The sequence below is a fragment of the Myodes glareolus genome, chromosome 18 (assembly GCF_982192425.1).
Source record: "Myodes glareolus chromosome 18, mMyoGla1.1, whole genome shotgun sequence".
Classification (NCBI taxonomy): domain Eukaryota; kingdom Metazoa; phylum Chordata; class Mammalia; order Rodentia; family Cricetidae; genus Myodes; species Myodes glareolus.
The window spans coordinates 65870466-66010539 of NC_142043.1; the positions used below are offsets into that span (position 1 = coordinate 65870466).

The following is a 140074-nucleotide window of genomic DNA, read 5'->3' on the forward strand; positions in this document are numbered from 1 at the left end:
GCACGTAACTCCAATTCTAGGGGATCGGACATGCTCTTCAGGCCTCTGTGGGCTCATGTGTGCCCATGGCGCACACACACACATCCAGGCACATACACATACACACTAAATAATTACAAAGTCATTTTTATTTATCTAACCTTTGATGGGAGAGTTCCCCATGCACTCTTACCCCCAGCTCTGTTGGGCTTATAAGTCCGCTGCATTAAGGGTTCAGATTTCTTTTCTGTAATATCTTTTGCTCAGTTTTCCTGGGAATTGAGAATTAGGGTTTACATTTGCTTTGTTTTCGCCTTGCTGTGTTGGAAGTGGGCGGGTGGGAGGGAGGAGGCATCTTAGAACAGAAAAAACGATGTAAATATTTCCCTGCTTCTCTGTTGTTAATTATGGGATGTTTAATGTAAAACATTCATTTCCCTTGTGGTTCACTGAACTTGGAGCAAGCTGTTTGGGCCAGACTGAATGGCCAGCCAGCTCCGTGCATTCTAGGTCGTTGCTTTCCTAGTGTGGCAGTCACAGGTGCATACCCTCCTGTGCGGAGGTTACCGGTGTATACCCGCCTGTGCGGAGGTCATGGGTGCATAGCCTCCTGTGAGGAGGTCACAGGTGCTTACTCTCCAGTGCAGAGGTTATGGATGCATATCCTGTGCCGAGGTCACAGATGCATACCCTCCAGTGCGGAGGTCACAGGTGCATACCCTGTGGAAACCTATTGAAAGCTAGTTTTTGTTTTTAAGAAAGGGTTTCTCTATGTAGCCCTGGCTGGCCTCAAACTCACAGAGATCTGCCTGCTCTGCCTCTCAAGTGCTGGGATAAAAGGTGTATACCACCACAGTCAGTCAGTCTTTTTTGTTTTCTGTTTTGAGACAGGGCGTCTCTGAGTATCCCTAGCTGTCCAGGAACTCGTTCTGTAGGCCAGGCAGCCCTCGAACTCAGAGATCTGCTTGCCTCTGCCTCGGAGCCCTGGGATTAAAGGCGTGCGCCACACTGCTGGATGCAGTCATTTTAATTCTTGTCATCCTCTTCCCAAGCCCTTTCCTCTTTCCACACGGTCCTTACTTTGAGTCTGGAGGATCAGATTTGCCACGTGGCACCTAACTGCAGGGTTTCAGTTTTCACATCTGAAAAACAGGAATAGTGTTATCCACAGGATTGATTTGTGAAACAGATAAAATAAGAAAGTGCGCTGGGTGTGGTGATGCACGCCTTTAATCCCAGCACTCGGGAAGCAGAGACAGGCGAATCTCTGTGAGTTCGAGGCCAGCCTGGTCTACCTAGTGAGTTCCAGGACAGCCAGGACTACGTAGTAAATAATATACTTCGTTTCTGAGCCAACCCAGTTAGGGAACTTAAAAAAAATTCTTCAATGTTTGGACATCCTGCCAATCAGAATGAAAACGGTTGTCCCGCCTTCCGTGTCTAAACAGACCAATCACCGTTCCGGAGCATGGCGCGAATCGCCGCAGAAGGATCTTGCACTTGTCTGTGGCCCTGTACTGGGTAGCTCATCTTGCAAGCCCCTTCCCAGCCTCAAAAGAGAGGCTTCATCTTCCTTGTCCCAGTGCCATAAACCCTACCATCAAAACCGGCTGATCGGCGGGAACCGGAAGTGTGCGTACCTGTGACGGGTCCCCCATGATCTCCGCCGGAAGTAGCAATTGCTAAGAGGATACCTTCTTCGCTCAGAATGGCGGCGATTCCCCCTGACACATGGCAGCCGCCCAACGTCTACCTGGAGACTAGGTGAGGGTTGGGGGCCGGACTGGCCAAGAAGGAGACGTGGGTTCGTGCCGCAGCGGCCAGGCTAAGGGAGGCCGGCCTGACTCGCACGTGGACGGCATGGAGCTGCGGCCGGGAGTACCCGTGAGTTCTGAAGGGACCTCAGGGGAGCCCCTCCAGCACCGCGGGAGATCTCGATAACGTATTTGCTGTCTTTTTCCCACCCGGTTCATTAGTTCATTTATCTGTATCCATCTTCATTCATTCATTCATCCACCCACTTACTCTCAACAAGTGTGTGTGGAGGCCACAAGCCACGCATGTAGGACCTGGACTTTTGAGGACCCAGAACAAGATAAAACAGTGTATTATGGTGAAGGAGACGGACGTGTGAACACTACGGGAAAAATAGTAGGGCCGTTTGAACAGATTGCTTTGAAAGTAGAGGAAGACGAATTTTCTCCACGAAATTTGATCTTTGGGCTGAGTGGTGCATTTGGTAGAGAGCTTAGCATGCTGAGGTCCCGAACTCGGTCTCCAGGACCGCGTATATGGTGTGGTTGGCACTTGTCTACGATCCTAGCTCTCTGGAGGTGAAAGCAGGAGGATCAGAAGTTCGGTCTCTGCGTCAGGGACAGGTAGAATGCTTACAACTAGGACCTGAGTTGAAAGTCCAGCACCACGGGCAAAAGATGTGTATTCCCTGGGGTTGTGAGACCTGTGTTTAATTCCAGGAGGCAGAACTCGAGTTCAAGGCCTGCCTGGGCTACCTAACAAGTTCCAGGCCAGTCAGGGCTCCACAGTTAGACCCTATCTCAGAAAGTGGGGGGGGGGAGATAAAGAAAGGGAAAGTTCAAGGTCGTCCTTGGCTGTACATAGAGTTCAAGGCTAATCAGAGCTGCACGAGACCCCAGCTCGAAAAAGATAAAGTGACCTAACAGTACAATTAAGGCACCTCCTACTAGTGCCAGGCCTCCGGTGTGTGGTTCCATTTGGTTTAATCTTGCTAGCAGCTCCTATCATGAAGGCATTGTTTCACACACACACACACACACACACACACCTCCAGCTTTAACTGGGGAAATGCTACCTTTTACAGATTTACCTATAACCTGAGTTTCACAGTGGAGAGAACCTTGCTTGGAGCCTGGTCAGCCTGCCTACATTTATTTCGTTATTGTATGTGTGTAGGGGTGTATGTGCACACCACATGGAAATCAGAGGACAACTTGCAAGAGTCAGCAATGGTTTTTTTTTGTGAGACAGGGTAACCCTGGCTGTTCTGGAACTCACTTTGTAGACCATGCTGGCCTCGTACTCACAGAGATCCACCTGCCTCTGCCTCCCGAGTGCTGGGATTAAAGGTGTGCGCCACCACTCTCCAGCATCAGTCCAGCGTCAATCACAAAATACATTGACAGTTAACTCTAGGTAGTGTAAAAGATGCGGGGTAATCCATGAAAGCCGCTTCCCTCCAGGAAACCACTAGTGACAACTTGTTGATGGTTGTCCAGATTTCTGTCACGTGTGTGTCTTATCTCAGCAGAGTTGGCACAACAGTGTGTAGCTGCCTGTGGTGCGGTAGTTCCTGTGTTAGCTGCCTTTCAAGAGTTTATAAGTTGCTTCTAGTTTTCTTTGCTTTCTTTTTCTTTGCTTTCTTTTTTTTTTATTTTTTCAAGACAGGGTTTCTCTATGTAGCCTTGACTCTCCTGGAACTTGTTTTGTAGGCCAGGCTGGCCTTGAACTCTATAATGGAGGTCCACCTGCCCCTGCCTCCCAAGCCCTAAGATGAAAGGTGCGCACCACCGCCCAGTCTATTCTTAGTTTTCCTACTGTGACAGATGCTGCTTCTGTGGTATTGGTCATATTTGTACACACAGACTCTTAGGCTACTATAACTTTTCTTAGAGAACAGATATTTAGAAGTTGAAATTGCTCAGGGACACATCAATTATGTAAGTACTTCATGCCTGCCATTCGCTGTCATTTTATTTAGAAAACGCCTAGTAGGGCTGGTTGATGGCTCAGATACAGGGGTTTGCCACCAAGCCTGAGGATGCGATCCCTGCTGTGGCGGGGGAGAGAACTGGCTCCTGACAGTCTTCCTCTGACCTCTACACTTGTGTCACACACGCTCATAGCCACACACACACACACACACACACAGAATAAATAAGTGTAATTAAGAAGAGTACACATCAACACACAAAATAGGAAGGAAAAAACTCACGCAAATGTCAGCTCCCAGGGGAAGAACTCCTCAGATATTGCCTCCCACAGCATGGCTGGACCTGTGTTTGCTGGCAGCCAGCAGAAGGATGAACTGCAGACAGGAAGACTGCCAGAAAGTGATTTTCTAGTACATTCTATATACATTTATTTATTTATTTATTTATTTATTTATTTTTAAAATATTTTTTCATTTATTATGCATTCAATATCTGCCTACATGTGTGCCTGCAGGCCAGAGAGGGCACCAGATCTCATTACAGATGGTTGTGAGCCACCATATGGTTGCTGGGAATTGAACTCAAGACCTTTGGAAGAGCAGGCAATGCTCTTAACCACTGAGCCATCTCTCCAGCCCCCCATTTATTTATTTATAATGAATTTATTTACTTTAGATTTTTGAGACAGTTTCCCTGTCTCTGGCTGTCCGGAATTCACTCTGTAGACTAGGCTTCAAACTCAGATATGCCTGCCTCTCCCGAGTACAGGGATTAGAAAGGTGTGTGGCTCTCCCACTGGGCTCTACTGGAGTGCTCACACTGCTGGGCCCCCTGTGTCTGGGCCACACTGACTCAACTCAGCCCTCACATCCCTAGAACTCAGTGGGTGATGACATACAGCATGAGTCCCACTACCCCTGCCTTATCTCTTGCTCTGTTTTGTCCTTAGAGGTTCTAGAGGGAGACAATAAAAACACCCATACCAGGTGTGTGCAGACACGTGCAGTAAGCAGCCTCAGAGTCTGTTTTCCACGTTCTTTCCTTCAGATTTCCCTTTCATCTTTATGTGTGCGGATGTGCGCACATAAGTGCAAGTTCCGGCAAAGGCTGGAGGCATCAGATCCCCTGGTGCCGGAGCCAGTGGTAGGGATGGAACTCCGGTCCTCTGTAAGAGCAGTACCTGCTCTTAGCAGCCGAGCCACCTCCAGCCCTGTCTGACCCTCCTTTGAATGCACAAACTGCTTTTATCTTTCTATTCAACTGTGGTTTTACTAGGTGATATATTTACATGACCAAAAATATAAAAGTTAGAAAGGTGTTTATGAACATCCACCACCACTGATGTAAATGTCTATAAACTTCCCACACTTTAGTATCTTTTCTTAAATCTACAGATGGTGTGCGAGGCCCTTTTCCTTGTTTAGAGTTGGTTTTGGAGCATCGGTATATGCACTTAGAATCCTGCCTTGTTTGCAGGTTTTTGTTTTTGTTTTTTTTGTTTTTTTTTTGCTTAGAATATAAGGCAGAAGCTGTCCTGCGTGTCACACTCGGGTGCCTGGCAGTAGCCTTGTTGCCTTGTGGGTTGTTTCCTTCTGAGTGTAAACTCTGGTCACAGGTTGATGCCTCACCGGTTGAACAACAAAAGTGTTATAAAGTCCCACGCGGCTCCCTGCCGCGACCTTGCTGACTGCCTGTGCTGTCTGTCCCTACTGCAGCATGGGGATCATTGTGTTGGAGCTGTACTGGAAGCATGCTCCGAAGACCTGTAAGAACTTTGCAGAGCTGGCTCGGCGGGGCTACTACAACGGCACCAAATTCCACAGGATCATCAAGGACTTCATGATCCAAGGCGGTGACCCAACAGGGACAGGTACAGTTATGCTACTGCACTTTTCAAATCTCACTCAGTCATACCTGCGTGGTAAGGCAGCCTCGGCTTGCTTTTCCATGTGCTGAATCTGGTTCGTTTTTCTTTGAGACAGGGCCTTATAGCTCAGGCTAGCCTCCTATTCACTGAAAACGACCTAATCCTCTGATCTTCCTACCTTTATTTCCTCAGTGCTGGGATTTCTGTGTGCTACCATGCTCAGCTTTTGTAGGGTTGGGGATTGAACCCCAGGGCTTCCAGTACACCGGGCAAGCCCTCTGCCAACTGAGCTGCATCGGTAGCAACACTGCCCACTCCCCTCCCCCAAACACTCTACCAACTGAGCAGCATTGATAGCTAGCCACTGCCCCCCCACCGTCTCGCTGTCAGATAGGGTATCAAGGTAGCCCAAGCTGTCCTTGAACTCCTGATCCTTCTGCTTCCACCTCCCACAGCTGGATTATAGGCACTTGCTGGCTCTGGTTCACTGAATCTGCTGCTGGTTCCTGCCTTCTTCCGAGCACATATGTAACTAACTCACTGGAGAGACTCCTCACTCCGCAGCATGGTAGTTTCTCAGGACTTTCTTGTGTCCTTCACTAAGAGCTGATGATACTGCTAGACCCGGAGTGGCGTGGAATTCGATCAGTCACAGGTGAAAAAAGACAATACTGGGTCTTGGAAAATAAAGTCTGGATTCCTTTATTAACTCGTTCATCTGACAAGCGTTGAGCATGGGCTTTGTGTCAAAGCACCTACTCGAAGCTCTGGGGACACAACTGTGAGCAAAGAGACAAATAAGAGAGTCAGGTTTGGAAGGATGCTGCTGGAGCTCTGACGTGGGGGCGGAGCCTGTGTAGCCCTTGCAGAAGGAAGAATAGACGAAACCTCCTGAGAAGGGCACAGCCACTGCTGTGTTGTGAGCACAGTGGCAGGCTTTGGCCTCTGTTCAGAGGTCATTGGCTGCTATTGGAGATTAGATGAAAGGGCAAGAATGCGGCCCCAGGCAGGCGTGATGGCACACTCAGGAGACAGAGGCAAGCAGATCTTTCAGTTTAAGGCCAGCCTGGTCTACAGAGCAACTTCTAGGACAGCCAATGGTGCTGTTATACAGAGAAACCCTGTCTCCAAAAAAAAAAAAAAAAAACCAACATAAAAAAGATTTAAAAAAAAAAAAGAATGCAGGCCTGGATCCCCACCCAGGTAGGAAGTACATGATGGGGTAGGATTTGGATAATTCTGTGTGTAGTAATGGAACAACTTGACTCCCTCTTGTGAAGGATGAGGCAGTTAGTATTTATAAATTTCTGTTTATTCTTATTCTCCCATCTTAAATTTTTCTGTTAAATTTAAAAAAATATCTATTCATAGTAATTTTTAAAAATTATTATTTTATGTGTATGAGTTTTGCCTGCATTTATGTCTCTGCACCATGTACACACTTGCTGCTTGTGAAGACCAATCCCCGAGAACTAGAGTTACTGATGATTGTGAGTTGCCGTGTGGGTGCTGGGAATTGAACCCAGGCTTTTGGAAATGTGGCAAGTGTTCTTAACCGCTGGGCCACATCTCACACCTGAATTTTTATTGTTGGTTTTGTTTTTTTCTTTTATATTCAAAACAAACCTGTGGAGTCTCCATTTTGGTGGTACTCAGCCGCTCAGTTATTTAGAGTGCTTGTGTTGATGGAGGCTGCTTGTTTGTTTCTCGCTGCCCAGACCTGAAATAATCACATAACAAACTATATTAATTACAGCATTGCTTGGCCAATACCTTAGGCTCTTCTTATTAACTAACTCTTACATCTTAAATTAACCCGTTCCTATTATTTTATATTTTACCATGAGACTTGTGGTTTCCCGGTAAGGTTCTGTGGCGACTGTCTCCTTTGGCAGCTACATGGTGTCTCCCTGACTCTGCCTGTTTTTCTCTTCTATCTCTGCTTGGAATTCCTGCCTTGTCTGCGCTGGCACAGGCCCAAGTAGCTTCTTTATTCATTAACCAATAAAAGCAACACATGTATAGAGGGACATTCCACACCATTTCCCCTTTTCTGTCCAAATAAAAAGAAAGGTTTTAACTTTCACATAGTAAAGTAACATATAACAAAATAGTTATCAAGCAAGAATTATAATTGCATGACCATGAAGCAGTGTGTAACATGCTGCTCACAGACCCCATCTAAGTGCTGGCCTCCTGAAAGAGCCAGAGCTGTTTGTGTGAACCAGGAAGCCTTCTTAAAGGAGCCATACAGTTTTTGCTGTTACTGCTGAGCCAGGAAGCTTTTTTTTTTTTCTTTTCTTTTCTTTTTTTTTTTTAGGGATTGTGTTTTTGCTTGCTTTTAGCAAACAGCCTACCTGAGAAAATGTTACTACCATGAAGCCGTGTGTAACTGGTTTTCTTATTTAGCTCTCTCTGATTTTATGCGGATGTAATTGCCCCACATTGGGTACCAATTTATTGGAGGCTCCTTTAAGAAGGCCACCCAGACCCAAAATAATCACACAAAAAACTATTAATTACAACACTGCTTACCCAATAGCTTAGACTTCTTATTAACTAACTCTTACATTTTAAAGTAACCCATTCCTATATTTTATCACAAGGCTCGTGATTTACCAGTAAGGTTCCTGGACGTCTGTCTCCTTTGGCAGCTACATGGCATCTCCCTGACTCCGCCTTCTTTTCTCTTGTATCTCTGCTTAAAATTCCTACTTTGCTCTATTCTGCACTGCCATAGGCCCAAGCAGCTTCTTTATTCATTAACCAAGAAAAAGAATACATATACAAAAGGACTTTCCACACGTGTGCATGTGTGTGCATGTGTATGTGTGCCCTCCCTTGTTGAGGTCAGAGGACTATCTAGAGCTGGTTCTTCTCAGTTGGGTAGTTCTCTCTCATTTCTGCTGCACAGCCTACTTTGGGTAGATGGTCTGGAGGCTTCTAGCAGGTTCTGTCTCTGCATCCCATCTTGTTGTGAGAGTATTGGGATTACAGATGACCATCCGCACAGCAGTTGTTTTGACTGAGCGCGGGTCGGCAGGCTTGCATAGCAAGCCCTTTTCCTGGCTGAGCCATCTCTGGCCATGGTTCCATCTCTTACCAGGCTTCTGTTTCTTGCTTTTTATTAAAAGAACTGAGGGGGTTTTATTTTTGGGTTTGTTCCTGTCTCAGACTCTGCCTATTGCCTTTGTACTCAAAAAAAGACCTTGAGTAGTTATAGTATCATATCAGAGCCACATTCATCCCCTCAGATCCTTTGCAGAAAAGTCTGGTTTGAATGCAGTTGCAGAGAATCCAAGGCCAGATGTGCTCCCTTCCGTCCAGAGAGTCAGAGCAGCCTGCAGGAGCACCTCCTAGCCTGGCTTACTGTGTTCCAGGAAGCGGCTGCATCGTGCCCTTTCTCTTCCATGTCTCACATTTCCTATGGTCAGTGAGATGGTTTCTTTCCTTTTCCCATCTTTGCTAAAACCCTCCAGACCCTCACCTGCCTTATTCAATTGTCATTTGTGTCTATTGTAGACATTTTCGCTGTTCAGTGTAGTGTTTTGCCTGCACTATGGGATGGTTCAGGAGTTGGACAAAGGGCTGGAGATTGAAACACACACAGACAGAGACACGGGCCATCCTTGAAACAAGAATGCCCTTTTTAGTGTGTTCCAGGGCAATTTATATGGGGCTCTCCTTGACTAATGGCCACGCCCTAACTCTTAGAACTTTTCAGCTGCAAGCCCACCAGAAACCACTCCCCTGCCATCAGGAACTCATGAGTGTCCTGTGCCTAGAGCAGCACATAGCATAGAAAAACAAGTTGTTTACTCTGGCAGGCAGGGGGTCATAGAAAATTCCGGGTCTGAGGGTCCGCAGTTCCCAACAGTGCAGTAGCAGTGCTAACTCTATTGGTGTCGTTTGTGTCCTCAGCCTAGCTGTGTCTTTTCACCTCAGTGTGTTCATTGTCTCTGTGCCTCTCTAGGATCAGCAGGGCCCTTCATGTCTTGAGGGCCTCAGAGGTACTGCCCTCCTGCCTTCCATTTGCTGGAGCTGTGCCACACTGCCCACGCCATTTCTGTCGTTGTTGGTATCAACACGTATGTTGTCCCCACCTTGTTTTTTTTTTTTTTCAGGTACATGTAAACAGATGCCTGTCATTGCCTGTCATTTATCTGAATTTATGTGGGGCATGTGTCTTCCCCACTGCCCCACAGCAATTCAAGGTTGCTGGCTCTCTACTGCATCCCAGGCTGAAAAGGAATTGGGTTGCTTCTTGTGGGAAGGCTAGTGTCTGTCTTGTCTTCCCAGATTTCAGTAAATGTTGTGCCAGGGTTCCTCTGTCCTCATTCCAGGCTCCGACTCATCCCCCAAGTATGACCCTGGGAGGTAGCCAGCCCTGCCCCACTCGGTATGTGGATGCGCGCATGGGCATCTGCCCTCAGGCTGTTCCTGCTGCCCTTGCGATCTGTGGGACTTCTCGGGGCTCAGCTCTCAGTCTTCCAAATCCAGAGTCTTTCTTTCCTTGGCCAGCTCTTCAGAATTTTAAAAACATTTGTTTCTCTTTATCTAACAGGACCTCACTGTGTAGTCCTGACTGCCTTGGAACTCATAAATCCTCCTGCCTCTGCCTCTCGAGGGCTGGGGTTAAAGGTGTGCTCTTCCACACCAAACTGTTGAAAAATCTTTGTGTTTTGTTCGTTTCACTGAGTATTGAGGCAAGACAGGATTTATGCTGACATTCATGTCTCTCCTTGTTGACTTATCTCCTTTTTTAAAAAAACAAAACAAAACAAACAAACAAAAAAACCATCCCTGGTTGTTCTGGAGCTCACTTTGTAGACCAGGCTGACCTCGAACTCACAAATCTCCACCTGCTCTTCCTCCCAGGTTCTAGGATTCAAGGCGTGCGCCTCATGCTCCATGCTCCGCTTCGCTCCCTTTCTTGCTCTAATGAAATGGACTTTAGTCTGTAACACCAGCGTGCCCAGAGCCCACGCTCAGTGAACGGGAAGCGACTCGGAAATGAACTGTTGGCGCAGTGCTCGCCTGTCTCTGCAGTTACTCTGCCATCTTTCCTAATGTCACATTTCCATGATGTACTTTTAATGAAATTGAAGCACTCAAAAGATTTCCAATAATGCCTCAAGCTCAAGTATAACAAATGTTTGCGCAGCCTGCCAGCAAGTCTGTGAAAAGCAAGCAGGAGGCGGCCCTCCTAGGCACTAGGTGTGCCTCCCAGCCAACGAAGGACAGCTCTTTGCTAAATGTCGCAAGTAGGTAGCAGGTAGCACTGTAGGTTCTCCAAGTTGGGTGTCCGCTCTCCATCCTGCTGTGCACAGCCTGGCTGCTTGGGCGCCTTCCTCCCCAGCCTTCCTCACACCCATTCTCAAGTACCTTCTTAGTTCAGATGCTCCCTGACTTTCTGCATTTCCCTCAGAGCCACACCTCCCACCTTTACACCATCCACATTGGAACAACAGCATCAGCCCTTTCCTTGGCTTTCTGTGACCCTTCTATCTGTTTTTGCTTGCCCTCCCTCACCTCCAGTTAGATGACACCCTCCCGAGCTTGTCTGAGGTCATCTTGCTATGCTCTTAGCCTCGATTAACTGCACGCGATTTCTTGCGCGGCAGCCTCCTCTGATTTCATCTCTCTTCTTGGTAGCCCCTGGAACACCTGAAGTTTGTCTTGTGGAACAGCGAGCCATTGTTAATTTTGCCCATTGAGCAAATATTTGCTAGGAGTCTGCTGGGTATCCTGCCCCTTTCCAGGACCCATGAGGAGTACTGAAGCCCAGAAGCCGCGGCAGGCTCTTTCCTTATGGAGCCCCTAGCTTCCTGACCAGCAGGAATAAACGGCCACGAAAACGAGATTCCTTCCCTGTCTTTATTCGGAGCACTCGGTTGAGGAAAATTGGGGGAAGGGAAGAGAGAGCGCAGGGACGAGAGAAAGATTAGAGAGAGCTTAGAGAGAGAGCGAAAAACCCAAAGACAGCCGCTTTTCTAGGGTGAGAGGCTCGAATGCTGATTGGTTGATGCCATTCTGCTAGGGCCCAAGGCCACAGCACAGGTCAGGAAACCAAGTCTCTGAAATGCAAAACAAGGTTCCAAGCACACTGGCCTGTGTGGCAACATCAAAGGATTTGTATACCTCCAGGCTGTAGAACTGCTGGCACTATCTCACCAAGGCAACATCCTGGCGGCTCCTTACACACAGGAAACAAGCTGTTCATTTTAAGAAACAGGAAAGTGGTGACATCATGAACGTACAACTTTGTGCTGGCGTTCTGTGGTTTGTGTATGTCAGGCAAGTTGACAGTTTGTAGTGAGGGAACCGGTCCGATGGAGCAGGACTAGACCAGAGAGGAGCGTTGGGTGTGAGCCTTGAGGAATCTAGAACTTCCCTCATGGGAAGTTGAGGGCATGTGCTTTGACACTTCTGCAGAGAAGCGTGGAGGAGAGCCTGCTGTCCTGGGAATCGGGGGCTTCCTTGCTCCACTGGTCCTGGATGGAACTCAGTCAGCAGTTCATTCTTGAGACTGGATTGGATGGCTCCAAGGCCTTGTGAGTCACTCTCAGACCTCATGTATAGGGAAAGGGAAGGAACAGTCTGGGCAGATTGGTCGCCTGTGGGAAAAGGCATGGGGTCAGTTACTGCAGATCCCACCAACCAAGTGTACCAGTTTGATCTGGCATGGTCAGATTTCATTTGGCACTAGGGACCCTTGTGACTGGAGTAAGAAGAAAATACCTGAGAAGCTGAGTCTAGCTGGGGTCTGGTCACATCCAGGTGCCCAGCAGGGATGTGGGGCCCGATGTGTTAGACCTGAGTCCTGCCCTACACAGTCACTTGTCACATGTACAGCTTAGGTGGCTTTGCAGAGCTTTTGTCAGGGGGTGGGAAGCATGGCTGTCCATTCCTCTGGGGTTATTGTGGTAGCTATGTGAGCTGCATGCTGGTAAAGTGATTGGCAAAGGCTTGGCACAGAAACAGTGCAAAAGATTAATTCCCTTAGCATTCACAGGTGTCTGCTAGACTCCTGCTGTCGGCCTGGCCACTGTGGGCTGCAGTCCAGCAGGGAGAAAGCCCGAATGAGAAGGTGAAAGGTGATCCATTCCGATGAGATGTCGGGTATGACAAGTGACTTGGAAATAGTGGCTGTCGGGGAGAGAGCAGAGGTCTTCCCCTTGGCGTTATCGGTTGAGGCGACAGTTCTGATACGGACTGGGCTGGCACTGAAGGATGTTTAGCAGCCGGCCTAGCCTGGCATCCACCCACTAGATAGTGGACCTTTCAGTTCTGACAACCAAAAATGTTCCTGACGTTACCCAGTGTCCGAAGGGCCACAGCCAACTCCTGTTGAGAACTGCTGGGCTAGAGGATGGAGCGGTTCTGTCTTGATGGTGCACATCGGGCAGGCCTCTTTGAAGGTCGAGAGGAGCTCTGAGTGCTAGAGTTGGGGCAGGAGCACTGCAGAGGACCAGCACTCGGGCCTTAGAGCAGGCTGCAAGCTACAACAAGGAAGGGAGGGGAACAGTGACCACGGAGTGTCCTCTGAGGTGGTGGTGTGGATTGTGGATCTTGTCTTGAGTGCTGAAGTGTGGTGGAATGCTCACGGAGGATGTCAAGCAGGGCCGAGCAGGGTCTTCCAGCTCCTACATGAAGAGGCTCCCTGTTTAAGAGGGTGGCAGGGCCTGGTCGGCCGAGCGGAGATAGTTGTAGTTTGGGCCAGGATAACAGCAACTGTGTTAGTTTGATCCCTGGGAAGCAGATACCCAGGCAGTTAGGTGTTCAGAGATTACCTGGGGGAGAGAACCAGAGGGGAAGAGGTGTGTTCTCAGGACGCCATCAGCCTGACCCCTGAGGAAGAAGGTGCCAGTGGAGAAGGAACTGCCGGGAGGGGGATACCGGGATACAAGCTGTGAGAGGCTGCTGGGGACCTGGGATGGGGGCAGGGGACTGAGGGCTCAATGGAGATGAGTTTGTGAGGGGAGTCCTCAGGATGAACGGAGGGTAGTGCTCCCTAGCTCTCAGGCCCCAGATCAGAGTGGAGGTAAACCAGATGTCCCTGTGATGGGGACCCAGGATGCGGACTGTGGGGCTGGGGTTTTGCTCTGGTTTTAAAATAGGAAGCATTAATGCTGTGCTGACAGGAAGGGAAAGCTGAGGTGGGAAGGTTGTAGGTGTGGGCTTCCTCACAGGTGTGGCCTTGGGTACATGGTAGTGGATGATCTGGCCACAGTGAGGGAGAAGTGACAGGGAGGAGTAAGAACTAGCTAACAAGGACAGCAAGGAGAGCCAGGAATGGTGGGGAAGGGATGGGCCAGGCTGACTGCCCATCTGGTGCCTGTTGCTGCTTCCCTTGGTTAGTGGGCTCAGCAACCCTGGTACCTGCCATGCTTGCTCCTGTGCACCTGTGTGACTTTTGAGAGGGCGTCTGCCCTCCTCTTACTCAGTGGGTGTAGCATCAGGTGGTGCTCAGTTTGGCTCTAAGTAACCAACGTGGTAGCTGTTATGTCCACGTTGTTTCTCCATATTATAAAATGTCCTAAAGAGAGCAGTTCTCACTGCCCCACATCCCAGCAGTGTCAGGGCTGAGCTTGCTGTGTCTTCCTATGGGCCGCCCTTAACTTTTGGCCTTTGGTCTTGGACTTGTGTCCTACGGTTGCAAGAGGGCTGCAGCTGCCTTTGAAGAAGGACGAGACAAGGTTGTGCACAGGAGAGGGCTCATCTGTGTTTGTACGGAAAGTGCTGGCTCCTTGGAAGTAGGACCTACAGGCTTGTTTATGTCGTAAGACAGAACTGGGCCATGGGCATCAGCTGGTTGCAAAGGAGCTGCCCTGTGCTTGTCTCTGAGGCCAGGGAAGCTGGGGTGAAAGCGCTGGGAAAGCCCAGGGGACAGTGACCTGAAGTGTCCCTCAGAGGTTTTGTCACCAGAGGAGCAGCTTTAATGATCAGCTGACTAGGTGTCGCTTGCCCATGTGGTCCTCCGTACGGGCTGCTGCCTGCCATGGGCGGGACGGGGACAAGTAGCACCAGCATAGTAACCGCTGTGTCAGCCCACGCTTCTGGTGTGGTGCCGTAGATGTCAGTCTCTTCCTCTCCAGGGTTTTTGGGGGTGGGGGAGGCTGGAGAGTCTCGGAGACAGCATTATTTATTTATTTGTTTGTTCTCCAGCTGAGACAGCAAGAAAGATGGTTTGTTGTACATGAGTTACAGTTGGCCATGAGTAGGGGACACAACTGCTCCAGAATGGCCTAGGTTGAGGGCTGACGGCCAGCAGAGCTGTGGGGGGTGAGGGGCAGTCAGTCTCCCAGGCGGTGTCGGGAGCTTGTACCAGTGTCCTGGCTTTCGGTCTCCCTAACTCCTTCTTTCTTTCCTTCCTTCCTTCCTTCCTTCCTTCCTTCCTTCCTTCCTTCCTTCCTTCCTTCCTTCCATCCATCCATCCTGTTTTGGTTTGGTTTTTCAAGACAGGGTTTCTCTGTGTAGCCCTAGCTGACCTAGAACTCACTCTGTAGGACCATGCTGGCTTTGAACTCACAGAAGTTTGGCTACCTTTGACTCCTGAGTGCTGGGATTAAAGGCGTGTGCCACCACTGCCCGGCAGCGTCCCTCATTTCTGCTCCTTCAGCCTCTATGGGAGCACGAGCTCATTTACTTGGGCCCCTATCTTGTCTTCATTCTCTTGTGCTTAAGCCTGTGCATCCTCCTCCACTTCACTCCCAGGATACAGGGGTCTCAAGGAAGATGGTGCTAAGGCCGAGAGCTGGTAACTTTATTTTATTTTGGTCTTTCTTTTCTTTTCTTTTCTTTTCTTTTTTAAAAAAGACAGGGTTTCTATGTATATAGCCCTGGTTGTCTGGGAACTCACTCTGTAGACCAGACATGTAGAATGAGAGCTGGTCTCATTCACAGAGCTCCATCCTCCTCTGCCTGCAGTGCTGGGATCATAGGTGTACACCACCACTGCCCAGCTCAGATCACCTGTGAACATCTCCATGCCTCACAGAATCCCTTACACAAGTGAGACGTGGCAAGGTGGCTCCATAGGTGAAGGCGCTTGCCACCAAGCCTGGTGATCTGAGTTTGATCCCTGGGACCTGCGTGGTAGAAGGGAAAACATATTTCTCTGATATCCACATGGGCCCCATGGTGGGCATGTGCACACACTCACAAACACATAACAAATAAGTGTAATAAAAATGTCATCCAGAAGACATTTGCAAGCTTTAACTGGCAGAGTGGCCAGACATGGAGGGCAGAAGCCACTGTGAGCCTGAAGTTAGGACAACTTTAGAGAAACATGGAAGCAGCATGAGGGGCCACAGCATAGCCCGGTTTAGAACACGTGCCCGGCATGTGCAAGACAGGGATTCACAGCTGCTCTCCCCCAAACCCAAGTGTCTTAGACTGAAATATCGGACAGTGAGGTGGGGCCTTGAGGCGAGGCCAGCGAGCACTCGAGATGGTGCACTGGGCACACACACCCTTCATTTAGATTTATTTGATTTTGAGTATGGGTGTTTCCTCTGCATGTCTGTCTATACGTGCAGGCTTGGTTTAGGAATATATCCGTCTGCAGTGGCTAAAGAAATGACCTTCCTTGACAAGCCCCTGGTAGAGCAGAGCTTGCTGGTGAGGTCATGGTGTTCTCCAAGGAGCTGCTGGCGCTTGGGAGAGGACTGGGGATGCGGGGCTGGTGAAGGGGGTCAGGTGAACCCCTCGAAGTTTGTCGTGTTATTTTTGTCTTTCGTGTGTTTAACATCTATATGTTGGATACGTGTTTCACAGAGGCCAGAAGTGCATCGCTCATCAGTGGCTGTCTGTTCTAGACCGACCCCGGCCTGTGGAGCCTGTGCAGGGCCCTGGCTCGGCTGATGAGCATCTGCACAGGCAGGGATTCGCCTGCTGAGGACACCCCACCTTCCCTGCCTGGCTGCCACTCCCCTATTCCTCATGCCCACAGGCGCGTCTGCTCCAGGGTGTCCTGCAAACCCTCTGAGTTGAACTGGGCTATGAAAGGAGAGCAAGCTCTGAGTAATGGTGTTCTGGAAACCCAGCTAGTCATTCCCAAGATGCCTGGTGACTGAAAGGGCCTCTGAGGGCTGCCCTCAGGACTCCTTGGTTATTTAAAGTCTTTGCCGTGTCGCTGACTCTTGACTGGCCTTTATCTTAGTGTTTGCGGTGGCTTTCTGGTTCTTGTGCTGGCTAGTTGTATGTCAACTTGGCACAAGCCAGAGGCTTTGGAGAGGGAGGAACTCCCATTGAGAAAATGCCTTTATAAGATCAGGCTGTGGGTAAGCCTGTAAGGCATTTTCTTAACTAGAGATTGGTGCAGTAAGGCCCAGCCCATTGTGGGTGATGCCATCCCCGAGCTGGTGGGCTTATAAGAAAGCAGCCCGAGCAAGCCAGTGTGCAGCCATCTTCCATGGCCTATGTATCGGCTCCTGCCTTTAGGCTTCTTCCCTGTTTGAGTTCCTGCTCTGACTGCCTTCAGTGAGGAGCTGTGCCATGGAAGTGTAAACAAAATAAGCTCTGTCCTGCGTTGCTTTTAGTCATGGTGTTTCATCGCAGCGGTAGAAACCCTAGCTAAGGCCTGGGCTTTGGAGTACAGGGCTCCACTTGGCAGGTGCAGAGGAAGTGAGGGAGGGAGCATTCAGGGGCTAAAGTGCTGGTGGGAGTGTGGCCACCACTTGCTGGATGAGACTGTGCATAGTGGTTTCGATCCCTCATTTTCCAGAAGTGGAGCTAATCTGGCCTAGGTGGGAGGATTCTCCTGACCTGTTGGGTTTTACCCATTCCTCTTGGCATGAGAACATGGTTTTCTTACATACAAGGCTTCTGACAGCCTAGAGGAGGAAAGCAAGAGACTTAAAAAACAAACAAAACTGGCAGTCAGTTCTGATCCCAGCACTTGGGAGGCAGGGGCAGGTGGATCTCTGTGAGTTTTGAGGCCAGCCTGGGCTACAGAGCAGTTCCAGACCAGCCAGGGCTACACTGTGAGACCCTGTCTCACAACTGAACAAACTAAAATCCAGCAAGCAGACCCATGGTACCGTTGTGTCAGCTGCCGTGGCATGCTCCTCTGTAGCAGTCTGTCTGGGGAGGGCGGACCCTGCTTTCTGCCTGGTACCTGCTGAGGTGACTCAGAGCCAGAGCTCTCTCTACGCTGCTGCATGGTTGTGCCTGCTCAGCATGGACAAAGCAGTGCTGAGCCAGGCCGTGGCTGGCGTGTAGTCAGTTAACATTGGTGAAAGCCGGCCTCCTGTTAGTGTTCCTATGTGAACACCGTATTTCCTTTCTTTTCTTTGAGGCACTGTAGCCAGGTTAGTCTTAAGCTCACCAACCTCCTGCCTCTGTCTGCAGGAATTCCAGGTGCAGGCTTCCATGTCCACCTTCAGTTGTGCCCTTTTGCTCTGAGAGAGGACCCTGCCCGAGCTTAGGTGCCGAGCACCAGCGCTGATGTCCTGGACTTGGTGATGGTGACGTTAGCTGGTCATCTTTGTTTTCCTTTACCCCACCACCTGTCCTCTCTGTGCACTCCTCCTGGGTGATGCTGTTCCACTCGGCACAGCACTGCCATCCCCGTCCCTCCCTGAGCCAATAGCTGTCCCTTTCCATCTCCTTCTACAGCAGGTGCCCGGAGTGGTGGGTTGGTAGGATTTGTGGGCAGAAGCTAAGCCCAGCAGGGAAGGTGTGTTGGTTAACAGTGTCTGCAGTGGGCACTGGGCTCAGGGCCTGGGCACTCTTGCTGGAGTACTCAGCAACATGCTCCCTGTTGGGGCGTGAGTAGTTGGCTACACTGGTGCCACTGCCCCTTTGGATGCTCTTCTGTGCTTCCTGCATGCTGACATGAACATCAATTTAACGAGCATATGTTACTGTCTTACCTGAATGAAGCCAGTGACTGGACCACTATAATGTGTCTACTAGAGGCTGGGCTGGGGTGCTCGCTGTCCATAACATTCCTCTCTGTACTCTGAAAAGTCCTTTGACCTCTGGCTTTTTTTGTGCGGTAGACTGTGGGACTGGCCGACTCACTACTTGTCTTCTGATTGGACAGGCCGCGGTGGCGCATCCATCTATGGGAAACAGTTTGAAGATGAACTTCATCCAGACCTGAAGTTCACTGGTAAGTATGTAATCTGGCTGGATGGGCAGGAGAGGAAATGCATATTAGAAGCTTGCTTTTTTTGGCTGTGGTTCAAGGTGTGTGTCTGACACCATGGCATGGTGCCAGACAGCTGCCCAGCCATGGCGCCACAGAATGCCCTGGCAGATGAAAGAAAACAGCGCCTCTTGAGAGTTCTTGGCAGTTCTGACCCCTGGCCTGTGTTCTGGACTCTGCCACTGTTAAATATGCTAAAGTAAGGCCAGCTGAAGTCTTCAAGCCTTGCTGAGCTCTTGGGAGGAACGAGTGACATGGCCAGGGTTAGTGAGGAGCAGCACAGGTGGAGCTGGAGACGGAGGCAGAGGCATTGGGTGGTGCAGGAAGTGTCCGCCCTGTTCCAGGAAGAGGCTGTGGGTCCCGAATTGGTGATGGAGATGGGCCTGCAGTCCTCTGTATCTGCTGACAGTGTTGCCACCCTGTGGACTGAGGGTCCTTGTTCACATTCTTCTCTCTCCTCATCTCCCCCAGGGGCTGGGATTCTTGCGATGGCCAATGCAGGGCCAGACACCAATGGCAGCCAGTTCTTCGTGACCCTCGCCCCCACTCAGTGGCTGGATGGCAAACATACCATTTTTGGCCGAGTGTGCCAGGGTATAGGAATGGTGAATCGAGTAGGCATGGTGGAAACAAACTCCCAGGACCGTCCTGTGGATGACGTGAAGATCCTTAAGGCGTACCCTTCTGGGTAGAGGAGATGCTGTCTCGGGCACACCCTGGTCTTCTAAGATGCTCCTAGTGAGCCATCTTCTGGATGACATAGAGTGCCATGTGTTGGGGTCATGCATATCGACTCTGACACCCTCTGGACAAGTGAAGCAGAGGGCTCGTCTTTGGGGCGTTTGTATTCTGGTCAGCAGTCACAGACTTGGAAAGCAGGCGGTGTTGTGGCGCTGACTGTACAGCCCCTTCCAGCCTCCGGCGTGTGCTCTTCCAGGAATATGCACAGCTCTCTCTTCTCCCTCGGAGCCTGAGCGTCAACACTGCCGCTTCTGACACTAAACATCCCACGCAAAGCCAGTTTGAATTTTTGCCAAATGAAAAACGCACCCAACAATTAAATTGCTAAGAAGATGTCAAGTGGGGAATGATAATGTATAATGATGGAGAAACGGATCTTTGAGATGGAAGCAGAAGCGTTGGCCATTTGCCCCCTGGGAAGGACTGGCAGTCACTGAACACAAGGCCAGTCCTTCAAGAACCTTGCTTACACACAGTGACATTTTTAGGGCTTTAGAGAAAGTAGGTAAGAGGTGTTTATACATGACATCTTTGTCTTTTGTCTTTCTGGATTTGCAGGGGCCATGGGGGTGACAGGAAGGATGTTAATACTTTGTAATACATAGACGTTTCCAGAATAAAGTACCATTGGTGGCTGAAATCAGTGCTGTGGTCTCGGTATTCTTCTAGATTGTCAACCCCCTCCCTTTTTTGAGACAGAGTGTCACCATGTAGCTGGCCTTAACTTACTATATAGACCAGGCTGACCTTGAACTTGGAGAATTCTAGCCCCTTGTTCTAGGACTAAAGTCATGCTCTTGGCCATTTTAATCTTGGTGGTGCTGAGGAGTGCTGTAGCGTTCCTGTCTTCAGGATTCACACTGCCAGGTTTGTGTGTCTCCATCGGCTTCCCCCATGCAGGAGCAGCTTCTACTGGAAAGAGGCAGAACCAAAGAAAGCCTCAAGGGATGTCACCTAGTGTTCTGAGGGAGGGGTGAGCTAAAGGTGACCCGGTTCTACTGCTGTGACGAGTACTGGCCAGAAGCAGCCTCAGGGAGGGAAGGAGTTATTTCATCTAGTCCCAGGTCACAGCCCATCATCCAGGGAAGACAGGACCAGGAGACTCAAGTGGTGGCCACGGAGGGAGAGACACTGCTTACTGGCTTTCTCAGCCATCCTAACCCCCCCCCCCTTTTTTTGTTTTTTTGAGTTGTTTCTCTGTGTAACAGTCCTGGCTGTTCTGGAACTAGCTCTGTAGATCAGGCTAGCCTCAAACTCAACAGAGATCCTCCTGCCTCTGCCTCCTGAGTGCTGGGATTAAAGGCGTGCACCACCACGACTACCGGGCTCAGCTTCCTTTATTAAATAGCTCAGGCCCGCCTGCCCAGGGATGGCGCTGCCCATAGGGGGCTGTGCCCTCCCCTATCAATCAACAATCAGGAAAATGCCCCACAGGCCGGGTGAAGGCGGTTCCTCAGTTAAGTTTCCTCTTCCCCTGGTGTGTCGAGTTGATTAGCTAGCACAGGGTGGGTGTGCTTAGGGCCACAGTCTGCCCTGAGGCATAATACTGTGTGGCTTTGCTTCCTGACACAGTGACTGAGGTGGCACAGTGGGCCAAGTGGCAGTGAAGGGAGGAAGCCCTGGGGTCCTAGTACAGCTGTGAGGGGACCTGGAAACACGTCTTTACTTATGGACCTTGTTGACTGTGACAGGTTCACAAGTATCACTCCGTGTAGCTGGGAATGACCTTGATCCTCCATCCTCCTTTCCAAAAATAGGGACAGAGGCCAGCCTTGAACTTGTGGCTCCTCAACAACGGAATCACACTTCTGCTCACGCAGAACAGGTGTGCAGAGCAGGATCTGTACTGGGAACACTGGTTAAAGCCAGCTTTTGGTAATAGACACTAAAGCCACCACACACCTCAGGCTATGTGCGTTGAGTGTGCGTGTGCATCTGCTCATTCCACTGCACCCCACCTCTCCCGCCCCCAGCTTCTCTGCCGGTCTGCCAGGAGCCTGCACTCACAGCTCTCTCCTCCCTGCTCCGACCTCAGAGCAAGGCCCGGTCTTCTTCCTATTCCATGCTGCCTACCCAGCACCTGTGTGACGCTTTGAGGTTATTGCTGAGTGAATCAAATGTTCTCCATCAGGAAAAGATGGAGGCTTGCTGTCAAAAATAGCTACACCCAGAGTCACAGCCCTGGGCTTTGACTGGCGCGACAGCAAAGCCTTTTCCACTCAGCCCTCTGGAAGTCCTCAGCTTCGTTTATTTTTGGATTGTGGCTCCAGAATATGTCAAAATAGCTTTTCCCACAAATGGCAAATGGCTCCTACCCCCAGATCCTCGAGCCAATCTGAGTCTCTCCGTGGCCCCTCTGGCACCACGCTGCGGCTGTGGAGGAGGAAGCGTGGCCAGCACATCTGTTCAGGCTGGGCGCTTCCTGCCAAGAAGCATTTTCTGCCCTCAGAGCCACATTCCATAGAATGGATGTCTGAGTTAGGTAAGTGCCAGGACAGAGGACATCCCAGCGACCCTGGACAAAGTGCAGCGGGAGAGGGAAAGCCAGGGACAGGGACGTAAGGCTGCTTTGGTCTTGTGGAGAAATTAGGTTCCTGCTTGTTTTTCCAAACTAGTGATTCAGAATCCCTAGTGGCAGGTCTGAGACTAGCCTGGCCTACGTAGTGAGTGAGATGCCTGTCTCCAGGGGGAATAATTAGACTCCTGTTCTGGGTGGGAGGGGAGGCTCAGGGGTTAAGAGTGCTTGCTTCTGCAGCAGAGGACCTGGATTCTGCTCTCAACACCCATATGGCAATTCGCAGCTGCCTGTAGCTCCCATCCCTGGGCATCCACCACCCTCTGCTGGCCTCCACACCCTCCTGCTCACACTGTGTACACAGTAAGCACACTCACATTAAAATCACAATCATTGTATTAAAGACCCTGTCTCTAAGTGTGTGGATCCGGGAGTGCGAAATCTTTGTGTCACCTTGGGGAACCACATGCCTTTCGGAATTTGGTCTCCTCGTTCATAGGCTAACATTTGATCTAGGCCTTTTGAGCTTCAAGTCTGAATGTAGGTCAATTTGAGAAGATTTCCTCCAGCTGCCAAGTTTGCATTTAGCTTGCTATTTTGGGAGTCTGCCACTAGAGGCCGCTATGAATATGGTTTAGCCTAGCAGCAGCATCAAAAAGCTTACCAACACCTATCATGGTTTTACGAAGCCAAGCCAGCTGCTCTTGGGATGTGGAAAACCAAAGATTGCTCAGATTGTGACAGACTAGAATCAAGATGTGAGCCCAGCAGAGTAAGCCTAAGAGTGCTGCAGAGGTCTAGCTCCGTCGGTTGGTCTAGGCAGAAGCTCCCATGCCCAGGTTACAGGAGGCCTGGGCTGGGCTTGACTGTGTATATATATACCTGATCCTAAAATTCCAGCTCCTCCTGGCTGTTTAGGCCTCCCCTGTGTGGCAAAGTCATTCTTTCCATGGTAATATGGAGCCCCTCACTGACACCAGCCAGAAAATTATTTCACTTGAGAAGACAGCTCAACTTGTGTATTTCTGTCTTTAACACCCAACCTCAGAGGTTGCCCTCGTTATACCCATTTCTGGAAGAGCAAACTGAGGACCAAAGCCAAGGATCGCAAAGCCCGGTAGAGTGAGTGAAGGAATGGAATGAGGGAGCCAAAGCTAGCAGCTAGGAGCAGATGTGGGGATTCCTAGCTGTGCGGTTAGCATATAGAGGGAGCAGATGAGGGCCGGGAAAGAGCCGGCCTCGCAGGGGCGTCGCCCTGCCTGCTCCGCCATCTCAGGCCCCTTCCCAAAAGCAGGCCTACTGGGGCCCAGGGCACACACGTACTCCTGACTGGTGTGTTTATTGGGCCACTCCGCCCAGCTTGCGGAAATCAGTCTCCTCTCTATGAGGATCTGGCCAGGCTCCATTAAGACTTGGGCCCTGTGTATTTAGTACGGGCAGAGGCAGCGTGGGAGAGGGGCCAGGAACCTCTGCTTTCTCATTAATTGATTGCAAGAGACTATTCCAGGGTTGGCATACAAGAAAAGCCATCAAAGGAAAGAATCCAGAGTTCCCAGTTGTCTTCGGCCACACTCATCCTGAAGACTGTGCTTCTGTGTCCCTCTTTGGGGACGTAGGCTTGAGGAGGGACTTGGCTGTTCACTCCTGGTCCCAGTGGATCCCCCACGCAGGGTGGCAGAGTGACGAGTCCCCTCTTCGATGGTCTGCTTTGTCCCTGTCACAGTGGAAATTTACATATCCTTTGCCCCTCCTCCCTGCAGCTCAGAAAATTAACAGTTTTTGGAGCTAGAATTGGGCAGCCCTTGGCTGTGGGAAGTTCCCTCCCTAGCCTCGGACTGTCTGCAAAGTGAGCGGCCCACACTCATGCGAAGCCCACTGACCTAAGTACCTGGGATCTTACATTGTTTATTTCTTTGCTTGTTTATTGATTTATCATGTGCGTATGCGGGTGTGGATATCTGAGGACAGCTATGGGTTCTGGGGGACTGAACTCAGGTCATCAGACTTGGTGGCAAGTGCCTTTGCCCAGAGCTATCTCACCGTGCTTTTATGGTCCCTGCTTCTCTTGGGAGCTCCCAGCAGGCCGTCTTAACTGGACTCTCCTTACGGACACCGGAGGAGATGCGGGTACGGGCACACTGAGCATTTTATTAGTGAATGAGTGTGTGCCTGCATGTGCTGTGCATGGATCCTAGAGCCGAGAAGTATACCTCGGACCCTACTGTCGGCGATCTGAGGCAGGAGGGTGGTGGTGAGAAGCCTGCCCTGGGCAGTCGGCAGCTCCTGAGCCTGCCACCTGAGCACACACAGGCAGGCACTGATGGAATGAGTTACCGGAGACCCGAGCACAGACATTACCCTCAATTGGAGCAACTGCTCCCGATCAGAGACAGGCCACACCGAGTATGCCTGGTGAACTGGTGGGGGTGGGAGGCAGAGCTAATAAACCCAGGGAAATCACGCAGGCAGTTGCAGACTCCAGTAGGCACACCAGGGCAGGGCCGCAGGGACGTCGGCTCGCACACAAAGCCGGGCTCGTGGCATTTTGTGCACATTTCAGTTACCTTTGCAGCCAGGCAAGCAAATATGAGTGACTTGGCATGAAAATCAATTTAGAGCTGAAGGGAGGAAAAGGATGCTTCATCCTTGGTGGCTTCACAGGCTGCCCTAGTGCAGGTACAGCTAGGACAGAGGCTAGGGCGCAGGGTTGACGGAACATCAGGGCTGTGGGACAGCGACAGCTCCCCCCTACCCCTGTGCCATTTTTAGGTGCCCGAGGGAGGCAGTACCAGGGCCTCTGGAGCCAGGTAGGGGGGATGTCAGAGTTCCAGGGATGGAATTGGCCAAGGGGCTGTGTCTCCCTGCTCCTCCTCGGCTGGCTTGAGTGTGCCAGTCAGGGAGACATCATGCTCGCTGGTGGGAGGCTGACGGTACAGGGAGGGGCTAAGTTTGCTTTTGAGCTCGAGAGAGCAGATGCGAGGAGTCAGTCAGTCTTCCACTTCCTAAGACGCTCAAACCAGGGGAGATGGTCTTCCATGGAGCAGGGAGTCCTGCAAGCCCCAAAAGCAAGCCAGTCTGTCGCGCCAGGGAGGGAACTGTTTTCAAACGGAATTAGGAGCTGGGGGCATAGCTCAGTGGCAGAGTGTTTGCAGGCATGGGCAAGGCCCCCCGTTTCCATCACTGGCGCTGCAAGGGGAGTTGGGAGGGAGGAGAAGGATGAAAATTTAGACCCAGCAACAAAAGAGGGAGGGCTGAGGTCAGGTAAGGCCAGGCAATGGAATCATGGTAAGGTGTGTGTGTGTGTGTGTGTGTCTGTATGTGTGTGCGTGTGTGTTCACACAAAGCTGGAGAGGAAAGAAGCGTCTACTGAGAGCAGCACTGGTCAGATCCTGGAGTCCAGGCTAATCCAGAAGAGGGGGACTCAGAAACGTGGAAAGGCCAGGGCCTCCAAGTTAGCTGGTGTGGAGCCTGTTGGCAGGGGCGAGGACATGGAGCTCCTTGTGGGGTCAAATGTTTGTGTGTTAAGATGAAAGTTACAGCAACCATCCTTCCTAGAAGGAGCTGAGGTAAGATGATTCAGGCCTAAAATCCCAGCACCTATGAGGTTGAGGCAGGAGGATAGCAGGAGTTCAAGGCCAGCTAAGGCTACACAGTCAGCTGGAGGTCAGCTTGGACCTAGACTGGGAATATAGCTCAGTTGTGAGAGGGCTTCCTGAGACAAATAAAACCCGAGCTCAGCCCTCAGCACCACATAAAACTCCAGAGGTGGGACCAGGAGCATAGGGAGTTTGAGGCTAGCCTGGGCTATACGAGCTCCTGTCTCCTAAAGGAACAATAATAACAAAAAACAAAAACAAAACACTCTAATTTGAATCTGAGCTTTTATTAGCTTTTATTGCTAATTACTCATGGGCAAATGACCCTGAAGAGATTTCTTATTCCCCATGGGCCTCAGTTTCCAGATCAGCAGAGCCGTTTTTAAGCCCTTCGCAGTACCGAGGTTGGTGATGTCATGACAATCGCACCAAGCCAATACCGGATTAAGTTTGTGAGGGAGGACAATCAGGGCGGTGACAGGCTGTGCTGTCTATGCTGGGATATAGTGAGACCCAGAGATGGATATTCCTCTGAGGATCAGGAACGTCTGCACAGCGTCAGGGTTTGGACCTACCAGACCCTAGGCTTGCATCCCACCCTTGCCTCTTAGCTCTGTGAGCTTGGGAGAATAAAGTCGATGAAGTGGGACAGGTTCCTAACTTGTAGAAATGCAGCCAATGCCCCCCCCCCTTTGTCTGCAGCTTCCTCAGGAGGGAAACTCTAGAGATGGGGGTCTGCCCTGCCCTGCCCTGCATGGAACTTCTACATGTTGTGACCCCCCTCAGCCCTCCACCCTGGAGACAGTTGGGTGCAGCCCCCCAGCCCTGCACCCTGGAGATGGTCTGGTGCAGCCCCCCAGCCCTCCACCCTGGAGACGGTCTGATGCAGCCCCCCAGCCCTCCACCCTGGAGACGGTCGGGTGCAGCCCCCCAGCCCTCCACCCTGGAGACGGTCGGGTGCAGCCCCCCAGCCCTCCACCCTGGAGACGGTCGGGTGCAGCCCCCCAGCCCTGCACCCTGGAGACGGTCGGGTGCAGCCCCCCAGCCCTGCACCCTGGAGACGGTCGGGTGCAGGCCCCCAGCCCTGCACCCTGGAGACGGTCGGGTGCAGCCCCCCAGCCCTGCACCCTGGAGACGGTCGGGTGCAGCAAGTGGAGCAGGAGCAGAGATTTATTAAGTGGGACGACAGTGGCTCCACTTGTGAGGATTGAGTGGGAGGCAGATGTGAGATTCTCGCTGTGTATTCGTGGCAGGTTCTCAGTAAATAAGATGGAGACATCCAAATCCCTTCCTTTCTGTGAGGCTCGGGCCCCAGACCCCAACAGTGTCAGCCAGATTGTTGACACACAGTCCCTTAGCTGCGTTCATGACATATGCAGAATCAGTATTTAATGATGCATGTGATGGACAGTCCTCTGACGGCACCGGTGCCTGGATTCTGGGGGCCCTGATGAAGGACTCAGCACTTCCAAGGGCAAGAGTGGGAATCTCAGTCATTCATCGGATGAACCAAGCACTTGCCACGTGTGGTCTATTTGTGACTGCATTGGCCTCGGGTGCTGGGAACCAACAGTTTGCGGGAAACTTTTCCTACTGGAAAAGAGGAAGAAAGATAGAGGTAGGCAGGGGTGAGTGACAAGTGACTTCCTGTGTCAGGGAGTGTTCCCGGAGGTCTCTGTGAAGGGCTGAGGTATTAAAGCAGACTGGGAACGTCTTTCCAGGCAAGGGAAAGAAGATATCAGGTGCCAAGGCCCAGGAAGGAGGCCAGTGTGACTGGCTGTGGTCACTGAGGTGACAGAGGAGATGCAACTGGAGAGGTCATGGGAAGACAGCCAGGGAGGGTCTTGAGCAGAAGGGTGACATGTGACATGTGGGTTGAGTGCACCCCCTGCTTGTGAAGGTCCCAGAACTTGGATTGCTATGGTGGTTTCAAGCCCCCCCCCCCGCCCTGAGGCTCTCCTTATCCACCTGAGGCTGCCAGGCACAGTGGTACAAAGCTGTCTGCTGCTTAAGACTTCCAAGTAAGCAGGTAAGTGGGGGCTTAAGTGCAGCTCACACCTGCCAAGCCCAAGGCTGTGTTCACCCAGCAGACAGTGTTCTCAGGTGTACTGCGAGCGCCCCCACTACCATCCTCTGTCCCCTTGCACACTCCAGGGCAGATCCCAGGGCAGCACTTACTCAAAGTGCCTCTGGAGGGGAGGGGAGGGGAGAGGAGGGCGGAGGCAGCAGCTGCCTCTTCTGCAAGGAGCTCGGCCCTCAGTGCTTTCTCCTCCTTATCGATGCGGCGAGTTGCCTCTCAAAATTGCTCTGCCATCATTAACACCACGAATCAGGTCAGAGGAAGGCCGTCCGCAGTCTTGGATGGCGAAGGCAAAGTGCTGATGCTGATTATCCGACATCTTCCTGGCACGGCCCATTCCGTGCTTGTAGTTCTTAATCAGAGGGGTGGCGGGGCTTACATGGCGGGTGGGCCAGGGTCAAGGTTGCTTCTAGTCCGAGTCTCAGGACCACAGAGCCAGTCTAGGGCATGTGTTAGGTCCCCAGAGGGCTTGTCTGGATGTCACAGGTGGCCCGGTGACCACAGTACTGTTTCACCTTCTAGAGAACAAATTCATCCAAGGGCAATGCCCAAGGGGTTTGCTCGGTGTAGGAGTGAATGGTTCATTTGAGCACAGGCCAGAAGCCATGCTCCTGAGACTCACCAGCAGGTTCTGGACCTCACTGGTTGGTTGACCATGGGGCAGAGAGGTGCCTTTCAGAGCACCTTACCATTGGCGCTCCCTTTAGGACAGGCTGGTGGCAACCAGAGCCTAGCATTGTGGACGCAGCTACCTCCACCAACCTTTATCCTCTATTCCAGACACACACACACAAACACACACGCACATGCACACCATGATTGCCAGGCACAGATCTCTGACCTGGGCTCTACAGGTCTCCTTGAAGAATGCAGCTCAGCCTCCCTCTGCTGCAGAAGTTAAGCCCATGGCACTTGTGCTCATATCAACCCGCTGAAGTCTGCAGCTCAGCCCGAGACCTTCCTGGCTCTGGGACAGTCGCTGGTACTCTGTGGATCAGGCTAGAAGCCTCAGAAGGTGTGTCCCTCTGGAGCGGTGCAGCCATGGAGCTGACAGCTGGCATTCCCCTGCTTGGGCAGACGGGGTCTGAGCAGAGTGCTGGGACCCAGTGTTTATGCTGGTTCAGTGACCCTCCCAGCCGCCCTGCTTCCCCTGACAGCTCAAACACTTCTGTCCAGTCTGTGTCAGGGAAGATTCTAGCACCCATGCCTGAGCCCACTCTCACTGTCATGGCGTTGTCACCGCCCCTGAAGGCTCTCTTTCTGCTTGTCCCCTGCTCCCTAGCCCTTTACGCCAGTTTCTGCAGCACTCCTAAATGCTGCCCAGTTCTGTCTGCATGGCCTGAAGCCTCACTACCCTGGGACTTTCAGGAACAGATACCATGTCTTTTTGCCCCTTGTTGTTATTTTTGAGACAGGATCTCTCTCTACATATCCCTGACTGTCCTGGAACTCTTTCTGTAGACAAGGCTGGCCTCAGACTCACAGAGATCCTCCTGCCTTTGATTCTGGAGTGCTGGGAGTAAAGGTGTGTGCCACCACAACACCACACCAGGCCATTTATTTATTTATTTATTTATTCATTTATTTATTATTGTCTTTTTATTCCAGCCTAGGACAGGACTTAACAAAAGAAGCAACCAGATGCACTCTGTTCTGTTTTGCCAAAGAGAGCCAACAGAAGCACCACAATTAGTAGGGATGGGACAATATAGACTCCATGCTTCTGCAATGACACCCTGGAGTCACAGCTCCAAATGCTGTCACTTTCCAAGGTCATCAACAGGCTTCTAGCTGAGCAACCACCCCAAACAGGAGCCAGGGGAGGGTGGGGCACCTGTTGAGCTGCACTCTTGTCCCCTGCCACAGCACACCTGTGGTGAAGGGTAACCTAATTTTTGCCCAATCATTTAGAATTGTGTTTTAAAACAAAGCCCTAGTCATAAATGTTGGCAAGTTCCTTCACGTCTTTATCTTTTGTACCATCCCGTGATATGGCGTTAGAATCTGGACTCATCCTAAGAACACACACAGAGCGCTGGCCGGGTGGGAGCTTCTCTGGCTCCGCTGTTCACTCTATCTCATTACCGTATCGAACAATAGCTTCAGACATATATTGATGAGCAGCTCACTTGTGGTTCAGCTGGATTTCGTTCTAGATTTGAAATTAATTGAAAATTGAAAAACAATAAAAATAAGAAAAGAAAGAAGTGAAGACCGAGTTGTTATTTGCCCAGAGTGGATCCCAGGCTCAACCCAAAAGTGAGTCATTGTTGTCCCCCTACTCCTTCTTGTTTTGTTTCCTCAGGGAATCCCAGTGTCTGCGTACCCCAGGTGACAGAACCGAGTCCTACTGATCTAGAGCTATAGGTAAACAGAAACCACTTGTGCAAACCCAGGGAAGGTGTTCTGTTTGTTTCAACTCTGGCTGACTGATGTACTGAAAACTGATTTCAAACAGCATACGTGTGGATCTGTTCCGAGTGCCTGGCTGTCAGAAGGCCACCACGGATGGTGACAGCGGGGGTGGGGGGTGGGGGAGGTGGGGGGGGTGGCAGGCGAAGAAGTAGAAAGCTCCTTCTCAGCAAAGCTTACACTGAGGATGAGGAGGGCGACGGGTGGATTTTCTGGGAAGGAAACTATGTGCACAACCTCCAGGAGCCCCCTTGGCGCTGCAACCCCAAGCCCAAATGGCAGGCCTGACCAGACAGGAGGCTCCAGGCTTGGCTGGGATGACACCGCCTGGGAGATATTTTGACCTCCCCTCTCTACCCAAAGCCGGGGCTCTGAGCCTGCTATACTGAGAGCTGGTTGCAAAGCCCAGAGAGCTGAGGCTATTCTCTCAGTCTGGAGGAAGCTTCCAGACCTGGGGGTTGGCTCAGTCCCTATGGTCACGATGGGAGGAGGAAGATGGAGGGGCTGGGTAAAGGTTCGGGCGACTGGCCAAGACCAGTGTCGGCGGGCACCAGAGGTGGATGGGCAAGTGTCCACTGACCCACCCTACCTGCGTGGGAAACCAGACCAGCCCTCCTGGCACCAGGCTCGTTACCGGGAGATGGAAAGCCAGCTCTAGGCTTAGACCCTTGCGTGGTGACACGCACACTCAGCAGAGCCCTCTTCTTCGAACCCTGCCTGGATACTGCCCAAACAGGTGCCCCTTGGACCTCCCCAGGCACGCAAACCCTGGACAAGTGGGGTGGGGGACTGGCGCAGAGCGGCGCGCACCCTGTCCCCGACATCCAGAGCCGTGTCTCCACGCCCGCCACGCGCGTGCACACACACGCGCGCGCACACACACGCGCGCGCACACACACACACACACACACACACACACACACACACACACACACACCCCGCTCCCACACTCGCCCCGCGCAGACCCCGCCCCGGCCCCGCCCCGGCCCCTGCGGGCGGCCCCTCCGGCGCCCGCGGACCCCGCACGCAGCGCGCGAGGCTGGCGGGAGGCGGCGGCGACTCCGGGCACATTTGATTTTCCCGCAGTCCGGGCGCCCCGGAGCCGAAGCCCTAGCAGAGGACGTGGCGCTGCGCCTCAAGCCCGAGGCGGCGCGGTCCTAACCCCCCGAGTCCCCACGCCCCCTCCGGGCCCCCCTCCCCGCTGCGCCCCGGCTCCCTCGCCGCGGCTCCCGCCTCCCCGCAGCAGCTCCCGCGCCCCGTTTCTCCGCGGCCCCCGCTCTCCGCCCCCTTCCCGCTCGCACTTCCCACGCCCCCTCTTCGCGTTCCTCTCCTCCCCTGGCCGCCCAGCCCAGGGCTCCAGCCGCTCCGGAGGAGGCGTGAATCGCCCAGGAATATTGACTAATTTGGGGTGGGGTGGGGGGACAGTGGGCGATGGAGCAGCCCGAGGACATGGCGTCTCTCAGCGAGTTCGACTCCTTGGCGGGCAGCATCCCGGCTACCAAGGTGGAGATCACCGTGTCGTGCAGGTGAGCCTCCCGCCGACCGGGTCCCCTCTGCCCCGCCCCGGGTCGGAATTCCTCTGTCTCCACAGCTTCCCTCCTTTGCTTAGCGAGTCGTTTTTCAGTGTCCTGGTCTCTCAGGCGCCCCATGCCTATCTTTGGTCTTCAGAGACCCCTTCCCAGTGGCGGGTGGTGACGGCTGAATGGGAGCCAGGCGGGGGTCAGGTTCCCAGAAAGTTTGTGTTCAGAGCTGTTGCTTCCAGGACAGCAGGAAGACACAGGAACAGGGGTCCCAGAACCCGAATGGGAAGGGGAGGAGCTGCCTCAGGGTCTTGCTCTGGCGCTCTCTGATTTACCCTTCCCCAAAAGGAGGAGAGTGACTGACTCCATCCCTCCCAGGCGTGACCCACTGTGCCTCCTGTGACCTCCCTCTCCCCTCCTTCTGGTCTCTGCCCCAACCTCCCCCCCCTCCACTCTCTTAGAACCCAGGATTTGAAAGCCTTTTCTTTCAAGAAAGATCAGCCGGGACTCTCTCACAGTGCGGGAAGCCCTGGCGAACTTAAGAGTGGCGCCATTAAAAACCAGTAACTCGGTGGAAAATCTTAGACCAAAGGAGTGAAGGGCTGATGGTGAAAATGTCAGAATCCGCAGGCAGGAGTGTGTTCTGTAGGCTGCCACCCACGAGTCCCCTGTGACACCGTACAGGTTGGGAATAAGTTCTCGGAGGAGCTGGGTGCCCCGAGGGCGAAGAGGCCTGTGGCTGACTGTGGGCACACTGCTTTGACGGGTCCGTGAGGGACACTGTGGTCTAGATATAGCTCACCTTTTGTACCCTTGTTCCGGATCACTCACTTCTGCTTCTTGCAGGTCGCTGTTGGATTAGGCTTTGTCCACCCTCATGCGCTCTCAGCTATGAGTGACTTGAGTTGAGACGCCGAGGAAGTGTAGGTAGAGCCTGAGATGCTGACCTGGGCTGTGATTGAGGATGGATTCTGGGGAGGCACTTCCTGAGGACTTGAGGCGAGGACTGCTGAGGCGGTGTCCCTAGCCAGGTTCTTCAAGGGGCCTACTGTGTGTCCACCCCGCCCCCACCTCGTCCCCACGCAGACACTCTGCTGGGAGGTTCCTGATGGCCCGTTAGCACCAGCCTCACCTCCTCAGCTGTCAGCAGCAGCAGCTTGCCCTCCTCCAGCACACAGCCCTGCCTCCCTCCTTCAATCACGCCTGTCGCCTTCAGGCTCTTCAGTTGTCTCTGGGAGCCTTCCCACCTCAGGGCCTCCGAACAGCCTGTTCCCTACCCGGAAAGGCTTTGTGCTTCCCATTTCCAGGGACATCCTCCTCTTGTCCCTAAAGATGCCAGCCTGAAGCACTGGCTTCTCCGTCCCTCAGACCCTGAGCGCAGAGCCTCTGTGTGAACATGGGACGCAGGGATGCCCCTGTGACGGGCCCCCCCCCCCCCGAAAGCCTTCCACGCCATGGAGAGGAAGGGTGATAGCAGTGAGACTTGCCGTCAGACATCTTGTGGGGGACCCCTGACGTGCCACTTGGGGCAAACTTTAAGCCTCAGTTTCCCAGCTGCCATCTGCTTCCTCCCCAGGAAGCTTGGTCCACAGAGGCAACTGCGCTGTTTAGGACACACTGTGCTTAGGACGCGCCGTGGGTACAAACGCTGCAGGTAGATGACGTGGTAGATACAGAGGGGCTCTGCCACACCGAGCAAGTGGCTAGGGCAATCAGCCCGAGACAGAAATTCTTGGTCCTCTCTGTTTCCTAGAAGCATCCAGAGGGTGGATAATGTCCACACCCTGCATGAGAAGTACCTGCTGCGGGAGAGCTCCCAGAGGTTGGCTTTTGGGTTGACCCTGGTATCCATCCTCCGAAGGGATATATCCACATTTTGTCGAAGGCCCGGTCAGGCTCCACGTCTGCTCTCCTGAAGTGGAAACGAGGGAGATGTGGTTTTGATGATGAGAGATGAGGACAGAAGGGCCACTTGGAGCAGAGAGGAGAGACGGCAAAGCAGTTGGGTGGCCTTGAACCTGGGGATCCACCTCTGGTTTGGCTGGAGTCAATGGTCCAGGATCAGGGGCGGGCAGAGACCTGAAGAGCCCGCATGGCCATTGTACCCTTTAGTCCTTGCTTACCAGTTAGAGTCCCTTCTGCAGCCTGGACAGCACTAACTGGACCTTATGGAGTGGAGACTTTGGGGTACCCTACCCTGAGCATTTCAGTGACCTTTTCTGGCTACTTCCTCCAGATGGTCAGCTGGGGACAGTGTTCCAGGATGGCTGATGAGTTCTCTGGCTCCCCTGATCCAACCCTGGAAACTCTGCCTTGCTCTGGGGCCTGTTCTGCTGTGCCTTACCTGGGCTTTTCAGCAGAGCAAGACTGCCTGATTCAGGGCACGGTCCTATACTTTTCCCAGGGACCTGGCTGGCACCTAGTGTTTGTGTGCAGAAGGCAGAGGACACCATGGGTAGACACATCAGGGCATCTGCCCCTGTAAAGAACATCTTGCGTCAGTCTGTGGTCCACTCCCAAGGGTGAGCCAGCCTTGTGTTGTTTAACACATGGTTAAGAATGTGAACTTGGCCAGGCATTATGATTCATGCCTTTGATCCCAGTACTCAAGAGAGAGGCAGTAGTATCTCTGTGAGTTCAAGACCAGCCTGGTCTACATAGCCAGTTCCAGGACAGTCAGGGCTACCTAGAGAGACCTTGCCCCTACAAATAAGACCCAACAACAACAAGTGTGAGCTTGACTTTAATCCCAGCATCCAGGAGGCAGAGGCAGGCATGTCTCTATTAGTTCCAGGCTAACCTGGTCTATGCAAAGCTTGGCTCTATCTCCCTGGGTTCAAATCCCAGCTTTTCCTGTGATGTGGTGTGTGTGTGTGTGTGTGTGTGTGTGTGTGTGTGTGTGTATGCACACACTCCAGACTTTTGAGGATCAAATCCATATTACACAAGCACACTACTATTGAGGCACACCCAGCTCTGTTCCTGGGATCTCTGATGAGCTGGCTCTCCCCTCTGGCCTCAGTTACCACCTCTGTAAAAGGCATAGTGATCCCTGTCAGTTTATAGGAATTTGATGGGTCATTCTGAGAACAGTGGCTGGTGTCACCAGTTAGCTGACATCACACAGTAACCAAGGTCTACACATCTACAGAGATGTGGAGCCCTGGAGTTCGCTTGATGTAGTGATCCCTGGAGGAAGGTTGGCTCACGGAACTAGATTCCAGCAGATGTAGTACAAAATGTGATTTAAACACTCTCAAGCCTGGCGCTCTTCCTCCTGACGGTCTGTCCCAGACAGTTCTTGACTAGGAATGCTAGCCATTTTGCAGGCCCATTCAAAGCTTACCTGTCCTGTGACCCCTTCTTCCTCCAGAGGCCCTGCCAGGTCAGCATCCCTGTCCTCTGCTGGGAGCTCCACCAGCTCTGTGGTTGGAAAGAATGGCTTGCATTTTTCCCATTACTGGACGCATTTGTGCTTGGGCAGGGTCGTGTTGGAGAGGCGTGTGAGGGCTCCTGAGACCAGGGCAGGCTGGATGTCTACTCAGGATCTCACACAGCTTTCCTTCCCCCACCAGCTGGTGGGGGCTAGTGGGTGGCTAGGTTTCTTCCGCCCCAGAGGTTGATTCCTACTGCCTGCTCAAGCTAACATAGGCATCCCCGTGCAAAGAGTCAGCCCAGCTCTGGGGCTGTGTCCTGGGGCAGGTGTGAGTTCACTCTGACAGCAGGGGAGATGGCAGTGGGGGGGGGGGGGTGAGCCTGAGGGCCTGATGGCAGAGTAAGTCAGCATTAGAAAAAGGAGATCTGTTTGACAACTGACCACACCCAGATATTCAACAAAGCCAGGAAAGGGTGAGCGTGGCTCAGATTGGACGCTTACTCCAGCTGAGCAGTTGGTATCCTTGATAGACAGACCCATACCTGTTGCATCTATAGTAGCAGTTGCCATCCAAGCTGGCCCCTCACATCACACCATCTTAGAAGCCTTAGCTTTCAGCTGCTGTGGAACAAATGTCCGCGGTTTCCTGAACCCCTGACTCTATCCCCTCCCACCTCCGTGTCCCAGGGCTGGGACTTCACCCGAGGTATAATCCTTGACCAGGCTTGCTAACTGCAGGCTGCTGCAGAATGGAGGCTCATTGTCTTGCTGGTGAGGACCAGAGTGACCCTCAGCAGGCGTCTGGGGGCTGTGGTCCCAGCAAGCTGCCTCCACGGTAAGACAACTGACCTCCTCAAGGCTAGGAGAAGGCTAGCTCACCCAAGGACTGTGACGGCGAGATGTGACTCCCTGGACACATAAGAAGGAATACCTTTCCTTTGTCCCCACCCAAACCCAGGATCCACTTCCCCACACCCAGCCCACGTCAAGGGGAGGGATTCCACAGTGTTCTCGTGGGGAACAGGACTTCTGCCTGCCCCAGCTGCTGGAGCTTTTGGTTTTCTCTTTCCACCCCCACCCCTAGTATCTGTGTGTCTGTCTGTCATCTGTCTGTGTGTCTTCCTGTGTGTCCATGTCAGGAATCATCCTTGGTTGCTTGTCCACCTTATTCATTGAGCCAGTCTCTCAGGTAACCTGGATCCTCTGTCTCCAGCTTCTGGGTATGGGGTTACTGCCGGCTGTCATTCCCACCAGGCATTTCTGTGGGTTTCTGGAGACCCCAGCTCCAGACCTTATGCTTGCAGAACAAGCGTTTAAACTGCCAAGCCATCTCTCTGGCCTCCCCACTGTGGCTTTTTAGTTCCCCGACAATCCTCTGCAGTAAATTGCAGTGTTTCTTTTTGGTCTGCCTAGGAAATCAAGGCCCAGAGAGGTGGAGGCACGCGCCCAAGGTTAGCACCAGCAGGGTCTGGAAATATGTACCCACAGCCTGTGCCCTCAGATGTCAGGAGGGTCAGGCTCTGTGGAGATCATGGTGGGACCCGAGCAGCAGCTATTGTAGGTAAGACAGGTCCTCCCTCAGGCATGGGAAAGGCCTCACTTGCTCAGAGAGACAGAACACAGGCAACAGAAGCCAGCCTTCCACCATATCCTTACTGTAGGGCGGTAGGTTCCTATCTGCCTCTCCCTGCTCACATTCCTTCTGCTCAGACTAAAGGGCTGATGGAGGTGGGGGAGCTTGACCCTCCTTTGAGAACAGAGGGGAAGGGGGAGGAAGCTCAGGGAGCTGACAGGCTCCGTAGGAAGCCCTTGGCTGTCTGTGCGTAACAGGAAACCTGACTGCTCGTAGCCTGGACCTGAAATAACTTGTGTTCTCAGATGAAGTGAGTCTAGAGGTAAGCCGTCTCAGGGCTGGTTTGTCAGCCACTTTGCCAGGAAGAACCCCACCACCCTTCTACTTGGTTGCTGTCCAAATGGCAAGCCTCACTGTTACAAAACCCTCTGCTTCTGTACTCAGCGTCGGGACTGCATCTGAAGACAGGAAACACATTGCAGAGCGAAGGGTCTTTCTGGGAAGGTGCTTCGTTCCGAAAAACGCAGTCTTGCACAGATCCATAGCCTTCCCAGAGAGTGGCCAGAGTTGGACCTCACGTTCACTGCTGACATTTTTGAAATAAGGGAGTCTCCATTACATCAGGACCTGTGTGAATTTTGGTGCTGGATGGGCAGCCACGACTTCCAAGATGGCGCCACAGACTATTTGGCCTTCTTGAGGCTACAAGGGGAGGGGCCTAGTGTTGACCTCTTGATGTCTGACTCCTCGTTTTCTCAGGTCGGGACAGCCAGTTTGGGGACAAGGAATTGGTTTTCCAAGAAGTCATCTTGACCCTTGAATACTTCTCCTCCTCCTAGTGTGACAGGCAAGAAAAGCCAAGTTGTACACTCTTGCCAAGCCCTGCTGGGCACCTCTGCCCTCAGTTTCCCTCCTGCCCACCCATGCAATTCCCACAGGTCTCAGTAGAACAGCACCATGACTTTGGGGGCAGCCGCATCCTGCCTGTCCACTTGCTGGAGAATGTGAGGAGCCAGACCTCTAGAGGTCAACACTAGGACCCATGTGAGCACATGGATCCCTGGAGCTGGAGCCACAGAAACTGGGGAACCACTTGATAACGGTGCTGTGAAATGAACTTGGGTCCTCTGGGAGAGCAGCAAGTGCTCTTAACTGTGGAACCATTTCTTAGGCTCAAATGACTGTCATTAAAAAAAAATAGACATAAAACTCACAAGAAATGTATATGTGCGTGTTTGTGCATGTGTGTGCGTGCACGTGTTTGTGCGTGCATATGTGTGTGTATGCATGTGCATGTGTTTGCATGCATGTATGTGTGCACATGTACATGTGCTTGTTTGTGCGTGTGTGCACATGTGTGTGTGAGAGCACACGTGCACATGTGCGTGTTCGTGTGTGTGTGTGCACGCGCGCGCATCTCACAATGCTGGCGGTAGACCCTAGGGCCTGACAGTTTCCCTAGCAATTGTTCTGCCGTTGGGCACCATGCCTCACTGGTTCTGTGAGACAGTCTGCAGTGTGTACCTTGTTCTCACAAGGCCACCTCCATCTTCTCACCTCAGCTTCACAGGTGCTGGGCTTACATGTGTGCACCACCATGTCCAGCTGTGAACATTTTTGTTCTGTCCTTTGAGAGAGAGTCTTACTATGTAGCCCTGGCTGTCCTGGGACTCTCTACATAGACCAGGCTGACCTCAGACTCACAGAGATCTACTTGCCTCTGCCTCCCAAGTGCTGGAATTAAAGGCATACTCCACTAATTCTATCCTATGTGCATCTTTATTAGGCAGATAACATCCATGAGTTTGTCAGCAGGCAAGTTCAGTCGCTCCAGATGGTGAGGCAGGTGACAGGGACTGAGACCCAAGAGGAACATGGAGAAGAGAGATTCAAGGGGCAGGAGAGGTCTTGTTCTGCTTGTAGGACACGGAGGTCAGTGTGGCTGGAAGAGTATGAGCGGTCAGTCGGGGTGCACAGATGAGATCAGCAGGGAGCCGGTCGTAGCTTGGGGGCCCCAGGAAGGAGCTTTGGTTTATTGTTCTCACAGCATTGGGGGATGGATCTTGTTAAGTGGTGGTTAGGATTAACCTTTACGAACACACCTCTGGTTGCTGAGCAGACCCTAGACTGGTGAGGAGTGGGTACATCAGGAAATAGATGTGTTGCTAGGCAGGCCAAGTGGAGGGGGGAGAGGGTGGCGTGGGGAGGGTGGGAAGTGGCTCGAGCTCACTGGGTGGAACAGGAGTGGCACCAGGGGAAGAGAGGGTGGGGCCTCTTCTGGTTTCTGGTGTAAACTGGTGGCTGGTGGCTCACACCTATTCTGAGAAGCAAAGGGGTGACCCTCATGGACCGATAAGAAGCTGAAATGTGGGGAGACTTTCCAGGGTAACTTAACCTGGCAGCTTCTGAGACCACAGCTTTCTCCCCTGACCCTGCATCTTGCCAGGGTCAATTACGCCAATATCTCCCAGCAGAAAAACACTGCCAGCCCTAGAAATCTCTCTGGGCACCTTGTGAGAACTGCTCTTAGAGCTGGCATGGTTGCTTGGCAGGGAGATGGCACAGCCAGGCAGGGAATGAGTGGGATGTGGAGGCAGTGGTGGGTGTCAGACACTCAGGTCCTCCTTCCTCCTGTGAGGGCCGGAGGATATGGATGTCCTGCCACTCCTCTCTACTGCATCAGTGGGATGGACAGGGCACAGGTAGCCCACGTGGGCTTGGGAGAGCCCAAGTTTTGTGACACGGGTGTTCCTGGGCAGCTCCAGATCTGTCCCTTCTTGGGATGTGAACAGTGTCCCGGGTTGAGTGCCTGACAAGGGATCTGGCCTGTGTGTGAGTGGTCACACCCCCATCCACTCCATTGACTAGATGTTTGATGTGAAGTTGATTTTGAGAAAACAAGGTGATGTCCATGTGCTCTCAGGTCCCGGGCTCTCTCTGCGTCTGTCATTGCTACCTGGTGTCAACTCATCTGTCCCTAAGCACTAGAGGCCAGGCTCATACTGGCTGCTATCTTGCCTCAGCCTTCCAAGTGCTAGGATTCCCTGTGTGTACCACTGTTCCCAGCTCAGAGAATCCTTCCTCCCTTCCCCTCCCTCCCTTCCTCCCTCCCTTCCCCTCCCTCCCTCCCTCCGCTGGGGATTGAACTTGGGGCCTTGCACATGCCAAGTGAGTGCCCTGCCACTGAACTGTAACCCTTTTGATTGATGTTCTTCTGAGACAACTAAGTTGCCATACTGTCCCTGCACTCACTAGGTAGCCCAAACAGGCCTCGAACTTATGATTCTCCTGCCTCACACTCACAGGTTTAGCCACCTCCTAACTTTTGCAGCCTTACGGTTTAATTTGAGAATTGGGCAACAGCAGCAGCAACAAACTTGCATCCAATACACACGGACCAACATCAGTTTGCTTAGTTTCAGGGGTTCGTGGTCCCCGTCGAGGACCCTGGGCCAGGAATAGCTGAAGTACAGGTTCTTAATGTACTTTCTCAGCTACAGCCAAGAGCAAGCTCAGTGCATCCATGAGAGAGAACCAGGGGATGTAGTTACCTCACCCACAGCTCAGGCAAGGGCAGGGTGTTCCCCTCAGACTGGGGCTCTGCCTCAGCCCCGCCCATTTCCCTTGGGGCCCCTGTGCTGGGAAGTGTCACTGCCCAGCTCCTTAGGGAGGGTCCTCCATCACCTTCTGCTGGGAGGGCCACACAGCCTGGTACTGTTTCTCCCAACCTCCTGAGCTGGAAATGAGTCCTTGGGGGTGGCAGGAAGCAGAGGCCTTGACTCTGCTTTTCCAGCCTCGGTTTAAGGAACAAAAGAGGCGAAGCTCCAGGCTGCTGAGCAGACAGCTGAAGGATTTTATGCTCTTTTGGGGGAAAAATACATTTTGACTGTTGGGGGATTTTTTCCCCCCTCTTTGAGCTTTCCCAAAGTAGAAAGCAGAGAAAAAACACTTAAGATCTGGTTTAGTCTGGTCTGGTCTGGTCAGTGCCCCGGTGGCTGGGGCTCTGTGTAGAGCTAAAGGCCTGGTCTCCAGGCTACTCTGGCTGTGTGCCTCTGGGCAGGCTGCTCCCTCTGTCTGAGCCAGAAGTTCTCAGTGGGGTAGGTGAGGGTTAGCGGGGACCTGGCAACTGTGAGGGATTCTCAGGGGCCCAGCAAGGGGCCCTGGGGTCTTTGCTGTCCAATGGGACACCAAGGCACTAAGACAAAGGGTTTTGACCCCAGAGGGGGCTGGTGGGTAGGACAACAGCTAGTTAAATATGAGCTCGCCCCACTCCAGACCTACAAAGCCAGTCTCTGGGAAGGGCCCCAAGAGCCTGCCTTTTTATCCCTGGGAAGTGAAGTGAGCCCCAGGGAGTGAGCAGCCCATGGCTTAACCACGCACCCCACTCCAGGGACAAAGTGGGACAATGGGTGGCATCAGGGAGGGGATCAGGATGGGAACCCAGGCAAGAGTACTCACAGCCAATGGGGGCAGGAGGCGGAGCCAAAACTGGGGGTCAGGCTCAGATGATGAGATATTCCCTCTTCAGGTCAGGGTTGGGTCTGGCTTCTTGGACCAGAAAGGGTGCAGGTGGCTATGACTCTACCTTGTGAGCCTGAGGACCAACCTGTAAGTCCCAGTTAATATGCTTTTATCCATCTGAGCAGCCCTGGACTATACTGAGCCCCTTTTTATAACCGGGGAAACCGAGGCATGAGATAGCCAGATCACCTCTGCACAAAATGCAGTTTGTCTGTCTGTAGCTAAGTGGGGTGGGGAGTGTGAGGACGCTCTGAGTGTCACCCTGCACAGCCCTTGCTGTTCTGCTCTGGGTTAAACCCAGGGCTGCCTCCAGTTGGTGGACGTCCTCTTGCTTCAGCGTGCCATGTGCTGGGATCACCGGTGGGACAGGGAATCACCGGAGCCAGGAACCGTGTGTGGGTTCTTTGTTAGTGCAGTACTGTTGGTTGAACATGGGGCCTTGTGCATGCTAGGCAAGCGCTCTACTACCGAGCTACATCCCCTACATCCGATTCTTAGTCTGTGTGCCTACGGCTCAGCTACAAAACGGAGAAGTCCATTTGTTGGTCCTCCGCCTCTCTCCCTCCCCCTTTCCCCACCTCTCTTCTAGGCTGAAACCTAGGGGTAATCCTTTCTTTCACTCGCCTAGCAATGTCTAAACTTGAGCCCCCCAGACTTGGATGAGACTCAGACCTTGGAGGAATCTGTCCAGGCTCTGCCCCCCAGCCTGTAGGAGGCTGTCACCAGGGATGGTGGAGGCTGGCCACGTATGCCCTAGCTATTGCTGCCTTTGACTGTACTGTCCTGCATCAGGACTACTGTTCAGAAGTGAGCAGGTAACATGAAGGACAGCCTCTGCGTCCTAGAGTTCCAGGGGCTTGGGGGAAAGGCAATGCTTGACAAGCCTCTAGGACAGAACGGATGGATCCCTGATCCACTGGAGACAGTTTCCATTGGGCTATGTAGCTTCCTGGTGGCAGCTGTAGAGGGAAACACTATATAGGACATGGTTCCCCAACTCAGCTTCTTCCTTTCGACTGGGACAACACCCAGCCAGTGCTGACCCCCAGACAATGCCTCTGTTGTTACCGCTAAAGGCAGTTCTAATGACATCTCTCTCGTTGTAATAAAACTCAAGATTCAAAGGCCGGGGTGAAAGCCTGCGAGCTCAGAGACACAGACTAGCAACTGGCTAACTTTCTCTCTTTGCTGCTGCCCCCTGAAGCTGCTCCCTTCCACAACACCCCAACTAAAAGAAAACCATGCTAAGCTCCTCCCTGCTGCTTCCTGTCAACTGGTTGCTAACCCCGCCTCTCTGAGCCCAGGTTAGTTTTATTTAATTAGTGCAAATGTAACACACCTTTCCACAGTTACCAAAGACAGCACAAACAAATGTAACACAACTTTGTCCAGTTAAAATATTCCACAACAAGGAAATGTTTGAAAAGGGCTGGTATCTGAGGCCAACTGAGGATTAGTGAGAAACACCAGGGTCCAGGGCACCGTGGTGCCATCTGGAGAACCTGTGGCTGTGGTGTGGTGGGGGGAGCACTTTGAATCTTAGGGAAGCTGGACCGGAGTCGCCTCAGGGCCTCTCAGCTTCTGAGTTTTTCTTTTTCTTTTCTTTTTCTTTTCTTTTTTTTTTTAAAGACAGGATTGCATATAGCCCAGGCTATTCTAATTCACTATATTGCCCCAGGCTGGCCTGGAACCCGTTAGTCTCTTGTCTTTCCTCCACCTGAGTGCTTAGGTGGCAGACATGTGGCACCCTGTGTGGTTCCTGGCATTTAGTGAAGTTGATCAAGTGTGCTGAGGGACCTGTCTTCCCTTTCCATCGTGTCCAAGTCTGGGCCAGAGGCCGTCTCCAGGCCTAGGCCTCACCTGTCTCCTCCATCCCGACTAATTTCTCCTTTCTCCCCTCTTTCAGGAACCTCTTGGACAAAGACATGTTTTCCAAGTCTGATCCACGTAAGTCCTGCTCCCACAGCAACAATCATCCCAGTGACACAGTGGCCTGGTGACTAGTGACAGAGGCCACCAGCAGCTCTTGTTGAGGGCTGGAGCTGTGCAGGCCTAGGGGCCACTGAGTCAGCGCTGGAGAGCGCTGCGTGGTGGTGTCCAAAGAACTGAGGAGCTGGCCCTGTTCTGCTCCCATACTCGTGAGGTCTCAGCACCTCAGAGCATCTCGGGAGGTGTTGGGGAGCCTAGGGCAAAAAGGCCTCTGTCCCTGTGGGAAGTGGCACACTTATGTTGACTGCGGTCTGGGGGAACGAGCATGGGTTTGGGAGGACTGTGCTCCAGTCCTGAGCAGTGCTGGCCACGAACATGATCTTGGATGGGGCTTTGGCCTCTGCAGAGCCTCAGTTTCCCCATCAGTAAAGAGGACCTGGTGACAGTAACAGGATCTGAAGGGACAAAGTGTCTCAGGTGCCATCCTCACCACGCCTGCCACTCAGCCCTCCATCACGCCCACCTGTTCACGTGTCTCACACCTGGGAGCCTTTCTATGGTGTAGAAATGGTCAGCACTTGAGATCCCCCCTACAAGTCACGCTGAGGTCCTAGGCCTCTTTGCCAAGCCAACTGCCGGTTATTGTGGAGAAAGAGACCCATTGTGGGACTGGAGATGTAATTCAATGGTAGGGTGCTTGTCCAAGGATCTGGATGTCAAAGTACCACGGAAACAACAAAGCTACTTGTGGTTTAGGTTTGGAGGCCGGGCTCTTACCCTCGGCTCACCAAGACCCCAGTTGCCTCGACAGATACCTGCCCTTTCCCCAGACCCAACAGAACAACTCAGTCTGAGGTTCTTGACCCTCGACTTTCCTCTTGGCCTGGGATCTTAACTCATGTTTTTCCTTCTCTTCCCCAGTGTGTGTCATGTACACTCAAGGAATGGAGAACAAGCAATGGCGGGAGGTAGGTGCCACCCCTTCCCCACCTAGGAAGCACCAACGCTGTATCTGCCCTCAGAGTGAACCCTCTGTAGGTACTCTACCCGAGTACCAAAGGCTGGCAGGGCAAGCAGAAGGCACAGAGATCAAAGGCAGAGCAGGCCATGCCTGTCCTTGGGTAGCTCTGGCCAGAGCGGAGTCGCGACTATGTCAGCTGCTTTGTGTAACCGAGACAACAGCTTAAAGGAAGAAAGATGAACGTGGTCTCACATTCTGGAGGGGCTAACCATGGTTGTTTGGCCCCGCACACTTGTTTGGGGGAGCACGTGGTAGGGGAAGCTGCTTACCTCATGGAAGACAGGAAGCGGAGGATGGAGGAAATACCCAGGAAGGACAGAGCACGCAGGGACATGGCCCCACTGGCCTGCTTCCTCTACTCCAGCCCCACCGCCATCATTCCATACAAAATCTGAATGCAGGGGGTTAAACCTCTCATTAAAAAGAAAAAAAAATCTGTTTATTAAATCAGAACCTTCATCATCTAACTAATAATCCCTGGGAACTCCCCCCGCCACACACATACATAGAAATGTGCTTTCAGCGTTTGTGGGGGTGCACACCTTAAATATGGGCACTTGGGGAGCAGAGACAGGAGGAGCTCTGTGAGTTCAAGGCTAGCATGGTCTACAGAGCAAGTTTAGGACAGCCAAGACTACAGAGAGAGACCCTGTATCAATAAAAGAGGAGAAAGAAGACAAGGAAGAAGAAATGTACTTTGCCAATTACCTACCTGCTTCTCAATCCGTTAAGCTGACAGCGTTAATTACTGAAAATATACCCCGACCCCCAAAAGGCTCACATCTAGTTCATCCTCCGCAGCCTCCATATTAACAGTCCCAACAAGAGACTCAAGGCAATTCCCAGCTGTAAACTTGTGTGGGGAAAAACAAAACACAAGTTAACACGTTTTCAAGATATGGTGGCCCAGAGTACACATTCCCTTTCAAACTGGAGGGTGGGAGAAGAGCAAAAAAGGTCCAGGCCAAAGCAAGACCACCAGAGCCACCCAGCAAAGTGAACACTAGGTCCTGTAGGCTCCGTGCACCTGATGACAGAGCCCTCTCTCACGGTCTTGCTGTTTGCAGCCACACGACCTCTCTCAGACTATGTCTGCTTCCTTGCCTGAGTTTTCCTCAGCAGACGCCCCACGTTTCTGTCAACTCCAGCATCCTGGGGTCAGTCAAGCGCCACTGTTTCAACTTCATAACCACCCTCTCCAGGGCTGCTCACAGGAACTCAGACCTGGCCCTACACTGCTCGGCTTCATGGGCTTTCCTTTGAAACCTGGGCGCAAGCCTCCGTGATCTTGTCACCCTTCTGAATGCCAATGACAACAGCTTCACACGGCCCACACCAAGGTCAGCTGCCCACATGAGTATTGGCTGGGTCCTGTTGGACCAGCCACAGTGGACTCTGGGTGGATTACTGTAGAAACAACTTCCTAGGCCCCCATTCCGTGCCTCAGGCACCTCAAGTCTTTCAGGTGAGTTTATGGGTTCATAAGCTTTCACCTGCCATGGTGGGGACCCTCAAGGCATCTCCCTGTTGTCCCCACATTTTGTGTGGCTTCTTTGTGGGACTGTATTGGAATCTCTCTAACACTACACCTTCCTGATCCATGGCTTCAGACATGCTTCTTTTCTGCCTGTGCTGTGGTTTTCAGGTCTCTCTGCCTGCTTCTTGCTCTTCTAGCTCTCCCTGTGAGCTTGGCTAAAAAGCAGCCGGCGTGTCCACGCCATAGCCTGAGTGCAGTGCTGTCTTAATGTTTCCTCCACCAGATTAATGAGTCTATTACTTTTTAACCCAGCCGTACCAGGCTTTCTTTTGGGCCACCAACCAGCTCCCAAGTCATGACACAAACTTATGAGTGCTCGGCCTAGCTTAGGCTCATTTCTGGCTCTTTTAACTCAAATTAACTTTTTCTTTATTTACCTTTTGCTTTTCTTTCCTTCTGTATATATTTTTTAAAGATTATTTATTTATTACATATGCAGTATTCTGCCTGCATGTGTACCTGCACCCCAGAAGAGGGCACCAGATTTCATTATAGATGCTTGCGAGCCACCATGTGGCTGCTGGGAACTGAACTCAGGACCTCTGGAAGAAGAATCAGTGCTCTTAACTGCTGGACCATCTCTCCAGCCCCCTCCTTCTGTATATTTTATATTCACTGTTTCTAGTGTCTGATGACTGCCTGGTGTCTTACCCCAGGTGTCTCTCTCTTTCCCTGTCATTCCTCTTTGTTCCTAGATTTCTCTTCCTCCTTATTCTCTCTGCCAGCCAGCCAGCCAGCCAGCCAGCCAGCCCTGCCTATCCTTTCTTGCCTATCTATGGACTGTTCAGCTTTTTATTAGTTCAATCAGGTGCCTTAGGCAGGCAAGGTGAAGCAAATGCAACCTTTTTGGTTTTTCAAGACAGGGTTTCTCAGTAGCTTTGGAGCCTGTCTCAGAACTCACTCTGCAAGCTAACCTTGAACTCACAGAGATCCACGCATCTCTGCCTCCCAAGTGCTGGGATTAAAGGCATGAGTCACCGCAGCCGGGCCAACACATCTTTTCATAATTAAACACACATTCTTACATTGTTAAACAAATACAGCGTAAACAAATGTAACACACCTTCACGTTGTTAAAGTAACATTCCACAGCCTAAACACAGAGGAAACCCTGTCTCAAAAAAAAAAAAAACCCAATAAATAAATATTAAAAAAATTTAAAACAATGTAGCCCCCAAGAGCATGCCCTCCAGTGACCTCTTCCTCCAGCCAGGACCCACGTTCCACAGTTGCACCTCCTGCTAAGAGTCTTTTCAAAGTTTGACTCCGTCAGTGATTAAGCCATCTAATTACGCCTCTAGAAATGAACCTCACAGGCATCCAGGGCTGCACTTCGCTCTTCTCCTAGGCTCTTCTTAACCCAATCAAGATGGCAAAATTGGTCATCACAGCAGTCCTGTTCTCAAGGTCCCCCAAAGTGAGGAGACATAACCTGTCCTTGGGGATGCCCCGGGCACAAAGGGAGGAATCCAGGCTCACACTGCTCCCCTTGGTGCCGGGGGTGGGGCTCCCTTGTTCACCCTGTGTCTCCCTCCCATGTTTCTGGCTAATGTGAGCAGCTTCAGTGAGGGGACCCCTACTCAGAAATCTTCCCCGGCTTCTCCTCTGCTTGGATCAAGCCCCAACTCCTCAGCCTGGCTTCTACACCCCACTGCAAGCCACGCTTTTCCAGCCTGGGTCGGTTTCCAGTGCTCAGATCCCGCTGTGTGCCTCTGTCCCTTGTCAGGGAGGTGTAGTGGAAAGGGCCTCTTGAGCCACAGTGACCTCAGGAGGTGCACGAGATCCAGATCCCTCTGTCTCCTTCCATGCAGCTGCTGGCAGGGTCCTGCTGCAAGCCCATCACATTCTGTCCTTTCTGTGCCCAAAGCTGTCCGGCGGTTGCAAGTAGACCTGGGCCTTCCAGGGCCCGCCAAGCTCACGCATTCTGACATCCCTTACCTGGATGGCCGACCTCCCCTCCTGTTACTTGTTCCCTCTGTCTCCCTACCACCCTGTCCAGTGCACCTGGAGCTCCTCCTTCCTCGGGGCCTTTGCACGAGCTACCCAGCCACGCTCTTTTCTTATACCCCATGAGTTCTTCAGATCCTGACACCTGTGCCTCCCATCATGAAGTTTTTATGGGTCTCAGTCTCCCCCATACATCTCACATACCCCCCTTTTGGTCTCCTTGATCACCTTTTACCATCGACCAGATTCTGGTGTCAGTATTTACCTTGCCACATGTCAGCTCTACAGAGCTGGGGATTTCCAAGCTCCTGGCCTACTACTGTTCCATTTTGAGCGCCCAGAACAGTACCCAGCACGCAGCAGGCACCTCAGACATGTTGCTAAAGGAACGGACAGCTTAGGAATGGGGATTTGGACCTGTGCAGGCCGATAAGAAATGGCGGCTGCTGCTTTTCCCCCACCTCTGCCTCCTTGCCCCTCATTGAGCTCCCAGAGGAGAAGAATGAGCTGGGTGGGGGGAGGAGAGAATCTGATGGTGGAGGCTAGTGCCTGTCTTCCTTGTTTGGCACAAAAACTGTCCCTCCTGATTCTTGAAAGGACAGGGCCGAAGCGAGGGGTGCAGGGGAGAGTTGTTTCCTTCCAGGGTGGGAACATGCAGTTTCTTTGGCCTCTTTGCTGAAATTGACTTCCTGTGACTGTCCAAGCTGCCCAAGGCAGCTGAAGGTCTGGCCGCTCCTTCTGCAGTTTAAGCTAATGAACAGGACCAGGCAGGGTTGGCTGAGGGTGTGGCCTTCGCAGCCTTGGCATCTCTTCATTCCCCCTCCATCAATTCCTGGGAGGGGGGCTCTGCACAGAGACTGCCTGGTGTCTCCAAAAGCCCTAACATGTCCCCTCAGAAAGGTCTTGGGAAGAGCAGGACTCAGGCTGAGTTGCCAGGCTTAGTGGAAGCAAAGAGCGGAGGGTGTGGATTGAATCCGAGGAATGGAACTCCTTCCACTGAGCTCGGGCTGCTGTGACTTCATTTTCTAAGCCCTGAAACCCGTTGAAGCATAAACCAGATTGCTAGAGAACCGTTTAGCCTTCTTAAGTGGACTAATTACTTTGGAGGCCTTTGGCCGAGCTTCCCAACTTGAGCACCAGGAATACACACGTGGCTTGGTGATTCATTAGAGCAGGTCTGGAAGGACCTTTTCTGAAGGGCACTGCCTGGCAAACTGTTAATTACATTCCATAATTGAAAACAGTCTCTGTTCGGTCCAGGGCCTCCAATTGTCCAAGCCTCTTGGTTACACCCCCATCTTGGTCAAAAACGCACATGCAGGGCAGGGCGTGGACACACCTGAGCTTTGCTCAGGGTTCCTGGCCTTTGGAGAGGTGGCACCTGAATTGAATTTACACACAGAGGTGAGGATATGGCATGGGATGGAAAACAGACTGTCGGCGGTGAAGATCACTGGTGCCTGACACATGGTATTCACTATGGAACATCGCCTGAGTTTGGGTCTTGCTGGTGGCTCTCCGGGTTGGTTAGTCAACGTTTACAATGCTTATGTGAGGTGTCAGCAGGTGCCATGGGGTAGGGAGCGGGAAAAGTAGGCGTACTACAGAGCAAGTTTGAGTGCAGTCCTGGGTGTTTGCAGTGTGTGTGTGCGCGTGCACACACACGTGCGCTAGCCTGTTCTACATAGCAAGTTTCCAGGACAACCAGGGCTACATCATAGACCCCTGTGTCAAAAAACAAACAAAAGAAGATTTTATTTATTTGGGTTGGGTGTCATGTGTCATGACATACTTGTAGAGGTCAGAGGACAACCTCCAAGAGGGTCCTGTGGCTTGAGCCCTGCTTAGACTTGCTGGCAGGCTCCTTTACCAGATGAGCCATCTCACTGGCCCTATTTGGATTTTTAAAAATTCTTTTAAAATTATGGTTATTCTTGTGTGTGGGTATGTACACACCATGGCACACGTGTGGGTGTGTGCATAACATGGCACACGTGTGTGGGTATGCACACACCATGGCACACGTGTGGGTGTGTGCATAACATGGCACACGTGTGTGGGTATGCACAAACCATGGCACATATAGAAGTCAGAGGGCTACTTTGAATTGGTTCTCCCTTACACCATGTAGGTATCAGGGATTGAACTTAGGTGGTCAGACTTTGTGGCAAGTACCTTTACCCAGTGAGTCCTGTGTTTGGATGTGTTTAGACACCATGAGACACACATGAATCTAATGTCCAAGCCTCATGGTTCAAAGAACAGAAGGAAGTGGTTTGAAAGAGCCTTTGGCATCGTCTGTTCCATCTCTTGGCTGGCCGTAGGCTGTGGTCTCCGTGTGCTTTACCCTGCTCAGTCAGCGGGCGGGCACACTTAGATTCTTGAGGCACGCTGGAGTTCAAGGACGTCAGGGCATAGCGCAGGCACACAGTAGTGAAAACGGCTTCAGAGGCGAGAAGATGAGCCGAAAGAACAGGGCCACCCTCGTGTCCTTGGGGGAACGTGACCCGGGTGGAGGGCAGGAGATGGCACTGGCTGCTCTTGAAGAGGTTCAGTTCTCAGCACCCAGATGGCGCCCACAACCACCCTTGTCTCTTTTAGCAGACTGTGGGCTCCTGTATGCACGGAGTACACATAAACTCACAGAGGTGCGTACACACCACAAAAATCATCCGTGGTTTTAAAGGAGGGGCGAATGAGTGCCATTAGCGAGCTTTCCATTGCACTGACAAACACTTGAGGTCATTAGCTCATAAAGAGCTCTGTTCTAGGTCACAGTTGTTTTGGTTTTTTCAGTCTCTCCATAGTCTTGACTGGCCTAAATTCTGCTGTGACCAGGCCAGCCTCGAACTCACAGAGATTTGCCTAGCTTTGCCTGCCGGGTGCTGGGTTAAAGGCTTGGGCTGCCACACCCTGGCTACCTCACAGTTTCTGAGGTCCTGACCCATGCTTGGCTGGTCCCTCTGATTGCCATGTGGCGAGCGCGTACAGTGGAGCAAAACCTCTCACATCTAACCATAGGGAAGGGGAGACTGGGGTCCTGCAGTCCCCTTCAGGAGCAGCCGCCAGTGGCATGAGACCCTAAGACCCCATCTCCCAAAGGTCTCGGAGACAAAGCCTCCAACACATGGGCTTTAGGGAGCATCAGGATTTGATCTGTAGCCGTGGGTTAAGGGGAGTGGGGCAGTCCCAGGAATGGCAGTGGTTGGTTACTGACTGACAGTGTGAAGGGGGTGGTTCTAGGGCTCCAGAGAACTGCTCACCAGAAATGGGAACCTCGTGGAGGGGCACAGTCAACTCAGGCCTCCTCACTCTTTCTGGCTTCTAGCTTATATCCCATTTTGGGTACTGGTGCCATCTAGTTAGTCCACCTCCTCAGCCACAGAGCCGTGTGGACAAAGGTGGCCATGGAACCAAAGGGGTCCAGATATGGCCCAGCACAGAGCCCAGGCAGATGGCATACAGGGCAGGAGGCTTCAAGATGCGAGCAGCTTCCAGATGAAGGCAGCTCTTGACTGTCCATCTGAGGGTGGCTGGGGTCTTCAGATCCAGATGCAGGATAGGAGGGCCCCTCAGAATCAGAGGGGGTCATCTATTTATAAAGGGGGGTTAGGGCTAACAGCAAACTCATGGGGAAGGGTAGGAGAGTCCAGGCTTCTTACTTTCTCTAGGGAAGGGAAGATGTGCTCAAACATCAGGGGGCATCAGGGCCCTGCTTGTTAGGTGCCCTGTGTGACCCTACAGTGAAAGTCCCTGTACTCATCACTGCCCTAGGAAGGGGTGGCACTTTCTAGTAGGCAGAGGCCAGCTTGGCCACTGCACCTGCAGGTTCATTGCCCCAAGGGGACTAGCCAATCTCTTTATCAGAACACTGGATGTGAGCTGAGCCTACTGAGGCCAGGAGAGTCAAGGGGGAGCCTCATCTTACCCTGCCCGCCAACACCCTGTCCTGGGAAGGAGGAGGCTGTGCTCACATCTGTCTGTCAGCTTTCATCTGATTGTAACCATTTGGGTCATTTTTGTGCCTTCTGAGAAAGCCCCATCTTCTCAGCACCTAAATCTGTCACCACATTTTATGAAAACTGACTCTAAGATGTAATTTTAGCCTAGGAAATCGAGCACTATCTGCATCGAGCACTGCCTGGGCCTCCTGCAAGTCCTCAGGTGGCCAGTGAGGTAGAATCTCAGAACGAATCACTTGGGAAGCCCTTGAACTTGGAAGTTGGCAGGGAATCCTGCCCCTCCCTCACCAGCTGCCTGTCCAAACTGAGGTCCCCAGGGAAAGGAAAAGACAGGAAACAAAGCCTCGGGTGGCCCAATCACCCCCATACCACCTGCAGGGAGGGCATGCAGCCTAGGCCACCACAGCCACTCAGAGCTTCCCCCAGAACACCGCTCAGTGAGCAATCTCAGACCGTTAACACTTACCACCAGCTGGAAATGGTCTTCCTGGGGCTGCCAGATGTGCCTCACAAGGTCATGCTGCCACATGCTTCGTGGTGGGCACCTGCTTAGTCCAGGGAGCTGCTGCAACACAAATGCCATAGATGGTGCCCTAGTTTCGTTTCTGTGGCTGTGACCAATATCCTGGCAAAAAGCAACTTAGAAGAGGGGCAGTGGTGGCGCATGCCTTTAGTCCCGGCCCTCGGGAGGCAGAGGCAGGCAGATCTCTGTGAATTCAAGGCCAGCTTGGTCTACAGAAGAAGTTTCAGAACAGGCTACACAGAGAAACCCTGTCTTGAAAAGCCAAAAAACCCAACCAAACAAACAAAGGGGAGAGGGTTTGTTTGAGCTCCAGATTACAGTCCATCACTGCAGGGAGGTCACGGGCGGGGTGGGGGGGAGATCAACAGCTAGTCAGGTCTCATGCAGTCCAGAGCAGAGAGACATGAACGCATGCGTGCTCAGTGCCCTGCCAGATTCTCTCATACGGTCCAGGCCGGAGCCAGGGATGGTGCCGCCCACTGTCCAGCTGACCTCTGTGGCAGGTATTTTCTGCTTCCTTCGCATTGATTTTGGAAATGCCTGTGTCTCTCACCAGAGTCTCTCAGCTCCTTAGCCTAACCATGTGATTTTATCTCCAGCGTGTGCCTTGCTGGAGTCCGTGGGGTGATGATGCATTACAGTTGTATGGCGACGTTTTAGCTGGTTTCCCAGTCCTGGGTAAGCCACAGTCACTGTCCGTGTGGGTGACGAGGGAGGACTTGAGTGGGAGGAGCTGCTGTGACTCTTCCAAAAAGACCTTTTCCCACATGGTCCCTAGTTTTCTAGTGGGCCTTTGGGTGGCTCACCGGCCACCTAGATTCTACACAACATTTAATTTAGTCAAGAGTCCCAGCCTTGTGGGACGAGGCCCTGAATTTGATGTCGGAACCCTGGTTCCCCACTCAACTCCAGTATTCTGATAGATGACTGAGGCATTTACCTTGCCTGAGTCTCAGTTTACTCATCTCTAAAATGGGCTTAGGAGATCTAGGAAATTAGAAACTAATGTCCTAGGGTTGGAGAGATGGCTCAGTAGTTAAGAGTGCTTTTTGTTCTTCCAGAAGATCCACGTTCAGTCCCCAAACCCACAGTTGAGTGGCTCACAACAGCCTATGACTCTAGTCTCAGGATCTCTGACACCCTCTCCTGGTCTCCATGGGCACCCACACACATGTGCACCTACCCAACACACACACACACACACACAAAAAAAAAAACAAAAACAAAAGCAAAAACAAAAACCTAAGGTCATGATTCTGATATGCCCAGGGTGGGCACCTGGCCCCTGTTACGGGAGTGGTCACCCACAGAGGCCCCGTCAAACAAACCAATTTGGGTGACAAAGTTAAATCCCAGGTGGCCCCACGCATGCCTGTGGGGGAGGGGACAGTAAGTGCAAAGGACCAGCCCTTGGGAGCCTGCTGCCTCTGTGAAAGGAGTCAGGGGTACAGTCTTCAGAGTCACAGGAGCTGGTCCTCGCTAGGGCTGTGTGTGCTGTGGAAGGAACTCCCGAGTAGAGCTGAGGAAGTGCTTCTGGTGAGGGATGAGCCTGGTTTGTGTCCGGAGTGTCGGCTTTGGCCATGTCACACAGGATAGATTGCAGAAGAGGGCAGGCGTTGCCAACGAGCACCTGGCACGATCTTAAGACTATGCTTTTAAACCGTTGGGGCCGGTGTGATGGCTGCGGGAGGGGGGAGGTGTCTGCACTAGCCTGACCACCTGAGGGCCATCTCTGGGGCCCGCATGGTAGAAGGAAATAACTGACTCCTGCAGTTATTATTAAATGATAAATATTATTAAATAATGCATAATATCAAACAATTTTAATTATGCAATAACAGTGAAATTAGTAATATTAAATATTATTAAATGCTAAATTATTAAATAAATGACCTCTGACCTCTACATGCACCATAGCACACACAACTCTCCACACACTAAATACATGAATGTAATAGTTAAAAAACACAAACCTGTTTTGACCTGACAAGGCACTGTCATGGGTCACTTGCCTTCGATTTTGTCGTTACTAGAATGGAATCCTGGTGCTAGCTCCCTTAGACTTTGGATTAAATGACAGGACCCATGGTACAATGCCTGTTTGTACTGAGGCCTGTGTTCTCAGGTAGGCAGAGAAAAAGCTTTCTATTCCCTTCCTTCCCTTAAGCAGGGACAACTGACATGGCTGCACCACTGCGCATGCTCCAAGGCATGGCCGCATCCTTGCGCATGCTCCTTAGCCATAGACACTTAGCCATAGTGTCTCTACTCCCTTGTCTCTCCCTGCCTCACAGAGGAGGAAACGTGAGGCTCACTGGGCGCTTGTTTCACCCAGCAACTTGCAGAAGAGGGCAGGCTAGATTGTTCTTCTGAGCTCAGATCCCTGCCCAGGCCACTGAGTTTCGAAGTGGACTTTGCTGTGGCGGGGAGGGCGGACTCCTGCCCCTCCTTCAACCTGAGAGCGGACATTATTTCTGGGTGGTATTCAAGCCCTCATCTGCAGAAAGGAATATGTGTTTTTGGTAGCCTGGAGGTTCTAGGCCTGGTGCCCTGGTGTGGCTAAGTCCTCTGAGGCCTTAGCTTCCAGCAGCCATTTACAGCCGTGAAGCTCTTGCCAGAGTGGTTCCAAAGTCAGACGCCAGACCAGTTTCCGCCTGTCTACCTGGGAGAACTCGGGCAGGGCCTTGGCTAACCAGCGCTTAGGAGGATTAGATGAGTTCGTACTGGAAGGTTCTCCGGGTGCACACACAGCCGGCAGTGGTTCTTCCGCTGAGGGACACCGATAGCATGTGGGAATTTGGGGTGAGCTGGAGGACCGTGACCCTGGAACCTTCCTCTGGGCTTGCTTGCCCTCACCCATTCCCACAGCCTGGCGAGGCCAAGGAGGGTGGAGCAGTGTGGGAGAAACTGGCTTGCTGGTGGCTTGGCAACCAAGTTCATTGGCAAATGGCTATTCCCCTCAGGGAGCTGGGACCATTTAACAGATTATATGGAACAATGGCTAATTAGGAGTTGAGGTTTGTTCTTTTGGCAGGAAATCTTTCGTTATAAGCAGCTTAGAATTCACAGTCCCAGCTAGGCAGGCACCTTCTCTCTCCTGCTCCAGAGGTAGGAAGGCCTTGAGCCTTCTCACTTGGGCAAGTATCCCAATCACGCACCCCCTCCCCATCTTCCACACCTTGATGCCCAAACAGAATAGGGTACTGTGTGGGAGGCCCTGAGCCCCTGCCCAACACGACTTCTGCTGGGGATTCCATTCACGGAGAACTTTCCAGACTCAGAACAGCAGACCCGAACAGAAGCAGGTCCTCATGTCCCTCTGTCCTTCCAGGCAGTCAGCTGTTGGGTCCACAGCAAGGCCCAGCTCCCAGCCTTGGGCAACACCTCTTCCCTTTCCTACTTTCGGAGGCAGCTATGACTCTTTCTTGGCCTCTAATTTTAATCCTGGTGAACGTGATTCATGATCAGTCAGGGCTGGGCTCAGCAGCCAGGCTTTTAAATCCCTAATTTCGGAGCCATCAGTACTATATGAAAATTGCAGGGGAGCTTGGGATGGAAGATAGTCAGTTGGCTCCCGGTCTCCTGTCCCCAGCCACCAGGAGCTCTACAGCTGGGGATGTCTCAGAAGCTCCCTCCCAGCGGCAGTGTGTGAGGCAAGTGTGTGGGGAGTGACTGTTGCTCAGGCTTGCAGAGAGCTGCTCACTCACCACCGAGGCAGGGGGCTGTGCAGATGTACCTCTTCTCTTGCCCGCTGGGTTCCCTGGCAGCCTCTTGGCACTCCTCACCCTCTATGTAAAATGGAGACCGTAGGGTGTCTTCCTGGGGTCACTGGGGGAACTAAGTGTCGTCATGGTTGTGGAGAAGTGTTTGAAGACAAGAGAAGTCACAGACGAAGCTGGGGGAAGAGGAAGATTTGATGGAGAGAGAAACCCGAGTGAGGGCCTTGTTGGCAGTTGCTTGGGCTGGTAGCTGGCGTACCGGGGTGTTGTCAGATCTTCTTTGGGCCTCCAGCTCACAAATAAAGACACAGAGACTTACTAATTTTGAAAGCTCAACCTTAGCTTAGGTTTGTTTCTAACTAGTTTTTATAACTTAAATTAACCCATATATTTTTAATCTACCTCCTTCCACGAGGCTTGTTACCTCATCTCAGTATTGCCCACCCTGCTTCCTCCATGCCTGGCTGGCAACTCCGCCTTTCTTCCCCAGAGTTCTCTGCCCTGAAGTCCCGCCTATACTCTCCTGCCTAGCTATTGGCCATCCAGATTTTTATTACACCAATCACAGCAGGACATCTTCACATAGTGCACAAACAGTCCACAACACCCTGGCCCCTCTCTAGGACCATTTTCTAATTAGCTGTGCGACCTTGACCAGACTGCTGAGGCCCTTTTCCTTCTGCTTTCTCATTGGTTAATTGAAAGGACGTGGTCTCTTCCAGCTATCAAGTTTTTAAATCCTAGGGACAACCTGTCAGTCAACCACAGGAAACTTCAGTGTGTATGTGTGCACGTGTGCATGCATGCATGCACATATGTGCATACGTGTGTGCATGTGTGAGTGCAGTCCGTGCGCATTGCAGTGCACATGGAGACCAGAAGTCAATCCTGGGCGTCAGTCCTTGCCTCCCACCGTGCTTGAGACAGGGTCTGTTTTGCTGTTCACTGCTGTGGACACCAGGTTAGAAGGCCCAAACCTTCCAGGCTTCCCCTTTCTCCCCTTATTGCCATAGGACTCACTTAGAGATGTGAGCTTTATATGGGTTCTGAGAACTCAAACTCAGGGCCTCACACTTGTGTGGCATGTGATTTACCTTCTAAGCCGGCCCCCCAGCCCCTGTTGATTTGTGATCATATCAATTCCTTATTGATTTGGAACCACCCTGCCTGGGTTTCAATTCTGTCTTTATGCCCAGTAGCTGTGTGACCTCAGGAATCCCCCAGTTTTCTGTTTACTTGTCTGTAAAACAGGGATCTCATTGCTACCACCTCATAAAGTAGTTATGAGACTAAGTCAATACATGAGAAAAGTCTAGTGTCTAGCACACAGTAGGGCTACACAGCTCTTATCATATCTTATAGAATGAATATAGTGATTGTGTATTATATATTATACATAATATAAAATAAGCCCCAGAAGTTTTTAGAGTCCTTGAGTTGTTTGGCTCATGAGGCTGGATGTCTCAGCTGATCTTTAGATTATCCCAGAATCCCAAAGAGGTCGGCCCTAATGCCAGAAGGAATGGGTTTGACAGCGAGAGCAGGCAGGCGAAGAGCAAAACCTGTGTAAGGGTGTGGTTTTTGAGATAAAGTCTCACGTAGCCCAGGCTGGACTGGAACTCGTTATGTAGCTTAAACAGACCTTGAATCCTGCTCCTCATCTACGGGAGTATGGGGATCTGGGATTACAGGCACTGTGCCCAGCCTGCGCATTGTCAGTATCAGGCAATTCAACACAGCCGTCAGGCAGCCTTCCCGAATATCCCTCTACCTTCTTCCAGAGCCACAGGGGACACTCTCTGTGGTTCACAGTTTTGTTTGTTTGTTTTTAAAGCAGGCTGGAGAGATGGCTCAGTGGTTAAGAGCACTGGCTGCTCTTCCAGAGGTCCTGAGTTCAATTCCCAACAACCACATGGTGGCTCACAACTGTCTGTAATGAGATCTGGTGCCCTCCTCTGGCCTGCAAGCATGTACGCAGGCAGAACACTGTCAATATACTGAATAAATAAATCTTTTTTTTAAAGGGGGGCGGTGCCCACAAACCCCTGAAGAGTCATCCTGGTTCTAGGCTAATGGCCTGGCCATCCCACTATGCTGTTCTGACTCTTGCCCCCTATGCCCTTGGGTTGTGGGCATTTTAGGGAGCATTATGCCAGTGCTAGCAACATCCTTGAGGTGCCTTCTGTTGCTGTGCCTGCCAGGTGGTTGAGAGGAGAAAGGGGCCCAGATTCTAGAAACCTGGAAGCAACAAAGCAGGCACTTCCCGGGTTCCTGTGTATGTTGCCTGTCGGGCCACGCAGTCTGTGTCTCTGTGTGTGTGTGTGTTCCTGTGGGCTCCTGACCTCATGCAGAGCTGGGGCACTAGGGACCAGTCACTGTGGGGAGGGCCCCAGGTAAGAGAAGGACCTGATTCCTTATGAAACAGGCTTCTAGGAGAAAACACCCACCTCATACCCCCTCAGCCCTGCCCCGTCAGAGAAGGGCTCTCAGCGGCCCCCAGCACAGGGGAACCCTGTGTGTATAAAGGACAGGCTTCTGAGGTAGAAGAAAGAAGCCAACTAATCAGACCTGGGGACACCTGAGGAGAAGGTGCAAGGACATGGGAGACACTTTCTTTGGGTGACTGGCTTGGGGTCATTTAGAGAGTATGCCTAAGTCCCAAGAGTCTTCTGTAAGTCACTCCATAACTGAGGCATAGAGAGGTGAAGAGACATAGCCAGGGTCACCCAGGCGGGAGTATGAGCCCTGGGAGCCTGGCCCCAGACTCTGCTGTGAATGGTTTTGCTTTGCTGTGGTCATGGGATCTGCTTTTGCAGGCAGAGATGGAGCTCTGTGCACGCCTTGTTCTGTTTAAGAACCCCAGCAAACCCATGGCTCTTCTCCCCAGATGATCCAGGTGTGAGCCCACAGACTCCTGCACTTGGCTGCAGAATCACAGGCCCACTCAGAGCCAGGAGAAGGTCCTCGACCTCTGATCCCGAGTGGACCACCTCCCCTTTCCACAAGCCCTTGCTCCAGCACTCATGTGGATGGGCCCAGCAGGGTCACTTCCCACAAAGCAGGGGAGGCTGGTCCCTCATTGTCCCCATGGAAGCCCTTAGATGGGACAACAGCACTGAAATCCTCTTTGAGAAGGTTGTTGAAGTCAGTGCAAGCAAGGGTTGTTTGTTTTCCTTTTTATTTTATTTTTTTGGGACAAGTGCTTACTATGTAGTCCTGGCTGTCCTGGAACTCTGTATAGACCAGACTGACTCAGACTCACAGAGATCCACTGTTTCTGCTTCCTGGGTGCTGCTGGGATTAAAGGCATGTGCCACTATGCCTAACCCCCCCCCCCATTTCTTAAGATAAATTATTACATTTACGGGGGGGGGCGGGGTGCGTCTACCATAGGAAGCTTGTAGCGGTCAGAGGACAACCTTCCTTAAGGGGTCATTTCTCTTTTACCCCATGTGTCCTGGGATCAAACTCAGCCCGTCCGGCTTGGTAGCAAGCGCCTTTCTCAGCTAGCCTTTGCCCATTTCTTAGATGACACAAATGTTGCACCGTGGATTTGAGCAGAACGGAGTAAGGGTCAGGACCTGTGGGCTGGAGATTATGTTTGTGAGAGAGAAAATCCCTGTTGGCATCCCAGCAGGAGGGAATTTGCCTCTGATGTCTGCCGAGGTTTTCATACGGGGTTTCTTTCAAAGGCATGGGTGTGATTGAAGATGTGTTGTACTGGGACAAGCAGCAGTGGGGAGCTGCTCCCAGCAGCCTGCAGGGGCGGCGAAGGCTCTGCTGTACCTGGGTAGAGGGGACGGTGTGTGTGCCTTGGATATGTTGAACCGAGAAGAGCCCTTCTAGTGCCTATCTGTCTGTTTTAACTGAGGTCTTCCATAGTCAAACCCAGCTGGCAGCAGCCACAGGACAGCCTGACACCTCTGCATCAGGCCAGGCCATTGTCCTGATAGGCTGATTCCTTCAGCGAGCACAGAAGGAGGCCTTGGCTGACCAGGGTTCGCACACCCTGCTCTGACATGCTCTGAGAACACCTGAGCATGGGGACTCATCTATCCCCAGAAATGTCAGTTCTTCTGCGTGGCAGAGCCCCTGGGAGCCACTTAATTCAGTCCCTGAAGAAGTTTCAAGGTTTGCCTCCCTTTGAGGGTCTCAGTGGACTGGATGATCTGCAGTTAATGCCGCTTAATTGATGTTCGCGGAGCTTAGTCATCTGAACCCTCGGGAGTGGCTTCCTCGAAAAACTTCGCTGGGTTTGTTGCTAGGGACGAAGCTATTCAGAGGGCAAATGCGTTCGTTTCCAGGCTCCTTCTGGTTCGTGCTTTTTATTCTTTTCTCCCATAGGAGGTGTCCCAGTCCTGAGGTCAGGGAGCCTCCCCCTGCCACCCCACTGATCCGGGTCCATTGCTCATCCAGCTCAGAATGCCCTGGAAGGGTCTATAAGTCTCCTGCATCTATGTATGCCATGTGCTGGTTTCCTGGCTTTACACAGCCTTGGTTCATTCAGACCCCTGTGCTTGCCTGGGGCTTGTTCATGGCTCAGGGTGTTCATGCTTTCTCCCTGGTCCTCCAAGCTCAGAGTTTGGACCAAGCAGTGGTTCAGAATGGACCAGAGGGATGGACAAGTGATTCTAAGAAGGTGTCCAGGCTCCGGACTCCAGGCTGGTGAGGGACCTGCCCTCCTCCCCTGCTCACCCATGATAGGATGGATGCCCACAGCTGGTGAGGGGCCTGCCCTCCTCCCCTGCTCACCCATGATAGGATGGATGCCCACAGCTGGTGAGGGGCCTACCCTCCTCCCCTGCTCCCCCGAGATGAGATGCACACAGCAGTTAGCATGTAGGCAGGCTCTGTCTAGGTCTCTGCAAGGCCGTTTTGCCTGGAGACCTCAGCAGATCTGTGTGAAATACAGCACCCAGGTCGACTCCCCTAGCCTTACCATCGTCAGTTTGGTTATATTCCTGCTTTCATTAGCAGGAGTATCCGTTGAGCCGGACGGAGACCCCGGTGGCCTCTTCGATTTTGAAAAATCTGAGTTTCAGCACTCACACCCGTCTCCGTTATTAGTCCAGCTAATGAGCACCGGAAAGCTTCCTTAGCAGCCCCTGGCTGTTGATTTCACAGTTGTGGTGTGCATATGTTAATTACATCTGAGTCCTAGAAATCCTTCAAGCCCCTTCACGTTCCAGGGACCTTCGGAGCCCCCTCCCATCCTGTTTCCAGGGGAACCCCATCTCCTTCTCTGGCAGTGAGCTGGTCTCCAGGGAATCCCCTGTGTCGGAGCTTCAAGTACCATTTTCCAAGCAGCTGCTGTCATCCTCCCTGATGGGAGTGAGGAGTCGGGGGTGTTCCGTGGAGCCTGTGCTGGAGAGGGGGGTGTCTGCCAGCCCTGCGGGGAGGCTGCCAGGCTAGAGGTGTTGAAAGAGAGCGGTAGGGCATTTCACGGAAGGGTGTCTGGCCTTCCCAGAGAAGTCTCTAAACCCTAAGTGTTTACCTGCAAGCCTCCTGCAAGGAAGCCATTAAGAGAAAATATCCTTTTGTCTGAAGACAGGAGATTTGTGTGGAAGGGGCGGGTGCATGTGGGCAATCCTTTGCAGCAGGTGCCATCTTTGTGAGGTGGTTATGGAGTTTCGAGGAGAAATAGGAGGCCAGTTTCACTGAACCTGGAGTGCCCCCACAGCCCCTCATTGCTCGCACACAGCAGGGCCATCCATAGTGTCTGATTTTCATCAGTTCAGATGGCGCCCAACAGTCTGATGAAGTAAAAAATATAATGGGCTTTGGAGTTCCTTGCTGTGTGGCCGTGGGCAGCTTACTTAACCTTGCTGATTTGTTTCTGCGCTTGTAAAACGGGTAATAACCCTCAGGATTTTTACAAGAATTAAATGAGATAGCTTAATGAGCCACTTGATCTACAGAACATTCAGTAGAGGCTCGGTAAATGTTAGTTTTCCTCCTCCCTCCCACCGTCCTCATTCATTAGCTCTCAACCCCATCGGCTTGCTAGCAGTGTCTAGAGACCCTCCCAGACGCAGTTGTTTGAGCCCCACGCACTTCGATTCGACTTTAATTGTCCTGTGGCGGGGCTGAGCGTGGGTATTTTTTTAAGCACCTGTTAAAGCAGGATTAAAAAAAAAATCCTGATTCTCACACAGAATGAAATGAGCACAGGACAAAACTGCACAGCCCCGTGAGACAGTGAAAACAACACATGGCTAGGTGCACGGTGATTCTGAAATAGTGCATGGGTAGTTTAGGTGTGTCCACGCAGGCCTGGGAGGAGCGATCCTGTGCTGCGTTCCTCAGGCTCCCTTGTCTAGGTCTGCTGGGTGTAGCCAGTTACACTGGGCACTCAGCTCACTGGTCTGTAGCTCACTTGCAGGGTAGCTCAGAAAAGACACTGAAAGAGATGAGATCCTGCGCTGGAGCTCAGGGTCCTGCGCTGGAGCTCAGGGTCCTGAACTGGAGCCCTGGGTCTTGCGCTGGAGCTCAGGGTCCTGCACTGGAACTCAGAGTCCTGCACTGGAGCTCAGGGTACTGCACTGGAGCTCAGGGTACTGCACTGGAACTCAGGTTCCTGCACTGGAGCCCTGGGTCCTGCACTGGAGCTCAGGGTCCTGCACTGGAGCCCTGGCTCCTGCATTGGAGCTCAGGGTCCTGCACTGGAGCTCGGGGTCCTGCTCTGGAGCTCAGGATTCTGCACCGGAGCTCAGGGTCCTGCACTGGAGCCCTGGGTCCTGCGCTGGAGCTCAGGATTCTGCACCAGAGCTCAGGGCCCTGCACCGGAGCTCAGGGTCCTGCACTGGAGCTCAGGGTCCTGCACTGGAGCTCAGGGTCCTGAGCTGGTGCTCTGTGTTTCATTCCATTCTTTTTACAAGCATTTGTGAGTGTGCATGTACGTGTGCCTGTGCACATGCACAGAGTTCAGAAGAGGGTGTAGGATGGCCTCTGTCAGTCTTCACTTATTCCTGCGAGTCAGGGTCTCTCCCTGAACCTGGGGCTTGCGTTTTCTTAGCTAGGCTAGAAGCCAGCAAGCCACAGCGATCCTCCTCCCTCTGCCCCACCTTGGATCTTGGCTTTACAGGCAAGTGTGCAATGCCCAGCTTGTTATGTGGTTGCTGGGATCTGACCTCTGACCTCAGGATTGTGCAGCTGGTACTCTTAACCACTAAGCCATCAGTCTGCCTACACCTATCCACACCCACATATACTTTTTTTTTAAAGACGGTGTGGGCTGTAAAAACAATAGTGCAGGCTATTCTTAAGTTCACTGTAGGTAAAGAGCTTTGGACCTCTGATCCCCCATTTCTACCTCGTGAGTGCTAGGATTCCAAACGTCGCACCGAGACTTGGGTGCTTTTAGCTGCTGTGACTGCACCGTGTCATAGGTATTGTTCAGTGACTCTGAGTGCAACAGAGAATCTTCTGGTATGGCTCTCATGTTCTGCTCCTGTAGTTCAGTGCCATGTCTGCCTATGCTAAGGTCTCCAAAGCTGTTTAGAGCCTGGGTGTGGCTCTTGGCACCGTTAGGGCCCTTGCCTAGCGTGGGCAAGGCCCTGGGATGACCCACAGCTCTGCAAAAGCAACCTTTGTGGAATATAGAACGGGCTGAGATAAGGCAGGGAAGGTGCAGGAGGCAAGGCAGCCTCCCCCCTCCGCTGGGACCTCACAGTCAGTTCCTGAGGAGGCTGCAGCTACACTGCCCTCATTCAGCTCCTCCCTGGCCACTCCAGAGTGTCTGCCACGAACCAGTCTTAGCATAGGTCTCATCTCCCCATACCTGTGGCACCTCGTGGCCTAGAACTCATAACCTGACTTGTGCCTTTGGGTCAGCGAGTCTTGACTGTGTGGTCCTGGACAAGTTGCTTGGCTTCTCTGGGCTTCCATCTTCTCATCTCTAAGAGAGGGAAGCCTGCTACAAGACATTGCATAGGACTAGGGCACAGAGTGTTCACAGGGGGTCCGGGGCACGGTGTGTGCTCATGGCCCTGTAGGGTAGAGAGAAACTCCGTGAGTAATTTCCAGACAATGCATGGGAATGGTGGCAAGGGAGCAAGATGGAGAACCCTGTGCTCAAGCCTCAGGGATCAGCCTGCGTGGAGAAGTCCATAGGAGCCGAGAAAGTGTGAGGCTTGCAGAGGAGGTGGAGCCAGGAGAGGGGGTGTGAAGCTGGGGTTGGCAGGGCCAAGGTGGGAAGGCACTGAGTCTCCAGTAGCTGCTAGCTTTACGAATGTGAGCGAGCAAGACAGCAGGAGCCTCCAAGATGGAAGTCCCATGGTTGATAGCCCAGTCTCTTGTAGCTTGTGTGCCTTTTGCTTATCAGGCATGTGTTGTTAAACTGGGTCACGTGACACACACCTGTAATCCCAGTGTTTAGGGCAGAGGCAGATGTGTCAGGAAGGCAGCGCCATCCTGGACTACACAGCAAGCTTGAGACTAACCCAGGCTATCTAGTGAGCCCTTGTCTCAAAAGAAAATAAACAGGGATGTGTGTCAGGTCCAGCCCGCACTCCAAGGTGGCAATAGGAGGAGATGGATCCTCCAGGAGGCTGCCTCCCACCATCAAGTCTCTTGTGACTGCAGGAGGGTGTCAATCATGTACGCATCTAACCCGGGTGACACTTGGGCAGTAGAAGCAGGAGTTCAAGGTGGAGCATCAGTTCCTTAGAGACTTTGAGGCTAACCTGGGGTACATGAGACCGTGTCACACACAAACCGAAAAAGTAAACCCTTAATTGTGGAGCCTGTCAGAGACAACAGTGGTTACAGGGTTGATACACATTCAGCGGTGGCTCCAAGAAGTAAACTTTGGATGGAATTATCTAGAAGGTTCCCTAGAAGAGTCGTATCAGCAGTGGGCCTTGAGGGATTGGAGGACCTGTGAGCCGATTAGTTTTATGTCAGCTTGACACAAGACATCATCATCAGAGAGAAAGGAGCTTCAGTTGAGAAAATGCCTCCATAAGATGAGCCAGCCCATTGTGGGTGCTGCCATCCCTGGGCTGGAGCAACCCAATAAGCCACTATCTCCACAGCCCCTGCATCAGCTCTTGCCCTGACTCGATGATGAACTGTGATGTGGAAGTGTAAGCTGAAAAAGTCCTTTTCTCCCCAAGTTGATTTCGATCACGGTCCTCATCACAGCAGCAGCCCTGACTGGGACAACCTACCTGGTGGGAGGGGAGTCCAGTCAGGAGCCCATGGCCTGGGCTAAGGGCAAAACCAGAACACAGGGCTACTTGGGTCTGATACCATTTACCGTGCAAGAGATGCCTGGAGCTCATGCCTGGAGAGGAAGGGAGGGGTGGGGGAGGGAGGGAGTGTACAGAGATGTAGCCCTGCTTGCAGGAGGCAGCACCCAATGCCTGTAGCCTAGTGCCATGGGCTGGAACCGCACTGGCCCGGTTACACCAGCGCCTTCTTCTCTTGCAGTTTGGACGCACTGAGGTCATTGATAACACACTCAACCCAGACTTTGTGCGCAAGTTCATTGTGGATTACTTCTTTGAGGAGAAGCAGAACCTCCGTTTTGACCTGTGAGTGGAAGGTGGGGCTCACGCTGGAGGGGTGTGGGAGGGGGGTAGAGTCCTTGGGACTAGGGCCTGGTGTGTGTGTGTGTATGTGTGTGTGTGTGTGTGTGTGTGTGTGTGTGTGTGTGTCTGATTGGGTGAAGTGCTTGACTCTGGGGAGCATCCACGGAGGCAATTCAGGCCTCCACCTGGTTGACTATTGTTCCCTGGCGTCCAAGGTACCTGCTGGCCTCTCCCCATGTTGGGAGGTGTGTCTAGTCTCCTCGAGTCATGAGACAAGTCGGGCTCTGGTATCTTTGTTTGCCCAAAAAGAGGGACAGGGCCATCAGGAGGACTTTCCCCCGTAGTAACCAGGCAGGGAGTTTGTGTCCAGGGGCTGTGAGGGAGAGGGGTGGGGTTGTAGAGGACAGTGCCCTGGAGAAGAAGAGAGCGGAGAGAAAGATTCCTGGGGGGTTCTGGCAAAAATCTGAGGGGAGCTGGGGGAGGCAGAAACTTGGAAGCTAGCATGGGAAGAAGAGAAAGGCTGAGACGTGTGAACAAACATGGCCCGTGACGTGACAGAGAAGTTTGGTGACAGTCTGGAGAGGCTGATCCCCAGCCCTCAGCAGGTGCGTGCGTCTGAGCCTAAAGCAGGGGAGGGAGGCTGCTGGAGGAAATGTTACAGCAAAACCCTGGGAGAGGAGGGTACAGCTCCTCTGGCTCTAGGAGAGGGGACCAGCTCGGCTGCAGGAGCAGCTTACAACCCGCTCAGGTGGAGGTAGGGACCAGGCCCGGGGGAGGAGGTCTAAGTACAGAGCCCCCAGACAGACCACGCTGAGGCTGGGAAGGCAGGCGACTGGCAGTGATGGATAGGGTGACTCAGCCGCCTGTGACCCAGCCAGGATACAGGTTCACTTGCATCAGTTCCCATTCTTAGTGAGATAAAACACGTGTGCAGGGAAACGCACAAATCTTTAAAAATTAATCATGTTTGTTTGTTTGTGTGTGAGTCTGTGCGTGTGCCGTGGCAGAGTATGAAGGCCAAAGGGCAGCTTATGAGAGTTGTCCTTCCTTTGTGTGGGTCTCGGGGATTGAACTCAGATCATCAGGCTTAGCTGAAATCATCCCTAATTGCCAAGCCATCTCACAGGCTGGGAAATGGATAAATCCTGAGAGAGAGCCAAAGGACTGTCTTCACAGAGATCGGGCGGGAGGAGCCTCCAAGGCTCCCAGTGCTCCCCAGGGGAATCTGACTCTACTCAGGGTCCCAGGCAGGGTTCAGTGGGATCTCCCCTGCCTGCCTCTACCATTTCTCTGTGTTTCCTGTAGATACGATGTGGACTCCAAGAGCCCGGATTTATCTAAACACGTGAGTTCTGCCTGTGACTGCCCAGCAAGCCCAGGCTCTCTTAAATGCCATAGTCTGACTGGGCCCTGGACTTCACTCAAAGAGCATGTGTCCAGGACTGCACGTCGTGAGGGAGGTGGGGTGGCTGTGAATGCGGTGGCTGACGCTGGTCTCTTCTGCCCTGGTATGCAGGATTTCCTGGGCCAGGCCTTCTGCACCCTTGGAGAGATCGTGGGGTCCTCTGGGAGCCGCCTGGAGAAGCCCCTCACGTAAGTGTAGGAGGGGTACAGCCTGGCCGGGTGTCTCCCCCTGTGATGAGCCATCTTCTGCCCACCCTGCTGAGAGGCCAGGGCTTTAGGAGAGGGATCCCAGGCCCCGCCCTCTTGCACTGATCCAGGCTGTTATTAGAGCTTGTATTCCTGCAGGGAGTGGGAGGGGGCCATGACTGAGAACTACCTAGTCAGTTTGTACCCCTACCTCTCTAATTGTGTAAGAGACCAGAGGACCCCAGGGGAGGTGACATATCTAAGGCCACACAGACAGCAAGTGGGAAAGCTGAAATTTGAACCTGGGATTTATTTGCACAGCATATTCCTCCACTTATTCACAGTGTGTAGGTGTAGACGTGAGCTGGAGCTAAGAACAGGCTGGAACTGGGAGGAAAGGGGGGCACTTCTCACCCTCCCACCTCTGATAGTCTACAGGAGAGCTGTCACTCTGAGTGGCCTCTGGGATCGGGAGTCGCCAGGATTCCCTCTGTGCATCTGTGGATGGCTTGTCCTTATTCCTGAGGAAGCCCTTGGGGCAGGGCCCTGGCAAGGGCGGGCACAGACTAGGACGAATGTCCAGGTCACAGGGCAGGCAGGAGAGAGGGGGGGTTCAGACAGAACTGAGCATGAACCCCTCACTGGCTTCTGCCAGGTTTCCGTCCTCACACTATAGTTCCTAACTGGTGTGTGTGTGTGTGTGTCTGGTGTGTATGTAAGGAACAGACTCTCCTAGACCCTTGCCTGTAACTCCTCAGCCACTACATGGTAGAATCAGGACCCCAAGAAAGGTTTCTTTTTCCCCCTCAAAAGTCTCATCTCTGGAGTCCCAGAAAATTAACAATAGCTACCATTTATTGAGATCAGGAGAAAAACTCAGTTTTGGAGATTATGGTACTTAAAGACTTTGGGGCAGTCTTCAAAAACTGTGATACAAGAAGATGGGGAGACGGTGTCGTGGGAAAAGCACCCGAGCATGAAGAATAGATCCCCAGCCCCCACACACAAGCTCCACAGACTTGGCCGCCTGTGACCCCAGCCTCGGAGGCATGGTCAGCTCTTGACTGGTTACACAGAATGCGAAGCTCCAGGCTCCCGCTGCCTTGGCTTATATAGTGATGGAAGAAAGGAGATCAGCCTCTGGGCACACACAGGCACACACACGTGTGTCCACACTTACGTCTTTAACTGGTTAAACACAACAACGGTATGGATGGGGGCTGAGACAGCTCAGCAGTTAAGAGCACTTGCTGCCTTAGGGGACCTGAGTTTGCTTTGCAGACCAGCGTCAGGTGGTTCAGGATCACCTGTCACTCCAGCTCCGGGGACCCAAAGTCCTCTTCTAGACTCCAGGCACCTGCATGCATACTCACAGGCACATACACATGTAAATAAGAATAAGGTAACTCCTAAAAACACAGCAGAGTGTAGATTTCGTTTGTCCTTGGAGGCTCGAAAGTCGTGGAAACACGTGAAGAGGTCGCTTTTACTCAGTTCATTTAGGTGTCTCACAAAACCAACAAAGACTTCATTTAGAATTTTTAAGGATTTGTTGTTGTTTGGTTGGTTGTTTTTAGTTTATTATTTATTTTAAGGTTTTGCATGTGGAGTTGTGTGTTTGTTTGTTTTGTTTTTTGAGACAGGGTCTTTTATGTAGCATGAGCTGGCCTGGAACTCACTATGTAGATAAGGTTGAATTATAAATTTATTATCATTTGTTTGTTTGTTTGTTTCAAGATGGGGTTTCTCTGTGTAGCCCTGACTGTCCTGGAACTCACTCTGTAGACCAGGCTGGCCTTGAACTCACAGAGATAGCCGACCTCTGCCTCCTGAGTGCTGGGATTAAAGGCATGTGCCACCATCACCCAACTTGAATTATAGATTTAAAGAGGCCCAAAATTTTTATCCAGTTCCCAAGACTGGAAGGATGACTCACAAGTTAAGAACACACACTTCAGGGCTGGGTAGATGTTAAGAACATTGGCTATTCCTCTGGAGAACCCAGGTTCACTCTCCAGCACCCACATGACAGCTCATCGCTGTCCTTAACTTCGGCTCCAGAGGATCTTGTACCCTCATGCAGACATACATGCAGGCAAAGCATCAATGTACATAAAAATAAATCTTGAAAACTTACAAAAAAAAAAAACCCAAACCTCATACTGCAGCCGTTGTGTGGTAGTGTACAACTTTGCCCTAGCACCCACCCCAGGTGGCTTACAACCACCTGCAACTCCATCTGCAAAGGACTGGACTGGACATCTCTGGCCTCTTGTGCACACACACATGTGCAAACACACATATACACATGCACACACGCACATACACAAGTTATAAGTAGCAAAAACAAATTTAAAAGAGGAAGAGAGAAAAGTGGGATTTTCCCAGGAGAATTCCCAATGAGCTCTTGTTCAATAGCAGTGTTCAGGGCCTTTCATTCGAGTTTGTATATTTTAAATTTATCATTTTTACTCTTTGACAGTCTCACAGATGCGTATAGTGCATTTTCATCCTCCTCCTTCCCAATTGCCCTCTCCCATCACCTTCCTACTCCCTTTGGCTAAGGAGAAGCCCAGGACTGTGCCTACACCTCCCAGCTCCCACCTGAGTCTACACCTAAGCAGTTATAGGTCCATTTCTTGCCTGCTGTCACCTGTCCACCTTGGGCAGGGGATGGAGGGGTCTTTCCTACAGAAGATGTGCCCAAGGACAAGCAAGATCTGAAATGTGGAGTCACGGGAATGCTGCGGGGGAGGCAGGTCCTTTCCCCCAGGAGGTCTTGTGTTTCTAAGTTTAGCCGTTCATGACTAAACCCCACCAGCAGCTCCTGTTTACTGGGCATCTATTCTGGGACAGATGTGAGGGTCAGTGTTGTGCTGATGAAATCTGCGCAGGAAATCCTCGGTGTTCATGGGCTCCACATACGTGTACTCTATCAACTAAATGCTTTTTAAAAGGCTGCATATTCCTGAGCGTGTGTTGTCATCTTCCTGGCCACCATTCTCTGGATGATGCAGTCCAGCCAGCCTATGCCGATGGTTTACTCTGTGTTAGGTATCATAAGACACCTAAGGATGGCTTAAAATACAGGAGATGCCAGGCATGGTGGTGCATGCATGTAACCCTGCAGGAGGAGTTCAAGGCCATCTTCAGCTACATAAATTGAAGGTCAGACTCGGCTACGGGAGTTTATTTACAAATTTCTTTACTGCTTATTTACAAATAAATAGTAAAGTAAAATATGCGGCAGAATAAGTGTGGCTGCTATTCGGATGCTGTAGTGGCCTTTTAAGAGATTTGTACATCCAGAGGCCTGTCCCAGAGGGTCAGAGAACCAGAGCCTTGTACCTCTGAAGCGATGACCGCGTTGGTTTGGTTTCGTTGTGTTTGAGGGTGGAGGGGGACCCTGTTGTTTTCAAACAGAGCCTCACTGCAGGGCAGCTTCAAACTCGAGATCCTCTGCCTCAGCCTCCTGAGGACCAGGATTGCTCGTGCACTACCACACACAGCTTCCTTTGAGATTTTCTGTCGGGGGGACCAGGGTCTTCGTCTGCAGCCCAGGAAGACCTCAGAGAGACCCTTCCTCCTCAGCCTCCCAAATGCTGGCGTTGTGGGCCTGTGCCACCAGGCCCTGTCAAGGCGCCGACCGAGTTCAGTCTGCTAAGGCCGCTCTCCTTGGCTCAGGATGACCGTAGTTTTTCTTCTGTCTGCATGGAGTCCGCCCTTCTGTGTGTGGACAGTCAGGCCCCACCTACGTGACCTCAGTTCCTAATCAACTCCTTTTTTCTTAAAAGTTTTTTTTAAATTATTTTTCTTTAAGTGTGTATGTCTGTATTGGTGAGTGGGTATGTGCTCTTGAGTACAGGCTCCCTCGGAGCCCAGAAGAGGGGAACCAAACTTGGTTCCTCTGGAAGAGCAGTTCTTGCTCTTAACTGATGAGCCATTTCTCCAGCCCTTTTAAAGGTCCTGTCTCCAAATATAGTCATAATATAGTGCTGAGGTTTGGGTCTTCAGCATGCGAGTGGGAGGAATGGTCTAAGTCATTGATTGAGGCCCAATGATGTGACAGAGACCATCTCCACCTGCGGCAGGTGTCTGGGTCACCTGGAGCAGAGAAACTCAATCCACCTCAAGGTTTCTGAGTAGGCCTGAGGCATGCATGTGATACATTCGCTGGGGCCGCTGGTCTGGGGCCCCACTCTGAACACCTCAGGGGTAGCATGACTTGCCCTGGGAAGTGTCCCTCCTGTGGTCTGGGCTTTTGGTCCTGTTTTAGTGACTTCCAGGGCAGAAGCCAGGCTCCCAAAATCTGCAGGTTGTGTTCTGACCATGAGGACTGGGGTCGTGGGCTCACGCTTGGCTTTCTCTTCCTCTGTCTCCACAGGATAGGAGCATTCAGCCTCAACTCCCGGACAGGCAAACCTGTGCCAGCTGTGTCTAACGGGTAGGTCACCATGCAGCTGTGGCCTTCGTGGCCTTCTGCGTTCAGTCAGTTCTAAAGAGGTCGCCTGCTCTGGGCCCATTTCCTGATCTATTGTTAATCCCTGGGTAGAAAGATAAAGGCACCAAGATGACAGCCTACCCTCTTCTGTCTGGGCCAGAGGTGGAGCCTGGTGAGCCCTGGTGGCTCTTGGGACTTTAGGGAGTAGGGAGGGACTCAAAAGAGTGACATGTACTGAGGGTGGGTGGGCCTGGGACCTCTCAGTTCCTCTTTCTTCCCTTTCCTCATCTAATACCCCTCTTGTCTCTCCCTCCTCCATGGCTTCTCTATTCAATATCAACCTTCTCTTCCTTATGGAGTTGATTTGGCTCAGTCCCACCCTACCCCGCCTCCACACACACACATACACACACACACATACACACATACACATACACACGTGCACTGCTCTCATAGCTCACCGGCAGCAGAGGACCGTCTCCTTCGCCAGTTCCCCCTCCGACTTTGTGCTTTTGGCTGCCCTCATAAAAAACGTGACCAACACAGACCCTCTATGGGTCTTCCCTCTCCTCTCCTGAGGAGCATCTCCATCCTGGTTTCTTTTTCATCCCCTGTGGGCCTAGGACCTTTGGGGCTGAGTGAGGGAGTCCCACCCGGCTGCCTGCATGTGAGGAAAGAGCCTGGAGGAGCCATATGTGGACCCCTCACGGCTCAGGACCAGTGTGGCTTGTGGTTTATGGGGAGAGTGGATACCAGCGAGCTGAGAGGGAACATAGCGGCTGTAAGAGGGGGATCAAGTCCGGAGGGAGGGAGGGAGGGAGGTGGGGAGAGGAAGGCCAAGCTGGTGGGAGCAGGTTGAGGCAAGAGAGGAGGAAAAGCAAGACCAGAAAAAGAAGGTGGAGTCCAAGGCAGAGCAACAGATGGAGAACCAGGGGCGGAGGAGGCTGCTGCTGAGGACTCTGGTCTCTACCAGGCCAGTGTGTGGGGAAGGACTGCCCGAGAGTAGGGGCCAAGCTGCAGCACCGCCACCTGCCTGGTTGGCCCCTCATCTGCTCACCCAGCTTGGAGAAACCTGGGCTGTGTCTCCCTCCAAAGTGATGCTGGGTAAAGCTCCATCCATGGTCCTTAAAGAGTTCCACAATAGCAACTGCTGCCCTGGACAGGGCAGGCGACGGGGTCTGGATTCCACAGCGACCACTGTGGCACAGCAAGACTGTGTGGTCGAGGGCCTTCTCTGCACCAGGCCCTGTGCGTGGGTGTCCGGAAAGCAGATTCTGTGTCACTCCCAAGTGTGTGCAGGGCCAGAACCCTAGTCACAGCTTCCCTCACACGTGACTCTCCCCCTCAGTGACCCTATGATCCCCCAACTTAGTCTCAAACCTTAAAGTGGCATGGGCTAGTTCTTGGGGTCATGCCCCCCACTTCCACCGAAAAGAGGAACATGTGGTGGAACACCCTCAGTAGATCCCCTCTCTGGCTCACCTTCCTGGAGAGGCTTCTCTGCCGTGGATGGTCCCTTGTCTTACATGGCCCCTCACTAAGTGGGGTGTCTTTTGGCCCTGGGAATTCAAATGGAGGTAGCTGCAGGCAAGAGCCACAGAGAGGACCCCTCCCCAAGACCTTAACCCATCCTTAGCTGCTCCTCCTTAGTGAAGCAGACTGGCTCAGAGCTGGAACACCAGGGGACCCTGGGTAGCTGGGTACAGGGTGGCTAGCCCACAAGGTCTTTTGCCCACAGAAGTGGTCTTTGGATGGAAAGCTTCAGAACCACTGGTCCGGAAGCTTCCGGGTGAGTCTGGGTGCTGTTGCCATTCTTAGACCCCCCCTGGTGGGCCTTGGGAGCAGGGGGCGGGCCATCAGGCTGAGGGCCTGACCCCAGCACACAATGCTCTCGGCCACACTACCCAGGCACTTCTGGGGACGTTCTCAGGGCTGTTGGGTGTAGATGCCTGGATGGCACGGGGCGGGCTTGGGAGCGGCTGACCCAGGAATGTCGGGTTGGTCTGTCCCTGTCTGGCTTGTCATTTTTGTCTTTCCTCCCTCAGTGGTGTCCCAGGGAAGAAGTGTGGCTCCATCATCCTGTCTGCAGAGGAGCTGAGCAACTGTAGGGTGAGTAGCAATGTACCTCTCCATGATCCAGGATGACTCATCCCTGGAGGGAGCTGGGGTAGACAGGGTTCCTTGTGACCCGACTGGCATGAGACCGTGATACCGGAGCTAGAAGATTCCAGCCTTGTGGTTGAACAGAGTGAGACCCAAGGCACGAGGGATCAGCTGCACCACAGAGCCAGGCTTCTGGGTCCAATCACATACACGTCCCTCAGCCCAGACTGCCCCAGGCCAGCACTGATGACCAAAGCCATTCAGCCTGGCACACTTGACATTCGGTTGCCACCGTTCTCTTTGCCCCTGGCACAGGATGGCACCCTCTGTTCCACAGAGGGAGAAAATGTCTGAGTGTGTGGGTATCAGTGTGAGTGTGTGTGCATGGGTGGACGTGAGTGTGGGTAGGTCTGGATAGGAATCCGGGTGGGTGTGGCTGTCGGGAAGCCAGGAGTCTGCAATCCCCGGCAGCCTTTGGTTTTGACTCTTCTGGAGGAGTGTGGAGCAGTGCGGCCCATAGGGTGGCTCAGCACCAAGAAAGGGGTCAGGGCTCCGATGGCTGACGACAAAGGGAAAATGTGGTAAGGGTGCTGACCACTGTCAAGGGATGAGTCTCGCTTCTGCATGGGAAGGACCTGAGAGTCTCATTTCACCGGAAGCTCCAGCTTCTCTCTGAGACAAGAGGGAGCACACATGGGCTCTACTCCAGATCAGCTGACTGTAAGCTCGGGGCTCTGCCCACAGGCCACCAAACCAGGCATCCCTGAGGCCAGTGAGGGGTTGGGAGGGAGAGAGGCCTGAGTATCTGGGGACAGTGGGAAGGAGGAGAAACAGGACTTTCTGACCCACCTGGATCAGAGCTGCCATCCACCAGTAGGGGCTGAGGTATGTCTCAGCTTCAGAGTGCTTGCCCTAAAGGAAGAAAGAAGGCCAAGTGTCCCTTCCTCGAATGGGCGGGGCGGGGGAGACAACTAATGGTCACATCTGTGTAGGTAGAGTGCTATTTCTCATGGCCTGTTTGATGATTCTAGATTACACTAATGGTTCATAGATGTAGACTTGTTTATGTCTTCTTGTGTAGTATGAAGTTTCTGACATTCGGTGGTTGAGGAGACCGAAGCCTGGGGAGCTGAAGTCCAGGGCCACACAGTCACCCAGGAGATGAGGTTTGGACCCAGGCAGCCTGTTCTAGAGCAGAATGTGGGGTGAAAAGCAACTCCGGCTTTTCACAACCTTGTCCCTGGGACTTCTGTGTGGAAACAGAATGGACTGTCGAGAGGTGACCAGAGGGCCCCGGTGGTGGCCCTCGCTGTCTGTTTAGCTGGCTAGCGGAGGCCCAGACACCAGGAAGCAGGCTCGCCCAGCATCTACACTCTGGGCAGGGCTGCTGTGGTTGGTGTGCACTGAGGATCTGATAAGAGCCTAGCCAGGGAAGTCCAGCAGAGTGTTTAGTGATGACGGACACTGTGTCAAAGGAGGGCCTAGCTGCACAAACCAGGCCTGGAACCAGGACACATTTTTCTGTTTCTGAGTTCAAGAGCTTCAAGGCTCCTCTGCTGTGGGGCAGTCGGGTTAACTGTTGAGGATGAAGGTGCTGAGGGTGGTGACTGCCATCCTCATAGATAGATAGATAGATAGATAGATAGATAGATAGATAGATAGATAGATAGACAGACAGACAGACTTATAGATAAATAGATATCATATATACCCATCCATCCTCAGGAGAGGCTGCATGGGAATCACTTGACGGTCCAAATTCAGTTTCCTCTGCACTCTTAGCCCAGCAATGACCTCCTCCTTGGTGTATCTTTAAATAGCGTCCGTTAGGGCACTTTGGACAGGCTTGGTGGGCTGACGCTGTTACTCGGTTTCCCAGCGGCTTGTGAACATCTTCCTTTACCACCTTTGGACCCCCGCCCCCGCTCCCCCTTCTCTTCCTCTTCTTTCCTTTCCCTGCTCCTCCCCCCTCTTTCATCCTTGGACACAGTAGTTTTCTTGCTGGAGGCTGTGCCCACACTGGGGAGGTTTAGGGGCTCCCTCCCTCCAGAGGCTGTCGGCTCCCTTTTCCTCTGGCATATCTTTGGCTGAATTCTCTCTTTCCCTAGAATCCTTGCGAGGAAAAGACACTAATTCTCAGCATCTGGCTGAATTAAAATAATTACATGTGAGCAGCTTTGCAACTCCGGCTTTCGGTGGGAGGATCAAAGGGAGAGGGTGGGGTGCGGGTCTGCAAGGCGCGGGGCTTCCTGCCTTCAGCCTGGAGCCTGCGTGGGTGGCCAGGGACAGCAGAGGATCGAGTGGATGCCAGCCTGTCACACACAGGCTTACTTTAGTAAGTAAAAGAAAAGCCTTGCTCATGTAGAATATTAATGCCAAGAAGGTTCTTACAATCAGATTTGATGCAAATACGGTTGGGGCCCTTATGCTGACAGGGTGAGGGCCAGCCCCCTAGACACCCACATTTCCCCATGCCCAGCAGGTGTACTGATGTATTCCTGCAAGATCCTCAGCTCCCTGAGGCTCTTGTTCACAAACACGTCTTATGCTAGAGATTGAACCCAGGACCTCACTCCGGGTGGGCAAGCAATCCACCACCCAGCTACATCACCGGCTCTCTTTCATTTAAAAAAGAAAGAAAAGAAAGGGCCAGATATGGTGGTGCTTGCCTTTAAGCCCAACATCCAGGAGGCAGAGGCAAGCAGATTTCTGAGTTGCAGGCCAGCCTAGGCTATATAGTGAGACCCTGTCTCAACCAGAATAGATAAGGAACAATTTCTCGATAAGTTGGATGGTAGCCCTGAAGGTTTGTGGGCTTCTAGCCGTCAGTGAAGAAGCCAGCTTTGAGCGTTGGGAGTGGAATTCGGAGAGATGGGAGCCGGCTGCACATTCAGTGGAAGGCCTGGACCTTCTTGGCTTTTCTGGTTTGTTAGATAACCTTGATTGGTACCCATCCTCCAGGCTCCTGATAAGGGATAGGAAATCCAAGCTCCATACTGCAGCATCCTGGGGTCTCCCCACCCGCGAGCCATTTCTAGACTGCTCAGGAATTCATTTGTTTCAAGTCAGCAAGTCAGCGTTTCACTCGCTCTGCCCGCTGCCCGCTGTTCTAATTTAGTGTGAGAAACACCAGCCTGCAGTCCCAGCCTCTCTGCCCTGGCTCTCCATTCTGTCAGACCCGCTGCCCCTTTTTTATCACACGTGCTGCTACACGACATTCTTGGTCCTGAAGGAAAATCCGTGGGCAATTTATTATGTGCCCGTGTGGAAAAGCAGGTAGGAGCTAAGCTCTTGCAACCAGCTCCCTGGGAAGCGGGCAGCCTATCCAAAGGCCCTGGAGGCAGGAGAGAGAGGTGATGACTGGTCAGGCAGGCTGCAAGTGGGGATGGTGGCAGGAGGGGCTGGGTTCTTTTTCTTTTCTTTCTTTCCCTTTCCCCCCTTTTTTTGGGTGGGGTTTCAAGACAGGGTTTCTCTGTATAGCCCTGACTGTCTTGGAACTCTCTCTGTATGTAGATCAGGATGGCCTCAAACTCAGAGATCCTCCTGCCTCTGCCTCCCAAATGCTTGGATCAAAGGTGTGCTGCAAAATCACCATGCCTAGTGAAGGGCTAGATTCTGTGAAACCTGCCAGCCAAGGAGTCTAGGGGACTTGGGGGGAGTGTTTCTCATTGCTGCAGACTTTGGAGGAGGATAGCCATGGGAGGGAAGGAGAGAGAGAAGAGGAAACCATGGGGTGAAGTGGGTGTAGGGTGTGGGTCCTCTGGCATTCAGGCTGAAGCATAGGGAAGGCGTGTTGCCCGTGCTAGAACAGACATGAGCATCCTCCCTAAAACACAGTGTATAATTTCTTAGTTTGAGAAATAATTTCTCTAGTCAAATCAAAACAAAACAAAAAACAAAGGCGCTGTCTCTGATGCTTAAATATATATGTGTATGTAATATCACATTAACCATATTAGTCTGGGGAAGACGGCTCAGTGGTTAAAGCACTCACTGCACAAACAGCGGGACCACAGTTCACATCCCGAGAACCTGCATGGATGCTAGGTGGGCATGGTAGCCCTGTCATACTAGCCTCTGAAGGTGGATATGAACCCCCCTCCCCAAGAGCAAGCAAGCTAGCAGTCGGAGCCACAGTTGCCAGCTGTAGGTTTGATTGACACCTGCCTCATAGACTAAGATGGAAAGTGATCGTGGAAGGTGCCAAACATCAGCTTCTCCTCGAGCCTCTACACACTCAAGTACGTATGCACACACAGTTGCACGCCTGTACCTACACACACAAGAACAAGCATACACATGTGCACACATGTGGAATAGAACAAAGAAAAATACCATGCTAATTCTGTACAAGTTGGGAAGATCCAGAAAAATTACCCAAAGATAATCACTGTTACTGACATTTGGATGATTTTTTGTTGTTGTTGTTGTTGTTTTGTTTTTCAATACAGGGTTTCTCTGTGTAGTCCTGGCTGTCCTGGAGCTCACTTAGTAGACCAGGCTGGCCTCGAACTCACAGAGATCTGCTTGCCTCTGCCTCCCAAGTGCCAGGATTACAGGCATGCGCCACCACTGCCTTTTTAACAGGTGCATATATACATCTTTTTTGGTATAATTTGGTACCTAATTGTTTAGTTGTTTTGTTTTGAGATAGGGTCTCACTGTATTGCTTTTGCTAGCCTGGAATTCACTATGTAAACCAAACTGGTCTCAAACTCAAAGAAATCCTCTTGCCTCTGCCTCCCAAGTGCTGAGATTAAAGGTGTGTGCCATACAACCAGCCAATATGGTAACTTGTATTTGGACCACAAGCTCCTGTTTCTAGTCGTAGAAATGAGTGTTTCATAGCTTCCTCATAGGAGGAGTTGACCATCATTTATTGAATATAGTTTCTTCTGCAATACAGTGAAATAATAGTGCATCAAACATCCTATCCTTTTTTTGTTTGTTTTTACATGTATTTATTCATTTACTCTGTGTGTGTGTTCATGCATGTGTCCATATGCCCCAGGAAGCATGGGCAGCTAGTCCTCTCTTTCCACTGTGTTGGGCCTGGGGATCACACTCAGCTTGTCAGACTTGGCAGCAAGTGCCTTTGCCAACCGACTCATCTTACTGGCCTTGGTTTGTTTAGTTTTGAGACACCGCCTCATTCTACAGTCCACGCTGGCCTGGAACACCTTATCCATCCCACATGGGTCTCAAGCGCCCCAGCGGCGCTCCTGCTGAGATTGTACACATGTGCTGCCACGCCCAGTTCACATCCTACCCTGATTGTTTCATTTTCTTCCAAGCAGTGGATGTAGGTCAGCTTCCTAGATGCGCAGGCTCAGAGAGTGTGGGAAGGAAAGTGGTCAGCGGGGGGTTTCAGCTTTCAGTGGATCAAATGCACAGACACACAGCTGACCAGGTTGTTTGGAAAGCTGGCTGTTATCACAACGAAGGAAAGCCAGCTTGACCAAAGGCCGTCTCACAGTTAGTGTACCGACAAAGGCTCCGGCACCCAGGCTGTGTGACCACCACCTGTATCTGAGTGGACACTAGCACAGCCCCCTCGCTGTCCCCCATCCGTCTTTCTCCCTCTCTTCCCTCTCTCTTCTCTCTCCATCAACCCTCCTTGGCTCCAGGTGGAGTCACCTCCTGATGGAATGTAGTTTCAGAGTCCTGGATAGATTTGGGGTGCGTGTGTGTGTTGGGAAGGGGTGTATACATATTTCTACATACAGTGCCCTTGCAGAGCCCAGAGAAGGACATCAGGTGTCCTCCTGTATCACTGTCCACCTGGCCCCTTTGAAGCAGGATCTCTCCCTGACCCTGCAGTGGATTTTGTTAGGCTGGGCTGGCAGCCAACAACCCCAGCTCTTCCTGTCTCTGATTCCCACAGCACTGGGGTTCCAGGTACTCAAGAGACCGTGTGATTTGTCCTGTGGGTGCAGGGATCTGAATGCAGGGCTTCATGATTGCTCAGCAAGCACTCCTAACACCGAGCCATCTCTGCAGCCCTCTTTTCTTATTTGTGTGTTAGTTTTGAGGTTGCCTCACTATGTAGCCCTGCCTGGCTAGATCACAGAGATCTACCTGCCTCTGCCTCTGCCTCTGCGACACTACGCCTGCTTCCAGCCCTCCTCCTTTTTTTAAGTAATACCGTGTGTGTGTGTGTGTGTGTGTGTGTGTGTGTGTATGCATGTATATATGTATGTATCTGTGCATGTATATGCATGCATGTATGTGTTCATGTGTATATGTATATGTGTGCATGTGTTTGAGTGCTTTCTTGCGCTTGCTTGTGTGCTTGTATGTCCATGTGCATACAGAGGTCAAAGGACAACCTTGGTTGTCGTTCCTCGGGTGTTGTCCACCTTGGGTTTTTAGACAGGCTCTCACCAGCCTGGAGCTCACCAGTAGGCTAGGCTGGGTGCCCAGTTGATGCCCTCTCTCTGCCTGTTAATCTTGAGCCAACCGTGCCCAACAGTTTACAGTGGGTGCTGGGATTTGAACTCAGACCTTCAGACTTGTGTAGTGAGCGCTTTACTGATAGAGCTATCGCTCTAGCATCCTGATCCCACCCTCGCACACTCACACACGCATTCTAGACTCAGGGGCACACACACTGCGCCTTTTTAATCTGACTGTGCTAATTCTAGAAAATTTGGAAAACCCAACAGGCCAAAAGACAATAGATAACACCGTGATCCTGTTGTCCATTTAAAAACGTCTTTCAGGGTTGGCTTGTAAGGTGGTTAAGAACTCAACTGCCATTTTTGCCAGGTGTGTGACTCCAGGCAAGTTACCTGACTTTCTGTGAGTTGCTTTGTTTATAAAAATGTTCCTCATTCAACATTTTAGTGTTCTGTTTATCATGGATGATTTTTTTTTGCATTTATTCTTTTTAGTGATGTTAAAACATTTATTTTGATCATTGAGCCTTTGAGGCACCCTTAAGTTTCAAATTTGCCTCCTCACCCAAGGCAACTTAGTGGGCACCATGCCTGCTGACCTCTGACCTCCTCAGCCTTCTTCTGGGACTGGGAGGGTTGAGGTGCTGGAGGAAGCCTGGCCCTGCTGCAGAGAAAGGCTGCCTGCTGAATCTCTGAGGCAGGCGGCGCAATTAACATGCGGAGATATGCAAATTGAAGCAATCCTGCTGTTTTAGAGAAACTTAATATGCTTTTTAAAAAGATAGGGTGAAAGGCAGAAATTGCAGGAAATTATATATCTTGGGAGCGGGTTTTATCTTCCCTGCCACCGATTCCCACGGGCTCCCAGGCTGGAAACAGCATCTCTTGGGCTCAGAGAGTCCCAACTCAGCATCAAGTCCCCAAAACCAACCCTCACAGGAACCCTGGGATCCAGGCCATCAGCACCGCCCCCCTGCCTCTTTTCAGATTCAAACTGTGCCAAGAGTTCGATCCCTCTGCTAACCGCATTGATGGGGATCAGGAGGGTTCAGATCATCACCCTCCCCTGGCAGAGGCTGTGACGCAGGTCACGGATTGCCCAGCATGTGCCCAGCATGTGCCCTCGGGTTCCATCCTCATCCCAGGCCAGGACCTTGAGCCATTCCTGCCCCCCAGGACATCTCTAGTGCTCATCAGCGACCTTTGCTTTGGTGACAAGCTGGAAATCTCTCTAAGGGTCCTGCGACGGGGTACAGTAGTCACAGAGGGCTCTGTCCCTGGGTGTAGCTTGTGTGTGTGCTGGAATCAAGATGGGCCTGCTGTGGCTCACTTATCTACCGTAGACAGGAAACCTGCTGTGTCACCCAGCTGGAGTCAGAGGCTTGCTCTTGTAAGTGATTTCACGCTTCTCTGCCTCCTCCATTGAAGGTTCTAGAACATAATTAAGCTTGCCTTGGGGGTGCAGGGTCATTATTTAGAATTTCAGTTACTTGTCTCCGGAGCTGTCCTGCGTGACTCCAGCTCTGTCCTAGCTGTGTGACTTCCAGCAGGAGCATTACCCTCTCTGTGCTTCCACCTTCTTGGTCGTCCCTCTACTGCTTACACTTTATATGTGTTGTGCATGTATGTGAATGGGCACGCATGCGCATGACAAACATGAAGGTCAGAGGAGAACTTGCAGGAATTGGTTCTTTGTTTCTACTATGTGGTTACCTGGGATTGAATGTAGTCAGGCTTAATGGCAGGAGCTCAGCCTCAGCAGGCCCTTTCATGCATGTGTGTGTGTGCATATGGGAGAGAGAGAGAGAGAGAGAGAGAGAGAGAGAGAGAGAGAGAGAGAGAGAGAGCGAGCACATTTCACTATGTATCCCTCTCTGGCTGTCCTGGTTTAAAACTCTCGCTCTGTAGACTAAGCTGGCTTTGAACTCACAGAGATCCGCCAACCTCTATCTCCTGACTGCTGAACCCCGGTCTGTGTAAAATAAACAGAAGGCCAGTGCCCACCTCACTGGATTGTCGATAGGGTTAAATGAAACATAGACATCAAGATAGCCCTGTGGAGATGCACAGTGGCTAAAAGCGCTTGCCGTGCAAGCGTTGAGGACCACAGTGTGAATTCCCAGAATCCACGTCAGAACTGGATACTCAGTGAGAGCAGCTGTCGTCCCCGGTTTTGTTCCTACAGCAAGGAAGGAAGCTACAGGTCGGTCCTCGGAGTTTCAGGGCCGGCCAGCTGGGCCTGCACAGCAGTGAGCAGCAGAGACTGTCTCAGCAAGGTGTAACTAATACCGTGGTTGCCCTGTGCCTTCCACAAGCATGCCCACCTTCACACACGCACACACACATACCTTTAAAAAAATCGGTAGGCACGTTACATACAGCCTTGGTTTTTGTTTATTTGTTTGGTTGATTTTTTGAGGCAGGGTTTCTCTGTGTAACAGTCCTTTCTGTCCTGGAACTTGCTCTGTAGACCAGGCTTGCCTGGAAATCACAGAGATCCGCCTGCCCCTGCCTCACGAGTGCTGGGATTAAAGACGTGTGCCACCACCGCCCGGCCATTCATAGACAGATGACAGTTGGTTATTGACACCCTGCAAATGGTAGCCACGGTTTTTCTTGTTCTATTGCTGGCGATGAGCCCAGGACAAACATTGTACCCCTGAGCCACACTCGGGGGTTACATTTACTTGCAATGTAAAGTTTCTGCTGCCTCCCTGGTCTTCCAAAGCCCTCAAGGTTCTTCAAAAGGCAGCAAAAGCCTTCGCTCCTGGGCTCTGCTGTTGGGTTCTTTCCTATGTGGACTTGGTTTAGGGTCAGCTTGAGTGTGTCCCACTCACAAGGCCCCATAGAGTCAGGACTGGGCCTCTGATTGCCTCGCAGGGGCTGTCCCCAGGGCTCCCCTAAGCAGACTGTGGTTCCCTGAAGCTACCATGAGAAAACATCGATTCCAGCTTCTCAGTTACTCAGGCAGCCACGCTTAACCCAGAAGCCGTACAATTTCCTCTTTTTCTTTATTTTTTGGGGGGGAATCTATCTGGAACTCACTTTGTAGACCAGGCTGACCTCAAACTCACATCTCTGCCTCCCAAGTCCTGAGATGAAAGGTTTTGCCACCACTGCCTGGACCTAATTCTTTTTTGAACCTTCAGATTTTACTCTGGTTCCCCCAGTTCTGGGAGGAATCCACTAGGACCCAAGGCTTCCTCCTGCCCAGGAGGTGGGATGGGGCAGTGTTCCTTCCCTTTGGCAAGGGGTAGGTTTAGAACTTTGAGTGCATGTGTCCTGGTGACTTAGAAGCCTGGGGAATTTTCTGGGTGGGTCAAAGTCCTGAACGAACCAGGTTGTACCCTTGCAGATGGGGCAGGCAGGTTAACTGCCCCAGGCTTCCACTTCCACTTTGCATGAGAAAACATGAGTTTCTCATGTGGAGGTCAGAAGGGTCAAGGGTGAAGTGGCACCCTTGGGAATGCTTGGTTTCTTCCATTCCCTTGTTCTTTCTGAAGCTTTCTGAAGCTCCAGGATCCTGGACCCCGCTAGGTCTGGACCCCTATCCTTCTCCCCCTCAGGTGGATGGGGATGAGGGCCCTCCTGCCCCAGCCACTGTGTACAGCAGGCTCTTCTGTCCTGGTGACCTGCTTGCACAAGCCCAGAGGGCACAGACCCCAGATGATCTTGTGTAGCCAAGGCTAGCCTGGAACTACTATCCTGCCTCAGCCTCTCAAATGCTGTCAAATGCTGGCCTTGCAAGCCGTGCTGCCACACTGCACCATGCCGAAATCAGCCTGCCCTGAAGCAAGCAGGGAAGTGAGTCTATGAGAGGCACTTGGCTGTCCCGCAGGGGCCATCAAAGATGGGGGCATCAGAGATGCATGTGAGGCCTGGTTCCGGTGTTTGACTGTCTGCTCCCCAGCCACCACCTGCCATCCTGTGCAGGGTACCACCCTTCCACCCCCAGCTTCCTCATTTAGAAAAGGCAAATGGTTGTCAGCTGACTGGTGGGACACTGCTCTGTGTCTGCTGATGTTGTGTGGCCTTGTGGGAACACACAAGGAGGAGGTGAGACGCCATGTGCCATGTACAAAGGAGCAGGAACTTGTGGTAGCTTTCACACAGTATTTCGTGTGCTCCGTGTATGCTGGTCTCAGCTCTGGGTCCCTGTCAGTTAACTTTATCCGCCTGTCTCAGGGCTTCTGTCACTGTGAAGACCACGGCACCTCCTGCAAAGGGAAAAACGTCTAATTGGGGTGGCTTACAGTTCAGAGGCTCGGCACGTTGTCGTCACGGTGTGATATGGTGCTGGAGGAGGAGCTGACTGTAGGCCGCAGGAAGTGATCCGGGATACTGAGAGTGACTTAGGCATAAATGAGACCTCAAAGTCCATCCCACAATGACGAGGTCACACCCACTCCAACAAAGTCACACTTCCTGATAGTGCCACTCCCTTTGAGTTTATGGAGGCCAGTTACATTCAAACCACCACACTTTCCAAGCTTATGAGGTAGGTACTGCCGTGGCCCCCATTTTAGAGGTGGGGACACTGAGCACAAAAAGGGGGAACATGTGCCCTGGGTCGCACAGCTGGGAAGGAAGGAGGCTGTCTCAGGCAGTAGCCGTACTCCCAGCTGGCACCATATGCATGACTCGGCCTCCCCACTGTCTTTGCGCCTGGTGGCTGTGGCGTCTGCATCTCCATCCCCATTTCTTCTTTACTGGTCATTCACCTCCAAAAGAGAGGAGAGAGACGCTGATGGCCAGCAGCCCCTTGGCGCAGTGGCGCTTTCCCTGGGGCGGCCACAAAGGGCTAGGTGAAAAGGTGAACATCGAGTGGACATCTGCCATGCCTGGTCAGGGTCCCCCACAGTGCGGGGGAGGGGGCGGGCAGGACCCTGAAAGGGCAGAGTTGGAGAGCACAGAGCCAAGGGGAGGGGCTTGCATCCTGAGGGTAGGATGTGAGGTGGGATAAGCCTGAGGGTGAAACCTGAGGGGGGGGGGTCTGAGAGGGGTGTGACCCTACCGAGGAGGCGGACAGGGTCCTCAGAGGGCCAGGCTGCCTCCTTACAGATGTCAGGGCAGTGGGGCAGGGAGCTGGTCTGGGGGTCAAAATTAGTTCTGCCTGATGAGCTTGGTAGACCTCTCCTTATCCCCCACCCCATTCCCTTCCCCACACCCCACCCGTTCCCCATTATGAGCCTTTGGCCCCCGATTTATGGCTTGGCCCACCCCCCTTAGAGTGTTGGGTGGGAACACCATGTTAGTGGAAGAGGATGCCTAGAGCCGCAAGTGTATGGGAACCATACAGGTAGATGGGGGCATGGGGCATCGTGGGCAGTGCCAGGCTGTAGGTTCAGCAGGCCATGCTCAGAATGGTCTTTGGTCGCCATGGTGAGCACTGGAGGGATTACACATGGACCGCTTCCTCTCCATCTCCTGTGCTTCTCACTGCCACCCCACGAACCCCAGCGAGGGGAACCAGAGGCTCCGAAAGGTTATCTGCCTTCCTTGGGGTCACATAGCTCCAAAGTGGTAGAGCTAGGGTTCAAACCTAGGGCAACTTCAGATCCATCTGCTTCCCCAGCCTTCAGGCCCTCTAGGCCTATGTGCCTGGGGCTTGTGCCACCATACTTAAGATGCTACCCTGTCTGCTGGGCAGTGGTGGCGCACGCCTTTAATCCCAGCACTCGGAAGGCAGAGGCAGGCGGATCTCTGTGAGCTCAAGGCTAGCCTGGTCTACAGAGCGAGTTCCAGAACAGCCAGGACTGTTAGACAGAGAAACCCTGTCCTGAAAAACAAAAACAAGACGCTACCCTGACTGCCCTTGCCAGTCCCTGGGATCCCTCTGCCTCACCACCCTGCCCTCCTTTCCAGGATGTCGCCACAATGCAGTTCTGTGCCAATAAGTTGGACAAGAAAGATTTCTTCGGGAAATCCGACCCCTTCTTGGTGTTCTACAGGAGCAACGAGGATGGAACGTGAGTCCCCCTGACCCCCCCCCCACAAGGCACCTGTGCACTGGGCAGGGCCGGGAGAGTGTGGCCATTCCTGAGGCCCCTGCTGTGTGGCGTTGAGGCCCTGATAAAGCCAAGGTGGGGACCTGGCATTGACACTCAGCAATGGTGGGCGCTGTGTATGCCTGGGGAGCGTGCAAAAACGGGGTGACAGCAGAAATGTCTCATGCTGCACAACCCAGCCCCTCCCCTCACAGATCTCAGAACACCTTCTAGGATTCCCCTGACTGCGTATCAGACCAGGCAAAGCGGAGACTTTTCCTCACAGCCCCACACTCTACCAAGCAGAACTACCTCAGAAATGTAGGGTTGAAGGACCGTATTTCCCCTCCTTCTCATTAAGCTAGATCTAAGGGAAACATACCCAGCACGCTGGCCAATGTAGGTCAGCAGCACAGAGAAAGACCCTGGGCTAAAGATCTGAGCATTTAGGTTCTCCCCCACCAACCAGCTCTGTTGACCCAGGGCAAGTTAAGTCTCCTCTCTGGGCCTATTTTCTCCTATGCAATGAAGCAGTTGGATGAGGTAATCTCCAGAGTCTCTTTTAGGTAGCCGGTTCTGGGATTCTACAGAAGGCGGAAGTGATGAGGCCAGGAGGGTTAATTGGAGAAACTCCGGGCAGGAAGAAAATGGGTCCTTGGGGTGGAGCAAGGAGCAGAGTGCTGGATGGGCCAGAGAGCCAACCTTGTGCAGAGACAGAGCCCAGCACACACTGGCCCCTTGTGCTGAAGTGCCAGTGTGTGCACGCGTGGTGTGTGTGTGTGTGTTGGGGGCAGGGCAGCAGCAGGCAGGAGGTGTATTTCAGTGCCAGAGAAAACTGATTTTTGAACCTGAACTACTGAACAGGAAATTAGGTGTGATCATTTGCATGACAAAGGGCTTTGTCTCTCTGAGGACTCCCAGCAGGGTGCTCCAAATATTCCCGAACGTTCTGACTTGGCTTTAGAGGTGGGGGTGGGGAAGGGGGAGGAAAAGGCTTGGGTCCTCTACTCTGGTGACCAAGTACTATCGGCTCCCTCTGGAGAGGCTGAGCCCTGGCCCGCAGGGCCCTGATGGAGAGCAGAGGAGTGTTGCAGGGAGGAGAGCGGCGCTGGGAGGGCTGTGTGGGAAGGATCTGGGGTTCGTGACTGTGACTGACACGGGATCGGGTGGGAGGTGCCCAGGCTGAGCTGTGGGTGGGAGCAGGGCAGGGAGGGGGCAGAGGGTCCTCATGGAGACCTGTGGGGACCAAGACCTTTTCCAGGAGGCAGTAGGCACTGCAGGCTACTCCGGCCATCCTGGAGTGGTCCTGCTCTTGTCTTCATGTTAGTGACCCCTCCCCACCCTCCATACCCTCCACACCAAACCAAGCTGCCTGCAGGGCCCTGATTGAGCATTAGTAGGTACAACCCAACAGAACCTTCTAGGATGCTCCCTGCCAAAGTGGCCACCTTGTCACTTCGCCTTCAGATGTGAGGAAATATCCTGACCAAAGCTACTTAAGGACGGCTCTGTCTTGGGTCACAGCTGGAAGGTCCATCAGGGCAGCAGGAGCTAGAGGCAGTCGGGAAGTGGAGTGTGCAAGTCTAGGAAATTGTGTGTGTGTGTGTGTGTGTCTGAGTGTCTCTGTGGATGTCTGTTTGTGTGTCTGTCTCGGCTGTGCATGTGTGACTGTGTGTCTATGTGTGTGTCTGTGTGTCATCTTTCTCTGCCTGTGTGTGTGTCTGTGTCTATGTGTGTGACTATGTGTGTGTGTGTGTGTGTGTGTGTGTGTGTGTGTGTGTATCTGTATGATCTGTGTCAGAAGATACCTTGTGCGAGTTGGCCCTCTCTCTTCATCATCCTGGTCCTCGGGATTAACTCGGATCATTAGACAAGTGTCTTTACCCACTGAGCCATTTCTGCAGCCCTACCCATTCTTCTTATACTTTGCCACTAAAGGACACTCGGGAAGGCTTGCCTGGGATGCACAGCTGGCCCTAGGACTGGGACTCACATCTGTCTGACACTCTCCTACACCCATGCTCCATCTGCAGGGACCACTTGGCACAGTGAGCGTGGTACCTGCCAGGCAGGTACAGCAGGGGAGCTGAGAAACCTATGGAGCTGATGGTGGAGTTTAAAGGAAGTGGTTTTCAGCTGGTACCTGGGACAGAACAGAGACCACCCAGGCTCCAGGAAGGAACGTGGAGGAGGGAAACAGGGCTGGGCGCTTAGGAGACCCGCTTGTGGTCAGGAAGGATAGAGGTCTATGTGGGAGGACCGAGGCAGCTGGGTGAATGTTCCTGGGTAGATACCTGAAGCCCAGGGGGCCTCTGCAGTCTGGGTCCCCACCATCAGCTGCTTCACGCCTCTCTGTTGCCCTCAGCCACCTGCCCCAGCCCCAGGCATTGGGCTCCTCCTGCCCAATGCCCATCCCCTCCTCCAGCTAGGGTTAGCTGCAAGGTCTCCCACGTGGATCTCACACTCCAGTGGGTGGGCGTGGAAGAGCACAGAAGAGAAACGCTCAGCCTGGTGACAGGAGTGACATTTTGACTTGAAAATTGCTGAAGAAGAAACAGTACAGGCTGTGTGGGCTCGGGAGGGGTACTGGCGCTTCATGGTGACCTTTCCGAGCTGGAATGTCTCTGGGGTGGGTGCCCAGAGAGCTTTGCCCATCGTGAGGCAGGGCTGTTCCTGACATAGGTGGCTAGCATGGCAAGGGGAGTGGGCAGGACACCGTGGCAGGAGCAGCAGAGACAGCCCATCTGCACAGTTAACAAAGCAGGTGCTTGGATTCCAGCTGGAGGTACTCAAGGGTGTAGGGTGGCCCAAGGAGAGAGGGTTTTGCGTCCACCAGACTGGAAAGCCTGCTGTGGACTGGCTCCCCGGATGCACAGCTCCTGCTTGCCTGCCTAGCTCCTCCCCAGCCTTTTTTTGACAGTGTCTCACAGTGTAGCCTTGGCTGGCCTCTGCCTTCCAAGTGCTGGGTCCAAAGGTGTGAGCCACCATGCCTGGAGGCTCTTTTTTACTTTGTTTTTTCTCGTTGTGTTTCGTTTCAGCAGACACTGGGGCTGCTGCAGGTAGAGCTCCCTGGTAGGAAGCATGTACTACTGAACAAGGCCCCGCCCTCATCAGTTCCTTTTAAAATATAACCAGAAGCCAGAGGTAGTAAGAGAAACACTGTCTGGAAAACCAACAACAACAACGAAAATATGACTTGGGGCTTGAGAGATGGCTCAGCCATTAAGAGCATCTACTGCTGTTGAAGGAAGTTTGGATTTGGTTCCCAGCAGCCGTGCTGGGTGGCTCCTTATCACCTGCATCACCGTTCTAGGAGAGCCCACATCCACTGCTGCCCTCCACAAGCCATTGCAAATATGTGGTACATAGAAACTACCTCAGGCACATACAGAATAATTTTTGATTTGTTGTTTGTTTTTCTAGACAGCCGTTGGCTGTCCTAGAACCAGGAACTGCAGATCAGGCTGGCCTCAAACTCACAGAGATCCCCCTGCCTCTGCCTCCCCAGAGCTAGGGTTGAAGGCATGCGCCACCGCACCTAGCTACTTTTTTTTTTTTTTAAATGGTTGATAGCTACACATGGTGGTAATACTCGGAATCCCAGCACAAGAAAGGCAGAGGCAGAAAGATCCGACGTTCAAGTCCATCCTAAGTGATGGGAGATCCTATCACAAAGAAACAAAGAAATAAAAGATGACTGACTGCCTACTACCGCAGCCATCGTTCTGGGCTGCATCAGGAACACCCTTAGTTCTTGCGGACCTTCAATTTCACTAACAGATCGTGACAGAATGTTTGAGAGAACTAGACCATGTCAGATGGTGACCGATGAGACAGGAAGGAGAAGCCTGGCAGGGAAGAGATCACGGGCTGTGACGGTCAGGGTTTGTGCATTCCAGACATAGCGGTTGCAGAAGTCCTGGGGGTGATGTCTGGCTGGGAGTACAAAGATGGAGCCAGGGAATGGAGGAGGTGTCCCAGGGTGGAGACAACAGGCACACACTTACATACACCCACCCATCTAGCCCTGAGGTTCAGCTCCCGGGTTCCCGGGAAAGGAACTGCCCAGAGAGAAAGGGTTTGGTCAGAGTTGCACGGTAGCTAGAACTCAGGCCCCTGACGCTCCCCGCTCGATGCACTGCTCCAGTCAGGGCCCTGCTTCCCTCAGGAACTTCTCTGCTGTGCCATCTTGTGTGGCTATGGCTGCTGGGGGTGGCTCCTTCCGCACAAGTCAGAGAAGGCTGCGACACTGGTCATCTGAGCCTCAGGCCTGACGCCTTTCCCTCGATTCTTCTTGGCCAGGTTCACCATCTGTCACAAGACCGAGGTCATGAAGAACACCCTCAACCCAGTGTGGCAAACCTTCTCCATCCCGGTGAGGGCCCTGTGCAATGGGGACTATGACAGGTGAGATGAAGAGCCTGCTCCTCAGGGGGGGAGCGTGCGGGTACCTGGGATGCCCTGCTCTGGAGTCAGGATCCCAAGGACAGTCCCAGCCAACCTGGTGGGCATCAGTGAGGGGTGAGGGCGGGAATGACAAGATTTATGAAATGTTTCATCATATTGCAGGCAGGCTGTCCTCTTCCTCATCCTCGTGCATTGGTACCAGTGCCCGAGTGAGTTCTGCCCCTAACTAAGGGAGCAGTCAGCCCAGGCAGGCTCTCACCTGTCAGTCTCCTGACTGACTGTCCTTCCCTGAAAGATGAGCCTGGGAATCCTGCTGCCCTCCCAGGGCTCACAGGAGGCCAGCAGAAGGAGTGATAACATCACAGTCAGCATCCCCATCCCCTCTGCTCCTTTCCTGAGCCCCTGCCACGTGCTAGATCTAACTGGGAAGTCGGCTGGGAGCAAATGTGCCCACTTCACCCTCTACCTAGCGTCACGGAGCTTAAGTGTTCGTGGGGGAGGCAGACATTAATCCAGTAATCATACAGAGAAACATGTCATTATCCACTGCAGAAGGTTCTGGAGACAGCAGGGGGGCAGGTCAGATGGGAGCCATGAGAGAGTTTTGGTTTTCCTGAAGTCACCTAAACACTGGCTGCAGAAGTGGGGTGTCTGCTCCCACAGAAGCCCTGGGGCATCAGAACAGACTTCTTGGGGTACACTGGGACTCTGCACAGGGTTTCCAAGGGTATATGTATGGGGGTGGTGAGTGGATGGATGGCCTCCTGGTGCCTGTTTCCCTCCAGGGACACTTTTAATATTTGTTTTTTTCAATTCATTTTACATTCCAACCAAGATTCTGCCTCCCGCCCCTCCCCCCAACCACTCCTCCCAACAGGTAAGGGCTCCCATGAGGAGTCGACACAGTTTGGCACATTAATTTGGGGCAGGACCAAGCCCCTCACCTCTGCATTAAGGCCGAACATGACATCTCACCATAGATCATGGGTTCTAACAAGCTAGCTCCTGCACCAGGGATAGAGCCTGGTCCTAGCGCCAGGGTTCCCACAGAGGCCCCACAGCTGTCTGTCCAGAGTTTATGATTTTCCACGAACTTGGTTCAGCTGTCTCTAGATTTCTCCATCACGATCTTACTCTCACTTGTTCATGGATTCCCTCCTCGCTCTCTTTGACTGGATTGCCAGAGTTTGGCCTGGTGCTTGGCTGTGATCTTTGCATCTGGTTTCATCAATGCCTGGACGAAGGCTCTGGCTTCTCTGCCCTCCGGGGACACTAACAAGAGCTCGTCTAAAGTGCAAGGTGGCTCCCTTTTGTCCTCTTGCCTGGGACAGAAACACAGCAGTCTGTTCCCTAGGTATTCAGTGTCTTATGCCCAGCACCGAGTCCCTGACTATGTGGCATGCAAGGACAGGTGGCTGTCTCTATCTTCTGGGACCTCCTGGTCTGACCATGGGAATGCAGACATACACAAGTTCCGGAGACAGCTAAGTAATCGTTGCAGAAGGAACTGGGGCCCAAAGTGAATGTTGTCAAACAAGCCCCTGCTGACACCTGGAATTGGGAAAGGGACAACTGGGGACAGCTGGAAGGTTGGGGGTGTGGGTACTGGGCAAGGGGCCTGGAAAGGATGGAGAGCCTGGAGAAGATGGGAGGGCAGGCGGGACAGTCTCATAAACCTGCCTCGCCAGGGAGGGGCTCCCGGGCTCCAGCTGTATCATGAGAGTGCCTGGGCTAACCGCTGTCCCCTGGAGGAGGCGAGTGGTGGGAAGAGCAGACAGGCCCGAGCCCAGCTCCATCTTCCTCCAGGGTGGCTGGCTCTCCTTCTCCATGGCCGGGCACAGATTGACTCTGACATGATTGGCGGCAGAATTAATTCAGGGGCCAGCGTGTCTGGCTGACCCACCCTGGCCTGGAATTGCCCCAAGCTCCCTAAGGAGGTGCCATGTCGGAGGCCACTGTCCCTCTCCTGTAGGCTCTCTGGCAGACTCAGAACAGGGTGTCGCTTTGATGGGTACTTTGGGGGCCCACTGACTTCTCAGGTTGCCCCAGGCCGGTGGGGAGTCCATCCATCCTCCCGGCAATCCGGGATGGCTTCCAGCATGACTGCGCTTCATAGGTGAGAAGATGAGTCCCAGAGAGGGCTGGGGGCCGTCCAGCATTGTGCTTCCAGCCATGCTGGAGAGAGACACAGGAGTTGGTGCTGGCTGGCTCTAAAATCTTTTCCTAAATGGACATGACACAGTGTGGCAGGGCATCTGGGGAGGCTCAGAGAACTTTGTTCAGAGATGAGGGGCGTGAACTCCGGCCACCTGAGATGGGGACACCCCGGTGAGGTCGTTTCAACCCTTAAAGCATTTCAAGGTCCTTTTGGCATCAATCTCAGATGGTTCGGAGGGGAGTGGGAGCAGGGAACGGCAAGAAGGTTCAAAAGGCCTTGTTATCTGTCTGGCAGGCATGTGCTATGCTCTCCCTTGGCAGTCTGTGCCTCCAAGAGTGGTGCCGAGTGATGGGAGTGTGACGAGGCCAGACTCCTCTGAACACGCTGGGTCTGAGCAGGATTTGGTTTGGTTTTGTGTCACAGCCCGTAGGCAACCCACAGCCAGTTTGGAAAGAACAATCCTAGGTTAGGGAAGTTGTGTTTGGAGAGGAGCTGTCACGGCTGCTGCCATGATGCTAATCCTGGGACGTGAGTGTCTGAAGGCCAGGCACAGCTCACAGGGGAGGAGTCAGAGACCAGTCAGTGAGGCCACAGGCCCAGAGCAATGAAAAGAAGGTGGGGTGGGAGACAAGAGGCTGAGGAAGGGCCGCTGCCAGGGAGCTAAGCTAGGCGAACATAGTGGAAGGCTGGGTGTCTGCTGAGAGAGTACAGTATCCCAGAATGATGGGGTAGAAGCAGTTCATGCTGTTAAAATTATGGGATACTTAGGATGTGGATCTCACTGGTCTCGATCGGCTTACACGCGTTTTCTTACATCGTGAGAAATAACCTTCGGAACCTCCCTCATGATGTGCCCATTTCACAGATGGAGGGTCAGAGTCTGTGTCAGAGCGAGACAGTGCCTTCCCTTCTGTAGATGCCACCTCTGGGCTCATCCCTGGTCTGGCATCCCTCTTACCACTTTTCTGTGTGTCTCCTTTCCCAAACAAAGCCAAACCCGAATGGCCCAGCTGAGCAGAGCTCAAGTCAAAGGAGGTGGTAGGATCCGAACTCCTCCAGCCCTGGGGTGGCAGACAAGGCCCAGGGGACAAGAAGCCCTTTCCCTGGTGTTCCCAGACTCTGTCCTCTGTCTTAGCATTCTGTGAGTTGAGAATTTCTGTGATTAAACCAGGTTCACCTGGGTTAGGCTGCTGTTATCCCCTCACACCATGACAGTGAGCATACACACTGTACACATGGGAACTAAGGTGCTGAGAACTCACCTGAGCTGAGAGTATTCCAACACTGGCCGCTTGCCTCTGTTGGAGCCACTAAACACTGAGGGTGGCACAGGGAGTGGCCAGGCAGGGCCGCCTTATCAGCCCTGTGTAGCACTAAAGCGCTGGTTTTGAAAAGGACAGTCCATACCCAACTCCCTGTGATGCTGGCGGAGGCCTGTTCTTTCCCTCACTACAGTTTCTCTCAGGCTATCTGCTAGGGGAGAGATAAGCCTTTGAGGGTCTGTCAGCCCTAGGGCCTTGTGAACGTGGAAACACCTCTTCCCCTGCCCTGAACCGCCATTCTTACTGCCATGGTCCAGAGGGGACTGCAGTATATTGTAACAGGCATTCTATGGGCCAAATCATGACATGGGGACTTAGGCATGAATGCTCGGCCTTATCTATGTCCCACTAGCTCTTATAACTTCGATTAACCTGTTTCTCTTCATCTATGTTTTGCCTCGGGCCTTTTTTTTTTTTTAAATCTTTCATTCCGTTTGTCCTGTTTTCACTACTTCCTCCATGTCTGACTGGCTGGCTCTGGGGCATTTCCCTCTTTCTATCTCTTCCCTAGCCTAGATTTCTCCTCCTACTTATTCTATTCTGCCCACCAGTCCCTCCTAAACCTCTAATTTAGCTATTGGCTATTTAATAGACCAATCAAGTACCTTAGGCAGGCAAGGTGAACCAGCAACACATCTTTACATAATTAAACAAATGCAGTGTAAACAAATGTAACACACCTTTACATGTTAAATGAATGCAGCGTAAACAAATATAACACACCTTTATATGGTTAAAGTAATATTCTGCAATGCAAACAAATGTAACACACCTTTACATTGTTAAACAAACGCAGTGTAAACAAATGTAACACACCTTTATATGGTTAAACAAATGCAGTGTAAACAAATGTAACACACCTTTATATGGTTAAAGTAATATTCTGCAACATAAACAAATGTAACACATCTTTGCCTAGTTAAAGTGTTACTCCACAACAGTGTATACTATGGAGCTCATGGAGGAGGCCTGGAGATTTCACCTGCTTCCCTACCCTGTCCATCTCTGATGTGACTTGGTGGTTCCAGTGTCAGGGGACTGGGACACTGACTCCTGATTTTCCACTCTGAGCGTGCTCTGATGCCTCCTTGGATGTTTTTGTGAAGCCGGGGAACATTATGACATAGTCTGTTCACAGAGGTGTCAGGCCACCCCTGCCAGCTGGCAAGTGTTCGTTATGTGCCTCCTATCTGCCAGGCACCTTTCTAGAAGCCAAGCCTATGACAGTGAGCAAAACCAATAATCTCTGAGCCATGGAGGATGTTCTCACAAACAATAGGATTGTCTGGCGACAAAGAAAAGCTTGAGTTGGCCGACAGAGACAGAGATACGTGTCGGTGCCTGCAGGGTGGCTGGAGACAGCACCTTCACAGAGCCAAGAACTGTCCCAAAATTTACAGAGGAACAGAGTCCCCCAGGGTGGAGCCATCAGGGCTACGCAGACAGCACCTGCAGGATCTGGGGCACTGCCCTGGGCTACTGTCCCCAGAGCAGTATCTTCCCTGCCCTTCTCACAGCCACCCCTGGGACTCTGAGTTCTCAGCCTGCTTGTGCCAAATGAGATGGCTTTATGGGCCACTGTGGTCTGTTTTCTTGTCCCTTACCCACAAGCTCATTTTCTCGGATCTTATGGCTACGTCACAGCCAGTCTAACTTTAGCTTGCAGAGCCTAGGCCCAGAGGTTCCAAGTCCCATCTGCTGTGACCTGGGTTTGCAACAGAGTGTAGACAGTGACAGCCAGCTTCTCTCCAGGCCTTCTTGTACCTGGGGCTGCTCCCTGGGGGCCGTTTTTCACTTTCTTCTCTGCCCAGGCTCAGCCTGGAAATACGGCCTCTGAACTCGGCAGACCCTCCCAGGCCACAGCAGCCCAGAAGCCTAGGTTGAGGCCAAACCGGCACCCAGGGATCTCACAGCCATTCTCAGCTGCCGTTCCCACCCCCTGGGGAACTTCTAGCCACCACCTCGCCCACACTGCACCCTGGACCTGCCGATTCTAGATCAACCAGGGTGAGAGCCCTGTCCTGAAGAGGCCAGTGGCTCTGCAGCATGCTGGGGCGGCTCGGAGAAGTTTGCAGAGCCATTCACAGCCAAAATCGCAACCAATGAAATATTTCAGGCCCTTCAACTCTGAGGCATAATTGTTTATTACGTGTGTATATTTACTGGTGGAGGAGGAGGATGCTGGACCATGGTACACCTGTGGAGGTCAGAGGTCAACTTTCAGGCATCAGTTCTTTCCTTCTACCATGTGGATCCCAGGGATCAAACTCAGGGTGGCAACTTTGACCCCAGTGTCTGTCCACAAAGCTCTCACCACCACACATCTGGTACCTCCTTCTGTGTTCTGTGGGACAACGGTTCCTGTCACCAGGGTAGTCCATTTCCCAAAAGTGTTAGGGGGCCTCTACCAGCTACAGGACTTTTTCATTTGGTTGTTGGTTTTTTGTTTGTTTGTTTGTTTTTGGTTTTTGTTTGTTTGTTTGTTTGGAGTCTCATTATGTAGCCATGGCTGGCCCAGAGCTTGGTATATAGACCAGGCTGACCTCCAACTCCTAGAGATCTGCCTGCCTCTACCTCCCGAGTGCTGGGGCCACCACAAGGGGCTTAGCTGCAAGACTGAAGGACAGTTTTCTCATCAATTTCCCAAAAGTACTTTTGTTGATACCAAGGACTGTCACCATAACTAAGATAGCTTCTGGACATAGGATTGTCACTTACCTCATCTCCCAAGAGGCTGGTGGCCAGAGGATAGGTTTCTCCTACCAGAGTCTCTGAAGGTCTCTGTGGTGAGCTGGGAGACTAAGAAAATGGTAGCTGTAACTAGCCAAGCAGGGAGCCTCCCTTCAGCCTCACAGGCAGGGCTGGAAGGCAGGGACCTGCACTTGTCTTCACGACTGGGTGGCTCTGGGCAGTCATAGTGTTGTACCCTTAGGGCTCTGCTTCATCCTGTGAAAATGAGAAGTAGAGGCCATCAGCACAGGCCACCTAGTCACCGGTGTCCTCCAAAACCTCAAGCTTTGAGAATGGCGGGCTGTGTGGACTCTGGCCAAGTGGCCAGACTTAGATACCACTGAGGTCACTTCCAGCCTTGTCAATCTGGGAGCCAGAAATTGCAAAGTCTAGGAGCCCAGGCTCCTCAAATGTCCTCTGATTTAAGTATCTATCTATCTTCCTTTCTTCCTTCCTTTCTTCCTCCCTCCCTCCCTCCTTCCCTCCCTCCCTCTCTCTCTCTTTCTCTCCCCCCCCTCTCCCTGTCTCTCTCTCTCCCTCTCTCATTTCCTCTCTCCCTCCGTCTCTCCCTCCCTTTTCTCCTTTTCCAATCCAGGGTTTCTCTGTGTAGCATGCTCTGTAGATCAGGCTGGCCTCAAACTCAAGAGATCCGCCTGTCTCTGTCTCCTGAGTGCTGGGATTAAAGGTGTGCACCACCACTACCCAAGCTTTAAGTAAATTTCATATGAAAAGGCATTCATGCATGGTTAGATGAAAATGTGGAATCAAAAGGCATTTCCTAGACCCCACCACTACCACCACACACATACAGAGCAAGCTGTTTATTCTGTGAGGCCCTTACTATCTCCATTTTACAGTCAGGGCTTGTGGCTTGGGAGGAATACCACCCCAAGGCCCCACAGGTGAGTCGAGTTTCCAAGTCGAAGACACCAGTGTCACATCTGACCTCTTTCCAGCACCTTCAGAAGCTCAGGCGTGCCGACATCAGTCTCTACTTAAACATAATAATCTGGCTCAAGGAATCATGGGGTTTGTTTTCGTAAGACAAGAAAGCGAAGGATGCAGCTAAACCATGCTTCAATAGCTGCTTCATATTATTTCATTTACAGAAAGCTAACTCATGCATAACCTTCCGGGCATCCCAGGGTTCTATTCTGGAACTTTCTTCTGCCCCATTCTATGAATCTGTGCCCTGCCCTCCCACCCCCACACGGAGCCTGAAAATACTCATCTGAAAGGAGACAGCGCCCCCTTCTGGGAGCTGCAGAACTCCCAAGCCGACTTCTGGCAGGGCCAAGATGGACCACACCACGGGTGGGATAGATGTTACTAGAAGAGAAACCAGTTCAAATTGCTTTGTGCATCCTAGATGGAGCTCAAGACCAGAAACCCCTGCTTCTGGGCCTCTCTCACCTGCCCTAGACCCTGTAGGTGCTGCCTGGCAGCTCCCGCATGCCTGGGCATCCCAGAGGACAGAGCAGACAGCACAAGGGTTAACCGGCAACCCTCCACCTCCCTCCTCCTGCTTCTGGTCCACTAGCCTGTTGCTATGGGAACACTGCTAAAAATAAGATGGGCTCTTAAAACCCAGCCCCATGCTTAGGAGTCAAAACAAACTAATTAAAGCAGCCTGGGCTAGAATGTGAAGAAAATCACACCGTTTCTCAGGGGTGGGGAGCTCAGGGCCCAGGGGTCCTGCCTTGACCTGCAGGGTTGGGGCTGGCTCTTCACCACCCATATCCCCGCATTCATGATTCTCCCCGCCAAGCTATCTTATGACCCTCTCTAATAGAAGCTTCCCTGCCTCCTTGTGAGAGCTGCCCCCTCATGGCCCTGCCACAGGTAAATGTCTAGTTTGGCTTCCTGCCAAGGCTTCTACTCCATCCAGGGAAGCCAAGAAGATGGGTAAACAGAGGCCTGAGGCCACTTCAGCCAATTCTCGAGATCTCAAGATGGCTCACCATAGCTCGTGGTAGCCTTCGGCCCTAAGATCTTTGCTTAAAGGTCTCAAGATGGGTCCCTGGACTCTCTTGGGTTACTTCCCTTCCACAGAGGCTCAGAATGTGGAGGGAGTGCCTGCCTGTGTGCATCCCTCCTGGCCCATCTGTCCTCAGGCCCATCCTATCCAGGGTTCTCTGTTTGTTTTCTAGGACCATCAAGGTGGAGGTTTACGACTGGGATCGTGATGGCAGGTAAGGGCAGGGGCTGAGAGGTGCGGAGGAAGGTGAGTAGACAGACCTAGAGAGCTCTGGGGAAACTGAGCCAGGCCCCTCTGGGTACTCTGGGAATGAGTGGCCAGAATCCACACAGGAGGGCCTGCCATCACGGTAGCTTAGCTCCGAGCAGGTCCTGCGGGGCAGAGTGCCTGAGAGCCCTCCTTTCCCCCACATGGCTGCCAGGAGCCAGCCCTTGCCTGCACCCTCCTCACATGAAGAATGGGGATGCTCTGGAGCACTCATGTTGTAAGACATTGAACATTCGCGTGCGCCTCCTTTCTCCCCGCGTGGCTAGGCGCTGAGGAAGGCCAGGCAGTAGAGGATGCACTGGAGGCCCAGAGATGTCCCACAGTCTAGCAGAGGGTCACTGCAAACTTAGAGAGTAGACGTAGGTCTAAGAGAATCACTGTAGGGACAGCGGCAGCGGGGTGTTCTGAGGCACAGGAAGGACTAGGCAGTATCTAAGGAGGGCTGGGTCTGGCCTGCAGGAGGGGTGACTTCTGTTTGGGGACTGAGGGGAAAGTGGCTGGCAGTTTCTAGACGGGACAAGAGCAGGAATTCAGCACCCTCGCTGTCTCCCACTTGTCTGTTGAACCAAATACGGACGTAGCCTGGCTTCTTGTGGCCACTTCTTGCTGGGGCATTCCCGAAGGGTGGTCACAGTTGGCGTCTCCCAGATCTGATATGGGCTGCAGGCGGGGGTTGTGCATATTATAAAAGGTGCTGGGCCCTAGAAGACTCTCCAGTGCCCCTCCCTACCTTTCCCATCCCTTCCAGCTGACAGGATCAGCTCCGCACGCTTCTAACCCTATTTGTCTTATTCCCTCATAGACATATTTCTCCTTTACCTGGGAACTAGGGACAGCCACCATGGCCTACAAGGTCCTCCCGTCCACCTACCATTCCCAGAAGTCCAATAGTTGTGAGTCTGTGGACAACACTGTGGGGCTAGGGGTGTAGCTCAGTGGTAGTGCCATCACCTAGCATCTGCGAGGCCCTGGGTGCCATCCTGTACTAAAACTAAATAAATAAGCTCTTGGGGCTGGCAGATGGCTCAGTGGGCAAAGATACTCACAGCACAAGCCTGACAGCCTGAGTTCTATCCAGGAAACCCGCATAAAGGCAGACAGAGAACCAACTCCACAAAGTTGTCCTTTGACCTCCATATTCACTTGTGGTTCGAGCACACACACACACACACACACACACACACACACACACACACAAAACCAGTAGAATTAAATAACCCCCTCAAACTAAAGTGTATATATCTCTGATAGTGTCATAATGAAATCCACTACTTTGTATAACTTAAAAAATCAAAACTAACAAAAACTACTGTGAGCTCACAGCAGGGCATGGCTCCAGGACACGGGTGCTCCAGCCGGATGCCCCAGCTAGAGTGCCAAGCGCTGAATTCTAGCAAGGACTCAGGAGTGGAGGGAGGGCTGTTTTGTGGAAAGTCTTGATGTGTTTAATATAAATACACTCTAGAAAAGACCCCTACTACCTGGTTGAATGTAACGTTAGCGTGTGGCTCAGAGGCAGAGCCTCTGTTCAAGACTCAAGGTTCCATCCCAGCGCCTGAGGAAGGTTGGGAAAGATCCAGCTGTGGCTTCCTGCACCTCTCATCTCCACAGTTCAGGAGTCTGAGGTGCGAGGATTGAAGCTTGAGATCAGCCTGGGCAATACAATGGGGAGGAATCATCAAATGAACAAAATAACAAGACAGTGGCCATATAGTGACGCAGAGTGGCCATCCCTGTCATCCCAGCACTCTGGAAGTAGAGACAGAGGGGTCAGGAGTTCAAGGTCATCATTGGCTACACAACCAAACTGGGATACCCAAGACCACGTCTCCAAAAGCCCAAAATTGAAATAAATAAGAACAGTAAATTTTTATATAATAAAGGTGTGGCCCAGTGGCCACACCATTAATGCCAGCACTCAGGAGGCATTGGCAGGTGGAACTCTGGGAGTTCTAGGCTAGCCTGGTGTACATTAGAAAGTTTCAGGCCAGCCAGAGCTCCATAGCAAGGCTGTGTTGATGGAAACCTGTCTCAGCAGGGAGGAGGTAATGAATGCCTTTAATCCGTCATCTGAATTTGACAATTGTTAGATTTCACTATTTGCCTTATCCATATTTTACTAATGTAATTTAAAGGAAATTCCATCGAGGCTTTACCCCTAAATATTTCATTAGACATGTCTAAAAAATAAGCACATTTCCCCCACGTAACTCTGAATACCATTATCCCACCTGACATATTGAGCGGTAATGCGTGACTGCCATCCACCGTTCACTCCGCAGTGACTGTCCCCAAATGCCCTTTCCTGCTAACTCATTTAAGTAAGAACCAAGCAATCCTGCATCTCCTTCCTCCAGGATCCTGTCTTCTGCCAAATGGCTCTCTTGGTCCGTGAGTAACAGAGAGTTCCCTTCCCACATTGGGCTCTCTGTGGCTTGGATTGGAGGCCCTAGCAGAATGGGAGCAGGGGCAGGCTGTGGGAGAGGCTAGGATGAGTTAAGGCATTCATAGCCTGGGCCTCCAGTCTCAGCAGCCTCTTCCTTTGCAGCCACGACTTCATTGGGGAGTTCACCACCAGCTACCGAGAGCTGGCGCGGGGCCAGAGTCAGTTCAACATCTACGAGGTGAGCCAGCCACACCGGGGTGGGATCTGCTCTCATAGGGGGTCCGGGTTATGACAGAGGACATGGGAGCTCTGAGCTGGGGACTTCCATGTTGTCTCATAAGGTGAGTTTCATGTTCCCATTTCACAGAGCCCCCCAGACACACACGCCTCCACACAAAGCTAATGTCTCTAACTTCCAAGTCCTTGAGCTACACCGCCCCCTACAGAACACTCCTCACCAGGGAGGGGGCAGTAAGGAAGTCTAGGGGTTGGAGGAATAGTTCAGTAGATACACACACACACACACACACACACACACACACACACACACACACGAGCATTAGGAAGAAAGAGAAAAGAGGCCGTGAACCAAGACCTGAAATTCTGACTTCAGAGTGGCCCCGTGTCTTCAGACAGTTTGTGGGTCTCTGGAGAGTCAAGACTGTGTGAGAGAAAGCTCTCAGCAGTCAGCACCTCGTGTCCAACCCTGAAGCCACCTTGGAGGGACGCACTGCTAGGCCAGCGTTGTGCGGGCACTTCCCTGGATCCAGCCCCCGCTGACTCACCAGCCAGGCCTCCTCCCACCATCCATGAGAGAGAGGCCTCAAGCTCCAAGCCCTCGGGGTCATCACCAACATTACCATCTTCCTCCTGAGCTTGCCAACCTCAGTCCGCCACCGTCCTCTCCACGGTGTGGGCTTTGCTGTAGCTTTGTGGTTCTTCCATTCTTCTCAGTGACCAGAACGCTCTGGGTGTGGCCCACAGGCGAGGTGCCCTGCAGCCCCGTGCTGCCCTGAAATGAGCTTCCGTCCACATCCCCACTCCCTAATGTGCCAGCTTTAAAGTCATGGCAGGTCTCCGTGCGGAGCTGGCGTGCTACGAGGTAAATGACCCCGCTGCAGCCTCCAGCTCGGCCTTCACCACGACTGAGCCCCACTGACCTGTAGAAGGAAAGTGTGCTCCTGTGGATAGAGGCAAGTTCCATGTCTGTCTGAGCGGCGAGCTGCCTTGCTTCCGGCTGTCAGTCACTTCTGCCCTCTGAGGCTGTAGTCCTCCGTATAACCTCATTTTTGTAGCTGCCCCCCCAAGAACTCCCCCACCACCACCACAATATCTGTAGTCCCCGGAGACCTTCTCAAATGCTCCCTCCAGGAAGTCATCTCCACCTTTGTAAGTCTCTACCACACACCGCCCCTCCCCCATAGTGTGCCTGGGCCCCTTCCAAGACCACGAGGTCCTCAGAGGTGGGGTCTTTGATTCTGAACTCCCAATAACCTGGTGCACAGGCAAGCTGATTTCAAAATGGGAAAAGTAGCCTGTTGGAGTGAGCCAGTTCCTGATAGTGTCCCTAGGGGGCTCTCTGTCCCTGTGTGGAACCTGGCAGTCACTTGTGGCTAGAAAGGAGGTTCTGGGGAATCCCAGGAGCTCTCAGAGCAGACAGGGGCCAACTCATTATCCACTCAGATCTGACGCCAACTGTTGCTTTAACGTAAACGAGACACATCAGAGAACAGAAATGTGACTACGTGTTCATTTAAAGGTAGTGCTAAGACATGTATCGGACGTGGTGGTGTGTGTCTGTGTGGTCCCACCACTCAGGAAGCTGAGGCAGGAGGAGCGTGAGTTCAAGGCTAGCCTGGGCAACGTGGTGAGACCCTGTCTCAAAAACAGAAAGCAAAATACAATGAAACAAAGGGGTAATATAAAGAAATCCACACCCCAAGTCCGATTACACACCTCCCCCTCTGCTGAAGGGAGATCACAGAGCACATTTGGTTCCAGTTGGTCAAACACTGTAGTGCAGTGTAGAGGCCTCAACTGTCTGGCCATCTGGGCAGCCAGAACCCTATGGTGCAGTAGAACAAGGTTGCTCCGTGGCTAGAGACGCACTTCCTGGTGATTCAGCTTCTCAGACTTGACCTCAGTCCCACCTGCCAGCCCTGCCGTTTGAACCTGTCACTCATTCACCAGATGACAGCCCTGTATGTCTGCATCACTAGCCTGGACACAGGTTTATAATCCTGTGTCTATCCAGGTGGCTGTGTGGCCTTGAGCGGCACCTGCCATCTCTGTGGGTATCAGTCCCAGTTAGACCAAGCATACCACAGTCAAAGGAGTCAGCCGAAGGTGGCACACGCCTTTAATCCCAGCACTCAGGAGGTAGAGGCACTCGGATCTCTGTGAGTTCAAGGCCAGCCTGGTCTACAGAGTGAGTTTCAGGACAGGTTCCAAGGACAGAGAAACCCTAATTCAAACAAACAAACAAACAAAGACACATCGAAGGCCCCCAAAGGGGGCATGAGCCATGCAAGGAAGGGGCATGAGTTCAGGAGAAGCCAACAGGTGACTGCGTGGGTGGGAACTGCCCTGTTCTGTTGATGAGAAACCAGAGACAGCCCAAACTTCCCCTGTTGAGCATGGGGACAGAGAGTGGCCTGTGGCTCACCAGGACAAAGTGGTCCTCCTCCTGGCCCCAGGGGTTCTCCAGCATTGGTAACGACTACAGCTGGGTCATGGCTGAGGGGCAGCATCCTGACCTCCCCTCTCTCCCCAAGTGGTGACAACATCTACAGATGTTTACCAGATGTCAAGGGTGTCACTGGCTGTCACTAGTGGAGAGCGGAGTCATCCCAAGTCATTACTGAGCCTACCGCACAGGGAGGAGGGGGCAGCCATGGGAGGAGCAAATCATGTTTGGAAGTGTCCTACTGTGGGTCAGGGTGGCAGCCCAGAGCCAGGCTCAGCGGCTCGGGATAGCCCTGAGTGGGAGCCCCAAGGAGAATGGGGAAGGCAGGGCTGAGGCAAGACAGGTGTGTGGGGTGACAGAGCAACCCAGCCGGCGCAGGCAGGCGTGGGCAGAGCTGTCTTACAACACCCAGCTGCTCTGGGCGGGTTTGAGGGCCTTGGAAGACAAAGCTAAAGAAACTGGCCCAGTGTCTCGAATCCTGGGACACAGGGTTAGCGACGACTCCCAGCTTCCAGCATCCCACAAGGCCTGGCAAAGCCCTTCCAGCTGCAGTCACACCCGGTACCCTGCTGGGCTGGTGCCCAAGTCACACCCAGGGCTGGTGGGAGCCCTGAACCTTCCCTGACTTAACTTTCCCCTATAGGTGATAAACCCAAAAAAGAAAATGAAGAAAAAGAAATATGTGAATTCTGGCACGGTGAGTAGCCCGCCCCGTTCGCCCCCCCCACTTCCCCACCCTATCCCAATCGTAGTGGGCGCTGGCACTCAGGGGTCTGACCCAGGGGAGTGGATATCAGAGAGCCATCAACCTGGGGGGTTCTGCGGAAGGAAAACCGGGTGTGCTTGTGGGAAATCCCCAGGCCCTGGGCTCTGCGAAAGGCCGATACTGGCATCTGTGTGGAGGGGAACCCAGGCTGCAGGCTGGGAAGTGACTCAGCCAAGGTTACACAGCCAAGAGTCAGGTGTGAGTGAGCGCCTCTTTTCATCCACGTGCGTGGGCAGCAGGCCCTGCCCTTGCTTAACTGTTACCGCCAGGTCCAGCGCTGGTCCTGGGCTTGTGGGGGCTGCTCAGCTGGACATTCCCACATTTATTCAGCCGATATGCACTGGGCACTCAGCAGTGCTGTGGGGACAGGTGACACAGCCAGGGAGTGGCAGACCCAGGTCCCCATGCTTGTAATAGGGAAGGCAGAGGGTTAATTAGTACGTGTGTGCGTGCACACATCCGCGAAGCGATGGCAGTCGATGTAGGGGAAGTGATACCAAATAGAGCAGATACTGAGAATGTCGAAGAAAGTGGCTCAGCCTTCAAGAACACAGTGCACACAGAGGCCCTGAGGCGGAGCCCCAGCGCCAGTCTAGAACAAGTCAGTCCTATTTGCTCTGGCGTCTTTGGTCCGGGTTCCACCTTGACTGCAGGGGTCTATGGCGGCTGTGAAGGATGAAGTGCTATTGCAGGCTATTTCTGGTTGACTGGGAGCCACCTGGGAGGAGGTCCGTGGCTCTCAGGTGTTTCACACCCTGTTCCCCTGGGTGGGGCTCTCTGGGGTGGGGCTCTCTGGGGCCACAGCACACAGACCTTCTGTCTCGTTCTTCAGGTTGGGGAACATCAGCTTGGTCACATCTGGCCTAGCCAAGCTGAGAGGCTGGTGCAGTAATCAGATCCTCACCAACAGGGGCTCCTTGGTTTCAGGGCCCCCTCCTTTCAGGTCACCTCACTCTCCCTCCTCTCCATGACCCAGACAGACCTCTTTGTGACAGGCTGCCTGTAGGGACAAGACCATTGCCAAAGTCTCTGAGGGACTGAAGGCAGGAGGCTTCAACCAGGAGAGGGATCCTGGGGACTGGGCACCTGCAGGAAGAAGCCGGGTTGCTCGCTGGGTCTTGGAGCAGAGGGATTGAGGGTGAATTGCAGAGGGTTGAGGGTGAATTGCACCCCAGAAGGGGGCAAGGCCGGAGAAGAGAACAGAGACAGGATGGTGACAGGGAGCGGCACAGCCAGAGACAGGCACAGGCGGCTGGGCCTACATCAGGAAGAGTCCACAGTCCTCCACATTGCAGGCCAGGAACTCTGGGTTTTCCCAGGTTGCCCTTGGAGGATGGCTGGGCCCTTGGGCCCTGTGCTTCAGCTGTAGGGTTGGCATCACCGTGAAGTGTGTTTCTAAAGTCCATCAAACTGGAGGCAGGAGGAACAGGAGTTCAGAGTAATCCTTGGCTACATAGCCAGTTTGAGGGCAGCCTGGGCTACAGGAGACCCTGTCTCAGTGTGAAAGTCACAGACATTCTGGATTCGGATAGGTTCATATCCTTACTGTGCCACATCCTGGCAGCATCTGTGGAACCTCAGTTTCCTGGGCTGTAAAATGGGGATGAGAGTCCTTGCTGGGGTTGCCACAGGCACAGCATCGGGTGACATGGGTGAACCCAGCACCCATCTGTGAGATCCTGACCATCCTGGGCTCTTTGCTAACCACACCCTCTTTCTTTCCCAGGTCACACTGCTTTCCTTCGCGGTAGAGTCAGAGAGTACCTTTCTGGACTACATCAAAGGAGGGTGAGAGAAATGGGGCCCACCTCCCCAGCCCCAGGAGAGGGCAGGGCTCCATACCATGTAACCACAGCACACACCATGAGACTCCAACCGAGCCTGACACTGGGTGTAGGCAGACTCTGCCTGGGAGCTGAGAACCCCGCCAACTCCTGATTCTGAGCAGAGGTCAGATCCCTGAGTAGAGGTGGGAGGGGCCTGAGGGTGGTGGAGACTCTGTGACAAAGAGAGCCAAGGTGTGGGAGGTAGAAAGCACTCTGGGCAGGGCATCAGGGCCGCAGGCTCCTGTCCCGTTTGCCTTGGCTTTCCTGAGTTACTGTGGTGAGTCACGTTCTCTCTGTAAGTATCAGGGCTGTCCTCAGCACAGGGCTTGCCATAGGTGAAAGCTAAGGTCCCTTCCAGCACTGGGCTCCTGATGGGTGTGGGGCAGGGACCTATAAGAACAGTGAGATTGGGGGACAGTCCCAGGGCCAGCAGGTGCCCAACACCCAGCTGAAAGAGCAGAAGGAACTGTAGGGGGTGACCTCCAGGCCAACACAGCAGAACAGCCAGGAGGCCTCAGCTGACAGCTTGCTAGACATGGCCTGATTCCAAGGAGGGGCCTCCCTGGCACACTCCCTGCAGGCAGCTGCCAGGTCAGGGTGTGGGCAGCTGAGAGCCCACAGGTGCAGGCGAGCAATGACTGCACCTGCCTGAGAGGAGACCAGCAGGGCAGCTACCCAAGGCGCATCCCAGCCTGGCAGGCACCCGGCTGCCCTGTCTCCAGGGCACAGAGAGACAGCTGTCCTGGGACATCGTTCCCTTTCCCATGACACGGCTCCTTCATCTCTTGAACTTGCAGCCTCAAGGTTACGAGCCCATCAGAGAGCACACACGCACCCTCCCTTTGGGCTCCCAGAGGCCTCCTCTAGCCCCTCTCTGCATAGATCCACTCCATCTTGGCAGTCTTCCCCATCACCGCTTCCTCTACAGAACTGGGGGTGCAGCTCAGTGGTACAGCACTTTCCTTGCATGCAAAAAGAAAAAAAAATCTGCAAACCAAAAATTCTCCCTTCTTTATTCCATTAAGCATTAAGCCTCCAGCCCTCATATACCACTGCACCTGGCAATTTTGAGACAAGCTTCATTTTGTTCGCCCTCGCATTTGCATAGCACGCCTAATTTACATAGAGGGTGGGGCGAAGACCTTATCTCTATTTTGCACCCACCTGCAAGGTGGCCAGGCTCCTTTTGTTCCTGGCTAATTAGAATTCTCGCAGCCTCTGTTGTTCCCATGGGGCTAACTACAGATGGAAGCTGAAGAGGCAGGGGGCTGCTGGAGCACCTGTAGGTCAGACCCCTAGAAAGAACTCTCTGGAGTGTCTGAGTGAGACAAGTGACTCTTGGGCTGTGAAGCATAGAGAGCTTGTCCAAGCAAGAGGCTGACAGAGGGGTCCCTTCCCTGCCTGTAGAGCCCAGGAGTAAGAATGATGGTGCCTCTGGCCCTGTCAGATGAGGCCAGGAGGAGCAACTTGGCTGCCGGGAGTTGCTTTGCCCAAAATGACTGCTTTCTTTCTTTCTCTCTTCCTTTCCTTCTTTTTTGTTTTTGTTTTTGTTTTGTTTTTCAAAACAGAGTTTCTCTGTGTAACAGCCCCAGCTGTCCTAGAACTTGTTTTGTAGACCAGGCTGTCCTCGAACTCACAGAGTTCTGCCTGCTGCCTTCCGAGTGCTGGGATTAAAGGCGTGCGCCACTGTTGCTTTCTGATTGCTTCCTTCCTCATGTTTTCAGGACTTTGCATAGAAGAATAGTTAAGGAACAGTACCAGCCTTTCCCCCCATCCTGTTCTTGGAAGAGACAACCCCGTAGTGTTCCTCAGCTGTGGTCCAGCAAGGCAGAGCCATCCTCCCAAGGGTGGCCCCTGAATCAGGGCTTTTGCTCTCCAGGTGTCACCCTTCCTCTAACTGGAAGCCGTTATTCCACATGGAGAGATGCCATCAAACAGTCTACTGCTATAGCAAGGAGTCCCCAGTCACAGACTTCAAACAAGTATCTGGCAGTACTGAGTGTGGCAGTGATGTAAACAGCCACTCAGGGGCCCAGGCTCTTGCTCTCTTGTGGCTCTTCTCTTAAAGACTGGAGTCCAGGGGATGCTCTGCCTCCAGCTAGCAGAAAGATGGGACTCCCTCTACCTATAAAACGTGGCTTGTCTCCTGCTGGCTAGATGTTTGCCCTTTTCTAAGGGACAAAGAGTTCGTGGACAACAACTTGACTCTGATCAGGTGGCAAGAGAGCTGGGATTTCTAATAGGGACCTTCTCCTAAGTACAGTTGAAATAAGGCCCACTCCTGTTACATCCTCTATGTCCCCAGGCAAGGTATCTTCCCTTGTGTGACCCCAGGGTTTTGTTAAGTAGATTCTGAGGGCCCCAATTGAATCTCCGCAGAGAGAGGGCCCTGAAACTCTCCCTCTGATTTACAGCCCTGTGAGAATCACAAGATGAGGCTCCACCCAGGCGCACATCGTCATCAGTTTTACTTTGTCCACGCCTGGCCTGTATTCCACAGCAGCCAGCCATGAAACCTTCAGGCTGACTTCATTGTGAAAAATTTCACACATGATTAGCATTGAGAAGGGAACCTCAGGAGCCTCCCAGACTCTGATTGACCTTGCCCAGCGAGTCGGAGTCTAGTCTCCTTACCCACTTGTGATGAAGTAGGCCCCAGCCCTCATCCCTCCCAAAGTCCTACAGAAGGTAGCTCTAGAATACAGGACTTTCCCTTCATAAAATGCAACACGGGGGTTAAAGTGATGACTCGGTGGTTTAGAGTACTTCCTGCCCACATCCCGTGACTCCTAGCAGCCTGTAACTCCAGCTCCAGAGTTGATCTGGCGCCCTCTTCTGGTCTCTTCCAGCACCTGCACTCAAGTGTGCGTTCACACACAGAGACACATAATTTAAAAAAAGCTTAAACTTAATAGCCATACTGTGTGATTACAAAATGAACCACAGTTCATAGTAACACCCCAAACACTGAAAATTTCACAGTTCCTTAATACCAGAGGCTAGGCAGTTTTCAAGTGTCCCTGGTTGTCTTGAAACTTTTTAAAATTGATTGATTGCAGAGTCCAGTCAAAATCCAAATACTGATTGATGTATTCCTCTCTTAATTCTGTTTTCATCTTGTGGGATCTAGAGGGAACCAGAGAGTCCTTAAGTTCTCAACTGTGATTCTTACAGCAATGCTATACAGGTTTTCATAGACTCTGGCTGTATCTCCTATGGTGTCATTTAACAGCGCGCACGCACACATACACACACACACACACACACACACACACACACAGAACTGTCTTCTGTATTTTCTGTGAGAACTTAGAGACTGGCTGTGGTGGCACATGCCTTTAATTCAAGCACTTGGAAGATAACGACAGGAGGGTTGCTATGAGTTCAAGACCAGCCTGGTCACATACCAAGTTCCAGGCTATCCAGGGCTGCCTAGTGAAACCCCATCTCAAAAACTAAGCAAACAAACCAAACACAATGAAACAAAACAAAAACAGAAAAAAAATCTAGCAGAAAGCTGTGGAAGCTCAGCCAGGTTTGGGGTTGGATTTTGACCAGACAGTATCGTGGGTGTCATTGTCTTCCTTCTAGAGATACTTAGTGTATGTTTTGACTCCTCGTTTGTTATGTTTTAACCATTAATCTGACTCTGGATTTTAACCAGAAACCCAGTAGTCCCGGCCTCACCTACTCACTCACTTGGGCAGAGGTTCGGAGAGGAAGGGACGGCAGCCCGTAGAACCGTGCATGCCCACACAGCATAATCCATCCCTGTGTGTTCTGGAATGCTCACTCCCAATGCTCGCAGTGGCCTCACAGAGGGGCATGGCTGTTGCAACCGCCCCAGCCTCCCAGAGATTATGCATAAGTGGCTTCTCTAAGGCCACATGCCTGACAAACATGTGTTCTCAGTACTTCTTACTGCCTTGCCCAGTGCTGCCCACGGCCCATCCTCCCCAGGTGACCCCAGGTCTTCTCCTCTTTAGGACACAGATCAACTTCACCGTGGCCATTGACTTCACTGCCTCCAATGGTGAGTGGGGCAGGAGTGGGGGGCAGACTTTTCTGTGCTGTGGTGGACAACTCGGCTATGAGCCAGGCCCCTCATACTCCCTCCTCTTCTCGTTGGGTGACATTATTGCTTGGGAGATGTAAGCAAAAATCTACTCCCCCAGATAGGGAACCAATAACAGATCCATGTACAGATATTACCGAAGTCCAATGTGAGTTTGCTGGCATACAGGAGTATGGGTCAGGGGTTACTACACACAGGCTAATGAGAGCCATCTCAGTGTGGGTGACAACCCAGGAAAGCTGGGACCCTGTACAGCTTGCAGACAGTTTAACAGGAACTTCCTGTACCCTGTGAGCTGTTTAGTTTCTGAGATGGAATGCTTCAATTCCAAGAAAACTGCCCACCAGAGAAGGCTTCTATATCTAGACAACCAAAGTTAGAATGAAGAGGGTGGCGCACGCCTTTGATCCCAACGCTCAGGAGGCAGAGGCAGGCAGATCTCTGTGAGTTCGAGGCCAGCCTGGTTTTCATAGTGAGTTCCAAGCCAGTCAGGATGACACAGTGAGACCCTGTCCCCCAAAATAAATAAATTGTTGATTTAATTAAATACCCAAGAAGGCTGAGGCTTCCCCAGGTCAGATGACACAATATGGTAGGGAAACAACCCCCCAGCACCTGAGTTGGTGGGGGAACACCCCCCCCCCCAGCCATTGCTTTTCTTACTGGGAAACAAAAGAATAGCGTAATCTAGATCTGACTGGTTGCGTGGCCAGGCGCTGCCACGGTGTCTAAGTGTACCCTGAAAAACAGCACAGAGCTTCTCGTGAGGTCATGACCCCCACCAGGGTGCTCTGAGCTTGTTTCTGTGTCAGAAGACACCGAGGTCTCACCTTCCCCTGGTGTCTGAATCCTTCCATGGCTATAGGACATGAGTTCTGGGCTGTTAGAGTAGGGGGCGGGGTATCTTGGTACTGATGCCAAAAAAGACAGTGCAGGAGATGGCTCAGTGGTTAGGGTGCTTGCTATACAAGCAAGGACTGAGGGTCCGGTCCCCAGGACACACATACATGGCAGGCGTGTGTGGTAGCCCATCTATAATCAGCCTCGTGAGACTAGCCAGATTGGACGATTTCAGTGAATTGCGTGGAAGAATAAGGGAGGGTGATTCTCAGACCAGCCTTGGGCCCCACAGGCATGTACACCCACATACATACAGACATGCATGCACACAGACATGAAAATGGCAGGGAGACAGCTCTACTCACCCTACCCATTTAATCCTAACCGTGACCTAGGATAGGGCAGCTGCCCCTGATTTCCAGAGGTGTCTGTAGTGAGGAGACTGAAGAGTTCAGATCACGCGGCTGGTAGGCAGTCTAGACGCTGGTCGTGCCTTGGGAGGCCATCAGTAACAAGCGGATCGGTGAAATCTGAACGCTTGAGGTGACAGGGGCAATTGGGGACATCATGGCAGGGGAAGGGAAAGGGAATTCTGGTAGGCGGGCACTACTACAGGAAGGCCACTCTGGTTTGGTGGCCGTAGAAGAGAGACAAGGAGGCGAGCCTCGTGGATGTTCAGGAGAGAAACAGACACTGCCAGGGCCATGCAAGGATGCACGAAGAGGCCACGACTGTGGAGCTCGGACTGGGAGGAGGATGGGAGGCCAGATCCATGGGGATCCTGTGGCTTGGTGGGCTCTGGGGTGGTCTGGGTGGATTGAGAGCTCAGGGTCCTTCAAGCAGATGGTCTGGCCTTGGAGTCGGGGGGGGGGGGCAGGCCAGTGTGTAGTGTGGACTGCAGGTAAGGGCAGGGCAGGGGCAAGTGGGTATGGGGTGGGCATGAGGAGGCTACTGCTACCCTGTGCACCAGTGATGGCCTTGAGGAAAATGTGGAATTCTGAATGTTCCAAGGGTTTGGCAGTCACTCTGGAACCAGGATGGCATGGAGGGTGTGCCAGGGAAGGTTCAAGGATGAACAGTGGCGCTCGTGGACACGCCCTGTCCAGTCTGGCAGACGTTCGCACGTCTTGTGTTGCAGGGAACCCCTCGCAGTCCACGTCCCTGCACTATATGAGCCCCTACCAGCTGAACGCCTATGCGCTGGCGCTGACCGCCGTCGGGGAGATCATCCAGCATTACGACAGCGACAAGATGTTCCCTGCCCTGGGCTTCGGGGCCAAGCTGCCCCCTGACGGCAGGGTGTCACATGAGTTCCCACTGGTAGGAGGTGCCAGGCTGGGAATGAGCAGTAGGGGACCGGGAGTTTTTAATTCTTGGCCTTGGCCTTATAAATACTTGTAGAGTAAACTCCGTAGGCGTGGCCATCTACTTGGGTTGGGGTCTGAGCTAAAGGCAACTATGCCCTGCCTCTGCCTGCCTCTGCCTGCCTCTTCTTCCCTGAACCCATCCCTGTCTTCCCCCTGCCTCCAACTCTACCCCCACCCCAACCGCCTAGCCCTGCCTCTGCCTCCACCCTGACCAGCCCTGAGCCCAGCCCTGCCTCTGCCTCCCCCCTTGCCTTCCTGGACCCAACCCTGCCTCTGCCTCCCCCCTGCCTTCCTGGACCCAGCCCTGCCTCTGCCTCCCCTTGTCTTCCTGGGCCCAGCCCTGTCTTCCCCCTGCCTCTAACCCTAACTCCCACCCCACCCCGCCTAGCCCTAGCTCTGCCTCCCCCCTGTCTTCCTGCCTTGCCGCCTTTCTGCTTACCTGAGCTCAGCTGGCTCCTCTCTGTCCCAGAACGGCAACCAGGAGAACCCCTCATGCTGTGGCATCGATGGCATCCTGGAGGCCTACCACAGCAGCCTGCGCACGGTGCAGCTCTACGGCCCCACAAACTTCGCCCCTGTAGTCACCCACGTAGCCAGGTGAGCCTGAGGCAGCTGGCCCCCCACCCCGGAAGCATTGCTGGAGGGCGTAATGGAGCATCCTGTGCCACCTGCTCTCCAAGAGGCCCAGGGAGATGCCATGGGCCTTACCAAGATGTTTGAGAGTCTTGCTCAGGCGGCCTGGGCCAGAGGCGCCAGGACAGACCTCCTTGTGTCCCTATCCCCGCCCCCACAGGAATGCTGCCACCGTGCAGGACGGCTCCCAGTATTCTGTTCTGCTCATCATCACTGATGGCGTCATCTCTGACATGGCGCAGACGAAGGAGGCCATCGTCAATGTGAGTGGAGGATGAGGGTGCTTCTCTCTCTCTCAGTCTCTCTCTCTCACACACACACACACACAAACACAGACAGACACACCCCACATGGTTTCAGGGGACTGAAGCATCTTGTCCCACCTCTAGGAGAACCTGGTGGGGGTGCCTCATTTAAAGAAACCCTGGGGAATTCTTTCCCTGCCCCCACAATGTTTCCCTAAAGGGGTCCCCACACACACTTTTGAATTCCCTTATTCCTCTGGTTGCTGGCCAGAGTCTGGCAGGACTAGGAGACAGTGCTAGTCAGGGGTTTAGGAGTTAAAAGAAACTCTGGGTTTGTGAGAGGCCAGACCTCTGAGCCACACAGACGGACGGCCCTGTTCTATGGGGGCCCATGGCTCCCTCAGCCACCCACCCTAGGCCCCAGCTTCCCTGTCATGTAGAGGAGGTAGGGGGTCCCAGAAGAGGAAAGCTTCCCCCAACCTTGTTCCATGGTTTCCCTATAAAAGTGGCTCCAGCCACAGCTGCCCTGGTCCCTCATGGTGGAGCCCCAGTGCCTGAGAGGAGGTGGCTCAGAGTCAGGCAGACCCTGCTCTCCTGAGAGGCTCTCCTCTTGTCCTCAATCCTCCTCTTCTCTCCCTATTCTGCCCTTTCCCTTGGGGTTCCCTGGGGTCCCCTACCCTTCATTACCCATTCCTGCCCCATACTCTGCCCTCTCTTCGTTTGACCCACCTTCCTGCCCCTACCTGACCCTCACCTAAGACTTTTCCCCTCCCCTGTCTTCTCCAAGGCTGCCAAACTCCCAATGTCCATCATCATTGTTGGCGTGGGCCAGGCTGAGTTCGATGGTGAGTCCAGTGTTCCCTTCCCAGACGTCTCTTCCCACAGAACTCCGTGGCATCCTGTCCCCACCAGCAAGAGCTCGTGTCTGGGTGGGTTTGTGTGCCCCAAGAGGGTGTGTCCATCCACACGTGTGGCTCAGCCTCATCACCGGGGCTGTACCACTGCTCCAGGCAAGGAGCCTGGACGAGGGGAACAGGGCCCTAGCTGCACGTCGGTCTGTCTCCACCTGTTTCCTCATCTCTGATGTCGGGGCAGGGGCCCTAGACTGGCCTGGGACTGGAGGGCAGGTCCTGTCAGGTGTACTCTGTCACACACACACGTCCCTTGCTTGTCCCTACAGCCATGGTGGAGCTGGACGGGGATGACGTGCGGATCTCCTCCCGGGGGAAACTGGCTGAACGGGACATCGTCCAGGTGAAACAGGCCCTGCTTAGTAGTGCATCAAATATGAAGGCCTCTAGCCAGTCCAGTCTCAGAGCCCCTTTGCAGCGTCCCCAAGGACAGACCCTAGAATCCCCTCCTCAGCCAGGGTCCCTCCCTGTCCTGCCCTGTATGAAGCTGCCCTCTAACCCGAATGATGCCCCTGCAGAATCCAAGCCCTGCAAAAGGGCTCCGTGCTCATGCACTTCCAATAGTCTGTGTGACACGGCCTTCCAGCGGCATGGAGACCCCCTGAAGATGGAGGCCGCATCCTTACTGCTTAGGAGGAGGAGGGCAAGATGGAGGCCGTGTCCTTAGTGCTTAGGAGGAAGAGGGCAGGAAGGAGCCAGAGGGAGACAACACTGAGGGGATAGTGGGTTAGGTGTGGGCTTAGAGGAGAAAGGGTCCTAGGAGGCAGAGGGGGTCCCTCTAGAGAGGGTTGGTAAGAGAAAAGGAAGCCAGGACAAGCTTTCCCAGCATCCCTTGAGCCTCTGTGCTCATCGCTAGAGTCTCAGATGAAGGGATTGGGTCAGTGTTAGAACCTGTCATGAGCGGGGGTGAGTGTCTTCAGCCCTTGGTGAAACCCATGAAGCGGGGGTTGGATACAGTGGGTCCTCTGGGAGGAGACCCAGATGCCCATCCTGACCCCACTTTCCTGCCTGTCAGTTCGTGCCCTTCCGGGACTACGTGGACCGTACCGGCAACCACGTGTTGAGCATGGCCCGCCTGGCCCGGGATGTGCTGGCCGAGATCCCCGACCAGCTGGTGTCCTACATGAAGGCACAGGGCATACGCCCACGCCCACCACCCGCCGCACCTGCTCAGTCACCCCCACAGTCCCCCGCCCACTCACCTCCTGAGTCCCCCCTCCACACGCATATCTGAAACTCGCAGGACCAGGGGCCTGGAGGCTGAGACCTCCTCACTTTCCTTGTGGTTGCCTTCCCAGACTCTTCTTGGAGGGCTGGCAGGAGATGGGGTGTCCATGGCCTCACCCCACCTCCTGGCCTCAATTTCCCACCCAAATCCAGGGAACTGGGGGTGGTGTAGAAGACAAGGGGTACATAAGATTCTGCGGTTGAGTAGACTCCCCTAGCCTGTGTTGGATAACCCCAGACTCCCCTATTCTTGCAGTCCAACTGGCCTCCTCCAGCTCCCCTCCCCTCTTGCCATAGTGTCTAGTGTCCCCAGTCCCTTGAGATCCCCTGTCCTGTGTCCAGGGAACCCCAGGCTGATGGGCTACCAGGGATGTGTGACTGACTTTCTTAGGGACACCACTTGTAAGCAGAGCCTGTGAGCCATCAGGGACTGTGATGGGGGCATGTTTGCAGAGAGTCAGTCCCTTCGCAGTCCTCAAAGGCTCGGTGGTATGCTAGAATGTTCTAGATGCACATTTGCAGCCTCACTGGAGCTATCACAGGTAGCTTGTGGCATTAAGATGTCTCCTGCTCACCTGGGAGGTCACTCACCTGCAGGGCATAGGGTCAGCACCTGCACTCTCTGTCTTGCTTCCTCTCTGCCCTTCAGTGGTTCTGGGGCCAGAGACAGGAGCCCTGAGCACCAGCCTGACCCCACCCAGCGCAGCCTCTGCTCTCTGGACCTCAGTGTCCACACCTCCATGACGACAGGATTGGTCAGGTGTTCCAGCGTTTCCTGAGCCATCCTGAGGGTCCATTCCATTCCACACCCAGCCTCCCCATCCCCTCCTCATGACCGCCATCCACACCCAGGTTATCTAGACTCTGGGGTTACCCCGTTGCATCCTGTCTCCCACACCCCAGCCCTTCAGAGCTCCTGCCCTTGCCGTGGGAAGGTGGCAAGGAACTTTCCACCTAAGGTTACCCCACTGGCTACCATCCTTTGTCCACTGGGGCAGGTCTTGCATGTGTCCCTTGTGCCGCATGGAGTCCCCGCCCACCATCTCCCATCCCACCCGCCTCTGTCATGCATGATGATGGTGGTGTTTCTGCTGTCTGGTCCTGTGCCTGTCTGAGACCGTCTCTGTGGAAATTGCCTTAAACTGAAGTAAACTGGTTCTTTTAGTAGGACCCCTGTCCCTTCTCCTTGGAAAACAGCTCCGCCGCTGGCCCAGCAGCTCTGCTCCCTCAGTTCTCTGGTTCAGTCATGCCTCTGTACGACCCTGTGAGAGGCATGGGGGTGTGTGGCAGGGGATGAAGCCTGCCCCTCACAAACATCACGGAAGACAGGAAGGACAGCAAGTGTGCACTCAGGTCTGTAGCTTGGTTTCAGACAGTGGGAAGAGTCTACAGCAACGGGAGAGAATGAGGGATCAGACAACAGTGGAGAGGTGTTTTAGGTGAGACAGTCAGGAGACTGAGGGCAGTCCCAAGGCGATGTGGCCGGGAGCCATGCTGACGTCTGGCTGCCGAGGGCTCCAGCAGCAGGGGTGAGTAAGGACAGTCTCTGAGGTAGGAGCCTGCTGTGTGTGAAGGGGACAAGGAGAGAGTTAAGGAAGAGAGCGCAGGAGCTGACATCAGGGAGGGGGCCAGAATGCACAGGGCCTTGTGGTTCATGGCAAGGGCTCTGACATTTGTTCTGGAGAGATGTAGCCATTGAGGAAGTGAGAGAAGCCAGCACATGACCCGAACCTCTCCAACGCCTGTGGATCCCTATCACATTCAATCCCTTAGTTCCTCATCTCTTAACAGATACCTGCTGAGCACCCATTCCAGGCCTTTACAGGGGTCAGAGGCCTTGGCTCCTTCCCCAGCATCACCCTCCGGGCTAAGTCAGCCACCACAGGGCAGCAGTGCCAGCCAGCAGGAAGGGCTGGGAGCTGTGGCACTAAAGGACACTCTGGCTCATCCAGGATGACCCCCGGGGTGTGTGCCCAGCAGAGTGTGCCCCGTGTACTTAGGCACATAGTAAACATCTTTCTTGGTCCCTCCTCACAGGTCAGGACCATCAGTGACCTGCATCACGAGGACAAGGACTTTCCACACACATACACACAAACTACGCATGCTGTCTGATCAGCCCTCTGGGCAGCCATTCTGAGCCTGTACCCGAGAGGAATCCAGCACTAATTATCCTCCACCTCCAGTTCGGGGCTTGTTCACTTCTGGTGACTTCATGGTAAATTAGAGCTGACTCACAGCCGCCCCTGTAATCAGATGCCCTGCGACTCCCGTGATGCCCTGAGTGGACCTGGGGTGGGGTCGCGGCTTGAGAAAGGAGGTTTCCATAACCAGCAGCCTATTTTCCATCTCCTTGGGCACCGTGGCAAAGTGTAGGGAGAGATAGGTGCCCAGCAGGGGAATCCAGACACAGAGCAACTGCCCCTGGGTGGAGGTGGGGAAACACAACACCAAAAGAATCTTCCTTATGGCATGACTTCTCCACTGGGTTCTTTCCCCGAGGTGTGTTCTGCATGGAGTCTGAGGCGGATGATTTCTCTGAGTACATCTGGGATAGCCTCAGTGCCCTTTGGGGCTCCCAAGGCCCTGACAAGTTCTATAGCAAGGACTGGTTTAACTTGATTCAGCACAATAGTCCCTGGGGTTTTTGACCACACAGTCCAAGAGCTTCCCCTCCCCCTCCTGTCCTGCTCTTGGTGTGTGTGTGTGTGTAAAACTGGTAATGTTAAGTTAAACAAGCCGTCTTGAGAATGATAGTGGACACAACCTTCCTGGTACCAGCGCCAACACAGAAGCTGAGGCCACATCTAAAGAGTCAGAGAGAGAGAGAGAGAGAGAGAGAGAGAGAAAGGTGGGCCCTAATGGGAGGGCGCGGCCTTGGAAAAGGCCCTTCCCAGCTACCTTCGGAAAAAGAAACCGCACAGAAGGAAGGGCAGGGCCCAGTAATTTACAAGCCCAGACTCGCGTCTCCAGCGTGGACTTTATTTTTGTTCCTGTCTGGGTCTGAGGGTGTGTGGGACAGAGCTGGAGAGGGTGGACAGGGATGGGCAAGGCAGGTGAAGGGCTCTCTTGGACTCTACCTGGCAGCCTGTCCCCATGGCCCGCCGCAGGACTAAGAACCCCAGGGTGGTGCGCTTTCCGGCCTCATTAATCTACTCAAGTGCCCAGAATTGGTAAACATGAGATGGTGGCGGCATTGCCACGCGCATGCTCACCGAGCCCCTGCCCCTCCCCACACATCACGTGGGTTCCTCCTGGGAACCCCCCTATGAAGAAGAGATTCTCATCTGAGGCACAGAGGCCCAAGATCACAAAACTCTAAGGTTGGGAGCCCACGGGTGTCTGAGCTTCACCGTTCTTCCACAGAGCGTGGACTGTCACCATCCACTCCATTGGCCGCTGTTTGTGGCAGCCTGTGGCACTCTGTGTGTCCCCATGAGAAAATGGAGAGGCAGGCTCTAGATGACAAAGACTCCTCCTCTCAGCCTTGAAGCTCAGTTTTTCTGGGCTCAGCCTGTCCTCTCAGACTTCTGCCAGGTCCTGGGGTCCCTGACATGGCGAGGTACCTCCCACTACTCCAGGAAGTATCGCTCTTCTGAAGCTTTAGAAAATGGCCCTGAGTCTTGCCCAGAAAGGGCAGAACGTTGTGGTTGTGTTGGCAGCCTGGCTGGCGGCACAGGTGGCAGGGCCCAGTCAGCCCCATGCAAGAGGCTCAGCAGCCGGGCAGGTCCCACAAAGGATGAGAAGAGCAGGCCAGGCCGTTTCACACCGTAAGGCTGGTGGGTCAATGCCAAGAGCAGGCGAGAAACTCGAGGACCCCAGGCCACCACTAGCAGTAGGAGCCCATTGGCCAGCAGCCCCATGAGCAGGGTAAGGCCGCAGAACCCCGAGAAGGCCAGGTGGAGCCTCTTCTGGGTAGCTGCCAGCCCTGCCTAGAGAGTGGCATTTGGCGCCATACTGGTGAATTCTGCAAATGATGGTATTTTTGTTTTGTTTGTTATAAAAATCCTCATGGAAATCACAAAGGGGGTTGCCAGGAACTTCAGGTTTAAGTTAGGTGCTGATCAGTCACATTCCACACGTGGGCTCACGGCTGCAGGCTGCAGGCAGGCGTCCTTGCCAGAACCTGGCTGTGCATCTGTGACAGGCTCCAGAACTGGGGCTCTGAACCCCAGGCCAGACACTGCTTGGGTGACACCCATCTGCAGTCTACCCGCTTCTGTCCCCAGTCTATCCCAGCACCCCCTGTAGTTCCAGGGAAAGACACACCCACTTCACTTCCCCACAGCCTGTCTTGCATCCCTACCCCAGAATTCCCTCTACCCCTGCCCCTCAGGAATATGACTACTGGACTATGTGAGGCACCCACCCACCCCCAGCTTTCCTCTGAGACCTATAAGAAGGGATCCAAACTCTGCCTGGCAAGCCTACTGAACTCTCTGAGAACACCTGCCTCCCTACGGCAGGACCCACGCCATGCTGTCTATCTGTCTGTTCACGGCATTAATAACATAACAAACATCTTCTGCCAAAGGACAGTCTGGCTCAGTGTCTCCCTTGGATGTTAAACCAGAAAGGTTTTAATAACAAAGGGTTGGGGTTAGGCGTGCAAGACCTTCCCTGTTGTACAATAAAGCCCTGGAATTAAAAAGAAAGAGAGGTGGGGCTGGAGACTTGGCTCAGTGGTGAAGAGCATACACTGCTCTTCCAGAGGACCCAAGTTCAGTTCCTGGCACCCACGTTAGGTGTCGCAACCACCTGTAACCTCAGCTCCCGAGGACCCGATGCCCCTTCTGGTCTGCAGGCGCTGTACTCCTGCACACCTGCCCACACTGACACACATTCATATATATAATAAAATAAACCTGAGTGTGGGGGGCTGCAGGCTTAGAGGCAGTCTCAGGAAAGCCAAGAGGTTGCGCGCACACACACACACACACACGCACCTGCTCAGAAACTCTCAGAAGCTTTGGCTATAATATCTGACTCAGGCCCATCTCAGCTCTGTTAGCCACTAAACTTCAGACCCCGAGGCAGCCCAACCAGGTGTCCTGCATGCACATCCCAGGTTCCAATCCTGCCTCTGCCACTCAGGAACTGGGGAACAAGAGAAAGTTCCACAGCATTCCTTGACCTCGGTGTCCTTGGCTGTAAGGACAGAGGAAATAAATCAGGGGCCAACAGTAGCTGTCCCTGTGCTGTGTCAGGGCAGCTCTCTGACAGGGGACGGGACACAAAGCTGCAGCCTGTCCCCTTCTTCTGAGTACACAGGTTGAGGACATGGCTGGCTCTGATGCTGGAAGCAACCTGGGACTGACACCTGTCTGTGACACGCCACACCAGGCATTCTGGGAGAGGAATCCCTCACACTCCCTGTTTCCCCACTCCAGGTGCTGGGGGTTCTGCAGCAGCAAACTAAACAGGCCGCCCCGTTCCCTGTTTCCTACCAATCCTAACCAGAGGCTCCCCCTCTACACTGGGGCCAGGGGAACCAGGTTCCGCCTGCCAGCTTGCTGCCAGCCTGAGGGGTCCTCAAGCCTCTTCAACAGGGACACTGATCTGGGAGCTTGTTTGGTGTCTCTCCTGGCTAGTTTTATATCAACATGACTCAAACTAGAGTTGTTTTGGAAGAAGAAATCTCAGTTGAGAGGCTGCCTCACCAAACTGGCCTGAGGCAAGGCTGTGGAGCGTTTTTTCTTGATTGATGATTGCTGAGGGAGGTGTGGGTGGGGCCGCCGCTGGGCTGGTGATCCTGGGTGCTATAAGGCGGCAAACTGAGCAACCCGTGTGGGTCAGACCAGTAGGCAGCACCCCTCCTTGACCTGTTTCAGTTCCTGCCTCCAGGTTCCTGCCCTGTGTGAGTTTCTTGTGTGTATGTGTGTGGTGCACTCAGGTGAGTGTCCCAGCATGCAATGGCCAGAGCCAACTGTCAGGTGTCTTCCATAGAGAGTTCGTGGCCAGCCTAGACGACATGAGACCCGGTCTCAAAACAACAGCAGAGAAAGTAACAATAAAATCCACCCAGCCCGTCTCCTAGGGCCACTGTGATACAAGGACTGTGTGGTCACATGAAGTCAGTTCACAAGGCCCTTTCTCTAATGCCCCAGTCAAGCCCCCCCCCTTCCCAGTCCAGGTTCCTCACCCCGGCGGCCTGGTCTCCCCAGTCTTTAATCAGCCTCAAGCCACGCCATAGCCAGATTGCCCTAGGAATCATGCCCAGCAGGTCCCTCTGGGCTCTGCCTCGAGTCCTGCTGCCCTTTGCCCTCCTGGGGTTCCAGGTGTCTGCTTGCTGACTTGTGAGCTGTCCAGAAGGGCTGATTCCCTGTTGTGTGATGTTTTACTCTTTTGGCTTTTTTTTTGGCGGGGGGGGGGGCTCACCACCCAGCTCCCAAATAAATCACACACGGAGGCTTATTCTTAGTTATAAATGCCTGGCCTTAACTTGGCTTGTTTCTTGCCAGCTTTTCTTAACTTATGTTATACTGTCTACCTTTAGCCTCTGGGCTTTTATCTTCCTCTATTTCTATATACCTTACTTTACTTCTTTTTCTGTGGCTTGCTGTGTAGCTAGGTGTCTGGCCTCTGATTCCTCTTCTCCTTGTTCTCTTGCTCCTCTTTCTCGTTTCTTCCGCTGTTTTTCCTGTCTGCCAGCCCCACCTATCCTTGCTCCTGCCTCGCTATTGAACTATTAGACCATCAGGTGTTTTAGACACGTAAAGCAACAGAGCTTCACAGAGTTAAACAAATGCAATGAACCAAAAGTCACACACCTGAAAATAATATTCCTCAACACAGCAGGGCTCTGTGGCACATGGTGGATCCAGCGTGCAAAGTTTCTAAAAGATGTCTTTTTTCTGGAACCAACCCGGAGGGAAGCTGAGCTGGCTGTCTGGAGGCTGCTGTCCCTCACTACCCCCACCCACTTCTCAGGAGTCGTGTTCTGCTACTGGAGCACAGAATCGAGGTGTCTGGGCCTGCCAAACTGGACCCCAGAGATAGCATCAGCACTCCCCCCATGAGTGCTCTTGCCTGGAGCTGCCCGAGAAGGAGAGGGGTCTAGAAGGTGAAGGCAGTGAGGTAAGGGAGAGCTAATGAGGAGCTAGAGAGAGAGCAAGCCCAGTGACTAGGGCTGGAGTGGAATGTGTATCTAAGGATATCTAACCCCATTTTTGGAGCCATCGGATGCTAGAACCTTCTGAACTGGCCAGGTACCACCGGCTGCCCTGTGTGCCAGCTCCCTGCCTCTGTGGCCTCCCTAAACGGTCAAAAGAAGGTGCTGGCTTGAAGCAGGGGAGTGTGGCTAACAGGTGAACACGAAGCAATGTCGGTTCCTCTTGCCAGGACTCCTCACCACCTCGACTCTCCTCTCCGCTTGACCATTCCCACTGGTTCTCCACACACTGAGGCTTGTCAAGTTCAGTACCGTCTCCCAAAAGATACAAAGTATCAATCCACCCCCCCTATTCCTACCCTCCCCCACCCCTGGTTCTCATGTACTCTCTGTTCCGTGCAGACACTACTGCTGAGCTGGGCAGAGCTGCCCCAACTCAGAGGCAGTTCCTGACCCTCTTAGATCACAGAATCAGCTTCCTGCCAGGTTTCCATGCTGCAGTCCAGGCCCCACCAATCATAGGCATCCAGTGGCTACTGAAGGCCCCAGGACAAGAAGCTGGACCCTGGTGCAACCCTCCACAGGATGCCAGAGAGCTCGGGGCGTGTCAGGGCCCTCAGAATGACACTGCTCTCAGGATTGGATTCCTCAAGGAAGAAATCCACATCAGAACGGGGAAACGGAGGCCAACACAAGAGGAGTGGGAATTGGCCGGATGTGTGAATTTAGAGTGGGCACCAAACAGATTTTCTGCAAGCTTTATTTCCTCCTCTACATCTGATCCCTTGATTGTACAAAGGCATCCCTAGGCACTGAAGAAAATCCAAAAATACTCAAAAGGAAAATAGCACCCCCACATGTGCCCTGTGTCCAGGTTAGTCCCATCGACTTTACACAATCTAGAGTCACCAGGAAAAAGGGAAACTTAAATGAAGAATGAATGGCCTCTGCCAGATTGGCATGTCTGTGGGACACTTGCTTGATGGTTGATTGATTTAGGAAGGCTCAGCCCACTGTGGGCAGCGCCATTCCTAGGCAGGAGGGCCTGGGCTATCTATCGAAAAGCTGGCTGAGCATTAGGGCTAAGCGTGTGAGCCAGCAAGCAGTGTCCTTCCACAGTTCCCACTCCAGTTCCTGCCCTGACTCTCTTCAGTGATGGATAGTGACCTGGAATTGTAAGCCGAAAGAGCCCCTTTCCTCCCCTGGGCTGCTTTTGGTCGGTATTTATCACAGCAGAAATTAAACTAGAATGCCCCAACGTCTTGCCGCCTGGGTAAATGAAAAATCTGAGGGTACCCCATCCAGGGAAAGTATCCTCAACCCCAGCCATGTTTGCTCTGTGAAGCAGAGGTGACATTGTCTCCTGCAGGCTTCTCTGGCCTGGTGAGGCTGTGTCCAGGAAGCAGAATGGAAGCCATGAGAAGAGACAATCCATGACGGGACCAAACTGGCGATCAGCGGCAGCAGCCAGCTCTCTTGGGTGATTGCTGGTGGGTCACTTCCACCATCGAGGCCTTCAGGCGATCTTCCTGCATCTTAAGTGTCCTGTGTGGCAATGTCCCCGTCACTCCTCCCTCTCCAGGAACAGCATGAAGGACTGTGGGGTGGCTGGGACTCGGGGCTTGGAGGCTCTACCACTCTGTCCTCTCTATGGGGCTGGGGGACTGTGATCTTCTGTCTCCTTTTCTGACCCACTGCGTGCCAACACACACGCACACACAGACCACACAAATGATCAGCTCCAACAACAAGAATAAAATAGATATAAGAACAGTAAGTCCAGAAAGTCGCAGACCTGAGACAGGAGCAGAATGTCATGAGAGAGAGAGAGAGAGAGAGAGAGAGAGAGAGAGACTGAGAAATGGGAGACAGAAGGTGAAAGAAAGGTGCCATAGGGTAGAATGACAGCAGGGACAGTGTGAGCCATCGGGGGCATTTGGCATTCACCCTAAGTCACGAAGTCACCAGAAGGCCAGGGCAAGAACCTTCTAGACAGGAGAAAGGAGGTGAGGGGGGTGTTGCAGCTGTGAGGACAGACTGTGGGGTCTGTCACCAGGGTCTGTCTTGGCCACTTGCTGGAGAAGGACAGAGCAGGGCAGGGCTACCCTGGAGCACTCTGGGTATGGGGAGCACTCACCGAGCCAGGTTCATCAGGGGCTCCAGGATATTGTGACCCAGGATGGCGCTGCACTCACCAAAGGAGATCCCCAGGTCCTGCAGCCACACAGAGTGGCTGAGGCTGGCTCCAGCCCTGCCAGCCCCTCACCAGCCACCCCGGTTCTCCAGCTGGACCTCTGCCCACCACCACCCCCCTCAGCTGGCTGCAGGGTATAGGGTGCCATCCTGGAGACTTCCCCCAGACCTAGGGTAGAAGACAAACCTACTGCTTGACTTGGAGAAACACACAGGATTTTTTTTTTTTAATGCTCAGGATTTTGTTTGTTTTTTTTCTACAATACTTCTGGGCCAGGGCTATACCTCCTCACAAGGCCCTGGGTTCAATTGTCAGCAACACGAAAACAAAACAAAACAACAAGAGGCAGGCATGGTGGCAAATGCCCACAATCCCTCGGCACTCTGGAGGTGAAGGCAGAAATTCAAGGTCAGCCTCACCTATGTAGCAAGCTTGTGCTACAAGAGGCCTTGCCTCAAACAGCCAGACAAAGAGGTGAGGGGGATGGCTGGGCAGGTAAAAGGCGCTTCATGACAAGGCGCACACGTGGAGTCGGGGCTACTTTTCAGGAGTCAGGCCCCATCTAACGGGCATTCCAGGGATCAAACTCATGTCATCAGGCTTGGCGGCAAGCACCTCTACCCCTGAGCCATCTTGTTGGCCGAAGGCCAGGATTCTTTTTGGCTTTTCTTTCTCTCCTCCTCCCCCTCTCCTTTCTCTTCCCCCTCTTTTTCTTTTATGACCAATGTCACCAGTTTATCTTGAGGCCGTGAGCCCTTGGGCTTCCCCCTCATTCCCCTTCCTATAGTCAAGGAATTTTGCTGACTTGAAGCTGGAAAGCAGGTTGAGGGGCCACCGGAGACACGAGGAGAGCATTTCAGTGAAAACCCCTCATCCATCTGCCTTGACAGGAGCCTCACAGAAATGTTCCGAACTATCTCTCTGAGCCCACAAGCCCTGGCACAGACTCCTTCATGATAAACACTGGCCTCTTGCACGAGCCTCTGTGTAGCTGCCAAGCTCTGCCAAGTGTCCTTCAGAAACAATACTGTAAGGAGTGGACTCCTGCCAGCATCTGAGTGGAGGTCCTAGGAACATGTCAACTCTGTATTTCCTGGGACCACTACCTCTTAATCCCCTAGCAGCAGAACTTCTCAGAGAAGGAATCTTAAAGGGACAGACAACTGCTCTAGGGAGGGGACTGTCTGCCAACCCGGAGCCACAACGGCGAAGGGCGGGACCAAGAGTGACTCCCTAGGTTTTAAACTTTTAAAAAATTATATACATATATCTGTATGACTTTTCTAGAACGTGGTTAATTCTCATTTATAAATAATAGTATCCCCGTCTGGCAGCAAAGCTTTTGATGTCGTCTTCCCAAGGAAAATATTTGAGTCTTAAAATAGAATAAATGAGAAGGGAGTATGTTAATTAGAGACCAGAGATAAAATTAAGATTTGATTGGGGATTTCGGTGACGCTTTTAAAACTGTTTTCACTCTGAAGATGTTTTTCACGTGGGTTGGGAGCGTGTGGGAATCTGCCAATTCCATGCAGTGTTCAAGGTGGAGCCTGCCAGTCTGAGCCCAGGGCCAATCTGCAGCGGCTGAGTGGTCAGCCTCTGTGGGGAGGGGGTCCCGGTACTCACCTGGGCCAGTCTTCGCCCGGCTTCAGTGGGCACCTGTCTCTCCTCTTCGCAGTCCATCTTGTTTCCCAGGAGGACCATGGCCACCCCATCTGCACCCGCATCCTGCAAACAGGACATATACCCTCAGCTGCTCTCAATGGATGCCAGGCCCAGGATAGAAGCTTCTAGAAGTGTCTAGAAACTATCAGGAGTCCCCTCACCTGGATCCTCTCTTCTCCTTTCTGCTTACACTCATGGCTAACCTTGTGGGCACCTCCCCGCTTGGAGTCTTTCCGGATTGTTCATGACCTGCACCTCGGATTGCCTAGGCTGCCTTAACACTTGTCTCTGATTGACTTTCTTCTAATTTTTTTTTCCTTACATGTATGTGTGTCCATATGTGCACTCTCTGTGTGTGTACAGGTGGCCACAGAGGCCAGCAGAGGGTGTCGGATTCCTGGCTGCTGGTGTTACTGACAGCTGTGGGAAATCCAACCTGAGTGTGGGTAGCCGATTGCCGTCCTCTGGACGAGCCCTCCACCACCGAGCCCTCTCCCTAGCCCCCAAGTGCTTTTCACGTCACCAGCATCATTATAGTCGTTTCTGGCTGCTGACTACTCTCCTCCAGGGGCCAGACGTGGTTGTGGGAGCAAATCTTCCCAGCCCCCATGAGAGAGACAGTTCAGGGAGGTTAAGCCAATGTCCGAAGTCACAGAGTGGGGGTAAAGTAGACAGACAGACCCACATCCTGTCAGACCCGCACTTCTCCCTCATACATCTATCTCCTTAGCTGGCTTTAAAAAAAAACAAAAAAAAACAAAAAAAAACAAAAAAACCTCTCTCTTCCATTAGACTAGAAACTCTAGAGAGAGGCCACATGCCACATACTTCACTTGGTCCTAACTCAGCCTCATGTTGGGCTCATGCCCTACAGAATCCCAGTATAGAGATTAGTTATGTGGAACACGGAGCTAGACATTGTTAATGGGAATTTTTTTTTTTTTTCGAGACCGGGTTTCTCTGTAGCTTTGGAGCCTGTCCTGGCACTCGCTTTGTAGATCAGGCTGGCCTCAAACTCACAGAGATCTGCCTGCCTCTGCCTCCTGAGTGCTGGGATTAAAAACATAAAACATATGCCACTAGGGAAATATTATTTTAAGCTGTGTTTCTTTTGTTTACGCTGCATTTGTTTAACTCTGTGAAGCTGTGTTACTTTTGCTTGTCTCGAACACCTGATGATCTAATAAAGCTCTGAACAACCAGTAGCGAGGCAGGAGCAAGGATAGGCGGGGCTGACAAGCAGAGAGGATAAATAGGAGAAAAACTGGGAGAAGGGGTTCGGAGGAGTACTAGCCCAAGAAGGACATTAGAGCAGCCATTCAGCTACACAGCAAGCCACAAAATAAAATTTAAAGTAAGAGAACGGGAAAAACACATGAGGCCAAAGGGCAGACATGATAATATAAGTTAAGAAAAGTGGGCAAGAAACAAGTCAAGCTAAGGTCAGACGTTTATAAGTAACAAGACTCTGTGATTCATTTGAGAAGTGGGTGGTGGACCCCCCAAAGAGTCCAAAGAGCATAAATAACATCAACCTACTACAGAACTCCCGCCTAGGAGACGTCCCAAGCGGAAGTGCTATTGTAGAAAAGAGCTGCTCGCAGTACGTGCGAGCTTTGGGGGCGGAACTGTGTGGTCGTGCTTTCTCTGTGCTACGGGGCTCCTAGTTCACCCACCCACACATCCCTCAGCAGACGGTGTCACTCGTAATGGCTGGGAGAAAGAGGAAAGTGTGTGGGCGGATTCCAAGATTCCTCTTAACTCCAAAACCTGAGGACAGACTGCAGTCCGGAATACTCACCTGCAGACAGTCGAGCCAGTAACGCACGTGGGTGAAGGTCTCTCGGGAGGTGACGTCATACATGAGCACCACCCCCTCCGCCTTGCGAAGCAGCTGTCTTGTGAGGCTGTGGTACCTGCTCAAAGGGTCTGCATGAGACCGCCAGAGCCTGGGGACACCCCCACCCGCCACTGTCTTACCCTAGGGGTGGATTTGATGTATTTGGGGTCATTTGGGCCTCCTCCCGTGTTTTGTGAGATCTATAATGAAGCCTTGAGTAGTCGGGTCTCTGCTCTGTGGATGAGTTTATTTCTAGAATACGATGCCAGACCTGCATACCTTTAAAGCTCCCCCTTCCTGTGGTCCGTGTGTTAGATGGAACACCTGCTATCTAGAAGGTTGGTCAGGGGAGATTGATCATCTCCCCCGCCATGGGGCAGTGCAGAGTGGAGGCACCTGAGCTCCCAGTCCCCCCTTCCTGATTCCCTGAGTCTTGCCTCTCAGTCTCATTGCTTCGGTGGGTAAACCTTGTCCTGTCACCCCGGTTGTGTATGCCCCCCTTTTTTCTACCACACTCCGAGCACAACCCCAGTCCCTGACCACTGCCTGGGACAGTCTCCATACCTCTCTTGCCCAGCTGTGTCCCACAGCTGCAGCGCAAAGTTCTTGTTGTCGACCTTCAGGGTTTTGACACGAAAATCCACTCCTAGGACACACAGGAGAAAAGAGGCCTTTTATGCTCCGCTCAGGACAGCCAGCCCCAGATGCCCCAGGTGTGTGTCCACTCCCAACTCTAGCCTTAGAAGGATGGGGCCACATGCTGGGCTCCTCTCTGCTCTCCAAAGGTCCCACAATCAAGTGTCACACCTCCAAGCAACCTTCCCAAGGTGGGCAAAGGACTCATGGGACCATGCTGTGTGCTCTGGGACTCCGGTTCAGTCGACTTCGGTCTTTGAGCCTCTATTGTGTTAAAGGCTCTGCGTGGTTTCTCCAGGTAACCAGGGTGGCTGAGTCCCTCCACAGGCTGAATCCCACAGCCCCACCCTTCCCTGCAGTCCCAGCCAAGACCCAGTTAGACCCTGGGACAAGGGGTGGGGCTGACGATGAGTTTTTTTTTTTTTTTTTAATGCTCCTTCTAGCCAAAGAAGCCCTCTGGATGTGGGGGTGGGGGTGGGGATTGGAGAGGTGGCTCAGCAGTTAAGGGTCCTTACTGCTATTGCAGAGGACCTGAGTTCAGGCCCTGGTACCCACATTAGGCAGCTCACAAGCAGCTGTAATCCCAATTCTAGGGTACTGAACACCCTCTCCAGCCTCCACAGGCACCTGCACGGAGATGTATATATCCACATACAAACACTCAAAAAATAATGAAATAAATCTCTTTAAAAAATGGGAGAGGGGGTGCTCTGTCCCTGTCCCCACCTACCCTTTATGGAGCCCACTGCAGCCTGGCAGCAGCTCCCGACACCCACAATTTAGGTGAGAGGTTTCTGTGGTGACCCCTGTAAGCACATGCTGCTGCCCCCTGGTGGTGGTTCACCCAGCCCCCTAATCTCCAAGAAGACTGACCCTGCCCACTAGCAAGGCAGTTCCTGAGTAGCAAGTGATTTTTTTTTCTCTACAGCCCCTTCCTGAGGCTGTTGGGAGCCCAGGGCTGCAGGATCCTGAGACTGTCACATTCAGCAGCACGCCCACCAGGCCCCCCAGCAACAGCTCTCAGCCATTCCTACACCTCCCTCGATTTCTGTCCCCTCGTTAACCCATCCTGTGTGCCCCCAAAACCCGGTTCAGCTAAGCCACATAAACCATCAAATAAGTGAAGTTTGGTTTGTGTTGGGCACTACTGGTTCAAGGGGGCGCCCACATATTCACAACAATCAAGGGCAGAGCTGGACACACACAGGGGTCAAGCTTTCCCAGGTAGGGCCTAAGGTTTGAAAGTGGGGCCCTTGAACTTAAACCTTAGGGCCAAGTGAGGATAAGAAACCTAATGAGGACCCAGTTCTCTGCCACCGGTAGGGACCATATTGAGAATCACACAGGAGATTGCTGTCTCCACCCATTGACCTTAAATGCTCTTAGCAGGAGTTCAGGCTTTTGGAGAGGGGCTAGGAGAGAGGGTGGACACCTGCTGGCTACGGGTACAAACCCGCTCTGTCTGAATCAGTGCCATCGAGTTGTGTGGAACTGACATAGCCAGGGCATCATGGGGCTGGGGAGATGGCTTGGGGCTTCAGCACTTGTCATGCTAGCCTGAAGACTGGAGAGAGCACATACCCAGAAACCCACATAAATGCTGGGTGGGCGTGGCAGCCTGTCTGCCAACACCGTCTCAGAAGGCAGAGATGGGAATCCTGGAGCAAGACTGTGTCGAGATCAGCCATATTGGCAAGTTCGGGGGTTTAATTGAGAGAGATTGCCTCAGTGAATAAGGCAGAAAAACAACAGAAGACGTTTCCCAAAGTCAGACTTGTGCCTCCATGTGCTCGTATGTACACACACATACTTGCAAAAAACATGCCATAAACCCAGCCTCAGAGTGGTGGGGACAAAGACAGGCAGATCTCTGGAGCTCATTGTGTGTGTCTTACACCCTTCCCTGTGAGCAACTGTCCGTTAACACCAAAGTTTAAATCTATTCAAACTCAATAAATTCAGACACAAATTCATATTGCCTCCTCCTTCTACTCTTCCCTGTGACAAAGAGTCCCAGCCGAGGGGAGGTCGCAGAAGGAACCCTTGTCTCCAGCCCATTCCCAGAGGCAGGCAGGTCTCTCTGCCACGTGGTAAGAAGGGGATGGGGTGGGTGGTTTCAGATATCGACACAACACAACGTAGAGTCACGTGGCAGTGCAGTCTCTGAGGAATTGTCTAGAATAGGCTGCCCTGTGGGCATGCCTATGAGGGATGTTCTTGGGTTAATTGAGATGAGAAGACCCACCCTGAATGCAGGCGGCATCAATTCACAGGCTGAGGCCCTGGGCTCATTGAAAAAGAGATCGTGAGCTGAGCCCCAGCAGAAATGTATTAACTCATTATTCTCTCGACTGAATGTAACGCGTCCAGCTGCTTCAAGTCCTGCCGGATGACGTCCCTGCAACCGTGGACCATACGTTGAAATGCGAGCTAAAACAAGCCCTCTGTCCCCTAAGTTGCTTTGATCAAGATGGTCATCACAGTCACAGGAACCAAGACAAGGAGGGCTGTTGTCAGGGCTAAGACAGGAGCAGAGATGCCAGGAACATGTGGGTGCTCAGCAAACACACAGCAGCTTAGGTGTTAATGATGGTGGTCATGTAGGCCCTGTGGCTCACCTCACAGTAGCTCAGGTCTGCTGTGGGCCCCTTTTCCTAGGACACTGAGTCTTTAACGTGGTGTCCTAGGTAGTTTCTATTGTCAGCAATAAAACAAGCTGGAGTCACCTGCGAAGAGCGAACCCCAACTGAAGTCCTGCCTCCATCAGACTGGTCATGTCTGTAAGTCTTACAGTGTAAGGCAATGTCTTGGAAATCAGTGTGGGAGTGCTGGGCGGTGGTCCCAGCACTCAGGAGGCAGAGGCAGGCAGGGATCTCCGAGTTCGAGGCCAGCCTGGTCTACAAAGCAAGTTCCTGGTCTCCAAAGCAAGACAGGGTTTCTATCTCGAAAATGAATAAAAACAAATAGAAAATCAACATGAAAGGGCCCAACCTCCAACAGGTGTCTCCATCCCCAGGCAGGTGGGCCTGGCTGTATAAGAAAGTCGCTGGCCATAAGCCAGTGAGTGTGTAGCACTTCTCCTTGGTTCCTGCTCCAGGTTTCCGCCCTGTCTTCCCTTAGGGATGGGCTGTGACCTGGAAGTGCAAGTTGAAATAAACCCTTCCTCCCTCTAAGTTTCTTTTGGTCGTAGGGCTTTTTGGTAATTTTGGTAAGAATTCTTGGGCAGAGAAACCCTAGAGCCTGCCGTAGGCCTCTCTTACGACAGGGTAGTGTTAAGACATCTGCTTGGCAATGACTCTTAATTGGCCTGTACCCTAGACTAACACGAAGACACACCACTCCACCTTTGTCCCTCTTACAGGAGCCACTGAATTAGCATGCTCAAATATTTACTTATAATACAGGAACCACGGGTATAACACATGCCAGGGATTGTTCCTGGCGTGTGGGAACTTGCAGCCACTGCCAGAAGAGGGGTCTGTTCCCATCCCCACAATCAGAGGAACTCAAAGGGAACTGGACCTGCACTGTCTCCCTGGGAAGTCTGTGGAGTTATGGCTTGGTGCCCAGCCTGGTGCCATCGGGAGGCAGAACTAAGCAGAGAGGCCCGAGGGCTGGAGCAATGGCTCCCACTGTTGTGATCAGTGGCTGCTCAGAGGACACAGGCTCAGTTCCCAACTCACAACCGTCTGTCACTCCAGTTGAAGGTGATCTGACACCTCCCTCTTTTGACCTCTGAGGGCATCAGGCGTCCAGGTGGTACAGGCAGAACACCCCCCCGACACACACACACACACACACACAAATTGTTTAAAAAAAGAAGTGAGAGCACTTGGGAGGCAGAGGCAGGCAGATCTCTGAGAGTTCAAGGCCAAGCTGGTCTAGTGAGTTCTAGGACAACAGCCAGGGCTATGTGGAGAGATCCTTGTCTTAAAAAAAAAGAAAAGAAAAGAAAAAGAAAAAGATGAGGCCTGGCTGGCACTGACGTCTTCTGGTCATTAGGCACATCTAGTCATTAGTTCCACGTCAAAGTGGATCGTCGGACCCTGGCTTCCTCTTCTCTGCCCCCAACTCCCACCCATCTTGACAGGGTCTCATGTAGCCCAGACTGACCTCAAGTTTGCTAAGCAGCCAAAGATGGCCTTGAACTTCTGCTCCCCCGTCTCTACCTCCTGAGCGCTCTGCTTCTGAGATGCTGAGATCAAACCCATTTCACCTGTTTGGCGCTCTCTCTCTCTCTCTCTCTCTCTCTCTCTCTCTCTCTCTCTCCCCCCTCCCACTGCCGGGGTGGGGGCGGGGGGTGTTGTGATACAAAGCTGACACAGGAGGCAAACAAGGCATCCAAGTACACAGCCCCAGTGGGTGTCAGAGCTAGAATTTGAACCCGAGGGTCCTAACTTGCCACACTCAGAATATATTCTATGTAAGATAGCCACCTTGTGACTTCCTGCCAGGGCACGCAGGCAGAGCTGGGGCATGTTGTGAGCATGCCTGGGCTCTGTAGGGTACTGCCTACCAAGTGGGCGGAGACTGGCCTGTCTGCACCCTCTGCTAACACCAGGACCTAAATTGCAGTTTGCTCCTTTGTTACCCTACAAGCTGGCCAGATCAGTGTAGGGAAAGCAAATTACCTGTAATTAGAGACGATTAGTGAAATGCTAAGATTATGCCCATATAAAATAATGCCTCATGAAGGCCCGTGGCCAAGGCACAACCTGCCATGTCTGGGATGGCTTCCTTAGGGACTGCTCTAGCTTGCTGGCCCTGGTCCAGGACCTCCCCTCCAGTGCTAGTTCCCCAAGGGGCCTTACCTACGGTGGCTGTCAGCCCGGTGGCAAAGGCATCGTAATGTAACAGGTGTAGAAATGAGGTCTTGCCCACATTGGAGTCCCCCAAGAAGATGACATGGTAGAGGTAGTCGGGATCAGCCTGAGGCTTGCCAGCAGTGAGGTCCTCAGGGAAAGTCAGTTCGGCCTCCCCTGAGTCTGTTCCTGGGTCCTCCGGCCTGCTCTGTGCCCCTGGCTCCGTGGCCTGGGAGGTGCCTGGCTTGCTCTCCACCTGAATAGGTATGGATATGGACCTGGGCTGGGCTTCTGGTTCAGCCATGGTGAGGAGGGCTTGTGTGGTCTCTGGGGCTCCCACTGTAAGCCCAGCTCCAAGCCCCACGAGGGGAGAGCCTCTTGGAGGGGATATTTTGCCAGGAGCAGGGACTTCTGCCTCAGCAGGAACCTGTGATGTGTCAGGCAGGGAATCATCTGGTTGGGGAGATTCTGGGTTCCTGGCTTCAAGGCCGTGAGTCTCATCGGCTTGTTCTGGCCCCGGGTGCTCCTGGCCTTCCTCTCCTGAGTTTCCTTCCTTTGGCCTGGGCTGCACTTGGGGACTCTGGAGAAGGTGAATGGACAGGCTATCCAGCTTAAGGACCTGGCCAGGGGCCTCTTGGAAATCCCTAGGATGACTCTCCTGCCTGGCCAGGCATGCCTCACCCTGCACTGGCGTCTCTGTGGGTACCTGGCTCACAGGCTCCAGGCTCAGGGAGGGCTCTGCAGCCCCCTCCGGGAGGGCCGTGGCACCCTGGGACTCTAAGCCCAGGTTCTTCGGGTTCTCTCTCAAGACCTCTTTTTCCATGGGCAGCTTAACCGAATCAGGTTCAGGCCAAAGGCTTTTGTCACTGAGATCTGGGGCCTGGGACTGTTTTCTGGACCCAGCTGGGGACTGAGGAGGCGGAGAGAGGCCCTGAGGAAGAGGCTCAGCCTCAGGAGCCAGCAGCACTTTAAAAGCCTCTGCCCCCACACTCCCAGACTCCCCAGCCTGGGCTGCTGGTGGGCTCCAGGGAAAGGGGGACTTGAATCCATCTTCCAGGCCAGGGGTGTCCACAGGCTGCTCAGAACTGCCATCCCATCCATCTTGCCCCTCGGGGTCCACCACCCCTTGCCTATCTTTGGCACTGAGAGGCACCCCCGCAGGGCTGCTGGGACTTGGGCCTGGACCTGAGGTTGACTCCTGGGTAAATGGTAAAGCTGGCATCTTGGAAATAGAGATCTGCCTAACGATTCGGGGAGTCTGGGGGCCTGAGGTGCCACTTGGGGTTGGGGGTGGGCTCCAGCAAAGCTGCAGGGCTCTGTGGGACCGGTCTCCAAAGCTGTTCAGGAGCTGGTTCCAGTCGTCATTGTCCCCAAACAGCTCGGGCAGTGGAGCCTCCTCAGTGGGGACAGCCTGGGAGTCTGGGGCCTTCTTATTTTCTCTGGGGACACTGGAAAGGAAGGGGGGAAGTGAAGGCCAGGGAAGTGGAAGTTAGTGGTATCCCCCAAATCTTGATAGCATAACTTTTCCTGTGGTTAGCTCTTCTCCAGGGCTGACTGAAAGTCCCCTCATCCCATTCTGCACCTCAAAATTTGCATGAAACTTCACCCCCTGCAGAAAGCCTGCCCTGACCAGGCAAGCCTTCTGCCTCTGAGTTGTTACAAACAGGGCGAGTACCTGCGTGCGAGGTGTGTGTGTGTGTGTGTGTGTGTGTGTGTGTGTGTGAGAGAGAGAGAGAGAGGTATGTGTGACCGTGTGTGACATGTGTGCATGATTGTGTGATTGTATGTATGTATGTGATTGTGTGACTGTGTGTGTGACATGTGTATTTGATTTGTGTGTGTGATTGTGTGTGACTATGTATGTGTGACTGTGTGTGCGATTGTGTATGTATGTGTCTGTGATTGTGTGGTTGTATGTATATATGGCTGTGTATGTGGTTGTGTGTGTAATTGTGTATGTGTGTGTGCGTGTTTGTGTGTGTGACTGTGTATGTATACATGTGTGATTGATTGTGTATGTGTGTCTGTGTGTGGCTGTGTACTGAGATCTAACCAGCTCCATGAAGAACAACCTTTCCTGGCTTCCAGAAGCCACTGCTCTCTGAGTCCAGAGAGGGCTGCTACTTGCCTTGGCTCTTCCTCTATCTGCCAGGACACTCGGCCCCTGGCAGTATTCAGACGGCCCCTTGTCGCCTGCAGCTGTCCCCGCACCTCTTCCAGCTGCCCAGCCAGGTCTCGCTCAGCCTCTCTCAGCTGCAGGTTCTCCCAGCTGGCCTCCTGCTGGGTGCTGCTGAGGTGGAGGAGCTGTGCCTCCAGCTGTGTGGGGGGGGGAGGGTTGCAACTGTCCTCTGGGGTGGCAAGGACACCCTGCCCCCTACCCATGCCCCCACTGCTCAGCTCCTGAAGACCCATGATGATCAGAGGGGAGGTCACCTTTCAGCATCTAATTAGCTGCTTTATACCCCCACACAGTGAGGACAGTGGGGAGGGAACCATGGTCAGAGGACAGGAGGTCCTTGTCACCCACCCCAAGCCCTGAAGCTGCTGCTGTTCCTGGCTCCATCTGGACTGCAGGGGCTTCTGACCCAACAGTGACACACAAGATTTCGACAACAAACAAGGTCCCTTGGAACAAGAGCACAGCCTCTATAGCGGCTGTAGAGTCCTCGGCCTCCCCTCCCCCAGCAGGTGCTGACATTAAGAACCCACTCAAGGTTGCTCAGATGACAGTGGAGCCCTGTGAGCTCTTGTAGTCCAGAACTTTCCTTTCTCTCTTCCCACCCGCCCCTTCTGGGTCTCTCATGGCCCAGGCTAGTCTTGAACTCCTGATTCTCTTACTCCCACCTCCAAGAGCTGGGGTTACGGGCGAGCGCCACCATACCCAGCCTGTCCGAAGCTTTTCCTTCTCCAGGTGTCTCCACACACAATCTCATTTGTCACGTGAGGCCTGAGAAATGCCACGGAGACAGGCACCTCCTTCTCAAGGATGCTGAAAACCTGAGGCTAGGGTAAGCTCCAGGTTCATTTCCCTAGGCCTGCCTGGCTCTTTATAGGACCTGATCTGAACCATGGCAGTGTCCCCAGAGCCCTGGGCAGGGAGTCCTGCTCTGGCAAGGAGCAGCCCAGGGAGTTCTTGGCTGCCTGTGGCTTCAGGGGACCTGTTCAGCTGGGAACAGTGAGAAGGTTGTCTGGGATCTGGGCTCCCCAGAAGGCCCGCACTCACCTCTCTCTGGCCCTCTGCCAGCCGTTGAACCTCTTGCTCCTTGGCCTCCAGAACCTCCTGCATGTGGGTGCTGAGGGCCATGCCCCGGGAGTCGCTCTGCAAAGAAAACGGGTCAGCCCTGCTCTGCAGACTCCAGAGCCAGCTAGGCTGGGCTGGACAGCCCCACCTCACCTCAACCATGGCCTGGGGCTCAAGGACTGAAAGGTATCCACAAAGAGGATTTTGGGATTCCTCACTTGGGTCTAAACTCTCACAAGGACACTGAAGTCCAGAGAGTGGAAATCAGTCCCAGGGAACACTGATATCTCACAGAGACAGAACACATGCCCAGCAGGTCCACCCCATCACTCTGGGGAGCATGATCTGCAGGGCGGTGGGGGAGGGGCTCCCAGTGACCTCTGCTGCCCTGCTAATTCTTAGCCACTGCTTAGCCTATAGATGCAGGGCCAAGGCACTCACCTGGGCCTGCAGCTGCTGCTTCTCCCTGCGGATCTGCTCCTCCGTCTCCTCATAGAGCTGCCTCACCTTGTGAAGATGGTCAGAGTCTCGCCTGCAGTGGCAAGAGGTGGCACCAGACAGCCCCTCAGGACCTCTGGACCTCTACACCTGGGGCCTTTCTGCCTCACTTGCCCTGAGCGGTCTCGGGCCCTATCAGGTCACCCTGGGTCTATGACACTGGTTATACCTCTATGATATCCCCACCCCCCTCCCTATCTAGGTCCTCATTGTCCCAACTCTCTACCCCCACCACCCTCAGTTACCATCCCGGCCCCATGACTCAGGCCAGGTCTGTGACCCTAACCGTTACAGGGCCACAAAACAGGCCCCTGGAGTTTCTTCCTCTTCAAACCTGCCTCTGCTTACCCAGCCACTCCAGAAAAGAGCAGAAACTCATCTAGGATTCCACAGTGCGCCAGGAACACCTGCCACACCCTCACTCACTTCCTCAGTGTCCACTCCAGGGCCTCCCGGTCAGCCCGAGCCTCCTGCAGACGGCTGCTCATCTTGGCCAGGAAGCCCTCCAAATTGCCTGCCAGTTGGGGCTCCTCCTGCTGCAGCTCTCCCCACAGCCTCCAGAGTTCAGCCTGCCTGGAATACAGGAACCTCCAGAGATTAGATCCAAGAGGGCCAGGAAGTATGGGGCTTCTGTAGCCCAGGTTAACTCCAACTTGCTATGCAGCAAAGGATGAGCGTGAACTCCTGATTCTCCTGCTGCCACCTCCCAAAGGCTGGGATTACTGTGTCCTGTTCTGTGTGGTGCTGGGGAGGGAACCCATGTATGGGTTCACCTATGTTAGGCAAGCATATTCTACTGTATCCTCGGCCCTGGTCCTCTGAAGACAACACTCCCAGGGACTTGAGGGCCTGAAACAGAATACTTCAAAGCTTAACTCAAGTGCATGCCACCTCCTCCTGGGACATTTCTCTGTGTGAGCTGGCCCGTCTCAAACCCCCGGACCACTTGTTTTCCTGTGAGTCAGTGGTTAATGGGGGTAGGGCAGGGTAGACTCAGGACAGCTCAAGGCTTCCATCCATCTCCTCTCTTCTCCCACTCTGGAGTTGTGTGGTTTCTGCCTTTACCCTCCCTGTGCTCACTGGGAAAATACAAAGGCCAATACTTGCCAAGCAAGATTGTTTGGGGAATGAGAGACATGCCAAATGTGAGTGCCAGCCTGGGGCCCTGCCCACGGTTGGCACTCAGTACATACTACTTTCACATGGACTTAATTAAGTCATGAAGACAGAGGCCCAGAGGGTGAGGGAGCAGGGCCAAGCTGCCAAGTAGGTAAATGGCTCCCTGCTTCACCTGCTCTGCCAGCCTACACCCAGGTCCCTCCCAGCCTGTCCCACTGCAGCAACCCCACCCTCTGAACCAGATGGGAGCAATCTTATCCTTCAGAAGCCTGTGGGTGGAGGAGCAAGTGGGGAGAGTCACTGAGGGGGAGTCCCTGGCTGGCTCCAGCAGGCCTCGAGGCTACGGCAACTCTGGAAAGGCCACTTTTCTCAGCACATAAGACAACCCACATACCCTCAGAGCCTGAGCCCAGGATGCCCGCCTGTCAGGAACTGACCTGTCTCCAAACCCACCCAGCCCAGATCACCACCATGTCAGAAGTCACCCCACTGAGGGACCCTTCGGGAGTCTCCAGGTCCCTCTCAGAGGTGATGATTCAGCTGGCTGATCTTTCTAGGGAGTGTGGAGAGAGGGGACCCTCTGGGCATGCTGCAGCAAGGAACAGAGGTCACACACTATCAAGTGGCCAAGCTGAGGTCTGCACCCAGCTCTACCCTGAGCTCTCACCCCTACCAACTGTCAGGGCCTTACTCAGAAAGGGAGTGGCCAGTCCCCATTTGCCCTACAAGGGCCAGGAAGGCCTCCTTCTCCTTGGCATCGGCCTCCTCGAGGACAGGCAAGCTGAAGGTCCCAGATACTGGTTGAGAGGGCACCGGTCGTTTTCTGCGAAGCCTGTGGGTCCTGGGGCTGGAGCCAAAGACATTTTCTAGGGGGCAAAGGGGAACGAAGGGACGATAAGGCTCTGACTTCCCTTGAACCCTATCCCCATGTTTATACTGGGACACATTCATGCACACCTCAGGTCAGCTTTGGGAGTCTTGTGAAATAGGAGTGCCCATTCCACATGTCACCTGAGGGCCAGAGATGCCTAGACACTCTCTGGGAGTCACACAGCAAGCAGCTCCAGGGTAGCTAACAGGGTTTTCACCCACTCAGGAAGGATTCATTGAGCTTTCACTGGTGACAGCATTCACACCCAAATCCCAGGCCTTGGGAAGCTAACATTCTAGCTCAACGGTTGAAGAGGATACGTCTTCTCCCATGTGTGTGTGTGTGTGCGTGTGTGTGTGTGTGTGTGTGCGCGCACATGCAAGCACACATATGCACCACAGCATGCATGTAGAGGTCAGAGGACAACTTTCAGGAGTTGGTTCTCGCCTACCAAGTGGGTTCTGAGATTGAACTCACATCATCAGGCTTGGCAGCAGTCGCCGCTACCCACTAAGTCATCTTGTAGGCCCTTTCTCTTCTTTTTCATAAAACAAA

At 52.8% G+C, this 140074-nt stretch overlaps 3 protein-coding genes across 8 annotated transcripts in view; 2 read left to right on the top strand and 1 right to left on the bottom strand.

Moving 5' to 3' along the window:
• Positions 1 to 1439: 1439 nt before the first annotated feature.
• On the top strand, positions 1440 to 20078 carry Ppil1 (peptidylprolyl isomerase like 1). Of its 2 annotated transcripts, none has more exons than XM_087898358.1 (4): positions 1440 to 1743; positions 5384 to 5538; positions 18590 to 18658; positions 19166 to 20078. In XM_087898358.1, the coding sequence occupies exons 1-4, from the start codon at positions 1688 to 1690 to the stop codon at positions 19384 to 19386; spliced, it is 501 nt and encodes a 166-aa protein (XP_087754484.1). In that variant the 5' UTR covers positions 1440 to 1687; the 3' UTR covers positions 19387 to 20078. The 2 variants fall into 2 exon arrangements, with proteins under 2 accessions (XP_087754484.1, XP_087754485.1); XM_087898359.1 differs by lacking the exon at positions 1440 to 1743 and adding an exon at positions 10414 to 10799 and having other exon boundaries at positions 5401 to 5538.
• Positions 20079 to 31246: 11168 nt separating this feature from the next.
• On the top strand, positions 31247 to 116712 carry Cpne5 (copine 5). 3 transcript variants are annotated; one of them, XM_087898360.1, is made up of 22 exons: positions 31247 to 31564; positions 42935 to 42975; positions 43879 to 43925; positions 65099 to 65202; positions 66505 to 66544; positions 66716 to 66792; positions 71174 to 71233; positions 72969 to 73019; positions 73276 to 73339; positions 85597 to 85700; positions 90021 to 90125; positions 98486 to 98527; positions 101129 to 101204; positions 104296 to 104349; positions 106145 to 106206; positions 110231 to 110277; positions 112298 to 112479; positions 112996 to 113123; positions 113320 to 113422; positions 114192 to 114249; positions 114585 to 114658; positions 115331 to 116712. In XM_087898360.1, exons 1-22 carry the CDS (start codon positions 31470 to 31472, stop codon positions 115547 to 115549), a joined length of 1833 nt encoding a protein of 610 aa, XP_087754486.1. In that variant the 5' UTR covers positions 31247 to 31469; the 3' UTR covers positions 115550 to 116712. The 3 variants fall into 3 exon arrangements, with proteins under 3 accessions (XP_087754486.1, XP_087754487.1, XP_087754488.1); XM_087898361.1 differs by lacking the exon at positions 72969 to 73019 and having other exon boundaries at positions 31248 to 31564; XM_087898362.1 differs by lacking the exons at positions 31247 to 31564; positions 42935 to 42975; positions 43879 to 43925; ... (8 more) ...; positions 98486 to 98527; positions 101129 to 101204 and adding an exon at positions 104071 to 104213.
• Positions 116713 to 123397: 6685 nt separating this feature from the next.
• Rab44 (RAB44, member RAS oncogene family) overlaps positions 123398 to 140074 on the bottom strand; it is a 33741-nt gene continuing 17064 nt past the window's right edge. For 2 of the 3 annotated variants that reach the window (XM_087898363.1, XM_087898364.1), the window contains exons 4-14: positions 139340 to 139514; positions 137956 to 138102; positions 137473 to 137563; positions 137014 to 137109; positions 135919 to 136106; positions 133800 to 135238; positions 128917 to 128998; positions 128314 to 128428; positions 126474 to 126575; positions 124791 to 124867; positions 123398 to 124198 (exon numbers count right to left, since the gene is read on the bottom strand). In XM_087898363.1, the coding sequence (XP_087754489.1) occupies positions 124108 to 124198; positions 124791 to 124867; positions 126474 to 126575; positions 128314 to 128428; positions 128917 to 128998; positions 133800 to 135238; positions 135919 to 136106; positions 137014 to 137109; positions 137473 to 137563; positions 137956 to 138102; positions 139340 to 139514 (2603 nt within the window). In that variant the 3' untranslated portion in view covers positions 123398 to 124107. The remainder of the gene's footprint in view (positions 124199 to 124790; positions 124868 to 126473; positions 126576 to 128313; positions 128429 to 128916; positions 128999 to 133799; positions 135239 to 135918; positions 136107 to 137013; positions 137110 to 137472; positions 137564 to 137955; positions 138103 to 139339; positions 139515 to 140074) is intronic. The other variant, XM_087898365.1, reaches the window with a different exon arrangement.

Coding starts and splice junctions, on each gene's coding strand:
- Ppil1 (XM_087898358.1), top strand. CDS start 1,688: ATGGCGGCGATTCCCCCTGACACATGGCAGCCGCCCAACGTCTACCTG. Junction 5,539..18,589: donor CGGTGACCCAACAGGGACAG/GTACAGTTATGC, acceptor CTGATTGGACAG/GCCGCGGTGGCGCATCCATC. Junction 18,659..19,165: donor TCCAGACCTGAAGTTCACTG/GTAAGTATGTAA, acceptor CATCTCCCCCAG/GGGCTGGGATTCTTGCGATG.
- Cpne5 (XM_087898360.1), top strand. CDS start 31,470: ATGGAGCAGCCCGAGGACATGGCGTCTCTCAGCGAGTTCGACTCCTTG. Junction 65,203..66,504: donor CAGAACCTCCGTTTTGACCT/GTGAGTGGAAGG, acceptor TGTTTCCTGTAG/ATACGATGTGGACTCCAAGA. Junction 73,020..73,275: donor ACTGGTCCGGAAGCTTCCGG/GTGAGTCTGGGT, acceptor TTCCTCCCTCAG/TGGTGTCCCAGGGAAGAAGT.